A 139,486-nucleotide genomic window follows, 5' to 3' on the forward strand; every position below is an offset into this window, starting at 1 on the left:
AAGGACACTGTTCAGACTAGATGGTTAATTTTGTTGAAATGGCATCTTCTATTCAGTCCACTGCTGGGTTTCTTCTGCTGTTTCTGGGTTGACATTTGAGCAACAAAAAGAATTACTCATGTTACAAATGACAAAGGGTATGAACACCTGGGGCTGTAAGTCAAAAACATTCAAACGAACCTACACTGTGGTGCCGTTAAGCAAACCATTATATCCTCAACTACTGCACAGACACTACTCAGTGGACTGCAGAAGCAGACTGGCTGTGAATGTAAAGAGGAGGTTTTTTTCTGAGGTCAAATAAGTATTGTATAGTCAGCACATCCTGCAGACCCTGCTGAAAACAAACAGATGCTGATTAAAGGAGCATTAGCAGCAAAACTCAACATATTAATGACTTTTTACAGCTTTCTCGTTGCCCCAGACCAACTGCCAGCGCTCAAAAGTGTTTACATCTAAACATTCAGGCCCAACACACTCTAGTGGCGTATTCTCTTTTCTGTTGACGATACGCCAATTCACTTACACTGCTGTCATTTTGGATAATCGGGTTTTCCCCTCTGTAGAGAAAATGTCTGATAGTGGTAGCAGATGCTGCCGGGGTAGCACTGATCCCTGGGCTCAATCATGTCTATTAGAACACTGCGATGATGGATGTCCGCTGCTCTTCCACTTAGCCCCCCTCATCATTACGGTCCAGGCACTTTGTTGTGTAATATGGCCAATTACAACCTGAAAAGAGTATTAATTTGAAAATATGAAACTTTTCTTTCTGTGTCTTTGGGGAGCCAGTGAGGAAAGCCGTGGATGTTGTTGGCTGCAGTGTGAGCTCCACCTAGTGGACACAGAGTAAATCTGTTGTTAGTTTCAAAACCAAAAGGACGCCTGACTCTCCAGGTGTCGATGCTGCTTTAAGGTTTTACCTGGCAGGTATAGTCTACCTGTCACGCTTCCTCAGCCCTGTGATTGTTGCTCAGGTGCAGCCAGTCTGGAGGTGTTTTATATTTACAGATTGTACATTTACTCATTGATTGTCAATCTGTTCCCACATATAATTGAGACAAATTTACCTCCATAGACAGTAGATGAAAATGTGTTGACGAGAGAAGGTTGAAGAAAAGAGGAGGAAAGGAGAGCAGAGGTGGAGCAGATGTAAGAGAATAAGATATTTAATATTTTGTACATCTTCAGTTTCATGATCAGAAATATTAAAAATCTTTTTGTTTTATATTTTCTTTGCATGGAGGACATTTACAGGGATAGAAAAGTGGAGCTGAGAGAGTGAAAGGAGAAGAAAAGAGGGGAAAATGAGAACAGAGTGATCAGGAGTAGATCAAATAAAATACTGTTCATAGTATTACAGTACATGTGCATGTTGTTTATCCTATGATGCTTTTCCTTAAAGAATTTAATATCGTCAGAGTAAATGTTCTTCTTTTGGCCTAATGTTCAGATAAGTTAAGACAATCACATGGCCTTGTTGTGCTGAGTTAGCAGCACATATTATTATGGTCTGGATTTAAATGTACACTTGTCATCTAAACATTAAATCATTAAATCTGTGAACTCTACTCCAGCATAGTGTAACAAAAATAGGTTTCAAGATTAGTGATGTTGTTTATGCCAACTTGATTCTTCACCTATGTCATGTAAATTCAAAATAGTACTATCATCATTTTTGCCTCTTTTTATGTGCAGAACAATTAAGATAAAGAAAATATGATGCAGACTCTGGATAGTTTTTTCTTGAGCAACGATCATGTTTTCCCCAAATGATGTACAAATGGCTTGATACAGTAAATAGTGCATGTAGCAACTCTGAACGGAGGGAAACTCCCACTAGTAGAATGAAGTTGGGGCTAAGGCCTTAATGTTTACAATGTGTAGCTCCGCCCCAGACTCCCCCAAACCTACCTGTCTGTCAACCTCCCCACCAGCGTGCTTCGGACTGCGCATGCGCTGCACTCCGTCAGTCGCGGGTAAACAAGAGGAAGAAGATGCACAGGAATGGCAGAGGAAGTTCAGCTGGTTCCTCCTAAGGCTTTGATTTCAGCAACAGCTTGCACTCGTAAAAGGAAGACGGTGGCAGAAAAAGCTGCAACCAAAAAGAAACTGGAAAGTGCAAGAAGCCAAACAAGAGTCAACATTGGCGTCGCTTTTCAACAATGGCGGCAACTGAGGAAACAGAAGTGCCTGAAAAGCGACGCAGTAGTGGCTGAATTTCTGCTAGACATGTAATTACCATGTTTGTTTTTGTTTTGGGGAGAGGTGCGGGTGTTATACTAACCTAGCTAGATGCTTCATAAGCTGTTTTCAACATAGACCTACGTATGTTTGATAACGCTGTGGGTGTAAGCAACATTAGTTATGCTAGTAGACAGTGCAGCTAACTTTATATGTTTTCACATAACACTGCCTTGTATGTAATCTGTGTGGCCTATATGTTTGGCGATGTCTGCATTGTAGTTGTGAGCAGATGTCGTTTGATAGTATTTATCTTACGTCTGTAACGTCTTCGAATGGGACGTTTGTGTTTTTTAGTTATGAGAAAGACTCCTCAACTTCCACACCTTCAAAAACACGGATTGATGAAACCACCACTTCTGCCCCACCTCCCCAGTTTCTCCCCCACGACCGGTGAGTGCAACTTTCTGCCGATCGAGACGTAGCTTAGCTATTCAAACCTCTTACAACCAGGTTGCTAGGGAACCGTTTAGGAACGTAAAGTGTTTGAGAAGACGTAATTGCTTAGACCACTGCTGTCCTTCATGGGCAATATATTCATAAATCTGCAACTTTCTCTCATCTGTTGCTCGTTTGTTTTACATACATCACAATATCTAACAGTCATTCTAGCCTCCTAGTTGTGACCATTTCTCATTAGAAAAATATTCTTGAATTTGTTATTCGTGAACCTGCGTCAATCAGCCAGACTTGTATTTCTATGTAGCAATAGCCCTGTGTTGTGTTATACGTCCCATAAAGAGATTCAGATTTAATTATCTAAATGTCATTCTTATAGAGATGATGACTTCTCAGTAACTGGAATTGAGAAGTTGGAAGAAAGCCGCGGTCAGGACACAGCTATACAGGAATTGGATGCAAGGTATGGTACCTGTAGTGACAAATGCTGTCATTTCCCAGCTACAAAGTGTACTACAAGGAGGTTGTTCTCAATGCACGCTGACTGAAGAATGTTCACAAGTATCTGTGCTTCAGGTACAGTATGTCAGCGAAGTTGACAATTTTGAATTACATAGGCCAAGTTATGGGTCTGCTTTAAGCTGCCTGTCTATAACTTGGCCTATGTTGTCCCAATTTGTCTCATTATTTTTCCTATGGGCTGCATGTGGTGAGCTTATACAACAGGGCTATGGGTCAATTTACACTGAACTTACACTTTAATAGCAAATTGTTTTGAATGAACAAATTGAGTGTTGTAGTTTTGTGTTTTTGTGTTCTGGCACACATTGGCTGCCGAGCATCACCCAGGTGGGTGCTACACACTGGTGGTGGTTAGTGAGGTCCCCCCTCCATTATAAAAGCACTTTGGGTATCTTGAAAAGCGCTATATAAATCCAATGTTCATTCATTCAATCAATTCCTAGTTTACTTTTGAGTATTATAATTGTCACCCACTGACCTTTCTTGGTATGGCTGTAGTATCCGTAGTCTCAGTATGCTATACAAGTCCCAAGAGCTCTGGTGCTCTACACAAAGATGCTACTGTAATATAGGCTTGTATTGGGTTTGTTCATCTCATGTCTGAATAATGTACATTTGTATCCACAAAAGTCATCAGAATATTTAATTCAATGGACTATTTATCAAAATGTTGTCCCAGGGGAGCACACCCCTGGATCCCGCTTGATGTATATTTCAATGGCATATATATATATATATATATATATATATATGAGGCATATATCTTAGCTTAGGGGCCCGCTTACCTCCCAGGGGAAAAAGTTCAGGCTCAGGATTTTTTTTTTACTATCACCCCTGAAAGTATTACTTGGTATTCCTACAGCCTTACATCCTCCTGGGAAAAGGACAGCAAAATACTCAATGTATTGAATGATAATGCACAAATTACTATGGATAAATCCTTGATACTGTCCATGTGGATCTGGGTACTGGTCACATATTTTCCAGACACCTAGCAACTAGGGATAACAACTGTGACCCTGTCCTAGTGCTCCGTATTGTTACACAACAGTCTGTAAGCTGCATAGCGGAACTGCTTGCTGTTCTCCCCTGGATACCAGTCAAAAGTTTGGACACACTTTCCCAAACTTTTGACTGGTTCTGTATATGCTTCCATGTGTGACAGACACAGAGAACAGACTAGGGACAAAACAAAACATTATGGAGGGGGAAACAGCAGGGAAAACAATGAGAGAAAAGAGTGATAAAGGCCCAAAACCAATATCCTGTAGAAGACTGAGATGTGGTTAAAACCTCTGAAAAAACTCCCCTTCATTATTAAACAACCCTAAGTTGACTGGTAGATTGGAGTGTACTGTGTGTAGCAATCACTTACATCAACATATGTGCTGAAGCAACTTACTGTAGGACCTGTGTTTCCAAATGCTGTCTGAGTCAGAACTGAAAAGGAAGTACTAAAATCCTTTATTTCGCTTTATTTCTCTGGGTGTTTGAAGCATTCAAGTCATTACAAAGCATAATTACTTATTCAGCTTCTCTCATGTGATGGTTAAAAGTCTCTGAAGTGGAATCATATCCAGCTCAGTTCAGGTAGTGAGAAGTTCTGTAATCTTACTTGTAATTTTCATGAAGCCATGTAAACAGAGGATCATCACCAGGGCGTTCCCTGCGATCGCATATATCAGTGTGGTGGTCCAGAAGGCAAACAGGTACATTGTTCTGTCACAGTAAGGCACTACAGTCGTGACACGTCGTGCTCGTGGAGCGTTCAGGTGCTCTCTGTTTGTCTTGCTGCTGGCCAAAGTCTGAATCAGTTTTCTGGAAGTCTGCTTGTCATTGATCATCTTGGTGTGGTTAAGGTTTGGACGGCTCTGGTTACGGTTCTGCAAAATGAGGCTAAGCTTGTTGTCAGGGGCAGTAGGAGGGTAGATACTGGTGTTGACTGTGCTTTGGCTGGTGATGTTCTTGTTGTAGTTGGGTGGATATACAGAATAAACCTGGTAACTACCTGAGGACAGGGAGAGACTGAATGAATGAATGGATTACAGTCAACACGGTCAGAGACTCTAAGGTGTCACTTACCATAGAAGAACCAGATGAAGACAAACAGGACCAGGCTGAGGTTACACACAGTCCAGATCCTGGTGCCTGATGCTGCTGCACAGAGGAACTTTGGCAAGGCAAATAGGGCCATTACCAGCAGGGCCAATATCCCACACAGCAGCACATACACTGGGATAACTGGCGCTGCCGGACACTCATACATGTACACTGCACCTGTTTACAAAGAGCCCAGAAGCATTTGAAAAACTGCTGTTACAAATGTTTAAGTGGAGTTAAGTCATTTATTTCTTGGCTATGGAAATAAAAGTTGTATGATTTAATTTAACTTTGGTTTTCTATTTGTTTGCACATGATGTATAACAAATATAGAAATAAAATAAAAATTGAATTTATTTCCATGTTTTTAAAATGTATGTTTTCCACATTACTACTGCATCTTTTACCACAATGGTTCACTGTGTCTATAAACTATATGTTTCTCAAAATGTTGAAATGTCTCATTTATGAACAAAAAAGTTATTTCAGTGGCTCACTTACCAATAGTGATCTGAACAATTGGAAAAGCTGTGACAAGGATAATGGTGCATCCTGAAGGAGGATATAGAGACAATACAAATTCACTATTTATGAATCTATTAGCTCTTTCTTTCTTTCTTTCTTTGCTTTTTTTCTGTAGTTACTTACCTGCAATAAAAACACCTGCACTGAGCACGCTGCATAAACATTTCCATTGGAAGTTTCCTGCCATTCTGACACACAGAACAGTCTACGTTGATCTAAGGTGAAAGACAAAGATCAACTACATGACTACAGGTAAACAAACTGACGCTGCTTAATTGAAATACTTGTTAATGCGATAAACTGAAGAGGAAAGTGACTTACCACCCGTCTTGTGCTGTGTTCTCTGTTAAAACACCTGAGAGTCAGTCAGTTGTCTGTGTCTCAACTCTTCAGTGTGTGTCTGAAGAGATGTGTTCAAGAAATTCATTGCGACACCTCGGGAGAAGACGTGCAATGGAGGATATTCCTCGGTTGAGTCAACATTACAGCAACACTAACACTTCACCACTACAACTGCCACCGGTGCTACTGCTGATGCTGAGCGTAATCCCAATGTCAGGAGTAGAAATGAGATGGGAAGGTTTAGACCAGGGGACTCGCACAGGTTCTGAGAATACAACCATGGATATATAATAACAACTTTAAAATGTATGTAAAAAAAACTAACCAACAATTAACTGCGGCACTGAAACTCAAGTATTAACAAAGTTTCTAACCATGTGACAGTTTTGACAGTGACTTAACAATTCCTTTCATTCTGCGAGGGGCCCTTTTCTGAAGCCAGTAGCTCATTCATGAGACTGACCAGACCTAATATATACTCTCTAGATCATTATAATACTTTATGGTCCCAGTAATATCATTGTGTACATTTTTACTTAAGAAAATGTTAAAGGGAAGTAACAGTAATAATGGGGACACAGGTTACTGCAGTCATTGTTTCATTAGGTATCTGTCCTGTACTGATGACATAATCTGCCTTTGACAGCGTGGTTGGCCTGATGCATGTTCATATTTTGTGCAGAAGCAATTTGATTGTTAATGTGCTTTTATTAAGTACAACAGACTTCAAAGGCTATTTTACAACTTCATTGTGATGAATTATGTGCAGGACAGCTGCAGAAATCTCAAACTAACTTTGTTGCAGCAGCTTCACACTGAGTTCACACAGACGCCTGGTCTTTTATTGCTTTTATATGTGGCTTTTATTACCTTTATAAATTACACTGTTTATTGCTTATCAGATCAAAATTGTTTGCACGTGTGCATTAATGCTTCTCATATTGTAAACGTAAAAAAAAAAGAAAAAGATTGCTCTCAAAGGTGTGAATGAATGACTCAATGAATGAGTCATGCTTGATCACATGACCAGTCACATGACATAAGTTTGGTATGTGCATATTAATGACTAATATATGTACATTTTTTGGCGAAAAAAAAAGGAATGTCCTTTGAGGTGGGAATGCTTGTGTTTTCTTCACATCTGTGGGAGGCTGTTTGTTTCTGAGGCTTGTTGTTCAGTGTTCAGCTTCTTTCTGCGCTGAGACCGTCGCCAACATGAATCATCAACAGGTGTTAAACACGGTTTATGTAGGTGAGGCAGGATGTTGGGGGACACCTGAACGAGCTTCATATCACCGAGTCACGTTGTTTCGATTCCCATCGCAGTTCTTGATAAATACTTATATTTTATATATAAACTTACCGCTTGTTTTATATTAACTGGTGATGTAACGTTTTTTTTTTTTTCCCACGGGGTGTGGTCACATGCCACACACACACACACACACACACACACACACACAGACACAGACACAGGTAGTGTACGGTAAATGAAAATGACGAATCTGCGAGGGGACAGCATCTGGAACAGGAAGTGGAAACGAAGATCAGCAGTTAGACTGGAACAGCAGCGCTCACTGGTCATATGATCCCCGGCCACCGCAGCCTGAACACAGTCTCCTGCGGCCTGAGCCTCACCTGGATCCGGAGGTAAGATCATGTTAATGCGGCTTTTCGCTGCTGAAACGTGAGAAGCTGCTGTCCACGGTGCATTGTCACTGACAGCAGAGGACTTTATTTGGACTTTTTAAGACCAACGAAGAAGAACCCGCCGATCCCTGCGGGGGATATGTGTTGACAACAGAACTCCGTCTTTCTAACCTGATTATTGATTTTTGATGCCGTAAAGGTTCGTGCAGCAGAAATAAGATGGCAGTGTCCCGCCTTCAGCTTAAACGTCTCAACAGTTACTCCATCGTAAATAAACTTTTCTCTCTTATTAGAAGTCGAACTCTCCTTACTTCAGTAAACGCAGTAATCAAAGTACCTCAAAGTAAAAATACTTGAAAGTGCTGCGTTCAGTGCCTGTCAGTAAAAAGTAGAGTCAAAAATATAGAGTGTGCAGACTGGCCTCTTTCACAGCTACAGGCTATTGTAACTCACGTTATCGCTTAGTAATGATGCATTTACATGTCGGCAGCATTATAATGTTGGTGGACTGAAGCCACTTCAGTCATGTTTACTCAGTAAAATGTGTTCTGAGGATTTTCTTATTCAGCTCTTAGACAGTGATACATATGTCTATGTATGGACATGCATAGACTATCTTGGCATTTCTCCTAATATGACCTGATTATTGATTCCATATAAGCATTGATGTTGCATGAATCCTTGAAGCCTTTGAGCCCATTGTATGTCACATATTTTGTATAGTGGTGGACTGAAGTACATGAAAGACTGATGTTTTTTCTCTATGCATTATTTAAGTTTACCCACCATTGTAACCTGATAAAGATTTGCATTTTTTTTGACTAGTTATTTTTCTGGGGCCTGGAGGATCCTTTTATAAGGACCTACTTGCTTTGATAAGTGACTAAACTTTATTTATATTTTTGCCTTTGTCATTTATTATATTTACTCATTAATTGATGCTGTTTTTCATAACATGTATTAAGTGTAAGTATAATGATTGTAATTCATTTATCTTTTCTGTGTGAAAAATTAGTCACTGCATGCGATTTTCTAATTGTCTATCCTTTTAATTAGAACTGGTACATAGTGAACTGATTTTTGTTAATTGTAAATTTCTATGACACATGGGTTGATGTGACTGGTAGCAGGCTTACAGCCACTCCTATTTAAGATGGCTACTGATTCTCAAAAACCATTTTCCTGATGAAAGTCCAGCATCGCAACATTACAAATAAATTCTTTATTGAATATTGTTTATCTGAATACTTATGTCAATGTAATATTTAGATTTCTCACATTGATGAGGGGATTTTTAAAATTTTTATTTCAGCATAAAGTTGCAACAAAACAAGATGTGAAAAAACTGACGGGGGCTGAAGTCTTTCTGAATGCACTGTTCACCACAAACTGATGTCAATGTTGTTATCTGACAGGAACCATGTCTGTGGTGAAGCTGGAGCAGAGCCGAGAGCGGATTCGCACAGAGCTGGACAAGGTTGTAGACTTCTGGCTCAAACACTCCCATGACACCGTACACGGGTACTGTAGTACTGTAGTAATTATGCTTCTGAAATGTAAATATTGTCTGCTCATGACTTTTTAAAGTACTATCAACAAGCAGTCCGCATCCTTGTGATGAACTTGAATCTCTGCTTCCTGTTTCAGAGGATTCTTCACTTGTATTGGGAGAGATGGGACGGTTTATGATGAGCTGAAGTACGTCTGGCTGCAGGGTCGACAGGTACGTCTGGTCCGCTGTGGGCGCTGGCAGTGTAATGTGATCATCAGATGTTATGTGAGTAAAGTGGCTTGTTTTCCTCACAGGTATGGATGTACTGCCGCCTGTACCGAACCATGGATCGCTACCGCAGGCCTGAAATCCTTGAAGCAGCAAAAGCTGGTGAGTAGAAATGCTGTGTCATGTTCTCTATTTCAGTTTTGCTGTTTTTGAACAAAACAGTGACACAAATTATTTCTTTGCTGTTGATTCATGTGATTTGAAGCCTGTAAAATTCCACCTTAAGATTCTTAATGTTCTGGTGTTGTTAAGGTGGAAAATTTCACACATCCACAGGTAAATGTTTGCAGCAGATGGTGAAACACGGTGTTCTTTAGTAGACCCAGGTGATTAATGACAGTCATGTTTGCTCTGTGCACTCTGCTTATTCTCTACAAGGCACAGAAGTGTTCCTTGATGGAAACCTTAGGCTAAGAAAAACATGAATGCTTTAACTTGACCACCATGTATTTGTTTTGTTAGCCAAACGTAAAAAGGAATTTACAGTAGATGGCTAACAACAGTAGGAACACAGGTTCTTTTAATCGAGAGATGATGTTTAGTAAAAGCCACACCAACCACTTATATCTGTATGTCTTTAATAGGCGGATAAACTCATCGGTGTTATGAATTCATGTCTGTAAATGGCTTCATGCTGACGTGTCTAATGATAAGATGATGTTGACGTGTGTTTGCAGGAGGAGCGTTCCTCAGAAGGTTTGCTCGTGTGTCCAGCAGCAGCGGTCAGTGGAAATGTGCCTTCTGCTTAACAAGAGATGGGAAAGCAGTCAAAGTTCAGAGGACGATATTCAGTGAGTGTTTCTACATCATGGCCATGGATGAACTGAGCAGAGTCACTGGTGACAAGGACATGCAGGTATAAATAACAAACACTTTATTTCTTCAGTATCTGTACTGAGCTCCATTCTACCAAACGAGTTCTAGATTGTTTTTGGTTGAACAGCTCTTGTAACGTGTTTATCAAATGAGATGCGAGATATAAATGAGATATATATATGATCAAAACACAGTGACTAAGTGCTGTACGTACATTAAAACAGAACAAAGACATATTGAAAAGACAAAGTGTCGGTTAGTAGTCAGTCAGTAAGTCAGTTAGTAAGGCAATTATAATAAATACATCTGTAAAATCAATAAAATGAATAAAACAGACAGAAGAAAGTTGGTAAAAGCACTGTCAGAGTTACAGTAGTCAAGACCATCTTGATTTGATTTGATGTTTGTGACAATTTGTAGCTGATAAAAACATGACTGGACAAATATTTCTCAGAGACAAGATATGAAGTCTCCCTCTTCATTTTTAACAGGGCATAAATTTCTGTGTCATGAGCAGAACAGTGGTAGTTAATGATGTGTTTATGAGTAATATGTCCTGGTGGAAGCATGTGTACTGAGAACAACAGGGGACCAAGAACCTTGGCCCACACCACAGGTTAGTGAGGACACTGAGGAGGAGGCGTCACTGTACTGACAAAAGCCCAGTTTGATAAATATGATGTAAATCAGTATAAAGCAGCTTCCCTGATGGCAACCCATTCTTCAAGGGTTTAGTAGAATTCAAGCATCAGCTTGTGAGGAAAAGATAATTAGTTACTTTAAATTCAATTATATATTATTCAAAGGATACCAGATTTCCATAATGTGGTCTGAAAATACCTGTACCACAAAGTCAGGTGACAGTCCTGATCTTTCCTCCAGCACTTGGTCCAGGACAAGGTTTCTTGAAAACTACTAAAATAATTTGATGACATACATACGGCAGTATTTTGGAGCTACATGAGACATTGGATTTTAACTTCATTAACAGACCTTCTCTGTTGTAGCTGAGGCTGATTCAAAGTGGGACCATTGTGTTGCAACAGATGTTACATGTATTGAATTTGTGCTACGGCAATGCTGATGCAATGTGCATAAACCGAAACAGATGTTGAAACTCATCAAGTTAAAAGTGGTTCCCTATTTTTTTGTAGATTTGAAACTTTGTTCCCCAAAAATCTCATTTTGATATTGTTGGGACAAACTGAAGGTTTCACTCATGCTGTAACTTCATCAGAGCCAGAACACTTCACATCTAGTACTCTTTGCTAAGAATATATCACAGTGACATCGTAGTATACTCATTGTGTGAGCCGCAGTGAATAAGGACCTTATCTGAAGGGATGTAAAAAAATATACCAACAGCAAAATTCAAATTCAAAAAAAATGTTTCTGCCAAAAAAAACTTTAACTAACAAAGCAAAGCCATACAGAGACAAACATTTCACAGTGGTGTGAACAAGTACCAACAGCTCATTACTGACACTCCATTTTCACTATAACAGCATAGATTATTATTATTATATATTTTTATTATTAAAGCTGTAATAATGAAAATAGGTTGTCAGAAATGATTTGTTTTTGATTTAACAGTGCCCATGCATTAATAAGACTGAGGGCTCTGTTTTAACAGTCCAAAGCACACGGTCACATAGAATTAGTTTCCATTTGTTGTGAGTTGATTTCATTTTGTGACACAGCTTTGAAGGAATTATTAGGGTGTTAGCGGTTTGCGTTGCATTGCATTGCTAGCTAGCATGCTGTGTGCTATGTGAACATACTATAGAAGGTTTCATCTCTAGGTAACATGCCTGAAAATGCTTGATCCTCCCACAGTCGCCCTCCCATCCCCACATTATCCCACCATCACTCTCTGCTCTGTTGTGTTTCCAGCTGGAGGCTGAGCAGATGATGGAGCAGTTGATCCACTGGGTTCGAGTGGACTCGTCAGGCCTGGGCCGGCCCCAGCTTCCTGGAGACGTTGCCACGAACAGCATGGCAGTTCCCATGATGCTGTTGTGTCTGGTGCAACAGCTCACTGAAGGCCGGGGTCAGGAGGTGGTTCAGAAGTACAGAGAGCTGGGCAGATGGTGTGTTCAGCAGATTCTCCAGCACATCCAGGTATGGACGCTCAGGATGTGACTGATGGTATCTGCTTAAAATGACTAGCCATAATTACAGTTTGTGATTTGCAGTTTGTGACTTTGCTTCATGAAGCGATGAGATGTAGGTCATTGAGTTCATGGTGTACATTCATACAGAACATGTTTCCTTTGAATATCAAATACACAGGCTTGATGGGTAGGTCTGAAAAGCTTGTTGAGATTATGTTGCAGGGCTGGGTTTTTAGTGCTTCTTATTGTTATTACTGTGATGGTGCTTTTGAATGGGCTTTTCCTACCTCTGGAACAAAAGTCATTGGTTATTTTCACTTTGACCCTGTAGTAGAAGATTTCCCAGTTAATATGCTGAAACATCCTTTTTCTTCTTCTGTAACAGAGAGACGGCACAGCTATTTTAGAGAACGTGTCACTGGAAGGAGCGGAGCTGCCGGGTTGCCAGGGCCGACTGCAGAACCCAGGTAAACACTGCCTGCCTGCTGACCAGTCAGCCAGATAACAGCAAACAGCACAGGGAGTGCAAGAGGAAGCTATGGTCCAACTTGTTTTCCTGTTCTTAATTGCCTACCTCAGTGTTTTCCCTTTCTTTCATGCTGACCCGTGCTGACTCAGGACATGCCCTGGAAGCAGGCTGGTTCCTGCTTCAGTACAGTGCAGAGTGGGGGGACGAGGAGCTGCAGAGGACTGCCATTAACAAGTTTGTGGAGCTGCCTTATCGGTGCGGCTGGGATAAAGAGCATGGTGGGCTCTTCTACTTCCTGGATGTGGATGGTCACTGCCCCACACAGGTGATTCAACCATCTACAGTACACACTATATAATAGTATAATATAATAGTAGATATTGTTTACGTATTATATACAGTATAAATGCATCAAATCAGCAAATACACTGTTTGTATATCTAACTAGTTGGAGTGGAATATGAAGCTGTGGTGGCCTCACTGTGAGGCTCTCATCGCCTTCCTGATGGCCTACAGTCAAACCAAGAAGCCAGAGCTGCTGGACAGATTCTCTGAGGTGTATGAATACACCTTTAGCCATGTGAGTTCAAACTGCAGTGTCAACAAGGCACATTACTTATACCATATTGTATAAAAAGAGGCTCAGAGCCTCTCTTCTTATTGGCACACTGACATGTTGATTTTGTGAATATACAAAATACATATATCTGTATATTTGAATGCACTGCAGTTTTAATGGTGTACATGTGCCTGATTCTGTGCAGTTTTCTGATGCTAAGAGCAGTGAGTGGTTTGGCTATTTGACACAAGAAGGGAAAGTAGCACTGGATTTTAAAGGAGGCCCCTTTAAAGGTAAGAACATAACTGAGGTGTAGAACTGACTGACTGAAAGCAAAAGAAAAAAAAACTGTCAAATTACTTGTATGAAATGAAAGTCATGAATGACGTTCCTCATCTCCGCTACAGGCTACAGGCTCCAGGCTGCATTAGCCGTTACTAGCATAACACACCTGAATCATCAACCAGGCGGTCAGTGGTCAGGTTGCATTGTGGGTAACATAGGCAAAAGGTTTTGACAAGGACAAAGAATGAATTTAATAAAAAAGATGACATCTCTGTTTTAATACTTTCTTTTTTTCTGTCCATCAGTAATCTGACAGTTTGATAGGAGTACTCTTGATTGAGCTATGTCCCAATTCAGGGGCAGCATCCTCCTGAGGTTGCATCTCAAGTTGTAGTGATATTTTACCACTATTAAATAATATTTGTGAATCGGTATCAGCTGAGTAACAGAAGCGATCTGATAACATCATTAGACTCATGATGAACAGGTAAAAAAAAACAAAACAAAAAGGATAAAAATTGACGCACAGTCAGTGATTATCATTTTTTAATTCCATGCATTATTCTCCTGTCAAATCCTGGTGCCTACATTACCCACGATGCAGCTTGACTTCTAACAGTTAGTAGCAGCTTAGCATAACCTGGAGCCTGTAGCAGAGAGGAGCAGAGTACAGGGATCTGGTGAGTTTCTTACTTTTTTACGTTTGTCAGACTTCACACTGGAGACATTAAAGGTTTTATACAACTCTTTAGACATTTGCACTGGAACTCCGCAACACTTGGGGAAACATACTGATATACTGAGGGTCTGTAAGATAACTGTGTTTCTCTTCTCTTGTTCAGGGTTCTTCCATGTGCCTCGCTGCCTGTACATGTGTGAGCGTATTCTGGATGATGTGCTGGCAAACAAGGACTGAGCATTCTCACATGAATTTTATAATAATGGGACTGATTCTGATTTTTGTGTGTTCTTTAAATCAAACTACAATATTCAGGTTATAAAGCAAAATTGCACTAATTTTCAAACATGCATTTCTGTAAAATTACTTGTTTCATCTCATGACAAATGTCAAGTCACTGAGCGGCTCATAAATTCATTGACAAGTTATATTACAGCAGTACTGCTGCAAACAGGAAACAGTCTTTTCTTTTTTATATGTTAAATGTATAACAGTCCTGCATTTTCCACTTCACCTGGCTGCATGTCTGTGGACTGTAGAAGGACACTATCATGGACACAGGGAGAACCTCAGAGATACCTCAACATGCTGGGTTGAGTTCCATCCCAGAATCGACACTGTCTCTCTTTCATCAAACATAGTAAAACGTGCCTTTTACATACATACTGAACTTTTAAAGAGCATGTATCTCTACATCCTATTCATTCCAGTTTACAGTATTCAAGCATATGGACTGCTTGTATAACATCCTGGTGAACTGTAATGTATGTCAGAGAAAAATTAAAGCTACAGTTTCTTACTGCTAATCACATGCTTGACATCTGTTGACTTGCAGGCCAGTTAATGTTCATTATACAATTCAACATGCATATTGAAATATTAAAGCTGATGATTAAATGTGAAATATGATGTATGCAAATTATTGGATTGCAGAGATAACTGGTTAGGGTGACGTTATGTACACTTTAATGTTCGGGGAACACACTTCGATGGGAAAACATAATCTCCTCCCAGGAATTAGAATCTAACATACGACATAAAAGGGGCTCATCTGAAATTAACTGAAATATATCAAGTAAAGATATCATATCATTTATAAGCTTCAGAGACTTGAATTTAAACTTGTTCAGCCTTTGACTTATATGTGGTTTAGTTTTAAAATACCTGCATTAATTTATTTATTTTTTTAAAAACCTTCCCAAATAACAAAGTATTCAGTCCAAAATAATGATTTTCAACAGTTCAACAGTTATTCACATCAAGATTAAGCCTCAGTCTTAAGAATCCATCCATTGGGTAAATCTCATTTAGGATTGTGAAGTCAACTCTTTCACTTTAGCAGGGATAGGAAATTAAATGGATCTCCAATTACCTTAACCTCCTCAACCTCTAATACCTTCAGTATGTAATATCTTTTTACTGGGATGGGGTAGCATTCCTTTCACTGAATGTTTCTAAAGACTCAATTCCTGATATATAGAGCTTTCTCAGCCCAGGAGAGATCTTTGAATACAAAATGTCTTCTCTAACCAGCGATCTCAACGAGGCTGGAGCTGTAGGCACAAACTAACCAACCACATCACGTTTCACTGAGCGGAACCGGAACCTGTAATGGTTGAGCGGATGTTAGCAGTGAGGAGGGTTCAGAGGCTGCCAGGGTTTGGTAACACAACAATACGCGTTTCAGCTGGCGTCAGTAAACACAATAGACTTTAAAAGAAACACAAGAGAATTACTGTTAGATCGAAAAGAGAGTCTGTGGTTAAAAAAACATAGATTGTTGAACTTGACATCAAAAGAACCATATCAACGGTTTGCTGCATTGAATACAACCAATGTAACAGACCGGAAGTTCAATGTAACAAACGCGAAGCCGAAACGGAAGCCGAGAGGCGAAGTGGCCGAAGCAAACTGTGCTGAAACATTCTGTCGATGCGAATCAAAAATAGTTCATTTAGTCGAAGGCTTTGAGCATTGTAAGGCTACAGACGGCTTTGTCTTATACGGCGAGGACGGAAGTAACGACGGAAATAACCGCCGCGCTGTGACGTTACCATGTGTTAACTCTGTAATGTCCTTTCATGTTACCTCACTTAACGTTAGCCAAACTCGACTCGACGTATCACAGCATCGGGAATATTACAAGCCGAGTGACCCACCAGTACAGACATGGATCCAGTTCACAGGTAGGCTTCAGTGATAAGGAAGTTTAAAAATGTGTAAGTGTGTGGTCATTTCTTGGCATTTTGCTGCCTGGTAGTGCTTAGCAGCTGTTCTTATTGCTATGATATTTTAATATTGTTTTAGTTAGTTAGGAACCTTATTCAAGTTCCCACAACTTCAGGTCTGCAGCACGTGATCACCATCACCTATAAATCAGTAGGCTACTTTTAGTTAGTAATTAGTACACTAGTCCCTGTTAGGACTAAGCCGCAGCCGTCCTCAGTATGAAACTTTCCAATGTTTATTTCTATTTTTGACCATTTATTTCCTTCATTAGGCTGTGCCGTACAACTTGTAGTGCACATTTTAGGTTAATATTGAAATTAGTCGAGTTGTTTATATATATTTTACAGCTGCAAATGTAATATATGTACATTGAATTTCGATATATGAAATATATGCACATATAAAACACAAATATACACTTGGAAATGATTATGAAACCTATTAGAAATTGGAACAATTTTCATATATTGTTATGTCTAGCCCATGCAAATATGTGTTTATGTGTGTATGCTGTATATATATATATAGAGAGAGAGAAAGAGATATGTTTCAAAATTAATGAGAAATTGTCAAGAAGAATTGAATATAAAATTTTATATGCATGTTCAAGCTACTCAGTTCAAGAGCCCCTAGTAAACCATGGGATCAACGCCAGGACCCTGAACTAGAGGCAGCTCATTAATCAATTCAGTTCATTAATTTCATTATTCATAGGGTTTCCCGAAATGTTGAACTCTTCCCCCTGTACTACCATAGCATTGTAAAGATCTAGGCCTGTATTGTTTACAAATCTTGCCATTTGACATATAACAGGCAAATGTAAAATTTAAATGCATCTTTAGCCTCTAATTTTCACATCTCTTGTCTGACATCGTTTTTTTTTTCTCTCAGTGGGACCGGTGTTTTCTACCAGGCGATGCCTGCTGTTGGAGCCGATGGAAAGAACATCATGAAACTGATTCCTGTACAAATGGTCAATGGACATTTTGTCCAAACTGAAATAAACAAACCCAGATTGGCCCCTACAGCTCAGAAAGCTGTGACCTTAAATTTTTCCTCAGCTCCTGTTCAGATGGTAAAAAAGGCAGATTTGAATCCTTCTGCCACCCAGCAGATTGTCAAAAAGCAGGTTTCCTTTGTGAATGTGTTGCCTAAACCAGCAGGATTTGATCTTGCTAATTCACTAAACAAGCATCCACCCCAGCAAAAGCAAAATGTAAAGGCCAAATTACCTCTGATTGCACCTGCAACAAACTGTGGGAAGTTAGTAACACTTCCATGTCAGCTTCCAGTGACCATGAAATCTCCAGCACTCCCCAGTGGACAGTACTTCCAGATCCGCCCAAATGCACAAGTCCCAACGGTCCAAGCATCTGACCTTTCTGAGCTTATCAAGAAACAGATCTTTACTTCATCAGCCAGCTCCTCTCCAGGTCCAGGACTACCAAGTGTGGTTTTCATGTCACCTGTCACAACTGTGAATCAAGGTGTTACAAATGAAGGCGTAATGAATCAAGGCGTTACCCCACCATGTGATTCTGCACTTCCCTCACTCAACTTGCTTTCTAAGACTTTATGTGGGCTCCCAGCTAAATCGAAAACACTGTTAAAATTGGTTCCAAAGGTTTCACAAAGGCCCAACAGCCCTATAAAGTGGGTGATTGAAGAAGAGCACAGCTCAGCGGCTCCTAATATAAATCTTCATGATCCATCTTCTGTCGCTTCAGAGATTCTTCGAACTGTGGCAGAGAGAGAAAACACAAGCAAGCACTCTGACAACATTAGAAAAAGCACTCAGTCCAATCAGGGCAAAAGTGGACAAGGAGAGCGCAACACCGTGGTCGTGTGCAACGGGAGGGTCATTTATGTGGCCAAAAAAGGCAGCCGACCATTTAAAATGCAAAAAAGGAACTCCCCCCAAGCATCAACAGAAACTTATGAATCCAACAAAACCTCTGTACCTTCAACCCAAGAGTCTTTGCAGTCAGATGCAGCTCAAACATGGCAGGACCTCAGAATTATTATCCCAGACGAGTCAGATGAAGTGATAGATCTTTGTGGCGACGATGATGCTCAGGATGACTCACCTGCACAAGCAGCATCAGTTAATGTGTCAGCTGTCTCTCTGCAGGACGATGACAATGTCATATTTGTGTCATATATTCCACCCAAATCTAAGGCTGGGTCAACACAAGGTTTGAGACTAAAAACACCAACAGCACTTGCAAGACGTGCAACAGACAAGACGGGAACAAGCAGCTTGGACAGTGTGACAGAAGCAAAGAGGCTAGATGGTGGAAGTGATGGCAGGGGTGTTTGTGGTTCAGTAGTGATGAACAGACATGATAATGAGGGCTCAAACACGATGAGCCAGCGAAGCACCTCCACCCAACAGGTGCAGAGAATGGAAGTTCATGAAGAAACAGAAAGTCCAGTAGATCCCAGCACCTCTAACAGCAGCAGTGGAACACGCCCTCAGGAACAGGACACCCACAAAATGGAGGTGAGGGAGGGGATGGATCTTTAGTTAAATAATCTTTAGCAAGATGTCACAAAGTTTCTTTTTATTTCCCACTGATGGGTTTGTCAGCCTTCAAAATACACTGTCAGTGCATTTTTATGTATTGTCTGTATTGTATGTTTTCTTTGCAGAGCCGTCCAGGCCCTGCACCATGCAGGACACCTTCGCCGGCAGCAAAACCATGTCAGATGGAGGACCATCAGCTGAGGCAGATATTTGGTATCACATCTGAGGTGAAAATCTGCCTGCAGAAGATTGATGAAGACACAGCCATGAGCTCAGAACTTTTTTTGCAGGAGCTTCATAGTTCCTGTAAAAAACAACAAACAGACACCTACAGTTGTCTCATCAATGTTAAGAGTGCTCTTTCCAAACTTGAGACAAAGCCTCCCTCTGCTTTGACGAATAAGTGCCATTTAGATAAAAGTTCACTCAAGGGAGCATCATGTGATGATGAAAATGCACCAGTGATTGGATACGTGGAACCAATAGATGAGGATTTCCCCAGCGCAGATGGCAACGTCATCCACGGGTCACAAAACCCAGCAGCACAGCTACAGACTCAGACTTGTGAGGATCTGAACACAAACACGAGGAGAATAGGAAGGGCAAGGAAACGCACCATGTGTCCATGTTGCGTCCCTGGTTCTCTGGAGCCTGCAGTAAAATCCAGCGCAAGGTTAGACGAGCCTGAGAAGTTGGCGTGGATGACGGAGAGCATGAGTAAAAAAGGGGGGCGAACAAAGGCTCCAAGAAAAGATGGAAAAACATCTGGAATCAACTGTCTAACGGCCAAGAACGAGGTTCCATCCAGTGACAGTTTGACCACATCACTGGATTTTAATGAACTAAAAAGACACAAACAGATCAAAAGACTCAAACAGCATCTAGAGAAAGAGGTGCCTTTAGAGCTGATGAGTGACAGCTGAGACAAGACAACCACATGCACTCTAATATTCTAACTAACCAATATTCTAACATAACTTTTGTTATAATCCTTTTATTAATTTACTTACATATTAACCCTCTCTTCAAACTCTTTAGTTAAGCCTCACTGTTGCTGTCCTTCTCTTGAGATTAACACTAACACATTGAATAACTGCCAACACTCATCTGCATCATATGTTTCGCGTTATACTGTTCAATTACTAAAAGTTATTTCACACTTGCCAGCCGATCACAATGAAACATTACATATTTTACACTTCTCCAGTGTTTAATTTGAAGTGTTGATATCCATAAAAAGATGTCATTTTGATTTTTAAGAACCAGAAACCATCTCAGTGTAGTTTTACATCTCCTCTCTCAGGCTTCTCTCTGGAGCTCTAGCAACAGGTCAGTGAGCCAATCAGAAGAGAGACTCTGAGCCTCTCCTCTGATTGGCTGATTGTTTTTCTCAGTGATTGAATGAAATGTTGCATTTTAGCAGGTAAACACTCAGAGAAACCAAATCCTGCAAGGTTGGAGGGTGGTTCCAGGTGGGCGGGGCTTGGGACATGGCTGAGAGCAGCGACTGCTTTGTTGTGACATCACAAAGTTTCAGAAGTCCTCGCAGCTCGTTTTAAGGTTCAGTTTGTGAATATAGGCTGTGTGGATTTCTCTGTGGACTCAGCGCTCTTGACGCTTTCACAGTTTTAATATAGAACCTAGAACTGCTTTATAATCAAAAACACAATATGGGACCTTTAAGAATTCTTAGTGGCCGTGGTATGATAAAAAAAATACCTGTACCAGTATTACGGCTACTGAACGTTATGTGTCAAATTTCAGTTTTCTACTGAGATCCATCAGCATCCACATGTTTAACTTATGTTTGTGTGAGTGTTGGGACGGTGGTACCAGCTCTCATTCTTTGTCCTGTTCAGCCATTTTGTTTATTATAGCATGAATATTTGGCACCTATCCAGTCCACACTGAACAGAACCTGCCTTTTGAAGTTACCCCAGAAATCTGAAGAGAAACACAACCGTAAGAAAAACTGTTTCCTACAGTATGTTAGTATCTCCTTTCATTTAATTGGCTTGAAATATAAATATTAAAAATGCACATAAATAGCTATACTAAACCTGAACCTTATTATGTCTTAATCCATGTCACAACGGCAGCAGGAGATATGTTCTGTTCAGCAGGAAACATTTAAACAAAAAACAAAAACAATGCACTATGTCACTTAGTTTAAATCCTGTAACATATTCCTTTAATGTGTCTACAGGGAGTCAGAACATGAAGAGGCAGCTGTCGTTTGCCTTAAAGGTTATATTGATTGAAAATATTTGAGAAATAGTACATTGAACATGTCAGTGGCACAAAAGGGCAATGAAAGCATCCCTCCAATGGCCCTGAGGGCTCATTACACTGCAACTTAAAACAAACGCAAACAAATTCAGGACTTACTCGCATGGATGTTTGATAATTAAAGATACTCAAATGTCTCTGTTATAATACATCCACGCACACATATTGTTCAAAGCTTTTAACTGCAAAAGTCACAAAGCGTTGAACAACAAGTGCTTCCCAGCCTGGTTCATCACTTTTCTTTTTTTGGGGGGGGCTTTTTATCCCTTTATTGGACAGTATAGTGGAGAGAGACAGAGAGGCAGAGAGAGGGGGAATGACATGCAGCAAAGGGTCGTCCGATGCGGGATTCGAACCAAGGCCGACTGTAGCCTCTACACATGGGGCGCCTGCTAAGACCACTACGCCACACCTGTTTCATCACTTTTTTGGTGTCCTTGTAAACACTTCCATTGTCATCTGTGCTACTTGCAGCGCATTTGTCTGTTTGGTTGTATTGTGAGTATTTGCAGGATAGGTCTTGTCAAATTGTCAAAGATATTTTCTGAATTTGCTTGTGTTTTGTTTTTGTGTGTTTGTGTTGAGTTCTCAGGGCCATGGTACATCCTTCCATCCAAAGCACACAGACCTACCTCCATTTTTGCCACTTGATGTGTTGAAAGGACACAGACAAACCAAACTATCATTCCTGACTGACTTATACCACAAAAACAAGATTTAGATTTAGATTTAGTTGTATCACAAAATAATTTCAGTCCAATTCTTACCTTTTTCAAAGACTGTGCTATGCAATTAAAAGAACGAATGATCTATGAATTTTCAACAGGCTACAAGAGAAGATTACAAAATAAGTTGTTTTCCTGTCACTGAAAAGCTAATGTGCATAAAATGTTTATAAAATTAGTTTAACAAAGACTGGTTATTAATGTCATGTCATGTTCAATCCTTGTGTTATGAAATACTAATGCACTAATGTCCACCACATTCTTACAAGATTATTTTAACAACTACTGGCGACTGGCTGACGTGCAGTGGATATTCACTGTCTCCAGACCTTTCCTCTACATAAAAAATGTCATGCTCCTTAAAAGTTGTTGAGGTGTTCCTTTTGTAAAAAAAAAACTTTTATTATTATTTCACATTTATAGTTGAGTGCTTTGGACCACCACTGCCAGAGAGACAGTAACAGTGATCTGTTGATGCTTTGGTTTTACCTCATCATTCTTTGAACTGTCCTACCAGAGTTTTCAGTTGGTCCTGACCACCACCGTTTCTTCATGAAAGAGTTTTTTCATAATAAAAGATACATCGTCTTAAAGATATTTTCACTAACAGATATATTTACTGCCCTAGCCAAACAGAGAAAAATATAGCTTACTGTAACTTCAGAAAGTCATGCAAAGCTTGGATTATAACCTGATTGTGGTGTAAATAAATCAGTGTCAGTAGGGCCTAGATTTGCTCGAACGCCGCTTTTATTCTGGAGAGCTCGACCCGGAAATGTGGTTGTTTTACGAAGAAGTGAAACTGCAACAAAACACAAGTTGGGCTCTTTAAAGCTGGATGCGACTTCTTCTTCAAGGTATGAGCAACAACACAATACCTTTCTTATTTTAACACGGCTGGTGTTTTAAGTAACACGTTGTAAGAAACGCCTTTATTTAGTTCCGTAGCAACGACGTATTTTGTTACCATCGAAACCGCAACCTAAAGTTTCTACGTCCTCCGTCATTATCGGTCGTTTGGAGGGAATCAATGTATTTCTACTTAAATAACTAACCTTAACCCTAAAGAGACACCAGAGACATTGACACAGTGCTGCTGTCTTTAAAACCCTAAGACGTTTAGACACTTTAGTGTCCTGGGTAGGACTGTTCTGGTTGAGGTTGGAGAGATACTCATCCGCCAGAGGAATCTCCATGGGCTGTGTCTATCACAGAGGACATTTTTGACCCGTCATTATTTTCTATCTACCGTTATTATCTACATGAACGACTTTCTCCTGCTTAGGTATGACAATATGGCGGGTCAGTAGCCAGAGCAGCAGGCTGTTTATTGCACGAAAGTATTGGTTCATACATGCTTCATCACACGGATAATAATTCTAGGCTCCAGTTATCCCGTATGCAAATACAATATAAGTACATATATTGAATAACCAGGAAACATATAGGTTTATGTAAAAAAAAGAAAAGAAAAGATATATATATATATATATATATATATGAAATATAAAACCCTTTTAGAAGTTCGAACAATTTCATACATTGACATGATTAGCCAATACAAATATCTGTGTTTATGTATGTTTGCTTGTACACAAACGTTACAAATGTATATCCATCCCAAAGCCTGTCAGTATATGTTGATATTATATACAGTGGCAAAAGCCTGAGGCAAGTTTCCCAGAATGGGAAGATAGACATGTTTAAAATTAATGAGAAATTGATAAGGAAGATATGATTCAGATTTATATAATTTAGAAAGTTTTTATATGTATGTTGTTCAATAAAGTTGCATAGATAAATATATATATTTAACATATATGGCCACATGTTATATCATAAAAAATGTAACTAATTATTAATATTTTATTTTTTAACCAAAATAAACCAACACACCACAGGGTATGAAATACTAGATCCGAGGGCTAATTTCAGAATAAAAGTTGCAGTCAATTATCAGTTGCCTGGCAGATTATTTAAACATACAATTTCCACCAAAATTTAATGTTACACATATTAACATCTTACAAAACCTTCCACAGTCCTCAATATACCAAGAACATGACCGCAGGTTCCTCAGTGGACTCTATGGCCCTGCTGATTGGCTAGGATTTCATCTTCAAGAAATAGCTGATTTTGCAAAAATAAAGCTCAAACGAAATTAATGTCAGTATGTAATTAGTAGAATAACCTGTAGTAGTTGTCCTCAGTTAATAAGGGACCACTGAGTCAATATCTGTTATCACCATAAAGCAACAGCACAGGATGAGGTTTTATTATTGATTTATCTATCAACTGTTTTCTGAATCTAAATATTCACATTTTTCATTTTGTCTGAATAATATAAAGGTATTTAGTTCATGGTGATATGAAACAGAAAAACAGCAAAGCTAGACACTGGAATTTGTTTTAAAAAACTGTACAAATTTGATAAATGAGTCAGCTTATTAATAATCAAAACTTTCATCTGAAGAGTTATGTTAGCTTGTAAATTGCAACCATTGTTAAGTTTAGCCAGTTAATGTAGTATGAAAGTATAAGAAATTATGGTAAAGTCCCATCCACAAATTCTATTCAATGCATCGATTTTTAGCAGGGAGGAAATAATGGGAACTGGTGGCGTTATTGTGCTCTTTAACAAAAATCACCCAAACTGATCAATTCTTAATGTGTACTCAGGGAAATACACAGAACATGGATCCTCCTGGCAGATTGGAAATCTACATCCCAGCAGAGGCTGAGGTGAAAAACATCTCTCTGTGCAGCTTACCAAACTCAGTGCTGAGAAGAATGGGCCTCCCCCTGTCTGACTCTAAGGAGGCAGGGTCTCCAGAAGGCATATGGATTTGTCCAGTAACCTTACGGAGGAAAGGGCAGAAACCAGTGGAAAACATGTCCTCACTGCTGGGCAGAGAGTTTCAGGCTGCACCGGGTCCCCTCCGAATGTCTTTTGTCTCCTCCAACCGTGCAGCTTATGAGGTGCTGAAGGGTGTCCCCGGGAAAAAGGTCTCTGCACAGAGATCTCACAACTCCCCGTCTCCTATAGCCTTGGCACCAGTGAGGCACAGAAATGCAGTTGTCATCTATCACGGGAACATTTACCTGTCCATCAGGAAACCCAATCGAAGCCAGAGTAAACCAGAGGCCCGTGACCCACAGCCGACTGCCCAGTCCTCTATTCCTTCAACATCATCATCTAAAAGCCAGAGGAAGGTAATGTCACATTTCAGTTGGTGATTACAATCGAGTCACAGCAACAAACCAGTTTAAAAAATGTAAGTGTGGTTAAAACATGACAGGCCATTTGACATGTATAACTTTAGCATTAGAAATAAATGGAGACTCTTCAGCAGTTTACAGCCAGGTTAAGGGCTCTGTGAGGCTGTACTGACACAGTTTGACTTTGTCAGTCACAGTGTGTGTCAGTACAATGAACACTGTCATTTTCAAAACAAAATTTAGAAAGTATAATGCAGTCTAAAGTATAGTCTAGTATAGTCCGTAGTAAAATAGTGCATATTAAGTGATGTTTAGCACGTATGGGATAGAAGCAGTGGTATTGAATGATGTGGATTCTTTGTTTATCATGTACCATTACTATGAATCCCATTAATGAGCATCGGCCTCACATGATACTACTCTGCATGTCCTACAGGAGCTGCTGAATAACAACAGGCCCAAGAAGAAACACACCACGTGTAAAGTAACACACAGTGAAAACAAGAAAGATGTTACACACAAGGTAAGGGACGTATCCTCATCCAAGACTGCTCGCTCTGTCCCTCAGTCCACTGGTAGTGTGCACAAAGTGGACAGCCACCGTCACACGGACGCCAGAGGAGAGCAGGCGGCAGAGGAAGCAGCAGCTCTGGAGCCAGCTTGGTTTCAGCCGGAGGGGGAGGAGGAGGAGGTGGTGGCCAACAAGGACAATAGTGGATATGAGATGCTGAACCTGGACGGTGAAGAAGCTGTGAGCACCAGTCAGAACAGTGACATGGACACTAATATGCACATCGAGGGTGATGAAGGGAACCAAAGCGGCACCAGGAGAGAGCCTCTGGGTGCAGCTCATGCCTCCACATCACTCCTGAAGGAGTTTGACTTTGAGCAGCTGGCTAAAGAAGAGATGATCGCTCGAATGAAGGCCAGACTCAGACAGAACGAAGCTGCTCTCAACAACTTCCCTTCTTTATAATGACACATCAGTCAGACTTAACAGCAGTGATGACGCTTTAGTTCTGGAAAAACTAAACTCTACACAGCAGCTAAGAGGCTAACTTTGGAAGATTTGATTATGTCAGATTGCTGTAATGACCAGCATGAACAAGAGCTATGATGATGACACCTTTATCTAAGCAATTTAGATTTAGTGTGCATAGCCTAAACACAAACTTTATTATTGATTATGTAAAATACATGTCACAAACGCAGCAGGAGATAAATTCTGTTGTTCAACAGAACTGCATGAAACATTTAAACAAAAATAACAAAGCGCTATTTCCCTTAGTTTAAGTTGTGTAACATATTCCTTTAATGTTTCAACAGGGAGTCAGAACTTATCTAATGATGAGGTGACTGCCTTTTGCCTTAAAGGTTATATTGATTGAAAATATTTAAGAAGTAGTACTTTGAATGTGTCAGTGTCACAAAAGTGCAGTGAAAGCATCCCTCCATCCAGAGTACGCCAACTTACCTCCATTTCAGTCACTTGATGTGATGAAAGGACGCCGACAAACCAAACTGTCCTCACCTAACTGACTTATACCACCAAAATAAGAGTGTAGTTGTATAACTGACGGTCCTCTTCCTTTCTTTTTCAAAGACCGTGCTATGCAATTAAAAGCTCTAAAAACTATGACGTGAACATACTGATCCTGAGGTCAAGGCTGAATGATTCGTGAATTTTCAATAGGCTACAAGAGAAGTTTACAAGACAAGTTATTTCCTGAAAAGCTAATGTGCATCAAATGTTTTTGATATTTGGCTCAACAAAGACTGGTTATTAATGTCATGTCATGTGCAATCATGTGTCATGAAATACTAATGCAAGATGTAGATTTTATTAGGACACTTATGTGAATAAATTGCTTTGTTGAAATAAGTCTTGTGAGCTGTAGACAGTAGAAATGACTGTACAGTTGTTTGAGTGAAGTTACATCATTACTTTTATGTTTTTAGCAATGCAGTGTATGAATAGTAATATTTTTGGGTCAGTAAGTCTTTGTATCACTCTTTTAGTCCAACACATTCCTACAAGGCAAGATTATCTTAACAACTACTGGCTACAAGTCCATTGCATATGCAGTGGATATCCATTTTCTCCAGACCTTTACTCTCCAAATAAAAAGTCCAACTCCTCAAAAGTTGGCAAGGTGTTCCTTTGTTAAACGCTTTTCCTATTTTTTCAGGTTTATTGTTGAGTGCTGTGGACCACCACTGCTAGACAGACAGTTGCAGTGATCTGTTGTTGCTTTGGCTTGACCTAGTCACCCTATGAACTGTTCTACTGGAGATTTCAGTTTGTCTTGACTCCTACCTCTATTTCTACAGGAAAGAGTTCATGATAAAAGAGACATCATCAGATATATTTACTGCCCTAACCGGCTCCAGTCCAGATGATGGCACTGCTTCTTTTTTCCAAATCAAAGCACAACTTGACACTTCCCAATATTTATTAATTATTTCATTTTCTTCAAATGAAAATGAAGAGAAAAAATATAGCTTACTGTAGCTTTATACAATTACAATATTATGATTAATTTTATTATAAGGAACATTCCAAATCGGAAGTGAAGATGTAAAGCAGATGTCCAGTAGGCGCATGTGGCCTTCAAAATAAAAGTGGGGCATTGTAATTTTAGTGATTTGATGATGCTTTTGCCCTGCATGTCAGTACATCTTAGATCTACTGACACCATATTTGCACAGTCTCAACCTGAGGTCTTCAGCTACAGCTCTTTTAACTATTCCACAATCTCGGCCAAAGACGAAGGCCCCAACTCTTTGGAACAACCACCCAGAGGAGATTAGACTGGCGAGCTCCTTACCCTCTTTTAAATCCTTCTTATAGACACATTTATAGGTGTGCTTTCTCCGGGCAGGGTTTCTGAATTTACTTCTAACTTAATAAATCTATTATTATATGTAGCAATTAACCTGATTATTATTTTATTGATTATTTTAATCATCTTAGAATTTTGTATTTCATTTTTACTTTACCTCATTTTCACAGTTTTTCTCTTATATCTCCTCCCCAATGTTGTAGAACCTTTAAACTGTTTTTAACCAGTTAATTTCATCATTTATTTTTATTGATGATTCTCAACTTTATCATGTCTCGTAAAGTACTTTTTATCTGTGTTTTGAAAGGTGCCATATAAACCTTATCATCATTATATTGTTATTCTTTTAACATATAATTTGTGTTTTAAAGTCATGCGAAGTGTCTGAGTTTGGATTATAGCCTGAGTGTAGTCTGAATAAATGAAATTAGTAGGGCCTAGATTTGTTGAGATGCCGCTTTTATTCTGGAGAATTCGACCCGGAAATCCGGTTATGGTACGACGAAATGAAAATGCTGCTAAACACAAGTCGGACTCTTTAAAGCTGGATTCCACTGCTCCGTCAAGGTATGTGCAACAATCTAGGATCTTTTTTATTTTATTTTAGTACGGCAGATATTGTAAGAAACATTTGCCCGCCTTTATTTAGTGTCGTAGCATCCATACATTTTGTTACTATGGAAACCGCAATGGGTTTTCCACGTCGTTGGTCATTCGATTGTTTCGAAGGAATTAATGTTTTTCTACTAATCGCTAATTGTGACACGCAATCAGGTGTCGACGAGATGTTTGGTCTTAAATCTGACCACACGAGAGACACTGACAGTGTCCTGGGTAGCACTGCCTGATTCGGTAGGAGAGACACTCCTCCGCCAGAGGGAATCTACCGGGGCTGTGTTTCATCATGTCGACCTTTACCACGGCGACATTTTTATTGGTCCTTGCTATTTTCTTTCCACTGTTAATATCTACATGAGCGACTTTCTCCCGCTCGGGTGAGGCTCAGGCTACACAAAATCAATGTAAAGGTACACACTGGAAATAAAAAAATTAATTAATTAAAAAAAAAAAAAGGCAAATTTGATAAATTGGTCAGCTTATTAATGATCAAAATTCTCTGAAGAGTTATCTTGTAAACTAATCATTGCAACAACTGCTAAGTTTAGCCAGTTAATGTAGAAGGAGAGAATGAGAGATGATGGTAAAGTCCCATCCACACACATTTAATTTTGGGAGGAAACAATGGGAATGGGTGGCGTTATTGGGCTCTGTAATAAAAAAAAAAAGTATGTTTAAAACTATCTGTTGTGGAGGCTGCACCCAAACTGATCAACTCTTAATGTGTACTCAGGGAAATACACAGAACATGGATCCTCCTGGCAGATTGGAAATCTACATCCCAGCAGAGGCTGAGGTGAAAAACATCCCTCTGTGGAGCTTACCAAACTCAGTGCTGAGAAGAATGGGCCTCCCCCTGTCTGACTCTAAGGGCTCCAGGAAGCTTGCAGGCTCTCCAGAAGGCATATGGATTTGTCCAGTAACCTTACGGAGGAAAGGGCAGAAACCAGCAGAAAACATGTCCTCACTGCTGGGCAGAGAGTTTCGGGCTGCACCGGGTCCCCACCGAATGTCTTTTGTGTCCCTCAACCGTTCAGCTTACAAGCTGCTCAAGGATATCACTCCTGGAAAAGGGGTCTCCACACACAGATCTCACACCTCTCTGTTGCCTCAGGGTTCTGCACCACGGATCTACCAAAGTGCTGTGGTCATTTATCACGGGAACATTTACCTGTCCATCAGGAAGCCCGATCGAAGCCAGAGTAAACCAGAGGCACGTGACACACAGCCGACTGCCCAGTCCTCTATTCCTTCAACATCATCATCTAAAAGCCAGAGGAAGGTAATGTCACATTTCAGTTGGTGATTACAATCGAGTCACAGCAACAAACCAGTTTAAAAAATGTAAGTGTGGGTAAAACATGACAGTCTATTTGACATGTATAGCTTTTGCCTTCTAAGGCTAAGCTAGATAGTTCCACGCCAGTCTGCCCTGCTGCAGAGGCTAACCCTCGTTTCACTGCTTTGTTTTACATTGTTACTTGGCACATGAAAAATAAAACTTTGAACTGCTATTTAGTGGCAGAATTACTTATACCGGAAACAAAACACAACAATATAATTATTTTATATATGATATCAGATATTGCTATACTTGGGCTGCACTGTATTGAGATGTAAAATTTTGGATATCGCCCAAACCTAGTTGAGAAATCGCAGGCTGGACTGAAGTAATGGACCAGATGACATTGCCACATTGCTATCACTAAAGGCATTTTGGTGGTCAATCATGGTTTTGGCCTTGTGATTGCAAGATCTCATTAATGCCTTGAGATAAGTTTTTCAATTAGATTTTGGTGGTCAAAGGTAAAGGTCAGTGTGACCTCACAAAACACTCACAAAAACAGGATGTAAGTCTCTGCTGTGGACTGTGGGGGTTTTTGTTTATCATGTACCATTACTATGAATCCCATTAATGAGCATCGGCCTCACATGATACTACTCTGCATGTCCTACAGGAGCTGCTGAATAACAACAGGCCCAAGAAGAAACACACCACGTGTAAAGTAACACACAGTGAAAACAAGAAAGATGTTACACACAAGGTAAGGGACGTATCCTCATCCAAGACTGCTCGCTCTGTCCCTCAGTCCACTGGTAGTGTGCACAAAGTGGACAGCCACCGTCACACGGACGCCAGAGGAGAGCAGGCGGCAGAGGAAGCAGCAGCTCTGGAGCCAGCTTGGTTTCAGCCTGAGGCGGAGGAGGAGGAGGTGGTGGCCAACAAGGACAATAGTGGATGTGAGATGCTGAACCTGGACGGTGAAGAAGCTGTGAGCACCAGTCAGAACAGTGACATGGACACTAATATGCACATCGAGGGTGATGAAGGGAACCAAAGCGGCACCAGGAGAGAGCCTCTGGGTGCAGCTCATGCCTCCACATCACTCCTGAAGGAGTTTGACTTTGAGCAGCTGGCTAAAGAAGAGATGATCACTCAAATGAAGGTCAAACTCAGACAGAACGAAGCTGCTCTCAACAACTTCCCTTCTTTATAATGAAACATCAGTGATTAGGCATCAGTTCCACAAAAAATAAACTCGGGTTAAGTTTATTAGAAAGCATTTAGGATGAAGATTAGTCATGACATCGATTGGTTGATCTGTGCATTCAGCACTTTAATCCAGAGATGTGACAGATAATGTAGAGATAGTTATTCTTAAGCTCATTCAATGAGTTTGTTCACAGATGCATCAGTATAACATTTTCTAGCTCCACACCCCCAGAGGTTTTTACTTTTCTGTGCGGGCGACAGCCAGGGCCGGAGGCTTTTTGTTTCGGGTTGTCCTTCTGTACATATGTACGTACGTCGGTCCCAATATCGTGGACACGATATCTCAGTAACGCTTTGACGGAACTTCTTCAAATTTGGCACCAACATTCACTAGGACTCAAGGATGAACTGATAAGATTTTGGGGGTCAAAGGTCACGTGCGCGGTGACCTTACAAAACATCATTTTGGCCTTGTGAACGCAATATCTCCAGAACTCTTCAAGGAAATTCCTTCAAATTAAACACAGTTGTCCACTTGGACTCAAGGATGAACTGATAAGACTTTGGTGGTCAAAAAACACTTTTTGGCCATTACACAAGACTTCACACAGTAATTAAGGCAAAATTCCACACAAATGGTTAATATTTTACATGACTGGATAAACAGGGGTGTAACCTGAATTTAGTCTGAGTGGTGGAGGCATACAATCGTGAGGCAGTAATTCTAGTCGAACTGAAGCTGACTCGAGTGACATCACTCGAGGACATGTACAGACTTCACTATCAGACACAGATTCTTCTGCAGACACTGAAGGCTTTTTTCACATACTCAGTAAAACTCCCCAACACCTGGTGACAGACTTTAATGTGTAAAATTTGACGAGTTACTCATCATACACCTCAGTCTTTATTTTCATCACAGCCTACATGGGTCACCAGTGGAGTGGACTGTTTCCAAACCCATAGTCATAATCACACATTCAAAATGAGGCTGTTCTTAAAAGGTTGAAAATTACCAAAGGGTGTGATGTGGAGTGTGTGGCTGAGGACAGGAAAATACTGACACTAGGTTTTCTGTATTGTTTAGTGAGGCTGCAGATGTTGAGTTGTCAGTCTGTTGAGATCACTGATTGAGTTACTGTGATGATCTTTTGCCTCGTGTGACTGAGATAAATCTTTATTTCGGGATCATTACTATTATATGATGGTCACAATGGAAACATTATGTTAAGTTTAAAAATCTTTTCCTTTGGCACTTTTACTGGTTTCTTTTCTACAATGCTTCTTCCATTTGTTCCATTACTACTTCTCTCCTCATGCTTTTATGTAATTGAGTCCTGTAGCTGTCTGACTTTCTATCAAAGAGCCTAAAAAATGGTTGCTCATCTGTTGAATCAGTGACTCAACCTAGAGACTTTCATGTCCAGACAAGCCTTAGAAACGCCAAAAATGAATCTGACTTGTGAAAGCGGCTCCCTTCAGTCCTCTATGTCCAACCTGTCGTTGGGTTTGTTACCACGAGTTGCTCAAATCCAGCTGCTATGTTCTCGTGCCTCAAATGTAATTTATGTTGAACAGACACAATTACTTTAGGCCGGGTTTGTTTTTGTTGTTGTTGTTGTTGTTGTTGTTGACTTTTTCAAATGAGATCTCAGAGGATGTACTTCTGTTACTGCAAATAAAGAAATGAGTGTGTCATCAGCGTTGACATATTTTCATTACATGAAGATAAACAATAGCTACCTACTGAAGGGTTTGACAGCATATGATGCAGCCAACTGTCTCTGTGGCGTCATTACTGGGACTATTTCTCACCTATGTCTATTTGCAACATTGCTGCATACTGGTTAATAATATGTTCAAATGCTCACTTGAGGTGAACTGCAGATGTTACAATCTGGTGCAGACATCAGAGACCACTATGTGCTCACTTGGTCATTTCTGTGTGAATTAAATAGCTTTGAATTGTTTCTTTCTAAATGCTGTGCATGTGTTGATGACGATCTTCATTTGCTTTTATTTTGTCTACTTGCAGTGTGTTATGCTCTCAGGGCCACTCACTGGTGTCCAACAATGAACAGGACTGAAGACCGCGTTGCACAGTTTTCACTGGGTCTTCATGTGGTGTTAATTCAGCTGTATGATCATTTTGGAGGATGCAGTTTGTGATGTTTTATTTTGTCCAACCCATTTAAATTCAGTGGACAATATAATAGAAAACACCTCATTGTATAACTCATTGCAATTCAACAGGAAAACAAACTACATCCTCCGAAGTGATCATACAGTTGAACCGACATTGCTGTAAATCTGTTTCAATAGAAACTGAATATTCTAACCTTCATCAACAGAGGGTTAATCGAAGGACTGTTGTACGAGCTAAAGTTTACTCAATACTCTGGTGGGTGTATACACACTCATTAAATAGAAAATGGATATCATGTTTGTGACTGTATGAATATCCTGTTACAAACACAGCAGGAACACGGCTGAACAGTGACAGTGACAGTTTGTTAAATCATCTGAGATGAGATATGAGACTGAAACAGTGTGAGGGGCGAAGGGAGGAAACCTCGGTGCTGTGGTCCTCCCTCCTGCTGCCTCAGTATAAGACTGCAGTTCTGCTGAAGTCAGTCCACACAGACAGGATGCACTCGACCTCCTCCTCATGCCGCTCCACTGCCAGACCACAGGTAAGACCTGGTTTCACTCCGCTGATCCCTGAACTGGGACTGACCACACGTAGCTGATGCAGTTGCTGATGTAGTACAGACAGAAGGGTTGAAATCTTTTGAAAGTAACTGAAGATTTTCTGCTTTTCTCACTAGTGATACTTTATTAAATTGGTGCAATAGTTTCTTCTAATTCCTAGAGCACAGTAGGTCAGTTCAACATGCACATATGCAAACAATTGAAATGGACAATACAATTCAACATATGGAGGATCAGTTTCCAACAATGAATAAACGAATGAATGATGAATGTTCAAGTTTATTGATATTATCATATGCATTAGAAGCATTACAATGAAAAACTGAAGACTACCTCTATGCAGTGCACAGGACATTTGCTTATTTATTTTGTATTTAAAATAGTTATTTCTAGGAAACCTTGGAAATTATTAGGGAAGTATAAAGTATTTTGAAAAAAAGTCTCTTTGTAAACAGTTTGGATTTCGAACTGATGACGCACATGACGTTAGCTTTATGATCTGCTGATGGACTTCATTATTCTATGACCAAAATGATCCCAGTTTTGACCCTTGAGTCACTTAATAGCTTGATGGGGGAGGGGGAGATTTATGAGACAGATCTATTATAAATGTATAACTAATTTTATACAGTATTTCTAATGGAAAATGAATTAGGGTGGAAACTTTTTCATTATTAATTGAATACAACATTATTATTCTTTTAACATCTTTTTAGTCAAAATTAGACCAAATAATTTATAGATCATTTCAGGACTAAATGTGAAATAGCTGATTTGTCCAGAGCTTTCAATCACGTCTCTCAGTGAACAGAGTTATGATCATTTACTCACTTGTCATATTTCACTTCAACAAAATGTCTGTATTCAGTCCACTGAGGCTCCGTCCATAGAATAGAATTTACAGTTTGACACCAGTCTAGTTGCTGGATGGGGTCATGATAGTTTTCCCATCTAAAACAGGGTCAAAGGTGAGGGAAAGGCTGGAACACGTGCTGGACTCTTGTACGTTTACTACATATCCAGTCTGATACAATATGATTACATAAGAAATCATGTCCATAGTGTTTCTTCAGTTACCTCACATTCAGAACAAAATCAGGGAAGTTACCATTGATCCTGACTCTTTATTATAAAGAGCAGGGCCAGGCATTTAGAAACACTGGTGTCAGAGTACTGCAAGATAACCAGGCATTTTCACATTCCCTGTTTTTTGTACAGGACAATTTTCTATTTCCACTGCTGTTTCAAAGCCCATAACTCAAGGCAATTTTGGCAATTTTAGACAATGACATGCAACAAAGTTAAGGTGGATGGTTGCCCACCAGAGTGACACAAGTGCATGAATTTAATTGATCAGGGGCTTGGAAAGAAAAAAACACCAAACCTTTTGCATGTTGCATGTTTTGTGTTAAAGTTGTGTATTGAGATTTTTCTTCTCATCCTCAGGTGTTGTGCGTTCAGATGTGTATGTTCTACTGTGCCATGTGCCTGGCCGGCTGGCCGCTTCCCTCGGAGGCAGCCAGACTCCGCTGCGGCTCTGATCTCCTCAGTGACCTCATATTTGTGTGTGGGGATCGTGGAATCTATTTAGGTGAGTCTATCTTGATCTTCCTTGATCCACCTAAGGAGCTGCCAGTGAGATTTAGACTTTTCTTCTACACAAGTTGAAACTGTTATGAGGTCACCAACATCTTTAGGATCCGTCCTCTGTAAACTGGAATGCAGGTGAATACAAGAAGAAATTTTAGGTATAAAGAGATCATGAACAAATCTGAACACAATCCCATGTTGAAGCTGACACTATGCACAATAACAAGCTGAAGTTAGGGACTCTCTTAAAAGTGCAACATGTCTTAGAAAGCTTCTCAAATTTTGCCAATCCATTTTTCATTTTTCACTTTATATACAACTTTATTTGACCAGGGCCTCGTCCCACTGCATGCACAGACATCCACTGGCTCCCCATGGGGGATTGATCTTTTCCTATAGTGCTGTTGTATCACTGACTGAAGATACTGACCACAGTTTTTTTTATGCACATACAGACTACAGGTTTCCCAGTCATGAGTCATATTGTCATTAGGGGACATATTATGATGTTTGCCTGGAACATAAATAAACTGCTTGTTCACAGGACGCTCAAAAAGCGATGTGAGTAAATAAACTGCAGGATTAGAAGATAAGATGCAGCCAGCAGGAGTGTGAGCATCCAGTAACATATCAATACAGAGTCCTCTCAGCAGCAGCATACAATAACAGTATATTAGTATTATAGTATATATTATTCATCATGAGAAGACACAAATGAGCTGCTTGCTGCAACAGGGATCAAACACTTCATACTGTAAGGCCGTTTTGCAGCTTTTAATTTGAAAAGATTATTATCAATAGAATATTTCCCCTACTGCACACAGATCCTTACCCAGAAGCCCTTTCACCTGATTACCTTTCCCCTGTTCTGACCAAGGCCACCTTCTCCATCTGCTATCAGAGTGGTGGCAATCCACCAAAATGGTTGTGTACCAACCAGAACACTGTGCCTCAGTGTGTGATAGCTTTGTTGTTAAAACACTTGTTATCTGAGGCCGGTTCAGCTTTCACATTAATAACAGAAGAAGGTGCAGAAAGGGAGGAACAGCAGTGGAGGAGCAGAGAGCCTCTCAAATAATACAAAAACAGACAATTCTCAGTATAGACTGTATTGTCCTGTGAGGTTATGGCCCATTTCATACAGATATCAAACAAGATTATGCTTGAAAGTCTTTACAAGCTCTAATCCTTCAAGAATATATTGAGATTTTTCACTGGTTAATTGAAGATTAACTAGATGAAAAGTCAATAGAGTCCATCAGGTTTCATCAAGACGTTGTTATGCCTGGAGCCATGCAGCTTGTGTAGCTAAAAATACCAGTTTTAGCAAACTGAAAAACATATGGTATGAGGATAACCTTGTAGAGAAGTTGTCACAATCAACACAAAACGTTCACTAGTGGCACCTACAACGTAGAGTGGCAGCTGAAGAAGATATCCTGACAACTGTTTCATGATTTTTAAAAAATTTAAGTCACATTATTCATTAATCACATTCAGGCTCTGCTCCCTTTTGATTTTTATGACCCAATGATCTTTCCTACAGTGCCACGTTTTAGATTTCATTTCAGTTCTCTTACTTCCAACAGCTACACCATCAGTGTGGCTGTTTTGTCCAGCGAATTTAACTTTGCATTGCAGTGTGTGATGAATCAGTAGAGGACGCTTTGTCCAAAACATTGCATGTCTTGGCTTGAGTGGCCTCATGAGACCTGTTTTTCTTTCTGAAAGTAAGGAAGGTTTGACATGAGCTTCTTGTTTACCTCTGCAGGTAAAGGTACGTGGTCTGGTTATGGTGCTCGGCCCAGAGGGAAGGGGATAGTGGATCAGTGTTGCCGGCCAGCCGGCTGTGAACTTCAGCATCTGGAGATGTACTGTGCCAAACCAAAGATCCAGCAGCACATCACAGCTTACCCAGCCACAACAACAGCAGCACACACTACTACACAGCTGGACGTGGTAAGAGCTACAAGCTACTAACTACACTTACTAGCTTTTTCCACATCTGTCAAATGCACTTCATGGTCCTCAGCATTGCCTGGATTTGAATTTCCTTTATAATCAAGCCATTCACATCCACAGCAAGACTGTCCTTGAAATAAGGTTATGTCCACACTGCTACGTTTTAGTTTTACAACACATCTCTTTTTCTACGTTTACTCCTGTCAACACTACTCTGGAGTTTTCAAGGACCTAAATCTGAGACTTTCAGAAGTGCTTCCAGCCCCGTTGTAGTTTGAAAACTCTGCAGTTGCATTGTAGTCTGGACGGGCAAAAACAAAGAGCTTGGAGACGATGACATAGACACCCACAGTTGCTTCCTAATTGGTTCTTATTACCCTGGACTACCAGTGGGGAATGCAACATGGATAATGAACTGCAAGAGTCACTGACCTTGTCTTTGCTAGCAGCTGTTGTGCAGTTAGATTAAATTGTATTATAAAGCTACAACTGTCTTTGCTGTTCCTCGGTCGTAGTATTTTCTGTAACTAACCAACTGCAGAGTAGACAATCTGCTTCCTGTTTATACTGGCACGTGCATGGTCAGTTTACGTGAATGGTCATTTGATATGTGTTAGTATGAACAGATGCTATTATTAAAACGTAGCAGTGTGGACATAGCCTAAATCCAGGGTTACAATCTCCCCTAAATTATGACCAGTTGTTATCACATGACCAGAGCTCAATGTAATGACAAATAAAACAGAGTTAAGAATATGTTGTCGAGCTCCGTTGCTGTCTACAGTGCGGTCCAGTTAGCATGAGGCAACAAACCTCCACAAGAAGCAAAACTGTGAGAATCAGTTAATCAATTATCTCAGAGAAACACAATATGACAGACATATAAAGTGTAAGATGGAAACATTAAATGTGAAAGTAGTGACTTCAGTAACCACAAAACACCACAACAATTTGATATCAATGATAAATCCTAGCTGATCAGTGCAAGGTTACCCACTATAGCCAAGCTGTCCTTGAATCAACTCATTTTTTCCTATCTTTGTGTTGCAGGAACAACAGTTCCAAGCAGTATTTCACAAGAGACTTGTAGAGCACCTGGGAACTCCCAACAGTCCAAAGAGGGACGCATCTAGAAGGAAAACACAGCCTTCAGGCCAACGGAAACGCAAATCATCAAACAGGAGGAATAACATAGTGAACACATCCAGCAGGCCTCCCGCAGCCTCTGAGAGTCCCCTTCCAAGAAAGAGACTTGAGTCTTGACCTCTGATCTCATGAAGAGCTGCATATTTATAGTTACTGGATTGGACCCAGCAAGTTGGAAAGTCTGATTCTGACTGTTAAGAAATTCTCTGGATAACAGTGGCGGAAAATCACTCCAGAGCACCAGATTATGAACAGATTTGGAGCTGTCATGTGAAGTAATACACCCACTGGCAGCCATATTGGATCGCCTCAGCTCCAGGAAAAAATTCAACTGCTCTCCCTTATCCATGAAATCCATCCACACTCTTTTAGCTTTAAAGGTCCCATATTTTACACTTTTCTGGTGTAATTTTAAGTTTTGATATCCATAAGAAGATATATGTTTGGTTTTCAGTACCTGTTTCAATTGGTTTTTTTCATGCTTCTGTTTGGAGCTCAAGCAAGAACAGTTTTGGTTTTCTTCTGAGTGGCTGACTGTTTTCTGAGTGATGCACAGCCAGGCCAACCACAGGTATGGTGGGTCCAGGTGGGCGTGGCTTGGGGCATTGGTGAGTGTGGTGACTGCTTTGTTGTGACATCACAAAGTTGCAGAAGTCCTAATGGCTTGTTTTAAGGCTCAGTTTCTGAAAACAGGCTGTGTGCATTCTCTGTGAACTGAGCACTTTGATACTTTGACAGTATTAATATAAAACCTAGACCTGCTTTATAATCAAACAACACATGTACATCACTTTATACAATATGGGACCTTTAAATGTGTATATTACAAATCACTTCTAATAGCTCTTTACTTGACTGGCCTGCATCTATCAACCTGGTAATGTTTATCCCACGATGGTCTTGGGCTCATGGGAAACGGTGTTTGTTACAAGCTGTGAGCTAAACAAAAAACAATGCATTTTTAACCATCCCCGTCTAGACAAATGGAGTGTGCCACTATTGGTTTTCATTAATTTCCTATATTAGAAATTACAATTTGAATGTGTACAAAGATTTCCTGGTTGTTCTGGTTTCTCGTTATTTATCAGGCCTTTTCCACTGCAGTAACTTACAGCCCTGAGGCTTCCAGTCATTTCAGTCCCTAGTGAGGATTTGGCATGACGTTCATCATGTGTTTCCAGTTTATTTAAAACAGTAGTAATTTATTTGAAAAAAATGTTAACACATTATCATGTCTGTGTCATGAATGTGTTAGCAACCAGTGACTTATTTAGATATTTAGCAAACATGTAGCATTCATTTGGAGTTGTATTCCCTCTCCTTTAGCTCTGTTTTTGGTCTCCACCACCTCCGAAGAAAAATATCAGACTCTTCAGCTGCTAAATGAACCACTATGTTCACCAGCTGGTCTCTAACTGTGTATGTCTGCTGTTTGCTGCTGGACAGGGACCTGACAGTGGCATGTTATGTTAGGTTCCTTCATTTTGGTTCTATTTTTGACAAAGAGCTAGCCAATCATGATGTCACTGAGATGCTAGCTTGTTAGCCACTGTAGCTAATGATATTTTCTCATTAGTCTGTTTTACTTTATTTTTCACTTTTTAATTTTTTGTTTTTCTTTATAGCACTTTGACTAAATGACAGTAGCTGTACCCTGAGTTTTGGATACAGACATTAGGGCAGAATGTACTGAAGACGTTTGTGGACTTATTGAATGGTTCTGACTGAGCTTATTTCTATTTGTGTTGTAATGATTTTTTTTTATGTTTCCTCTGTCTGAGATTATCTAGCATGTTGTTTATTGTTTTAAATTTTGTGTATGAACATGTTTAATGTAAAAGACTTTGAATACATTCATTATTTATTTCACTATGACTGTAATAAATATCAAAACAACTGTGGATTCATATTGTTAAAAAACTTGGTTTGAGCCGTTCTTCCTCTGGTGTTTTTCACTTGGCAGGGTTTTGAATTGCAAAAATATTTTATAACAATACAATATTCCAAAAAATGTGAACTTTTGTTTTGACAAAGAGTGGGTTTCATAAACCACCGAATCATTTTACTTTGACATGGTCGAAATGATCATCTCGTTCCAAGAGTTGTGAAGGCCATCTCCTCCCTGTGTGTACAGCTGCTGATAAAACAAAAGGCTCCTCTATGCTTCATAAGCATTATCTCAGTTTTCATTGAGGGGGGGCATAAGCACCGATACATCCACAGTATCAGCTTCCGGGTCCGAGCCCACACGGAAAATGGCGAGCAACCACCTGCGAAAGCGTACAATAGGGCCCAAATTTATTTGATTACAAAGTCCAGGTTGGTGTTAGGTTGCATCAGCAGCAGGGACTAAGCTGCTGTGAGTTGTGTCGCCGTCAGGGCTCTGGCTGTCAGGCCCAAGTGGCAAACTGTCGTGACGTTACTCATTGATTTGTGAACTGCAAGGCTATTGCACTGCAGGCACATAACTAGGAAATTCCTTAAGAAACTTTGCAATTCTACAGCTCAGGAGACAAAACTGTGATTTTGTATATAATCCTCATGAAGGAGGATTTACTGCAGGTCTGTTCCATTATACTTCATTAGTTTCATCCAGGTTCATCTAATACATATATATGAATTAAAACTAAAAAATCATGGACACTTACAAATGCTAAAACAAATCAGCCCTTTATTTAAAGTTTACCTAATATATAGCAACACTAAATAAAATGCATTCCTTTGAACAGAATGGTAATGGGGTTAATGGGGCAGAAATAAGTGACTGCAGATTGCCTTAAAAAGGTTCAATGTGTAACTGGTGCAAGATGTCCTGAACAGTCCGTCTCATCTTGTAATAACACTTTGTTCCTCAAGAGGTGATAGTGAGTCACTGTAGCGCGATAAACTTATATAACTTACTAGTAGAACGTGAGGTACAGGAGAAACTTGTCACCTGGAGGGAGAGAGAGAAACAGAGAAAGGTTTCAAATATTAATGTTAATATTTGTGTATGAATTTAGTACACACACAGCAGTGCCATGAAAGCAGCTGTTAGGTCATAAACTCTGCCTGAATTACACCTTATCCTAGAGAAAGTCCCTGGTGGGAAGCACCTGTTGGGAAAGAATACTAGAGATGGCTGTTGGACAGATCAATCAGTGCATTTAGAAATTCTCACTTTTTTACATTGTATTATTCTGCAAGCTTATAAATCGTTAAATTCATTCATCAATGAACAATGTCAGCAAGCTATCTGCTAATGCTAGCTGCTTATGTTAGCAAGCTAGCACCCCCCACTTGTTATTTTGGAATCTTGTGAAATCAATGAAATCATTAAATTCATTCATCAATGACCAATGCCATTATCATTTATTGCAATTCTATATCATTGTGAGCATTATAATTGTTATCAATACCATCATTATTTTTGCAATTATTCAGAAGAATACTAATGCCGGCTGCTAATGCTAATGCTAGCTAGCCCCACACTTGTTATTTTGCAATATTGTGAAATCGTTAAATCATTATAGGACCATAATTTAAAAACAATGAACATCATGTCGTATTGGAGAAAACTTCAAACTAGCGATTCAGACCATAAACACATAACGAAAACGTTTACTGAGGTAATAAATCGAGTGACAAGTAGAGTCCTTTTCCCATAGACTTCAATACAATCTGATCCATAGTTTACCACACTCCACCAGACCCAGCACACGGTACACGTGCACAGCATAGCGGGGTCTAACAAAGCGCCAATGTAGGATAAGGCTGGCTGGAAACTTGCTTTGACCAAAGAGACTTTGCTTAAACAAAATGGACAAACTTGTGATCAGAAATCCAAAAACACGCGCTCATTGGGCTACCTTTTCCACATCAGTAAAGTAACAAGTAATTTAGGCTCTGTTTTTGCAGAATGTTTATTTTGGGCATGATGGTGGGACATTCAACTTGTCAGGGCCATGACCAGTAGAAACATCAATTGGCGTCTGTGGAGAGGGGGGTGTTGTGTTGTAGAGGAAGTAGTTGCCTTTATTTGTGACCAGGAACAGTATACAGTTAAAAATTATTGTATTTCAGCATTGTGAGGAAATTCAGAAACAAAAAGTTAAGAATGGACCAAGTAAACACTGAACACCAAATAAATCTCCTTCACAGAATAATGGGTAGGTCAGTAATGTGCATTGCTAATGTTCTCAGACGCACCAGCTAAAGCGTGAACCAACTGGTACACAGCTTCCTCTTCTGAACAGCCAGGGCTGGAAGCATTATGTTTTCAGGTGTAAACGCGATATCCCAGTAACGCCGTGAGGGAATTTCTTCAAATTTGGCACAAATCTCCTCTTGGATTCACAAAACACACACAACTGTACACTAATTATGACACAATTTAACTCTAAATGTCTATAAGGATTTTTTTATCCAAAAGGTCAAAGGTCAACTTATCTGTGACATGGAGTAAACAACCACGAGGCGGTAATTCTAGTTATGTTAACAACAGATTCGTCGTAGGTTTCTCGCAGCCAGCTTCATAGTAATAAGATGCAGAAACTGCTACAACACAGAAGGAAATGATTCAGCTAACTGCTGGTTAACAGTCACACCACAGAGATTTCCTATGAAATTACAGTCAAGCTAACAAAGTCCCCGATAACATAGTGACGACAAGTATTTACAGATTACAACAAGTATTTAAACAGAGGTTATTACAAGTCAGCCCACTTACTCTCGTTTTTTAATTGCCTAGTATCCATTATCATTGTGTACAGAAGCTTTTATTGAGTGACAGATATAATTAGCTGAGGTGCTGATTTGGGTGTCAGCGGGCTGGTCAAGTTCTTCTCAGGCAGAAAGGTGTTTCTGGCCTTTTGACCCACAACATAGTAACAGCTGTTCAGAGTCACCTTGATAAGGAAGTAAGGGAGAGCTTTCTCCTTGTGGCTGCTTGCGTCACAGTCAGATAGTATTATTCACTCCCATCTCTTCCCATGCGGAGCTGCTCTAAGAAATCCCCCACTCACATTTGATCTCATGGCCATGAGTGAGCTGCTTTTGTCAGACAAAAAGGACAAATGTAACATGTTGCACAAATTATATATTTGACAAGATTAACAAGTCTGTGATGAAGGAACCATGTAACTTTCATCAGGAACAGTTGATTTACAGCATAATCGCCCTTTCTGGTTTTCTGTTCTAACTGGTTCCAGCAAGTTTCATATAGAGAAGTACAGATACACCTTTCATGCAGACTTCAAGGTCTGAAATCTGGAGTAAATGACATGAGTGTTCCTCACCTCTCTGCAGCTGCATTCACTCATTTCAGTTCCACTGTCTCGCAATGTGACCAATGAGCAAGTCTATTATTATAAACAATGCCTGCTTTTTTCTGTGCTCAAAGCCTGTTATTTCTATAGAGTGTCAACAGGCCCACCTGCCTCTGGCTACAGAAGCACAGTCAAGGCTGCTGATGCTCCTTTTCCTGCTGCTGTATCAGCAGAGTCACATCTGCAGCAGAGCAGCTGTAAACACAGCGACAAGCTGCCGGGCGAACAGCCAGCACTCGACCTGGACCAATAACACATTGTGTAAACACATCAACAACAGAGCTGACAGCATCAGTGCTTCTGGTGATTTGTATTTAGGCTTTAAAAACGATAATGTGGTTTTCACTAGTGAAGATTATCCCGGTGAACAAAACGTATGTCACAGAGTTTACTTTATAATTCAACAAGCAATGTAAAAATCCCATTGGCCTTTTGTTGATGCAACCAGGGTGATGCACATTGAGACATGCATGAGGGGCAGTTTTAGGTTCAGTATCGTGCACAAGAATACTTCGAAATGCAGACTGGAGGAGCAGGGGATCAAACCAGTGACCCGCTCTACCTTTGGGAAAGAAGAAAGAAAAGAAGCTCTGGATGTCTGGCAATATTCATCCCTAGATAGATACACAAACCAGATGGAACTCTTAATAAAACAAAACTCAGCAGCAGCTCAATCAGCAGCATTTATACACATACCCAACACTGAATGTACACTACACAGTGATGACAACAACAGTGCTTAACAGAAAAAAAAAAAAGTACAGTCTGAACTGGTATTACATTTTGTTCCTCACAGCGAGATGACAGTGAACATCCCCCTCCGTCCTGTCTGTAGTGCTGGACTGAGATTCCTTATCTGCAGTGTTCATGTTTGATTAAGCCAGTGGGACAAACTGGCCTCCAACCACCAACCACATGCTTAGTTTTGTTGCCGTCAACACAGGACAGTGTCTGTCTGGCTGTCTACACTGGACCTTCAGTGCAGGTGACAGCAATCACTAGTTCAGGAGCTGTTACTGTCCCAAAGAAAGAGACATTTTCGAGGATGTCCCTCTGCCAGCATCCTAGTGCGGTGAAGGTTCAGCTCCCTAGAGGGCAGCATTGTTCACACTATATTCACAGACTGGAAGTGACTACACTATTTCCACCTCTGTAAACTTCCTCTACTTCAGTGAGTCATATTAAGAGTTACCATCTGTGCAATTCCTGCTATGATTTTTTAACTTGACTTATATGGTGATGTAATTTAACACATTTACCCACATTACATGTTAGTGCACATCACCCAATGCTGGAAAACTCAAAATACCTAATACATGTGGAGATCCACACCTTGGTACACTGATGCAACATCACACTCGAACCTCTCGGTGCTATTTCAAAGGTAGAAAAACTCCCAGTGCTTCAACGGTGTAGTTGGCTTCTCAGCTCTGAGTTTTAGTATATCTTCTTAATAAATAGCCAGTTACCCAAATACAAAAACATAAACAATGCAGCATGCATCTGAATTCAACACTAATTGGTCTGTTTGTGTCATTGTCAAAGCTGTTGTAGCCTATGAGTCGTGCAAGCATCATAGGCTATTACGCTGGCGGGCTCTGTCTTACATGACCTGTCAGTATGCTAACGGTTAGCTGTCATGCCGTAGAGACAGTCTGTCTTTTTTCGAAGAGCTCCAGGAGAAACTGAATTAGCTTCTTTTGTTACATCACCTTGTTATCAAGGGAAACCAGATACAAAAAGCCTGTGTAGGTCAAGTTGCTATAAAATGAGGTGACTGGATTGAATTAGAGTTCAGACAGTGTGGAGGATCTTATTTGGATGTAACTTGCCCTTCTGCCAACAGTGTTTTGATGTGCCTGTGGGGGAGACTGTCACTGTCAGAAATTCCCAATGTCGATTTAGAATTACAAGGTGGAGGCTGGAATATCAGAGTTCCCACTTGGCTGCTTGTAATTATGTTTTAAACAATATGACATGAATATAACACATAACAGTGCACCAGCAGAGGTAGAGAAGAGGAAGACTGTGATCTGGTTAACACGGATGTAAATGATGCAGGATTTAAAACACTGCAGTGAATATGAATGAATATGACAATAACAGTAGTGCACAGTTGATAGTGATTAATCTGGGTACACTGTTAAGATTAGTAACACAGATGATAAAGTGTGAGGAGCAGAGAGTGGCTCATCTTCAGAAACATTTTTTTAGTCACTTAGTCTTTTGACCTTTCTTTTATCTGTTGCTTTCATAACTTCTTCCAGACATCTCTGTTAAATTAAACGGAAATGACACGACAGTTCATTTGATGAACAACTGGCCTCCTGCGAAGACATTTTAGTATTTTTGTCCTGAAGCTCTTATTCTTTCAGGTTTGGTCAGGTTTAGGCACAAAAATGAGCCCTACCTCCAGTCATTGACTTTATGCCCATAAAACACAGGGGAACAGACTTCTAGTGTAACTAGAATCACCACCTCGTTGTTGTTTCCTCCACCAACCAGTCAAGTTGCAGGAAATATGATCACAATCTTATTCTTGAGTCACAGCATTGAAAATGACACTGTTTTTGCAGAACTTTATGATGTCTCAGTGAAGTTGACCTTTGACCTTTTGGATATTAAATGTCATCCCTTCACCATCTTATCCCATTTGACAGTTGCGTAAAAATTGTTTCATAAGTAGTGTGTGAGTTATAGTGATCACACAATGATCTTTGACCTTTGACCAACAGATTCTAATCTGTGCATCCGTGAGTCCAAGTGAATGTCTGTGCCAAATTTCCCTCAAGATGTTACTGAGATATCGCGTTCATGAGAATGGGACGGACGAACTCTGCACATACAGGAGCTGTCTTTGAGTGTTTGAACCCCAGCAGGCGTTATGTAAATGATTTATCTCTGATGTGCTCGGTGTCGTGCTGTTGGACCAGAGACACAATGACACTCTACCCTGTGGGACAAGGACTTTGTGATTAGTCCTTGTCTGTGACCCATTTCTCCAACATGTCCAGACTGTGTGGCTCTGAGTGACGTCCTGATCCAGTGTGTGCAGTATCACATCACAGGACGAGTGACAGGCAGGAACACCTCCGTCGGAAGAGATATGACAGTGACATAATCATGTTGTTTGGATTTCTGCTCGTCTATCTCCACACTTTCACTACTTGTTCTGTTTTTATATCTTCAGTATTTGTAACGTGTATGATCTCCTCCAACTGCGACAGGGAGTTTATCCCCTGGTACTGACCCCTAGTGACATGAAATGGTCATTACAACCAACCTTATGAAAATGTTGGATGGAACAACATAGGCTGCTTCCTGCAGTCATCGCTCCTCCATCCTACCGACTGTCTCCGAGCAGAGAGGAGTGTTTCACTGAATGGTAACACCCCCTCACTGTGGGGCTGTGCATTGATTGGTCAACTGATCTCATTGTAAACTTTTCATCTTCTTCCATAGAAATTTTTTCCTTTTCTTCATCTTTTCCTATTTTCCAAGTTAATCTTGGTTCATCCAGGAACAATGTACAATCCCAGGGGTTAATATTGTAATCACTGAACACACACTTCACCAGATCATTAACAGAAGACCTGAAATCCCTCTTAGTCAAACATGGGGGCCAGTACATTAATCCACCAGAGGGCCCCTGTGTTCAACATTGTGAAGTAAGAACGTTCTTAATAACACCACCGGTCTCTGGAGCTGAGGTGCATCACTCAAAGGACCAGAAATGCTTTACTATCTGTTTCTTTTTTCTCTCTGCTCTTTTCACAGGTCTGAAATGTGATGTCACATACTTTCATGCACCAATCAGGATTTAGCATAATATGGCCGGTTGGTTATGTGGCTACTGTAACTCAAGTCGGATGTAACCATAGAGTTCTGGTGAATTTTGTGGCTGTTGAACTAACACCTGAAGGCAATTGTTCGCTTTGCTTTTGTTTTAGAGAAATACTTGAGTTTTACTTAACACCAATCTACATAATTTGCTCAGACTAAAAAGGAGGGAAATTTTCATCTGAGAGCCAGACCTTCTCAGCATTAACTGTTCCTGCCACAGACGCTCTACACTCTTCTTCTCAACACGTTCTGTCCAACTTCAGAAGGTCAGTGTTTGCCATTGTCCCTGCACACAACAAATTCTACACACATTTCAGACCGTTTGAGATGTGCAACATATAAACTGTGAAGTACACGCACATGCACGCATGTACCCTCCCCACAGTTGCAAGACAGCTGCTGATTTGCATAAGTTCCTTTGTTCTGCCAACAGATCTATTCTAAGAAAAGGAAGCTCAATTAGAAGTCAGATCTCGCTCCAGAACATAGTAAATTATATGTATAGCACACTATAATGGAGACTTTATCATCACACTATCATCTACATGTATAAAAGATATGAGAAGGGCAGGTCCTAACACTCTGAAGGAAGGAAGAGGAACCAAAGTTTCTTACAGGAAGAGACAGATGAGTAAACCTGGTGTTAGTGACACAGTATAATGCACAGAGAGTGATTGTAATTAAGAAGGGGGGGTTGTAAGATTTGACTAGCAGCAGACATGCACTTTGTGGACAGAATGTGGACGCCTGAAGGAAGTGTGTTGGGGGTGTGCAAGACCTGAACATTGCAGCCAGATGTGATAGTTGAAGAAAGACTGATTTTGTGATCACAGCTAGAGATCTTAAATTGGTGCCGGTTCCTGGACCAAAAAGATACGCACCTGTGGCCTGGAGCTTCTATTGGTATTTGAACATTATTTATTCAGTAGGTTATAGTTAGGTATTTTCAGTTTGTCGACTGTTCAATGAACTTTATCACCTGCGCAGGAGACGGGTTAAAATTAATTTCTATGACTGAAATCGACATCTGTGAAAATGATGGAAGGAGGAAAGTGTGGAGGAAAGGGGAACAGCTCATAACCCACAAGACCTTAATGTAAAGTGTTCCCCAGTAGGAGCATCAGCATTGATACACACTAACAATGCCCATCTGTCATTGCAGTGTAATAACTATACATTAAAACAGAAAGCACCATTCTTCCTTGAAAAAATAATTATTTTGTCACATCTTGTAAGTGGTGAAGGAAAGAATCCCTCCAATAATTGTCCATGACCCATTTTTGCTAAATTTAAAACCTACAAACAAGGAACTCGTGCGTAACAAAGGCAGAGAACTCTGCTGTACAGATTATGGTGTTTCCCCTATGATTCAGTTCTTCTTTTTCACAGGTGTAAAAACTGTTATGAACCGTCTAATCAGAGATATATGTATATGTGTATGTATACATGTATATATGCATTATATACACACACACATATACACAGTATATAATAGTCTTGTACAAATAATAAACTTGACTTAAGCCAGCATGCTCAAAATGCAAATTATCAAAGTTAGCATCGGACTGCAAACACAAGCAGACTCAGGTATATAGAATATAGAGTGAATATACACAATATTAACAGTTGTACAATTTCAAGTAATACATGTTTTAACTGCTTTCAAAAGAGGATGAACAGGTTTCACTACACACACACAATAGACATGTATGCAGACACACACACACACACACACACACACACACACACACACACACACACACACATTCCCACACCCACATTGTGGTTTCTACGTCACTGTCCTTTAGCAATGAAAGAGGAAATCCCAGCTTCAGACTGAAGTCCATCAACTGCACATTTCAAGACCCGCACTTCCTCATACATATACACTTGCTGTTTCACCGTTACCAGCTGCACACGAGGTGACTGCACAGGCCGGGAGAGTCTTTAGCCTGTACTTACTGATGAAGAACTAAATCAAAGTAGTGTCAAAACCAGCACATGACAGTGGATCCAGTGGCTTAATACACTTCTTTCATCTGCTCAGCCAAGACAAGATGTCACAGCAAGCAAAGGTGGTGAGTGTGTTCTACGCTTTTTGTGTTTTGAATTTGAAGCTGCATTATTTGTTTGAATATGCTTGTAACATGACACTTGCATGCTGACTTTGCAAAAGACCGACTGAATTCAGAAGATTAGGGCGCACTACGACAGTCAGTGGCAATTAGTTAACCAGAACAAAACTCTGCAGTGAAATGTAAAGAGATTAACGGGAAAACATTAGAGAAACTGACATTTCCTGTGAATATCACATGACAGGAGGAATAGAGAACTTTCTTCTTGACAATCTCACTTTTACTTCCTGTGATTTCACACCATTTTGATGTTAATTCTGGGGTGTTGGGTGGTGCGCGGGGGGCGGGTGGGGAGTTGTATGTTTACAGAAAAAATATTGGTATACTGTAAAACAGAGGTTGCCTCTCAGTGAAATTACCCTAAAAAAACTATTCTACTCAACTAGCAGCTCCTGCAACTTCCTGTGCACCTGTCTCAGCTTGAAAACTCTGCAATTAAACGACAGTTTGTTTAAGTGTTGCAAAATCTAGAACTGATTACAAACCACACACTAAACACCGTTAATTGTGTTATAAAACCAGTTCTATCACTTCACTTTAAAAGGTTTTTCTATCCACCAGAGTAGTTACAGTTACATCAGACTGTCATTGTGTAAGTGAAACAAAAACACACAGTTTGATTACAGAGCAGGTGCAGATGCTGCTTCTCCCACTTTCACTTTCTCAGGATTATATTGATAATCTCAACACTGGGAGCGGAGCTATTGTTTGAAACCCAAGACCAGAATATTCACACATTGTCCTTGTGTCACTTCTGGGTGGAATTATAGTGAAAATAATAACTGTATTAAACAACTGTACTTAAGTACAGGTCTGTATTTTACTTGCTTTATTATTGTTTCCATTTCCAGCTACTTTTTACTTCTGCTCCGCAGCATTTTTTCTAACAGCTGCAAAAAGTTAATTTACATATTTTGCTGATTATTTTTCATCTAAACTATCTGCAGCTTTTATTAGGAAAAGATCAAGTAGGAATATTTCAACTTATTTTGATTCAACTGAACTAATTTCAAAATTTCTTACAATCATTTTTTCATAATTCTAGCAGCGCAAACTGCCTTATTCTGTTGTTTCAAGATATAGATACTGGTCTGGAGTACTGGGACCTTTCCTGGTGGCCTGGGTTGTTTTGGACCAGTGATAATATAGTGAGCAGCAGTGAGTTGACAAACCTTAGTCCTGGGCCACACCTCTTAGCTCACCTTCACCTGACGCGACCTCGCTGAGCTACTGAGGCCCACACGTGTCCAAACTGCCAGCGTTGCTTCCTGCTTCTTTACAATGTGTGTGTCTTTGATAATGGCCATCAGTAAAATAATGTAAACATGTAGCCACCACTTTCTCCATTAAGAACATGCAATTGCTAAAATGGTTAAAAAATATATTTTTATTTGAACATATATTTTCATCTTTGTTGGTCAGTCCCAGATGTTTGTGATCTGGATAATGTCTGAATCTCTCTGAGCTGTACGAAAGCAACTGGACGTTTCACTTCTCATCTGAAAGGCTTCAGTTCTAACTGGCTGCTGGGGAGTTCCAGGTGTTTCACCTCCTGTGTGGTTGAGATCACACTTTAGCCGTAAGTGTCACCTAAGCCATGGTGTGGTCGGGTGTTCAGTTGTCTGGGGAGGGATCTCAAGACTCGAGACCACCTCCTCTGTTTAGTGACAGTCGATCCAGTTTGACGTAGATGGCTTCTTTCACTCCTCTTTCAAACCACCGTTCCTCTCTGGACAAAATGAGTGTCCCTTGCCCTCTCGTGTTTGTGCCATGCACTTGTGAAGTGGTTGTTTTGTTTCCGCAGTGTACAGGTCTCTGTACTGTGGACACTACATCGCTCTGCTTATGCCTGGGTGTTTTGTCCTCAGGGTGGACAGGGCAAAGTTTTTCAGATATTCCAGCAATGTAAGGAATTACATTGTTGTTCTGTTTATCGTTGTTGTCTGTTCTGCATCTTCCTAACTATCTTGATCTTAACCACACTTTTTCAGTGCCACCCTGATGTGTTTTTGTTCCTCCCACCTCTGTCCTCGTTGACACACTCAGAGCCCGATGGCATAGGGTTTTGATAACCTCCACCACATGCTCTGGTGAGTGGTGAGAATCAAGAGAGTGTCAAAAATAAAAGTGCTCATTTTCAGAAAAATGGAGGCTGTGAGTGTTTCATGGTATTTACTACACCACTGGCAGCTGTCTGCTTTGCCAGGTTGGGAATGAAGAGTGGAGCACACTGCAACTGAAAGCTTCGCACTTTATAATTCATTTAAATTAAGAAAACTCAAAACTTTTCTGCCCAATGAAGGTGCTGTACAGCATGTCAGCGGTAATACCCTCCTGCTGTAGAGATGAACTAAAGAAGTCATAAACGTGTATCTCTTGTGCACAAACGACAGCGCGTATTGTGTTCACAGGCGTGGTCATTGTAAGTGCCGTCTGTTGTTCGAAGTGAATGATTAGCCAGAGGAAGGACGTGTGTGTACAGGCCTCAAAGCATCTCGACAACCGCTCACCTGAGGCCTCAAATAACATCAGCATGTCAGTGGTCTGATGTGCTGTTTGAGAGACAACAGGGGGATCTGGGTTCATTTCAATTCTCTATATACCGAGTTTGGGAGTGGTCTTATTCTAATGCTATTGTCTGTTTTGGGGCGCAGGGGAGTTAGTGTCGAGTGTCCATTATGTGACACAGTATGACACAGTATCTTTTTTATAAACTACCACTGAGAGGCCCAAACCTGACTTGAACAAGTATTTGAACATTTAGGGAAATATACTTGTGCAGAGCTGGAGGCAGGATGTCGTTAGCCTAACTCAGTATTTAGACTGAAAGCAGCAGGAAACAGGTAGCTTTGCTCTGTCCAAAGTTCAGTCTGATGCCTCTGAAGCATCATGTTTGTTTAATCCAAACACAAACAATGTAAAAGTGACAATGTGTGGTTTTAGGTGGAGCTGTGCACCGGAACAATTTCTTGACAAGGAGCAGCCAACCTGCAGTAACTGTGCAGGGCTTAGTAAAGTCTTTTCACAGTGAGGTTGTCAGGTTTGACCCATTATGTCTGTACAGAGGCCAAAAACAAAGCCTGAACTCACCAACCATAACTGACAATCTGTCCCAAAGCTGGGTGGATGGAAACACTGTTGTTTGTCAAGAAGTGACTCTAATATGAAACTCTCCCTCAAACCACAAATTGTAGTTTTTGCATTTTAATTTGTGGATAGATCATATGAAAAAAGATAGCAGTGATCTTTAGAGGTGTTGGTGTAATTTTGAACTTTTGTCAGTGCTCGTGTTTAACAGACAAACTGTTGTCAGCATTCTTATACACCATCATCTAAAGTAATAAAACAAAAGAGTAGTGGGGGGGTGAAGCTGGGAATGGCGGGGACCGGCTGGAGATGAAGGGAGCAGTGGATGTGTGGGGAGCGAAGGATAAATGAAGGCAGGCACTGGTATTTTCGACATAAAGAGACACAGGTTAGGAGACGAGCTGGAAGATAACAACTGATTAACACAAGCAAGTTTTACTGTAGAGACGAGAGCATAGCTACTGCTGAGTAGACTGAACAATCTGGCGATGAGTGGTTGAGCAGCCAGGGTTCTACTGAGGGGTCCGAAAGCCTGAGACCACTGTAGGTGGTGCTCTTTGCTTTGGTTTCCTCCTCTGCACATGCTCACTACTCAGTTTCTCTTTAATTTATTCAAAACAAACGAGAAGCATATAACTCATCACTTCCTGTTCCAGAGGATTTTTCATACAGGAAAGATCAATGACTCAATAGCAAATGTTAAAGGTGTTAAATTCTTACTAATGGTGTTAAAGGAAACTGAAATATGTCATTTCTAACAATAAAAACAGAAAGCAGACACAGTTTAATACTTTAACCAACTAATATTACAAACACTGTTATGCTTTACTAATCCTGTTCAGTGTGTATCAGTGACTTGGGCTTGACACTGACGTGAGTTTTAAAGGCCACAGCGGAGCAAACAAGCTATTAAAGCAAAGTAAAGACTAGACAGTTTGAGACTGTACATATGGTCTGATAAGCTCAGACAAATATACTGTTTACATAAAATACCTTTTGACAGTCTGAGTAACTACTACAAAAGATAAGTGGGAAACGTACAGTATTACATTTAAACAATGTTGGAGAAGTTACTTTGAAAACATAGGTCTGCAAGCTGATTACTTAACACTTGAAGAAGTTGAACTACAGCAAACCTACGCTTTTCAGTTTTTGTGTAAAAGTGCCGCTCAGTGTCCAATATGCATGAAATGTACAGAACTTTGGTGTGTTACAGGAAACTGAACGCCCAAGTTTGGTGTTAATCAGACAGAACAATGTAAAGATACGGCACCACTTCCTGTGTATGAGTAAAAGTCTTTCCTTTATCCCAATATGACTCTGCATTTTGGGGCACTATGGATCCCACTGGCCACAACTGAGCCAGTTTTCCAGCAGAACAATAATAATAATGATCTCTTCAAAAACAATATGTTCCTTTCACCTTTGGTGCACCTCAGTGCTCGGGTCCTAATAGAATATTTTACTATTTTTACTAATATTTTATATTTTTATTAGTTTCTGGACTGACAAAAATCTTTATTTCTTTCTTCTCTCTCAGAATGTGGAGAAAAAACTGTCTCAAAACACAAGGAGGAGTTTCAACTTCTCATCTCTCCGGATTAAAAGTAAGATGGTGGATCATATTAAACACATCCACAGAGATGTAAAATGAACCTTTCCTTGACAGATAATTCTTTCATTACTGCATTTCAATGTGAATTTCCTACAGAAAGACCCAACAGTTATGCAGAGGGTGCATTTCAACAGCGGAGAGGATTGCTGTCTTTTTCATCAGTCCGAGAGACATCAAGAAAGGGTAAATAACAACAGACAGTACTTTCATAATTCTCATTCGGTCAGCTTCTTTTACTTTGTTAAATCTTCCAAAGAGATGACAGTAATCACAGAAATACTCATACAATAACATGACAGATCAGTTTGTTCCCTCAGGGACAACACCAACAGTTTTCAATGCAAACCCTGTACACCTCAGGATCTTCATTTTGTTTTTGCATTGCAATCCTAGAGTGGGACCCAGATGAAGATGGTTCCTCACAACTACACAGTACTCGGGACCAGATGAAGAGGACAGGTATGCTACGACGTACCATGAACATTAAGAGGACATGTCAAAGTGTGGCAAACTAAATGGTCCATATTATTTCCTAAAGAAGAGCACTGAAGTCACACTTAGCGGATCAGCTGTTTCATTCATGTTTCACTATCACTGGCCCAATCCCAATGTTCCCCCTAAAGCCTGAACCTTCACAGACTTAACTGACTTCACCTGGTAAGTTATTGAGCGTGTGAGTCTACAAATGTTTCCGGGCTTCCGTTACCATGGTAACCCCATGTTCAACATCACAACACTGTGAACTTTGGGTAATTCCCTGAGTCAAAGCCTGCAGAAATGCAAACTTTTAGAAAGTGTGCATAAAGGGCTCAAAATGTCTGCTAGAGAGCCCTCAAGCAGCTGATGATTTGACACTTGGACAGTCCTAAACCCTCATGGATTCAGCTGCTTGGCTGCCAGCAGATTAGTAAAATCTAATTATATTCATACAGGTGTGAGCTCAGCTATTAAAACCTGATACTTTAAGCTATTAAGGTGTGTTCAGACAGAACCCTAAGGGGAAGTCTGCTTTGCATTCTGTCTTAAAACACCTTTACTCTGCTGAAATTGATGCTTAAACTAAAATTTAATATTCATGCATTGGTTGGGTTGAGGGTTAGTTCTCCAGCAGAATCAGCAGAAAGCTTCCCAGGTAGCAGAGCCTTTTTTTTTTTGTCAAATCTAACTCTATCATCATTTGTCATAAATGCTTTGATATATAGTCAAATGTGCTGTGGTGCTGAGCAGCTTGTTCCTTGGAAATCCGGATGTGATTAGCCTTGGGAAGAGTCACAGAGCACCTCACATGGTGAAGTTTGTTGAAGTGGGGTTAAAGTAAAAGTTAAGCTCTCTGACATTTAACGGGTTCCTACGAAGATAAAAGCTTTTCTGGCCAATTCACAACTCAGCCAAGTCACTGGCTGCTTGTTGTTTCAAGGTTACTTGAAACACTAAATCATGTCTTATTTCTGCTGGTATTGTCCTCTATGAGCACTTTTAACACAAGTTAACGATCAGAACTGGAGTGCTTACTGGGAAGTTTGCTGTGCCTGTCTAATTATTTTCAACTTAACGTGACTGACCTGCTTTTGTTTACTGGCAGCAAACCAGGTTCCCTATTACAAACAATCGACGCTGAACTTGTAAAACAGCAGTCAGTGCTCCGTTTTTTGCACATGACTTGAACGCAGCACAGGAGAGCTCCGCTGTGGTTTGCTCACAGCCGTGGCAGAGATGTTTCAGCCTTGGATGCACGCGGAGCGGCAGTGAGCGCGAGAGTCAGGATGAAATTTATGTGCCGGAATGGAGCCGACAAAGTGCCGCAGTTGTGTTACTGAGTGTACTCAGAGGAATACAGTGTGCCTGTGGAGTTAAGCAGCAATGAGTGAAACGGTGACGAGGAGGAGAAAAGGACCTTTAAAGAACAGATGGAGTGAGTACAGCTTACACCGCCGAGGTCACTGTCATTTATTTTACTGATGGGTTCACCTGATGTTCAGACATAAATCCCGCGCGACAACAGTAGTCTGTTACATGTGGATAAAAAACTCTGACGTTATTTGTTTTGCTGTTTGCGGTTGTTTTTATCAACAAACACGGACAGTTGTTTTACCTGTCAGAACGCGCGCTGATACTTGTGTCGAACAGGTTTGTGCCCACTTTTATATCCGGGTCTGTGGTCCACCACCTCAGCTACACTTCTGACTACATTAGTAAACTAACAACCCTCTTCTCTGTGTTTTTCTAGTTAAATATTTGGGACTAAATATCATAAAGTGCCTGGTTGAAATATTGAACATGTCGAACTGAATAAAGTACTTCAATGATTTGTTATGTAGAGCGGAATTAAATTTTGCTTATTTTAAAATGCAGTTTAGTTTGTTGTTTCCTTTGGTGGCAGGTGGATATTGGAAGATAAATTAGTGTTATACCCCAATAAACCAGCATTTTAACAATGTAATCCAAAATCAGACGTTTGGCATGTTTCCTAACTTGAACCCTTCATACCTATTACCTTGTCCTTTAGCTTAGTCCATCAACTCTTAGCTATTTAATGGGTTCAGTTGTGTCAAAAATATCTCTCTTTATACAGTCAGTTCGAAACACTGGTGCGATCAAGCCATCTTTCATATTTTACATCAAAGAGTAAAGTCAAAAGCTAAAAACTGCTATTTTTGGATCAAACTGGGCAAACAGATAAACACATAAGGGACATATTTCGATTTGAATAAACAGGTTTCAGGTACTTGAATATAAAAAGACAAGAACAGGATTCAGGTAGTTTTGGTTGGCCTTAGACACTGTGCAGTTTCTTTCCTTATTTGACAGCATGGTGTTGTAACATGTTCAGGAGCCTCAGGGTGTGAAGCTGTTTAACAGGACTGTTATTTACACCCACATCAGTGCTGAGCAGCAGCAGCACCACTAGGCAGGAGCATGTAAGCAAACGAAAAGGCTGCTCCGTAATTATCCATGACAAGAGTTAAAAGTGATACTACAATCTAATGTAGTTTTTGTGTTCCACTGCAGCTAACTGATTGCAAAGTTATGCAACTGCAAGGCGATGGGTGAGCAACCACATCCACTGGCGTCAAGTGCAAACACCTTGTTCTGTCAGCAGAGGTTATGTATTGTAGCTTAAGTAAAGGCTGTCGGGAGCCAGACTAAAATTGAAACCAGGACAAAGTTTAGTGTGAGTTTTTTTTTCTTTTTTTTTTATTGGTCTGCTCCAGCTGTAGGTCATCTAGGATACATTCAGTGGAAATCACTCCTAATGTTCAGTATGTGCTCTTTTTAAGTTAACAAGTACACTACTGCTCAAAAGTTTTAGAACATTTTAAGAGATTTAAGCAGTTCATGTCCCGGGAATTAACTCAAATGTTACAAAGCTAAGGTTAAGAAAAAAAAAATCCTTTTTCAGGAATTAAGAAATTACAGCTTTCCTGCAGCAATTGAAGTAAATGAAGCATAGGAAGTTAATGCTCAGGGGGTAGAGCGGGTCGTCCAGTTATCAGAGAATCAGTGGTTTGATCCCCAGCTCCTCCAGCCTCCATGTCAAAGTGTCCTTCGGTAAGATATTGAACCCCACACTTGCCCCTGATGTATCATGAATGTGTGAGTCCGTGTGATAGAAAAGTGCAGTATGAATGTGTGAGTGAATGAGTGAATGTGTCTTGTAGTGTAAAGCGCTTTGAGTGGTCGATCAGAGTAGGAAGATGCTACACGTGCAGTCCATTTACCGTTTAGCATTACAGTTTCTACAGGTCCAATCACAAAAGTTGATGCAACAACTTTTGTTGATGTCTGTACTAAGGCGGTGCTACGTGTTCCTATACCCTCTGGGGCTGTACTGCAGGAAGTAGAACTATTTACTGTGGTCAGAATGGAGAGAAAAAGGGAAGTAACAAAGAAGACGGACTGGTTAGACAGGTGTTCATCATACAGCAAGATAATGAGCCACAACAGGATGAACTGGACATAAGGTGAAAGAAAAGCAAACGTGCAAGTGACACACATTAGTTGGAACTTTAGCAACAGTGTTGGGACGAACTTTCTGAACAATAGTTGATTTCCATCGAAGAAATAACAGTATTTGATCTATGCTTTAAAGGTCGAGTAAGTGATTGTGATCCAATACACTTTTTTGTCAAATTCAGTCGATGTCCCCTCGCCATCTGCCAGCTGTCCACTGTGTGTGCTGAAAACAAATCTGATGTTAAGATAATCTGGGACGAACATCAGTATCAACCAATGTCTAGGACCGGATATCTCCTCTGATTGTTGGGAGGGGAGAATCAGGACCAAAACTCCTGTTGTCTGGGCCACATACTGCATTAACCGCAACATCCCCGATTTGGCTTTGGAACTATTTTGCATGTCATCCTCTTCTCTCTCTCCCTCTCTCCCTCTCTCTCTCTCTCTCTCCCTCTCTCTCTCTCTCTAAATAGATTTTTTTTTTTTATATTGAGTAATAACTTACTTTTGATACTTCTGAGCCCCAAACATGAGACATCTTAGAATTTCTGAGCAACACCAGATCTGCTCACTTTCACTTTTACTCGGGCCAACTTCCAGCAAGGTATTTCTTTTGCTTTCTCTTGCTGCAGTGACATTTTCAGAGTTGTGACTTGTGGTATTTCCTTGTTTTTAATACCAGTCCATCACTAAACTCCATTTCCAAGTGAGGTTACGTGTCTGAAAGTTAAGGTAAAGGTTTTTTTCCTAACATAGTCATTCACTGAAGCCTGACGTGAATTGCAATTTCTGAATAGTGTTTACCATATTTTTCCTACTGCTGTTTATTTACCATCTGTAAGTTGAGATAGGTTTTCCCTGTAGAAACCTGTTTTATCCCACATGACCTGAACGCAGCACAACTGTGAAAATTCTTTCCTCAAGAGTCTGAAGTAAACAAATGATTCAGCAGACTGTTAGACTGTCAGACAACAGGGAGATGTTATTGATGGTTGCTTTAGTACATTGTGATTACCAATGTAAATAAATAAGATTATATTCTACAACAGTCTGTGTGTCTGGGATAACTGATAACTGAAGTAAGCCTGCTTACTCAAGCCGGTGTTTCATAAAGCAGGTTTATATCAGTCTGACCTTCCAGACAAGTCTAGTCCTGGTCAAGCTAGTTTGCAGGCTTAGCTTCACCTCAGACTTAACCAGCATTACAATGAATCTGCCTGACCGACACGCAGCACTCTGCACTTAGTTCCCCTCAAAGGACCTTTACCACAGTTTATTTTCAGCTTCAGTTATTACTAACTTGACATTCAAAATTCAGACCTTTGTCTATTTCAAGTATCTGGCCACTATTCCAGACCACTCTTTCTCTGTTCTCCCAAATGCTCTGCAAACATTTGCTTTAGGCTATTTGGCTGCTTAAAGTAAAGCTAATGAGTAACTTGTGGCCACATCCTGATTGTGAAAGTACTAAAATAATGTGTAGTATTCTCACCATCTGCTCTCATTTTAATTGTAAACAAAATGAAAGTAAAGAAATGTGACATCCAGCAGGTATTTCAACACTGTTTCCATCACATGACCTCTATTATGTCTCATGCCCTTCTGACAGGCCTCCTTTGTGCACAGTGAAACCCTTACAGATGGTCCAGAATGCAGCAGCCCTGTCTGTCCACTACAAATCAACCTCCACTGGCTACACATGGGTGCCTGAATCAAATTCAAATCACTAATGCTGCCTTCAGAGTGACTTCTGGGCCTGCTCCCATCTATGCGTACTCAATTATACATCCTTATGCTCCTGTGCAGTCGTGATCAGGAAGTGTAGCCACAGTATCAAAGTCCCATCCAAACACGAGTCAATCCCAGATATTAATCATGATGTCACATTCCTGTTTTATAGCATCAAATAGCTTATTAAAACTGAACTTACCAGAAAAATAAACAGGTGAACAAACATCAGCATGAAAAGAACTAACTAAAATGACAGAAACTATATTTGGGAAAAAATGTATTTGATGTATACTTGTTGTATACTTGATGTTTTAGTTTGGCCCATGTCCCAACAGCTAACTTGGAATTAGCAGAAGTAAATGCTTTACTGCTGACGCTGCACCGCCTGTCAATCTCATGCTCCATCCTACCCTCATGTTGTTTTCCTGATGGTGATTGTTTAAGCAGAGCTCCATTTGTTAGGCAGAATTTCTTTGCCTCAGTTTCGATATATATATATATATATATATATATGTTTTTTTTTTTTTTTACCATGTACCGATTCACTCCAGTTTCTTTTAGTAAAGTTGTAGTGCCGCACTTGTGTAGCAAGCTTCAATTTAATAAGCAAGGTTTAAGTTTGTTTGTGGCATGCCATATCATGATGGCAGCCATGGTAAAAGTCCTAATCTTTCCCAGTGAATCAGGAATGGAAAGAGGCTGTCTCACAGCTGTTTATTCATTAAATCTTTATCTATGTTATACAGGTGAGCAGCCCAGAGGTAACCTCATCTCTGACATGGCTGAGAAAGATAGTAAGTACAGTCAATGGAGTCCAACAATTTTCTCAATTATTCACTTTCCTTTTGACTGAGAAGATAAGATTTTCCGTTTTTTTGTTAAACTGGATAGTCAAATATAGGTTTGTCATTTTACATCTAATCAGTCCTGGAGGATTACTCCATCAAACTGTCCTGTCCTATTAATACTCTTCACCTATAGGCTTGAAACATGGGTCTGAAGTTTGTAGCTGTTACAGTCGCTTTCAATGGCACATCTAAGTCAAAGAAGGTGTCAAAACATCCATTTCTGCAGCATAATCCACTTCTCTGTGCTTGATCTATATGCTCAGTATGGATGTTGGTGACATAGTTCTGACCCAACTGTGTCACTTGGCTCCAACCTGAGACTTGACTCTAATCAACCAGAATACTGCAGGACGTTCAAACCAGCAGAGGGACATTGGGGAAGCTGATGTTGTTGTGTGAGGGTTTCAATAATGAGCAGCCTGTTTTGTTTTTCAGGTGCCATCCCATCAAGTGAAGATGAAGGTGGACGACAAGGGGCCCTCAAGAGGTTCAGTGCCATGTGGTCCTCCTTCCGCAAAGGCAAAAGAGATAGTGAGTATTACGTTGCAGAAAAATGGTTCAGGTTTTTGAAAGAGTTGGGGCTGGGCATTTGGTGAAGTTGTGATTAAAGGTCACATGACCACTGATATTTTCTGCTGTTGTGAACAGATACTTAACAGACCTTTTCCAAAAGCTTCTGTAAGCTGTTGAGTGCTGCTGCAGACACTGGGTGCTTTCAACATGGCTTCTTGTTTCCCTCACTTGCATCTCTTCCAGGAAGTGCTGGTTAAATGACTTGTTATGATAGCTAGAACACAGGTTTTAGGCGAGGTGTGTGGCGCACCTTTTCAGGGGTTGGTAAGGAAGGAGAGACATGTACTGTATGAAGTGAAAGGGACAGGTGCACGCCTGTATTCTGAAACAACAGGAAGTTAGTAATGGTGATTTGACTGCTGATTTGTCTGCTTATCAACAGAGTCAGCTGTTGTTGAAGCAGCAGCAGCGTCATACAGCTAAAACCTTTAGCGCCTGATGACTGTGATTAGCATCAAAAATGGCAGCGTCAAATCTTAACACACATGCACTTTGGATGCTGCTATTCATCTTCTCATGGGTAAATCTACCCTGTTGAAATTATGCAATAAATCACTGTTTCTCAAACTTTTTCAGCACAAGGACTTAACCATGAAAATAAAACTCACAGGGCGACCTTATATCCGAATGGTTAGGGCTCATACCACATGGGCCGGCCGGACAATTTCCTGCGTGTCATTCCCCTGTTCTCTCCCTGAAAATAAATAAATAACACTCATGGACCACCTTACTCCCTAAACATCCCCAAAACCAGCAAGACCTACTACTTTAGTAGTATTGTAGAGAGCTTGTCACCTGGGACAGAGTCAATCATGGTGACTACTTTACAAGTAAAACTTAACACTTGCCTGTTGTCTCCGTTGTGTCGGAGGCTTCTTTTGATTTGATTTTATTGGACCCAGTCTTAAGCCAGGTCCACAATCTTGTCCATTGTCAATGTTTGATAGTCATTTGGCTGCTGATAAATGGTGAAACTTAGCTCATTCCCAGGGCAGGTTAATCATTACCTTCATCCACATTTCCTTTCACACTGATTATTTTTGATGTAAAACATAACCTGTAAACTGATGTAGCTACATGAGTAGACAGTGTCGCAAAACACTGGGTTACACTGAAGTCCAACAACACAACAGCCAATTAAAATAATAATTTTACAATTAATATGAGTTGATTTAATATTGAAAACAACACATATACAATACACACTACCAGGCTTGTGTGGTCACTTGCAGGCAGTTTGAGAAACACAAAATTTAAAACATGATATTTTAACAAATTTACTCACTGAACACTCTTTGAGAAAAGCTCATAGTCTGTATATAAAGATGGATGTAGCCTCCGTGACGTCACCCATAGGTTTCTAAAGAGCTGCTTTGAAGTCCAAAGTGGGCTGCTCCGCTGTCGCCATCTTGGCAGTGCCCCACTCCGCATAACTGCAGTGTAATCGAAAAATGGGCAGACAGGTGGGGTGGGTGTGGAGGTGAGACTTCTGTTCATGCATACGCTCACCCACCTGCCACTCAAAGTGACCACGCCCTCAATCATACATAACTTTAAACCTTAATAAAATTTAAGTAGTTGAATTATATAAAAATTCATTTCTGTACAGTTGAAATGAAGGAGGAAATTGGCAATAGAGAGCAAAACCACTGTAAAGGAACTGCAGTTTTCGGCACCTCTGTTTTGGCTTCATTTTTCAGCCCCGGAGGTTTCTGCTTGGAAAGACTGCAATAGGGTAATAATAATAATTCATATTACATTTAGCAGCTATGCAGCTCATTTTACTGTCCCATCAGATCAGCTGACCAAATTAACAATCACTGAACATATTCTTTTAAAAGACACAGCTGTGGTTCTTCAGTATTTTCAATTAACAGGATCCTGTATTGAGCTGATTGTTAGCTACCACCCTCAGAGAGTCACCTCAGAGGAACAGGTTTTTCAGGTGGAACAAATCCAAACAAGACAAAGTAAGACAAAATAAGTGTAATAATCATCAAACTTAACATTAGTCAACATCAAGTCTTCATGCATGTAGGTGTGGTCAGTTTTGCACCAGTAGGTCTACAACAAACAGGGACACTAGGCTGTCAAGCTAAGAAAAAGCTCTGTGCTGCTGGGCTTTTATTTGAAACAAAAAGGGAGGAATGCAGCAGAGAACACATGAGCAGGCTGGCGGACTGTGAAGGACACAGGATGAAGCTGAGCAGTTGACGAATGGACTCTGAACAGAGCAGGAGAGAGGGTAGTTAGAGTACCCCAATACCCCCTTATGACAAAGCTAAAACAGCATTTTAAAAATGTATTAAAAACTAAAACCGAAATATCACATTGACATAGATATTCAGAGACTTTCCTATGACACTTGAATTTAGCTCAGGTTCCTCCATTTTCTCTTGATCGTCTCTGAGATGTTTCTGACTGGAGTGATCAATGTTTTCTGTCTCTGCTGCAGGGAGTGTGAGTCAGTGTTTGAAGGCATGGCTCTGCTGTGATATGAGCCGTCATAGGTCAACAACAAAGTGTTGATCTAATGAGGCCTGTGAACATTTCCGTCTGGACAACAGCAGTAACCCTGCATGTTAAAGCACAATGTATTTGGACATTTCTTTGTAGGAGTCAAAGACCCGGAGCCTTCGGAGTCACCGGGCCCAGCAGAGGCAGACAACACATCCAGGCAGCACCGCTATGTCAGCGGTCAGTACTTCTTTGAGTATCTGGTGGTGGTCAGCCTCAAGAAGACCAGGGATGGCAGCAGCTATGAGCCTCAGATCACCTACCAGTTTCCCAAGGTCAGTAACCCTCTACACTGTATACAGGCTTGAACTACAACAAACAACATTAGATGAAGAGTTTGTTTCTCAGATTTTAATATTAAATATATAACTTAATAATTTCACATTCACATCAATAGTGTTGCAGGAATGAACCCTAGTTTGCATTCATATAACCAATGACCCAAGTGACACAAAGATGAGGCTACATCCACACCACTACGTCTCTTTTGCTGCGTTTACGCCTGGAATTTGGAAGCGCTGCAGACTCCGTTTTAGTTTGAAAACTCCAGGATTGTGCTCAGTTGTGAAACCGAGACCTTTGGATACAATGACACCCACTATTACTTCCTGATTGAGTCTTATCAGCCTGCCTTTGCCTCGTTCGCAGTATTTTCTGCAACTAATCAATGGCGGAGTAGACAATCTGCTTCCTGTTTACACCCGCAGACTCATGCCCAGTGTACGTGAATGATCATGTGATATGCGTTTTCAGGTGTGTCAGTGTGGACGGAGATTATTTCTGATACAGAACTAAAACGGTCGTCTGGATGGACGTTTTAAAGTGAAAACATAGCAGTGTGGACGTAGCCAATCATTACCACTCAGTAGTTCAATTTCAGTTTCATTTCTGACTAAACTGCATTAATTATAGAAATGGATTTATTAGTTTTTGATGCTGAACCGTTTCAGGGTCTGTTTTAAGGTGCACAGTCACAGTAACTACATTTCAAACCTACAGGAAGTTTTTCTGTTGCTACAAAGATTCTTATACGGCAATTTTGACTGTTGTAGTACTGCTTGTCTCTATAATGTGCAGCAAATAAAAGAGAAGATTGCATGCTGATCTAAGCTTTACAGGACACCAAATTTATTAGTGTTAATTAATGTGTGATAATTCAGTCCAAAAATAACCAAACTCTCAGCTCATTAGACCAAATAATTTTCTCAAGATGTTTAAAGAAAATAAAATCAGATACAGACACTTGAAGGTTTCAGTCTGTTACCACTGTGAAGCAGGAAGTCAAGAGATGTTATTGTTATGTAGCGTGTGTAGGTTTTTTTTTTTAAAGAGCAGAGGTGTGTGTGTGTCTGTGTGTGTCTGTGTGTGTGTGTGTGTGTGTGTGTGTGTGTGTGTGTGTGTGTGTGTGTGTGTTTTCAGAGAGATGGGATGGTGAGATATCAGAAGGAGGAGGAGGAGAAGACGCTGAAGGCAATCACTCTGTTTTGTTTCCCAGAGGGCATCAACTGGGCTCCTCTGACAGAATACCACAGGTACAGCTGTTTGATCCCGAGGCAAATTCCATATTTTGTTGAATCCAAACCCTGCAGCAGATATTGAAGACAGTGAGCCATTGAAAATTAGACTTTCTTTAAATATTAATGCTCTGTTAAATAAAAAAAGTAAACAATAATTTTGTCTTGTGTAAAAGTCTATGCACCTAAATCCATCAGGACTAAATACTCACTTTACTCACGAAATATGACTTTTTGCAAACACTTCTTGTAGCTGCTCAGTCTCTCTGTTCAGGACTGAGAGATTTTCAGCCTCTTTCTGTAGATCACCTCAGGCTCCGGCTCACACAGCAGGTTTAACGTGTCCCCACAACCTCATTGAGGTTAAGGTCAGGAGTCTGTGAGTGGATTTCACTTTCATTTTCTCGACTGACTGCAGAACGGCTCCTGATATTTAGTGGAATCCATTCTTCTCACTATCTGTGCAGTGTTTCCCGTATCACTGACTGCCATGCAACCCCAAACCACAATATTTCCGTCCCCCATGCTCAACAGCTGACAAACGCTGCTCCTTTTTCTCTCCAAACACACCTTTGGTGATCGTGGCTAAAGAGCTCAGTTTTAACTTCACCTGTTCACAGCACTTGTTTCCAAAACCACTCTGGCGTATCTTCACTTCCACAGGTCTCCTTAACTTAATGGCATTTCAGACTGGAAATTTCAAGCTGGAAGCACTTTGATATCTTTTTATAGCAGTTAGCTTCATGCAGGGGTTTTCTTTACAAAATTTACTCACTTCAAATATCAGCAAAATAAATCTCTTGCTCAGGACACCCAAACTCCTGTATACAACTTTACATCAGTGTAATGATTTTTCCTCTTCTGTTTGCAGTGAGACCTTCTCCTTTGTTCTGACTGAGGTTGATGGCAGCAGAAGAAACGGATACTGCAGGAGGTTACTGGTCAGTGTTTAGTCTGAAACCGTCAGCGTGTCATCATTTTCTAGCGCTCATTAAATATTCTCTATTTTTACCCTCCGACCTGCAGCCTGGAGGGAAAGGAGCTCGCCCACCTGAGGCGTACTGCATCATCAGCAGCCTGGCGTGTTTCGGCCTCTTCTCCAAGGTGAGTCAACTGAACAAAAGAAGGAAACATCGTGAGTGTCAGTTTATTTCTTAATGTGGCTGTAATCAGCTGTACTTCTCTAAATACAGAAGAGAATTGTGTTAGGAGCTGGTTCAGTCATTCTGAACTGTGTGTGAGTTCTGTTCTTGATCTTGATATGTGCCTGGTTCAGTATGTGGTGAGTTAGACTTTACCACATTGTGGGAAGTGGAAGGTCATGAACACTCAACACAGACCCAGTTTGGTTTGGTAAATATGATTACTCTTTGGGGGAGGAGCAAAATTCTCTTGAATATTACAGAAGACCAGTGAAAAGAAGTGACTGGAGATGCCGCATGTCTGTCTGCTCCCTCCCCAGGCAAACAGTATCCTGTAGTTAAAGCTGTTCCATGTGGGACTTCGACCGAAACATGAGGGTGTATAAATGTCACAAGTCCAAGACAAAGTTGTTTGTGTTCCCTGAGTGAGAAAACTCTTTCCTGTCTTCGGCCTTTATCTGACAGTCTCTGTTTTTACAATGAGCTCAGCCTGTGCTAATGATTCGGGTCATTCACTAAATAATATGTGGAAATACTTTTACTGTATCACTGACAGAGACTGCAGGGGAGATGAATGCTACAGGGTACAGGATGTGGTGGCTCTGTGTCTGCGTGTTGTGCAGCTCAGAAACGGGTGGTGACAGTATAACAGTGTTTTGTTAAAAGGATCTGGTGCATGGACTTTGAAGCTGGTCCCATGTCTTACCTGCAGTTGAGAGCCATCAGAGCTCGGCTCCTGCAGGAAACATTCACTGACTTGCTGGGTTGAACATAGTGAAGCTGCCGGCTGTCAAAGCTCATACACAGTACACTGTACATGCTCCGTTGCTGTGACCTGCCTATTGCATTGTTTGTGTGTCACACCCTGAGCTCGTTGCATTGTTTATATGGCCATATTGAGTTCATATACTGCCCCTCCCATTCTGCACCTGAAAGAGGAAATAAAGACGGGTGGTTTTTAGTTGATGTTTTTGCAACTTTGGATTCCTTGTTCTGTACAAAACCTTTATATCTATAGAAAAAAAAAAACATTTCTACATGAACAGGGAGTTATTAAGTCACTCTGTCAGTTAGTGTCATCAGCATCATGCTGTAACCAATGCTGTTCAGATGTAACTGGAGAGCAGGCATTAAGTATTAATATTAACACATTGTAGCTGCAGGGCAAGTGTGCAGTTAGCAACAGCGACAGTAGCTTGAGTTGTCAGGTAGGTTGTTCCAAACATCCTGGAGAACCTGCCTTAGTCCCTTGTTCCTCTGGTTGTCCTGCAGAATGAATCTGGTATCTGGAGAAGAATAAACATCTCAAGTGCCTTAGACCTTACAGAGAAAGAGTCCGATATCAGTACAGTAGTACTACCGCCATATGTACTGATTTGTACCTACAGTATTGGTGTGTTGTATGTAAGAGCAGCTCTGTGTTGACTTAATATTAACAGAACTATAAGTGTGTCAAGGGCGTCTTGCCTGCTGATTACTAACTAGGAGACACACCTGTGTCAGGTGCTTTTGTGTTTGTTTAGTTGTATGAGTCACTTGCTAAAATGCAGCCTGGAGCTCAATGATAGCAAAGCGTTGATTTGAAAAAATGACTGTGCGGACTAATATTTTATATCTGGTATTTGTATATTCAGTATGTTTGAATTTGGCAAATAAATATTTAAATAAATGATTCAGTATTTCTCCACCATGATTTGATTCCTGGCAGTGTTAAAAAAAGTCCTTAGACTGTTTAATGTTTGGAAATAACATTTTCAGAGAATATAACTGAACACTGAACTGAATAAATAAAATCCTGCTCTCAACCAGCTCAGACTTCACTACAGTCTAACAGTAAAACAGTGCTGCCTTGATACTGTATCTCTCCTTCGTGTTAAAAACATAAGCTGAAGTTGAACCCTTTTAATTCAGAAGGAGCCTTACATGTATCTCTATTAGTAATTGTGTACATTATTGTAATTCTATGACACCTCTGTAAGGCCCACCAACATCTTATATGGTGACAGTGTTCTCAGCAGACTGATTAGTGTGGCTGTCGCTGCACTGATGGAGCCGGCGGTGTGGAAATAAATTGTTGTAGTACTGGTAATACCACCTCCCAATGTTTTCTCAGTCTTATTTGAACAGTAAGTTGTGGTAAAGTTAAGAAAGGAGCACATTACCCCACTGCTTGAGAGACTACCTGTATCTTTTAGAGTACACTTTAAAATAAAGTCCTCGAAATTTAATTAAGAATGAGTTGGGTTATTACTATTTATTTATACAGCATCATGACTGTGATCTCCTATGTGTGTGCAGATATTTGATGAGGTGGAGAAGCGGCGGCAGAAATCCATGGCTATGATCTACCCATTCATGCAGAAGCTGCGGGAGGCCCCATTCCCAGCTCCGGGAAACACTGTGGAGATTAAGAGCTTCATTCCTGAGTCGGGCACTGAGGTCAGACCAAAACCCCTCCTTCATGCTCTGAACAGTCCACTTAAAGTTTTTGTGTTACAATAAAAAACCATGCAGATGTCTTGGTGGCAGCTGATCTCAATTTGATGGGGTGTAAATCAGAGTTTTTTCAAATTTCAGAATAGCTCAGTTTTACTGTAGTTTACAGTCAGTTTCAATAACATTGTTCTCACAAAGTTATTTGTCTAAAAAGCCGTTAGATGATCCGACAGGTTGGAAACAACCCTCTGGGTCAGTCAAACTTATCTGGAGGAGAAAATGATGATAAACCATCACAGTTTATAGACCCACCTCCTGCTTAAACATGGACATGCCACACTTACCATTGTAATATATAATATATATTGAATATCACAAAACTTTCCGCCTAATGCGATACTTTTCATAATATCAGTTTTTTGGGGGATTTTGTTTTTGTTTTGTTTTATGCAGTTTTGCATAGTCTCCCCTGCTGCCAAGTCCGGCCCTCATTTCACTGCTGTGTTTACTTTACATTGTACTTATAGTATATCTCAGAGATTTCAGGCAGCCTAAAATAATGTGTGAAAATGGGATTACTTCCTCCACAGTAATTTGTGTGTCCCAACATTGACCAGTTGCCTGGGACTTCAGCCAAGCTGCATCAAGGAAGTATGACTTCATTCAGTGACACAAGAGGAAAACATTGAGCTAGTAAAATTAAAGTAACAACTGTAGACGGGACTAGTTCCAAAGAACTGTGCTGGTGGAGAGTTCCCCAGCTCTTCAGAACTGATAAACATGGATGCAGAGGCCGTCGTGTCATTACTCATTCTCCTCTATTCCTCTGAAATGTGGTGGAGTAGACCGTAGAGAAAAGGCTTAAAGAACAAAAAAATAAAAAATACTCACACAAACCTACACACAGAGTGTGTAGTGCAGTGCAACCCAGTGACACATGAGATCCTCCAGGTGGGTGTGTTTATGTGGAGTTGTGTCTAAACCTGTCCTTCGTTACCCAACCTTTACCTCCCTTCTCCCAACAGGCCACATACCATGTTTCAACAGCTCTCAGTCATCTCAAGTATTCACTGATTCTGGCCATTGTTTGTGCTACAATACACTGCTAATGTGACCAGCCCTCAGGTTGAAAGAAGGACAAGGAGATGGTTCTGTGTACTGACTCCGTAGAGTCTTGTTCATAATGGTAGTAACTGTGTTGCTCTAATTACGTACAATAATGTAATGTGGAAGAATAGATCATGAAATACCACTAAAATGAATTGTAGCTCATCCCTTCCTTTAGAACTAAACAAGGCTGAAGTGCCTTCACAAACAGTGGCGTGTAGTCAGAGCTGAAAGTCGGTGACATGTCATTTGAGTGATGACAGGCTGGTACCACTGTTGATATTATTTGTGACAGTGGTTACTCTCCACTAGATCATCAGTCTGACCCGTCCACTGGATTCCTGGCTCGAACACGTCAACTTCGCCAAGCTTTTCAGCTGCCTGACAGATGACGAGGTGTTACTGGTGTTTGCTGCTGCTGTCCTGGAGAGACGGATCGTTTTCATCGCTGATGAACTGGGGTAATACATAGTTACTTACACACTCACATAGAAAAAGACATTGAGATATACTTTTTATAAATAACATCAGTGTTGGCATCAAAGGAAATCATCTTCTAAGATGGCTACCAAAGATTTGTAATGCTAGACTGCAGTCACGGGTTCCTGATGAGTTGGTCAACAGAAAAATAATTACTAAAAATTTTGATAATTGATTTTGATTTGAATTGTCGTCCATCAAACACAAATGTTTTCAAACATTTTTCTCAAAGCTGATGATTGTTTGACCATTTGGATTTTGTTCTGCTGTATTCTGATTGGTTTGAATATGGCTACTGCTCTGATGTCAGATCTCTTGTCTCTCTGCAGCACGTTATCCCAGGTCATTCATGCAGTAGCAGCCCTCCTTTACCCCTTCACCTGGCAGCACACCTTCATCTCCATTGTTCCGGAGATCCTGATCGATGTAGTGATGGCACCCACCCCCTACCTGCTGGGAGTCCAGAAACGCCTGCTGGACGAGGTCACCGACCAGAGTGATGTGAGTTATCACTGAGAACACAGCAAAACATCTTAAAAGCAACCATAACTTGGTTTGATTTGTACAAAGGCAGGTTTTGTGTCTTTTTAGTGAATTCATGTTGGAGTGACCTCCTCCCTCTGCCCCTTTCTTCTCCCTGTAACACAGCTGCTGGTGGTCGACTTGTCTGAGGATAAAACGAAGACCTTCATTGTTTCAGTAAGTGTTTTATCAACAAAAATGTGGTAAATCTTTTGGTTATCACTTATTATTTTGAACTTCACAGGAAACAAACATTTTGTCAAAGTTCAAATTTCAAAATATTTTTCAGATTGGTGATGAAGAATCTATTCTGCCCCCGAAGCTCCAAACTGAAATACGAGAGGTACTAAGTACAAGACAAAACAAATCAAGTGAGTGAATTGCAACCAAAGTCAAACACAAGTGTAACAGTTAGTTAGTTCCATCATCACAAATGTTTTCTGTCCTTTCTTTCAGCGGTGGAGGAGCTGAACCGGGTGGTGTCGGAAGCCTTCCTGCAGTTCTTTGTTAAAACAGTCGGCCATTACAGCTCTTATGTGAAATACAGCCATGCAGGAGGGCAGGGGGTGTTTGAAAAGAGAAGGTTCTACAAGGCCATTGATTCCAAGACTACTCGACACTTTGTCAAGAGGTTCATCCAGACACAGATGTTTGACCTTTTTATCCAGGAGGTGGAGCAGCAGCAGCCTGGACGACAGCCGTCAGGTGAGGATTGTGAGCAGCTTGTGAACAGCCCAGTAAACAAAAAATAAACAATTCGATTTTTTGGGTTAACATTTTCATGTCTCTCTGTCAGAGCCAATTAAACCAGCATTGTAACATCTGATCTCATTATTTCTGGTATAAGGAAATGATGCTAAAAGCCAAAACTGTCCCTACAGCTCCATTGATTAGAGGGACGACAGATCTTATAATTACGAGATCTGAATCTCATCATTTTGAAATCAGGTTTTTTTCTCCTTATGTGAGTGTAATGTGCATCTGTAGGAGAATAGCATTAGGAATAGGAGAGTAGCATTAAAGCTACTAAAGGCCACTGCTCCTTGCTAGCATCCAACCCCCAACAGCTGGCATGTGTAAAATCACTCATTTGAAAAACTAACTTTTACAGTGTAGGTCTACACAAAAAAACCCACCAATTTAAGTAAATCAACTCACCCTTATTAACTAACTCAGTCTGGCCAATGTATATTGTCTAGTTATCACATTTCATATTTAATTAAGTTACGGAGTCTTGTAACTTAAGCTCTTGTTGGAACAACTGATTTATGATCCTGTTCTCTGTCCTGCAGGAATATTTCACAAAAAGATCCTTGAATACCAAGAGAAGAAGAAAAGTGATAAGACAAAGAAACACTAGCTCTCAGGGTACCTGGGTGTGTATAAAGGAGTGCATACGAGAATATGTGAATGTTGTGTGTTTTATGTCCTGTGTCAGTTTGGTTTTAAGTATGTGTGTAACAATGTGTGAATTACTGTATGGCTATCTTGCTGCTACTCTGTGAAACACTGGCAAATTGACAGACTTCAGATCCACGTGTTGGTCCTCAGCCTGTGGCCAAAGTGTGTCGCTGATGAGCAGGAAAATCATTTCAAATAAAGACTAGTTTTCTAAATCCACGCACCTGCAGTCTCTGATTTTTAGGCAGCAAGGCCCCAATGGCTGGTCGCCTTTTGTCCATTTTGGTTTATATCTATATATCTGTCTAATTTTCTTTTACAATCTTTCTTTTCTCACTCTCTTTCTTTATTTGTGACTGACAAGTGATTTAGAATCTAAAAAGTAGGAAATAGAGCTGAGCAGTCCAGTTCTCTCTCAAAAGATTTATAAGTGGTTCCCAACCTGTGAGCTAGGGCCCACTGGTGGACTGTGAATGTATTGCAAGTGGGCATGCAAGTAATTTGCAAAACAGTACGATTTTTGTGAAAAGATTAAAAAAAAAATTAAAAAATATATATATACTGTATATAAATGTTTTTAAATGAAATTATCCATAAAAACATTAAACATGTTTAAAAACTCCTTTCATTGTTTTTTGGGGGGGTTTTTTGTCACTGTTGAAGGACGCCCACATTTAAACATTTCTATCATTTTTGTTGTTGATAAAAGCCAACATAGAATGTCTTGTGATTAATTACAAATTCAGGAAAAACTTCAATGTGTTGTGATTTCTATACTGTGCGTGTTGCTACTGTTAGAATTCATACCAGACACGCTCCGTAAAAACCATCAACAAAGCAAAGCTTCATAAAAAACTTTATTTCACATTAAAACTACATTAATTTCAACAACTTACATCACTGGAGACGTGTACAAAAGAATGTAAGGAATCTACTCTCCACAAACCATGACTGAGAAAATGGTTTGTGGAAGTTAAAGTTAAAGATGTTCTGGTTAAACTGGTGGGAAATGCGGCTCCCATGCATCTCAGTCGAACAAGGGAAATATATAGAATTTCTCCAGATGTAATGGATTTCATAGAAGGTGAACATGTTCGCTACAGTATCTGATTCCCAATGACTGAAGAGCCACACTTTAGGCCAATGTCCAATGTTAATGTCACATCAAATTATTTGTAAGTGTGATGTAAAGTTCAATGACAAAGGATGGCTGTCCAACTGTTTTTTTTATTTCTGAGCCACAAATATTTCAACTACAGGCGCTTTTTTGATTAAAAGTTTAACAATTTCCAAATGTCATTACAAAGTGTAAATAATATAATTTGGATGAATTGTGTTTAATTATGACAGTCAAGCCTCCCATGTGTGATTACTACTACAGAAAACATGAAGATAATATCCCCATTCATTTTTCTGACCCATACATGTCCTCACATTTTTGTAATGTGAAATTAAACGTTGATATATCGTCCCATCCCTAGATGTAATCGATGGTGACTGTTGATTTCTGACAGAGGAAGATAAGTCTTTCAGTTATGTTTGAAAGTTGATGAGTTTGGTTACACAGTCTAACATCTTCTCAAATTTCTCAGGTTTTGATGTAATAGCTGAGTTCTGTTAAAATCTGAAACAATCAAAAAGAGAAGATTTATGTTTGAAAATGGCATTCAGTATACTTCCAACTTTTTTATGTTTGTCTTCTATTTTGTGTTTCATATGATGTCAACTCCGTCAGTTGAGAAGTCACCTCTGTCAGATGGATTTTTTCTGTTATATTCATCAAATATATGTTCAGAATGATTTATAAACGAGTTTATGTCAATAAAAAGTTTATAAGGTACATCTAATGTTTGTTCTTTGTGTTAAAAATAATATTATATGTAGTTTATCACAAACACAAATAACATTTTCAATGGAAATTGTACGTCGGCAACATTATGATGGTTTTTATTTCTTGGATGAAAAGATATCGAACTTTTTGATTATACAGATAAGTAAATAATCTTGTATTTAATATAACAAACATTAAACATCTCCTGCATGTTTTATATTATAATACTATGACATTTTGTGTGCCTGAAGGAGTTGAAAAAATTCAAGCCCTCAGCTGCAAAAAGTGCAATTTAAGAAAAAAATATATCAATGGGAAATTGGCCTGTTACAGGATTTAATAGCCAAGATTTTAATCTTTTACAATATATTTTCCCAGCAAAATTAAAGAATAAAAATCAGAATCCCCAAAAAATAAGGTTTTGTCCCAGTTCTCAAGAATCACTGAGCTATAATTTGGGCATTACAGTAGATTGAGGAGGTGAAGCCAAGTCGTGCAGCCATATGTTCAGATTTGGCCTTGGTCCTGGTGACAATGCAAGATAGGAGCCCAGTACAAAGAAGCAACAGCTCTGTGGCTGAAAGAGTGGTAAAATGAAAAGTGTCATCATCACTTTGCTGTACAGAGCCATGTAAACAGAGAACATTGTTATTTAGGGAGAGAGAAGACAAACTGTAGTTATGACAAGACCGAGGCTGGGGCACTGTGGACTGGCATGGGACTTGGCAAAGATTGGCAAGCATGAAGATGAGGTGTGTGGACCGTGCAAGAAACAACAAACTGAAACACCTACTCGAGGAATGCAAATGTTACATGAAACAAAGAGAAAGGCTTCATGCTGCAGCATCAGGCCTAGGCACAAAGGCTATTACAATGAAGATCTTGCTCAATCCCACTGAGAACGAACAATCAGCTTTTAAAGCAGTCCTTGCATCACATCGCCGCAACAGGATTATACTTATGTAGTCACTCCGAACTGCAATCTGATCACACAGGCAGTGAGAGGCAGCAATGTGCCGCGAGCAATCTAATCCGCCGGAAACTCAAGAAGAAGAAAACCTCGAAGTTTGGCCACTGGGTGTCGTGGTGAGTTCTAATTGATTGTGACGCAACTATCGGTAACGCAGAGGAAGAGACGGCAGACACCGCACCTTCGACCAAGGTAAGCGAACAAAGACCAACTACAGACATGCAGTATAGAACAGAGAAAAGACAGCATGTCAGACGTTTTCTTAAGATAATCATCCTAATAATTTAATTGTCAATGTACTCTGTCGTATACTGTTGGATTTCGAAACAAACGACTCAAGGCATTTTAGCAGATAAGTGGCTAACGTTGACTAGCTAACTTTCTCTTCGCTGTTTGCTTCGGGTAACTTCGGGTTATCAAGTTCGTGAAAATGGAAATGGAGATTTTCCGTTGAAGGCTTTCAAAATAAAATTCATTGTCTCGAACAGATAATGAGATGGTGTTTCCTAAAACGGGGCAGTTTTATTTTGAATGACGCTTCCGGTGTTATTCATACTTTATCTGCTGACTTTACACACCCAGGAACTTTAATAGCTAACTAGCAAGCTAACTAATGTTAGCGGGTTAAAGTTTTTGTTTTTGAGGCCATAGGTTAACGGAAACTATACAAACTTATCATTATAAGTATAACTAAACCAAGATTACGTTAAAATACACTAAGTATTGAGTTTGATTATAATCTATTCACAATCATTTGCTCTGTAGGAAATTTATGTCAAGGATGGCTACGTTGCAACCGAAACGAACAACTTTTAGGACTACGTGTTGTTGAAACTGACCGGGTTAGTCAGTTTTTGACAACAGCTGACCAAAACCAGAAATACTCAATCACTCACGTTTTCTAAATAGCCGCAAACACTATGTATCTTGTTTATTTTACGTACGGAGAATGACGCGATGATGATTGCTTAAATTAAGTACAAGTGTAGCGTTAATTTACCTGCTTAGTTTCAGGGTGGTCTGAACCGTTGTGTATCATTATAAAAACAATTAACTACTGCAAAAAAACGTCTGGAGTACCACCACAGACTTTGGAAAGGAAAGGCCGACCTCGCTGTCACAGGGTAGTACTGGTGACTGTCATCATGGAAAGTAGCTAAGATGTAAAGTGTAAAACTCTCAAGTTCCCACACTGTGTGACACTGAAATTACAAGTACAAATTTTGACCCTGTTTTTACACCTGAATCTGATTGGATAATGCAATGACAAAGCAGGGTCCAGTCAGTGGGCTCCTCCGTGACCCAGGTTTGATGGTGCTGTAGAATATTGTGGTAAACATTCAATGTGTTGTGCATGTATGCAAATCTATGCTACACCTTTTAGGACCTGTGGCAGAGGTTTGTCCAGTTTGTCTAGTTTAAGATTAAGGTGTAAAAAAACAAATACAAAGCTTTTCTACACATGTACAAACTTGTTTACATGTTTGCAAAAGTTGATTTACAACTAGAAATTTAAAAGTGGTGTTAATGTTGGCCACACTGTGACGAAGAAGAATACAGTATGTTTCACCACTGGTCATTTTATAGAAGGTACCACCAACATGTATTTTTTTTTAGATTATCAAATGCACAATGATCATTTGTTTCAGCCTGGGTACTGACTGAAGCATGAAGTAAATGGAAGAATCCCAACTTGACCTTAAAAACCCAAGTGCTATGATAAAGGCAGAGTAAAACGCTGCAAGGTATTAATAAGTTGGCAGGTTTTGTTACTTAGTGATCTAGTAGAAATAATGCCAACTGAATGTCGGTTTGGAGCTGTCTCAAGTCCCAGAGCTCTGCACTAGTGGGACTGGCCACATGGATAAACAGAACAAAGCCTGGTGGGCTGCAGCATCAGTGTACAAGCGGACAGTAAGAAAAATCAATAAAGTCGGTTCCAGTACACAAGTCCAGGGCTGAATTTCTGTCCCAGTCCGAGCATGGCTCTCTCCACATCGAGTGATAGCCACATCGAGGTGTACTCTTGTTTTATCTCCATTTCTGTCACTCTATCTCTTCGCCTTCTTTGCTTCCTTCAACAATGAGGCTGTGTTTCTTTGGCTGGGTGGAGTTTCCACAGTTACTTCAGTTGTTCAACTGACTGTTATTTTTGCTACCTGGGGAAAAGAGGGAAAACAAAAGGACTATCCTCCGCGTGTGTTTGTTGTGCAGTGGCAGGTGCATTTCCATTGTGCTGTAAATGGAGCCTTCATTTTCCCGCAAAATTATTGCATAGTGAAAGCAAAGCTTATAGGGCACCAGTCTAAATAATCTTTTATCTCTTTAACTACACAGGCTGCAGATACAAATGCACCTGCGGTACAATAGTTTTTAATTTTCTCGTTTTTTCTGTTTAACCATTGTCAACCCTGATTGCAGAGTTTAAGTCTAGACATAATTGAGCTCATCTTGCCTCAAAACCCCATCCATGTCACAGAAGGACTCTACCATCATTGCTTGCACAAATCAGATTTCCTCATCGTTTCTTCATAACTGCTCTGTCACAATGTTAATCAACATCGCTCGGCTCAGGCAGCAGAGCCAGCAGCTTTCCTTCCTCTTTCTTTGAGCTACCCATCATTTTATTACATATTACATATCCATTTTTTGTGAGGTCAGCTCAATACTGTAACATTTGATCTTAGCATAACAACAAGGTACAATTTAATAGACTTTGCGGTCTACTTTGCTGCTTCCTATAGGCCTCCATTATCCCATCCTACCTTTTGGATGGAGCAGTCTGATTGGATATGAATATCCAGTGGTGTGTAGCAACGGGCGTGTTGTACAATGTTCTCCACTCACATTATTTTGTTTTTTTATGTGGGTTTTTTTCTGTATTTTCAGGTAAAGCATGGCGATGACCGGCCAAAGCTCGTGCTCCTCCATGAGTAACCACACTAAGGAGCGGGTCACCATGGCCAAAGTGACCCTGGAGAACTTCTACAGCAACCTCATCGCTCAGCATGAGGAAAGAGAGATGAGGTAACAAAACATTCACAGGTGTCAGGCTTACTCATGGACTTTTTGACTGGCTACGTTTTTGCAGCACTTTGCGCTGATATGTTGATGACTTTGAGGTTTTAATTCCTGATTAAACATGTAATTCATACTGACACTGAACTGAGAAATAATTGCTTCTTCTGCCACACACACATTCAAATAAACATATTTTTTCATGTGTGGGTGTGAGAAGATGTGGTTTATGTGAGTTTAGTTGAGGGAAGACTACTTCCTGCTGTGGCAAGTTACATCAGTGTATATTCATCACTGTTGTGATTATTTTGGAGGTTGGCTTTTATATTTTTTATTTCTATTTAGTTTTGAATAAAAACTCATTAATGACTTGTCCTTGATTGGTGCAAGTGGGTGTGCCCTATCATATATTTGCTCATCACTCACGAAGATGCTATTGAGAAATGCTGCAGGCCCTGTGAGGCCTCACTCCTTTAAACAGAATTAAACTTGCTGATGTTCCTTCCTGTTGTTGCAAAAGGGCTGGACCCTGGAGTCGCTGCTGATTTGCTTATTTTGTTTTGTTTTTATTACATCACTCAAGTGTGTCAGTGCCTTTTATGATTATTGCCAATGTAACTGACATTATGAGATATGCATACACTGTTCTGTGGCTGTAAGATAATGCTTAAAGTCAATTTGCCTTTTCAGACAGCAGAAGCTGGAGAAAGTGATGGATCAGGAGGGCTTGGCTGATGAAGAGGTGAGTGACAAATACACATCTGCAGTGTTTTCCCACCATACCCTGTTGCAGTATGGGAGAATTCACTCACAGGGACTGAGGTTTTCAGTTCTGTCACAGTGTTGGTCAGATTTTTAGATAGATTTAGCTTGATGTTTATTTTCTTTGATTTGAAGAGTAAACTTTTATAATGATTGTCCTCACAAGTGTTTGATCCAGTGTTGCCCACTGTACAGATGTGAAAGAACTCTTGGATTCTTTTCTATTTAGCAAGTAGTTGGTAGATAGATTTGAATATTATCACTCATCCCTCAACCCATTTAATCCATCTTTTTCTTTGAGAGTCTGATGCACATAATGGAGTATAACTCTTTGAAGTTTATTTGGGGCAAAACACAGCCAGGAAGTAGCCTGAGAATTGGGGGAAAAAATTCCCAGAGACAATAACATATCTGCAAGGATGTTCGACTGTACTCATTTATTTGGATCTGAGATTTTAAGTTTTCTGAAAATATTTCTGTACAGTGAAAACAGTAGTTGTATTCCTTCAATTCTATCTGTTTTTTGGGGTTAAACTGCAAGCTATAAGAGACTGTAAAGTAGTGAATCTCAGCTAGTGGTCTGAAAATATACAGTAATGCGTGACGTTAAGTAGCAAGTATGTTTTAAAATGTGGGGTTTGTGCTCTGCAGAAACGTATCCGGCGTTCTCAGCATGCAAGGAAAGAGACAGAGTTTCTGCGTCTGAAACGGACTCGACTGGGTCTGGAGGACTTTGAGTCCTTGAAGGTGATTGGCCGAGGAGCTTTTGGAGAGGTGAAGACCTTTTACATTCAACTTGAAACATTAGACCTGTGTGCAGGTGTGATCCCAAGAGTACAGGTTTTCATTTCAAGAAAACATTGTGGTATGTCATTTTGATAATCGACCCACCCTCAGAAAACTGCAACCTGTTTTATCACAGTGGACAAAATACTGTAACACACGAAAAACTCACTTTTAATAAGTTAGCAAGATGGTGTCAGTGTTATTATAGCTGAATTGTTTTCACAGTATTTCTCATAGTTAATCATCCAGTGATTAAGATAAATGATCTTCTGTCAATTGAAAGTGTCGGTGGCCTTTTGACAGTAAGTAAACATGTACATGTGTCACAAGTCTGAAGACGTAATATTTTAAATGAGAGCACAGAGCCATAGCCCCGCCTCTCTGCCTGCTCCTTCAGATATTTGTACCTGAATCCACCGCGACTGTATTTCAGAGCTATTTCAGATCAACCCTCTGTCAGGTTGTATGAACTGTGTTGTTCTTTCCTCCAGGTTCGTCTGGTGCAGAAGAAAGACACTGGTCATGTGTATGCCATGAAGATCCTCCGCAAAGCTGACATGCTGGAGAAAGAACAGGTGAGGCGGCAGAATACACACACTGGACTTTCTTTATTTCTTTATTTGGATCGCCGTCAGCTTCCACACAGTGGCCGCTAGTCTTCCTTGAGCTCACACACAAAAACAACAAATAAAACAATTATTAAAATCACACTATATCAATAAAACAAAAACACAATTGTCAGAAATGCACAATAACAAGAAGAGAATGAAAACATTTGAATGTATAAAACCACAGTAACATTTATATGAGATTCATCGAATTTTGTTTTGGTAAGCTTTGAAAAGAAAATGAACTTTTAGTTTGTCTGTTGATGATGGGGAGCATCAAGGACAGGATCAAGCAGAACAAGGATAAAGGACAGTTCTCATCATACACTTTGTACAACCAGTGCTCACCTGACATGTATTATACACATGGCAAAAACATATATACTAGTTTTTTCACAAAAAAGTGTGCTGCATTATTCCATGCAACATTTTGCATAAATAACAGAAGACAAGATTTTAATTTTGCCTGTGCTGTTAGCCATGATAGCTGTTTCTGGACTGCTGAACACTGGAATGCTGCTGTTGCCTGTGTTGGGCATCTTTGAACATCTTTGAACATCTTTGTGTGTTGTGCGTCTCTGTCTGTTAGGTTGGTCATATCCGTGCTGAGCGGGATATTCTGGTGGAGGCAGACAGCCTGTGGGTGGTTAAAATGTTCTACAGCTTCCAGGATAAGATGAACCTCTACCTCATCATGGAGTTCCTGCCTGGAGGTATGACCCTCTAACCATACAGCACAATACTCAGAGGAGACGAGAACACATCATGGGCAGCCAGATAGCCTTTGGCTTATCAGGCGCTCTGGCACCACTTCCAAAAAAGTTGCATAATCTTCAAGAAAGGGAGTAGGAATGTTTTGTATTTTCAGCTCTGACTGTGGTCTCTGCTGTTGTGCTGCAGGTGACATGATGACCCTGCTGATGAAGAAGGACACTCTGACAGAAGAGGCCACTCAGTTTTACATCGCAGAGACGGTGCTGGCCATCGACTCCATCCACCAGCTGGGCTTCATCCACCGGGACATCAAACCAGACAACCTGCTACTGGACTCCAGGGTGAGTCATGTTCATAAACCTACTCCATCACAGTGATTCTGACCACTTTCAGCTTTTATTAGACTAATTATAGAACAGTTTCTAACCATGAGTGTACTTGTCTTAACTTTATATGAAAATTATTTTAAATTGTTCTATCATGTCAACTTCATTCCTCTGTGCTAAAATTGTACTAAAATTTTGTGCTGAATTGATTCCATCAGATTCCAGCCATAGTTTTAAAGCTTGTATCTTTTATTTTGACCACCCCATTTTTATCAATAAAGGAAGGCTAAGTACCAGAAAGAAAACTGTAGGTAGTTATAATAGTGTGTTTTCGTGTTTCCAGGGTCATGTAAAGCTGTCAGACTTTGGTCTGTGCACTGGGCTGAAGAGGGCTCACCGAACTGAGTTCTACAAAAACCTGAACCACAGCCTGCCCAGTGACCTCAGTAAGCAAAGTCAGGCAACCCTTTTCATTTATTTCAACTGTAGCTTGCATGCAATGTCAGCCACTCACATTTATTCACATTTTATGATTAATTTCACGAAAACACCAGTCTGTCATTTTTATATTCACATACTGTTTTATACTGGTTGAGATTCAGCGTAGCGTGTTTTAATCCTGGGCTGTCCCACCTCCACAGCTTTCCAGAATATGAACTCCAAGAGGAAAGCAGAGACCTGGAAGAGGAACAGGAGGCAGCTGGTAGGTCTGACCAAATGTAACACATTAACAGTATTTCGGTCGCATTTGATAAGAGCTGGATTTTTATCCTCCTTTTACGAAGTTCATCTATGGAACATATGAATAAAGAAAACACAATTTAAAGTTTCATTATTACATGTTTTTACCTTCACAGGTTTTTTCCCAAAAAGAAATGATGCAATAAATCAGCTAATTATTACAACTCAATACTTTTTTTTATATGGACTCAAATGTGTCTGTTGCACAAACGTGGCACCAAATGTCAGATTCATCATCTTTTTGACTTTCATCAGATCCTGTGGTTCCTGTATTAGACTGTATTTTATTTAATTCTTGTTTTTTTATTTTGTTAAATGAAAACACTCTTGTAGCGTAACAAGTTTATTTCTCAGTCATGTTGTTAAAAAAGTACAATTTTGGCATCAGTACCAAAGCTGATCATATTAGCAACAGTTCAAATGAAGAGACAAGGTGCCCCAGTGTTGTTTTCCTTATTCATCAGTCAGCCTCTGTAAATGCGAAACACGGCAATAAGTGCAAAGTATTTATACAACTTGAATTAAAAAAAAAAAAAAAACCTCAAAATTTAAATATCTCGGTTACATTAAAGTTTCATCACTAAATGTGCAACACTGACAGTCTGAAGCAAAAAGTATTGCTTAAATATTATTTACCAATGGTGCTAAAAGGCACAGAGACTTACTCCACATTCATTCAGCATAGGTGACAAAAATGTCCTAAATCACATTCTAGTCACTTGAAAGCGAACAGCCTCTGATTATCTTTGTGGTGTTCCCCCTCACCCCCCTCCCTGTCAGGCCTTCTCCACGGTGGGAACCCCGGACTACATCGCTCCAGAGGTCTTCATGCAGAATGGATACAACAAACTCTGTGACTGGTGGAGCCTGGGTGTCATCATGTATGAGATGCTGATAGGTAATGACTCAGAGACATGATGGGGCTTTAGACCAGACCAGACCAGATGTGGTGGTGTGAATGATGGCTGATCTTTGCTTCCTGCAGGTTACCCTCCCTTCTGCTCAGAGACGCCTCAGGAGACGTACAGGAAGGTGATGAACTGGCGAGAGACGCTCACCTTCCCTCCAGAAGTTCCAATCTCAGAGAAGGCCAAAGACCTCATCCTCAGGCAGGAACACATCACTCTCACATGTAGTGGATGCAGCAGCTAGTCAGTCACTGAAATCAGTTGATTTGTTTTGAACATGTCAAAGTTAGCTCATAACATCTAAGATGGTTTGTGTTGAGCTGCTGTGTGTGAATGATATTAAGTGAACACATGTTGTGATCAGGTTCTGCTGTGAGGAGGAGCACAGGATCGGGGCTGTAGGCGTGGAGGAGATCAAGTCTAACCCCTTCTTTGAGGGGGTGGACTATGACCATATCAGGTACAGACTGGTAACATGCTCATATTAAAGACATCAATGTTATTACATGGAGATATTTGAAATTCAGCCTTGGTCTGATTGGCGTGTGTGTGTGTGTGTGTGTGTGTGGGTGTGGGTGTGTGGGTGGGGGTGTGTGTGGGGGTGGGGGTGTGTGTGGCCACCATCTTGCTAATTGATTACGAGCATTGCTGGATATATAGGGTTTGTCAAATAATTAGTACCAACAACTGCTGTTTTTTAAATTTCTCATGTAAGTTTCTTTATATAGCGATAGAATATTTCTATGATGAAATATGCTTCAACTACATCTTTTCTGTTCATGTTAGAATAACTTAAATTGGGATAAACAGTGACTTTGAAGTTCAGCAAAATGTTAGTTGATGTATTTACATGTTTGAACATGTTAATTGATTTGTATGTATTTCTAAAGAATACATTCAAGAGAAAGAGAACTTACATTTGAAAGTGCTCAACAGTTCTTTAAAGGCTGTCAAATGATCTCCCTGATACTTGAAAGTTGTTTAAGCGTCAGCTGCATTTCCTCCATCGTGTACAGGGTATTTAACCTTTGGTCGTCGACATCCGTTTTGTCTTTAATCAAATGCACAATTTCACTTTGCGATTGATCTGAGTCTTTTGTCTAACGTCACTGATCTGTTGTCCAGGGAGAGACCTGCTGCCATTCCCATAGAGATTAAAAGCATCGACGACACCTCCAACTTTGATGAGTTCCCTGATTCAGATATCCTCACACCAGCAGGTACCCCACCTGTCTTTGATTAACTCCTTTCATGTTTTGTGCCTCTGCTGTGAAATGCTTAAGAACCCCTCTTCCTCTTCTCCTCCTCCTCCGCTTCCTCCTCCTCTAGCCACCCAGGTGTCCAACCACACCGAGGCCGACCTGAAGAACAAGGACTGGGTCTTCATCAACTACACCTACAAACGCTTCGAAGGCCTGACCGCCCGAGGAGCGATACCGTCCTACATGAAGTCAGGGAAGAGATGAGCACCTTCAGACTGGCTTTTATGCAACAGCACCATGAAACCTGAACGAGTCGTCCAAAACCCTGCTGTCTGAAGAACTTCAGCCCTGAACGGAGAACGCTGCTTGTTCTCTGTTACCTGACTGATGAGGATTCTTGTCACTCAGGACGTTGCAAATAATAAAGGGGCTCAATTTTTCATCCGTTGCTTTTCACCATAGGAACTGCTGCCTTCACTTCTGCAGGTCTTCACTTTCTCTGACGCTTCCGAGGGTACCTTTCTACTTCAGAACTGAACTGGGATTAAAGTGGTTGTGATTCTCCACAGTGGGACGTCTTCACTCCTGATACCAGCATCATTTACATTCCCTCTCTACAAACCAGCACCAGTCTGTTGGACCTACCCAGGGTTCCTCTCCCTCTAACCCAGGACAACCGCTCTTTTCACCGTTTCATGTTGACTTATCAACTCAAACTTTGCATTAAGTCGTCACTTGAAGTGAATCAGGTGCTCTTCAGGGATTCTGTCCAAATGTTTCTTGTCTTTTCCTAAAAGAGCTCACTATGAGGCTTCTCTAAATTGCTGCTGGCTTCTTCAGATGACCTAACCAAAGACTGTGAGCTGAATGTTTCTGCTTGTTTCTGCTTGATCTCTCCGTCACGTCTCATTTTGTATATTACAGTTGTCCTTTTATGGACTGAAATTAGCAGATTCGGTCGTTGAAAGGCGTGAATATATGAGAATGATGCTTTTTGTGGAACAAACACAAGAGTCTTGTTACATTTTCGCAATGACCCATTTATGTTCAGTTACCTTTAGCACCTTATGTGATGTTTGGGCCGGCCTCCAGCTGTTTGTGTTTGGATTGGGTGTTTTTATTAGACTGGAAAAGAGAACTTGTGTCCACACGTGGGGGGATGGTGGTAATTAAAACTGAAGCCACCATTTCTCCACAAACATGTAACACATCTTCCCATTCTTACTTAAACTAATGCAATTCTTGTAGACTCAGCAGCTGTCTAAGCAGGGTGACCAGTAGTGTGTGTGTGTGTGTGTGTGTATGTGAGTGTGTATGTGTCTCTGTATGTATATATATACACATATATATGTGTGTATATATATATATATATATATATATATATATATTGTTATCAGTCTCTCACTGTTGTGTTGAGGGCTGGGCTGATTAGCTTGTTCCAGCTGAAAAACTGGGAACCTGGTGTAGAAAATTGTTCCTGATAAAAAATATTTAGTCTGGTGTTGACTTACCAAGAGGAACGGGGGAAGATTGGTGGCAGCTGAGTTGTTTAAATATTATTTTGAGTGAATGAGATCTTGGACATATGGAGCCTCGTGGGGGTAAATAATAGTTGATAACAAACATGATGGACAGAGACGTAAAACTCTGCCCCCGGCCTTCGTTTCAGTTCTGTTGCAGTTTCTTGTTTAAACCATCACCTGCTGCATTCACAACACATTGGATTAATTTGGTTGAAAAACTTATGAGAGCTTTCTGTTTTTTCTGTGTGTGTGTTATGTGCAACAGTGTGGCGGTTCATTCCTGAGGTCAAGATGTTTGAAGTTGATTCCAGCTTTTAGCATTGCTTTTGTCAGGTTGTCACTCTGTGTGGGTGTGTGTTTGTTTTATTTACTTCTTAGAGACACTCGGCATCATGAAGATTAACTCCACGGTGCGGCAGTGTGATCCAGTATGGAAGCACAGGGCTAAACTATTTCCAGTGAACACAATATCCAAAATGCTGTCATTTAAAATGAATGTAAATGAAGATTTATGGAGTCACAGAGAAAAAAGTTTTTTTGCCACAATAATTCCAAAATGCTGTTTGTGTGAATGTAGCCTGAACCTTTTGTTTCTTATCTTTGCCCTGACACATGACGTGTAACTATGGAAGCCTATTTCCCCTGGAAAAAAAAGATTGGAACAGTAAAAGATCAGATGTCAAAGTTCTGATATTTATTATTACAATATTGGCATAATACATTTTAAATAAATTTAGACTTTGTCGAAATTTTGTCTTGTATGGTAAATTTGCCTTGTTGGTCTAAATTTAACTTGTTTAAGTTGAAAATTAATGACAAGTCAGTTTTGATTTATTTTATTAAGATTTATTTTGACATACTCTCATAGGTTTGACACACAAATTTTTGATTTGCATCATGATTTTGACATAATTTAGGTTTATTGTGGATTTTTTTTTACCGAAATATCACATTTTAAAATAAAATTGTCATAACTTTAAATTTGTAAATTTCAAAATTTTAATTTTATGTCAAAATATAAATTTTGAATTGGCAAGTTCTTTTTGCTTATCAAAATTTTTTCTAACTGAAAACTTTGATTCGGATCATATTTTAGGATTTATATTAATTTAAGATGTTGACTTTAAAAGGATTACTTAAAGATATTTTATGATTGTGACTTTAAAAAGTTTGGTTTGTCATATCCTACTTTTAATTTTCTGTTTTTCTGGTAGGAATGGGCTTCCATACTTCACAGTTCAGTCTGAAGGTGTTTTCTCAGTTTGTCTGTCATATAAAACTCAGTGTATTCAGGTAGTGTGTAGATGAAGCTCAGCACATTGTAACACGTTTTAGTAAAAGCACACGGTGGAGCTTTTTTCTACGGAGGGGTCAATTTTTTAAACAAACTGTCTATTGTTGCTCCGGCGCCGCATGTTTCTACCGAGCAGCAGATGAGTCAGTGTAAAGCAATAGAGCACGTGGAGTGGTTTTATTGATGATGATGCTTGGTGTGTGTGTGTGTGTGTGTGCGCGCGTGCGTGCGTGCGTGCGTGTGTGTGTGTGTGTGTGTGTGTGTGTGTGTGTGCGGGATTGTAATCATGCTCAGTAACAACAATGCAATGTTGAACTGCTTGAAGGTCTGTATGTTGTTTTCTACAGATAATGCTCAGATTTGTGTGGTGTGTGTGTGTTTGTGTCATCACACACCACATGTGACAAAGTCAGAGGTGAGGGGGTTTCTGGGAAGGTGTGTGTGCATTATTTAAACCACTGTTCTCTTTGTAGCGTGTGGCTGTTGTATTGTTTTTTGCTATTTGACAATGAATTACTCTGCACTTACTGTGTACTGCGTTATGTCTTTTTGAATGGCCGATGTCTTAGTGTCTACATCAGGATTGAGGCGATCTGCCCCCTAGAGGATGCTGGTCCTGCAGCACTCGGGTCTGAGGATGGTGAACTAAACAGGACCAGAGACCAGACTCACTGAAACTTTGTTTTAACCACGTTAAACTCCAGGTACAAGAGAAATGGACAGTGACAGGTGTGAAAACAAATATAACGTATTTAATTAAGAAGAAATATATAATGTCGATGATTTAGGTTTGTTTTTTTAAGAATACCTACTGGATCATAGCCAATCTAATACCCACATTTTAAAAATTTTGCTATGACAAATACACAATTTGAAGTAATTTCATGCTGCTTCAATAAAGCAAATGTTCATCTTAGAATATTAGTAAAAATAATAATTTAATTCAACTGTAACTTTTGCAAAATTAGCAAAACAAGTAGCTGTCAATAATTAGTTACTCAGCTTTCAGTTTCAGCTTTAGTTCAGCTTTTTCCTGGTGGTAAATTGTTAACTACAGTAAATACAGACTCTGAACATGAACTCAACACTGACGAACAGGAAAGATTTTATTTTCACAACAGAAGAAGAATGAGTGGGCAGAGCAACCACAACACAAATCACAGCCTGGAGTCAAAACATGAACATGCGTGTAATTGGCCGTCAGGGAACAGACATCATCCAATAAGAACACCTGTAGGTTTTAGGCTGACAAATAAAAAACACTCTGTTATGGAATTAGAAAAGGTTGTAGCACAAAAATATTTTAAAAACAAAAATTCTTAAAACTTCAGGGTGTGAAATTAAAATGTAAGAAAGTAGTGTATACATCTACATACTTATATATACTTATATATATATATATATATATATATATATATATACACATACAGAGGGGTCTTAAAGAGATCTCAGACTCAGTTGTGTGTGTATGTACATATATATGTGTATATATATATATATATGTGTGTGTATGTGTGTATATATATATATATATATATATATATATTTATATATTTATTTAAGTGTGTGTTTTCTCCAATGTGCTCATGGTTTTTAAATCGTCTTTAAACTTAAAAAAATAGGAAACACTTTGTGACAGACACTTTTTCCATGAACAGAAACAAAGACACTGTTTTGAACTGCAGTGAAACAACGAACCTTCAGTTTGTCCTGTATGATCCAAACCTGCAGTGTTGAAGCACATAATTCACTAAAATCAAACATTTCTATAATAATGTAGCTCAATCACAGACTGATTTAAACCTCTGATAATGTGACTGGCAGTGGTGGATGACGCATCTCAAACAGGTTTAAAGAGTGTAAGACTTTTAAACTGCGAGGAAATTAATGGAAAACAAAGTGGTTGATGTGAAGGACCGGTGGGTGGTGGTGAGGTGGGTGGTCTAGTTTTTTGAAAGGTTAAATTCAGGCTCCTCTTCAACACAGAATCAGGATCATTGATGACATCACTGACCCGATGAGGTTCAGAAACAGGAAGTGCTCCAACACTGACCATATTATTATGATATATATCATATATCTGATGATAATAATCATCAGGAATATGTGGTTTGTGTGACAGCATTAATTACTGCAGTACCCATGAGCCTCAGCAGCTGTTGCTATGGAGACGTAGCTATGAGATCAGAGCTGTAGTCACTGCAGGCAAGAACAAAACACTGTAACAACCTCCTTCCTCATCTGAACTGAACTAAAGCTCCTGTAACCAAAAGTTTGTTGGCACCACGAGCTGCGCCGTCTCCGCTGCTCCTGCTACATCAGAGGCTGACAGGGGGAATGGGGTGTCTGAAAAAATCTTTCCTAGCAGGAAGAGGACGAACATCCCAGCAAGTGAATATGTTGATGATGTCAGTCCTCGATGGAGGGCAGGGAGGTCACAGGCACCCGGCGGAAAAAGAAGCTGGATCCTCTGAAGAGGTGACCCTGGGGGCAGGGGGGGTTCACTTGTTAAAAAACAGCATATTATAATATATATAAATACAACAGCTTCTTGTGTTTACATTTCTCCTTGTTGATCGTCAATTTCTTCTGCAGGTTTATCACTGTTTCACCACATGTCGTGTTAACTACATAAGTTCTAATGATGTTTTATAATTAACGACTGTGCTTCTTTCTCATAAACTACACAGATAAACTGGTTATTCGGGGTTATCTGACTTGTGAAGAGTAGAACAGGAGGCAGAGTCTTCGGCTATCAGGCTCCTCTCCTGTGGAACCAGCTCCCAGTCTGGGTTCAGACAAAGGACACCCTCTCTACATTTAAGGTCAGGCTTCAAACTGTCCTCTTTGATAAAGCTTATAGTTAGAGCTGGCTCAGGTGAACGCCTTCAGATAAGATGTTATGATGTGGAACAATACAAATTAAATTGAACTGACTGTAATGATCAGAGTCGGGCTCAGTGAGGCAGGTAAACAAAAGATCCAGACTAGGTTGAACCTAATTCATGTGTTTGTAAAGAAGTGAGAGGTCAGAATGAGAGTGGCTGGAAAACAGTGTGTCTTGTGCTGTTGTGTCAGAAGTGAGAGTGGAGAAATGAGCATACCTTTCGGCTCAGGTGATTCCAGCAGTGCATCCAGGACTTAAAGATGGGAGAGTTAGGAGGAAGACCTGCAACCAGGCTGACAACACAAAGACAACCAATCAGACTGAAGCATCAGGGCTGCAGCCAGGATTTTACAAATACAGGCCTCCGAGAGGAAATTCTGAAACTCCTGTAAATGTTATTTTCCAACATTAGAAGAAGTAAGAAATCAGTGAACCTTTATGTATTTTATTAGTTCATATTTAAATGTATTATTTCTATCTGAATATGAATCAGCCACAGATTGTAGCTGCAGAAGATAAACCGTCACTGAAAATCCATCGGGCTGCCACACTGAATGAACTAAACACATGTTGAATCATCCTGCTTCTGAACTAATCTGTGAATATGAAGTTTGAAAGTTTCACTCACCCACAGTTGTTGACGGCCATCAGATCGGCCACCAGCATGAACGGATACGTCAGAACACTCACTGCAATCTGAAGAAAAACACACTGCATCAGTCTGAGGTGACGACACAGGAGAAACGTTTTCAACTGGAGTGCGAACGTTGAACTTACTCCCATCACAAACTTAGTGTAGCTTCTTACTGCTGAGGCCTGACTGAACTGTAACACAAAGACAAGGAAGAGGTGAATGTGAACGACTCTTATACAGATTGTGTGTGTGATTGGCTGAAACCACAGTGTCTTAGTGAATCTGACCTCAAAGCAGCAGAGTGAATAAGTTCTGTGGAAATGGACATTACACTCAATTTATCAAGACACGACAGGGTAAACATGAGGGAAGTGTTGAGTTTACATCAACAGCAAATGAAAACAGTCTGTTCCCTGTTACAGTTACTGCTGAAAATAAAACTGCATCCAACATTAACAGTCCCTCCAGTGAAACACTGTAGTTATCAAGTCTGGCTTTACTGTCTGAACGCTGATAAAGATGATGATGTGACTCAGTATGGTGAATGGTTCAGAAGCAGATGTTCCCGTCTTACATGGCAGAGTTTTGACACTTTATGTTTTGTTATTCAATGGTTTTTTTAAATCAGTAATTAAGTGATTGTGTTAATATAAAATGACAGCCTCTCTCCTCTCTCTCCTGTTAAACACAGTGTTACCTTAGTATGAGTGAAGGTGATGGACTTACACTTTCGTCTACAGCGTAGGTGTTAATAAAGTGAGCCAGGAGGTTACAACACCACAGGAAGAGCGCCTCTCCCAGCACATGGGGTATGAGACCACTGCAAACACACAAAACACTGCTCAAACGGCTGGAGGTCAAAGGTCGAGGAGAGTATGTCGTACGAATGTAACTAATGAATGAAATTATAACATGACTCACACATAGAATCCAGAAACTCCTTCCTCCTTAAAAATCCTGACAATACAGCTGAACATCCCTCTGAAAGGTAAAACGACCTCCATTAACACGTGTACAAAGTTCACACTGAAAATATATAAATGTTTCCCTGTTTTTTGTGGTTAGGTGCTACTGGTCAGCACAGGTGACATTGATTGTTACCATGGATACATTAGTCTCAGGCCTGAGTTAGCCTGGGGGTAGGGTATCTAATGTTTTTGTGTTAAAGTTAGTCAGTCTTTATTTTTGTGAAACGGTCTGACTTGCATTAGACTGATCTATGAGCACAAATAAGACTCTAAAATATCTTTGTGAAACCATGTGAACAGGGCCATAGTGACAATCACACAGAGTCCTGATGAGGCAGATTAGAGTTTCTCAATGTTATTTTTTATCATTTTTGTGGAGGGTTCCTTCAGGTTAGTGAGCAGCTTATTTTACAGCTGAAAAATAATATATAATAAATATACAGTCTATATATATATATATATATATATATATATATATATATATATATATATATATATATTCTTACCCGTACTTGACCTCTCTGCCAACAAACTGGGCCATACACCGCACTGACATAACTGCCAAAGGAAAACACAACAGTATATGTCACTTGTAAAAACAGCAGGGGACCAACAACACAGCACTAACTGGTTTAATCCGTGGTTGTGTAACCAGAGACACTTTGTACGGTGAGATAACATACCATGGAAAGGATGAGTGGCGACTCTGGACAGGCACTGGATGATCATTTCATGTGTGGTCTGCGGAGGAAACAATGTGGAGAGAGCTGAAAAGATTTGTTCAAAAATAAAACACTAATATAAAATGTTCAGTATCGGATATAAAAAAAAAAAAATTTTTTAAATTCTATTGATTTTCTAGATAAATGAAAACTGAGGTCACCGTGACCTTGACCTTTGACCAAAATCTAATAAGTTTGTACCAAATTTGTAGAAATTCCCTCAAGGCGTTATGGAGATATTGCATTCAAAAGACCAATACAGTGTTTTGTGAGGTCACCGCGCCCTTGGCCTTTGACAGGTTAACAGACAGGAGGCAGGGAGAGACAGTGAAACTGTATCATTTCAGTCCGACGAGTTCATGTTACTCAGTTTCAACTGAGGTCTCACCTCTTTGACCACTCTCCTGAGTGAAGTCTGCAGCTCATCTCTCTTGAACAGAAGCTCCACCTGCTGAATAAATAACCAAAATTACTGTGACAACCTTTTACCCAAAGACATTTTTTCTGGTAATCACACACCACCTCACGCTTATATGCAACATATAATTGGCTGATTCAGGATCCACTCGTATGAACCAACTAGTTCTCAAGTGGCTCGTACATGTTGTTTATAATTTATGTTGTGAAGAATATTCACAGGTGATCCAGACTTTACTTGCCTTAAAATGAGCCATCAGAACTTCTGTAACTTTGTGATGTCACAACAAAGCAGTCACTGCTCTCGGCCATGTCCCAAGCCCCGCCCACCCAAACGATCCATCCAGCCTTGCAGGATTAATTGTTTACCTGAAATCTGCTATATATTTATTTGCTCACCCATAAAAGCAGTCAAAACTGGACTTCTGCACTGTTTTATTCACTGACAGGTCTGAAAACTGGTTATTTAATCAATAACCAGTTGATTGATAGCTAACTGTGGAGTGGGATTTATACAACAGAACCAAACAAACTGTACAAATGGTTTTGTAAATCTGATGTGTGAATGCATGTTTCTGTCTTTGTATGTCTAAATCTATTTTTTTTCATCAGACTCCTGGTGTGTCAGGACCGTATCAGGCTGGTTCCAGGCTGAGTCCAGTTCTGGGATGACCAATAGAGAACTTTGACACAACATACGACGATCAATGCTAAATATAAACTGTAAAGATATTTGGTCATTCTTAGGGTCAGTCCTCACCTGTTTAACTTTGCTCCGAACCATGGTAGAGATGGCACTGGAAATGATACGAGGTGAGAGGCCGCGGAAGAGTCCCCTCTTTCCATCCACTTTTACGATGTGATGTGCTGAAAACAAACCCATCACATGTCACCTGCTCTTCATTCATGTCCAGTGAAACAAACAGACATTGAATAATCACAGCTAACTCACCATAGGAGAAAAAGCCAGGCAAGTATAAGACTCTTCTCCCAAACATGGTTGTGCCCACAGTCGGGGGAAGAGGTTCATGTCCCACCTGGAGACAGCGATAACTGAGATTAAAAACAGCTTCTCCGCTTCATGGGAATTATGATAATATTGACGACTACTGCAGGGTTTGTCCTGCATAGAGAATTAAACAAAAACAGTCCTTTGCTGTGGACATTGGAGCATGTTTAGTCTTCCCTCACAGTAAAATAATCTGACAGAATTTTGGAAGAATGACAAATTATGACATTACTGAATTTGCTATATGATCAAAAGCAATATCCAAATCACAGGAGCTGCAATTTTTTGATAAAGGCAAAATCTGTCATGACATCACAACTATTATAAATGAAGCATTGTGGTGCTACAGAGATGCCTCTCCAGATGTAAGGGGACATCATCATCATTTTTATATACATCTTGAAATATGAATAACCTGAGCAGCATCCATAAAGCTTTATTGTAATGCTCAACAAATCTAATGACTGATGATCTCACTCAATAGTTATTGCGGATTATCTTCACTGAATGTCCAGCATCAACCTGTCTTCACCGCGGTCCACCACACAGAGCAGGTCAAGGCCAAAGGTGGACACATCTTCACTCTCAGTCAGAACTGAGAAAATGTTTGACATGTTTGCGTGTTAATAATTATGTTGGTGGCTGAGCTGAATAAGTGCAGGTAACACTTGAATGAGTGAAAAACAACACAGCAACGGCGTTTTGTTTTGTTATGGCTACTGTTAGCTAGTTAGCTACATCAGCTACCTGTATCAGCAGCTTCACGTACAGCAGCGGATGTGTAACGGCTGTTACTCCCGCTCCCAGCAGCAGCACTGCAGTGTCCACATCCACGGAGGTCGGTGTAGTATCCTGCTCCACACCGACTTCCTGACCGGACAGGTTTTCTGGTGATTCCATCTTTAGTTACCGTGACGGAGGGAGACGGTTCATCACCGGTCAGTATCAAGCGAGACCAAAGAAGAAACTCGAACTTCCGCTTCAAACTTTCAAAATAATATTCTGTGCTTCAGACGAATTCAGTGAATTAAGAGGAGAGCCGTTATATCGAATAAAATGCAGTTATGATAATACGTCGTACTCGTCTATAAGAACTTATTGTTATTTCAGAACTTATTTTGGATAAAATTAGCAGCCTTATCTGTCACGTGACAGTGGAACCAAAACACATGGGCGGAGCTTACCTCGTGCCATCATTCGAAGACACGTTTTTTTTTTTTTATTGACAGTCTTTTCAACACAATCAAAAAGTCACATTCAAGATAATTGCAGATCATAATAGAAACAACTGAGCAAGCAGTAACAAAAACAAGAACATTTTAGGTCAGAAGAAGTTTTCCTCCCTCCCCTCTGGGAAAAGTACAGGACAAACTAATTCAAAACCAACAGACCAAAAAACAGCTTGTTCCCAAAGGCTGTCACCTCTGTGTCGCCCTCCTATCCTCCCCTTCCCTCCCTCTCCTTCCACTAAATGACTGAATAACTGACTGCTGAGAGTAATAATCCATACGCACTCACAAACATGCACTTGTTTCACTTTATACCGTTTTTATGTGGCTTTTCTTGTACTACTACTATGTTTTTTTGTTTTTGTTGTTGTTTTGTTGTTGTTGTTTTTATGTTACTTCTCCTGTACATAGACGAAGAGCTGCTAAACGAAAGACTCGGATGACTCTGAAGATGAATTTCAACAAATGAGCGCTTTGATTCCAGCAGGTGGTGCTATGAGCCTTACAATGGTTTTCTCCAATCCAGGCCCAAATAGCATAAAACATAATTGGTGGTGCCCACTTCCTGTTGCAGTGGGCGGTGTGCAGAGTTAAGATGATGACCAAAATGATAACAGGAAACATAAAATATTATTAAATAATCTGTGAAGCCAACAACAATTAAGCTCCTGACCTCCTTCATTCACTTGAACACACACAAACACAATGATGGAATCAGTGTACGGTTTAGACTGTATTTCTCTCTCTCTCTCTCACACACACACACACACACACACACACACACACACACATATATGTATATGTGTATACAGTGTATATATATATACTGTATATGTGTGTGTGTGTGTGTGTGTGTGTGTGTGAGAGAGAGAGAGAAATACAGTCTAAACCGTACACTGATTCCATCATTCCCTGATGTAAGAATATATTAAAGCTTGAATTGTGTAAATGTCAACAGGATGCTTTAATTTACATATCATCTGGTGTCATTGTTTGTTCATGGCATCATCACAGTATCATTCATAGAAAAGTATTGAATCAGTTTATATGCATACTTAAAGCATAATGTCACGCTGAAAAGCCAGATCTGATGTGTCTCGCATAAACAATATAATTGGTAGATCAAAGGAGTTCAACAAGTGTAATCTAATAGGCAGTCACTGTGGTTGGGTTGATTTACGGTCATTATGACAGATGCTGGTTTCAGCCCACTGACTGTTTCCCTTCACGCTAACAGATGGATGGACACATCAGTTGTTTCAAACTGCTGCTGTCTGAGCTGTGATGCAGTGGTTGTTAAAATGAGGTGTAAAAACCAATCCTGTATTCCATCACAACACCCTATCCTCATGTATCTTACCCAAGTCTGACACTGCTTATTACACTGTAACGTCTGCTATAAATTCATGTCAGATAGATGTGAAATAATTATGACTTTTTTTTCTCTTTTTGTTATTTTGATTTTTACTGAATTTAAATGACATTAATACAGGGTTGGTGGTACAGTTACTGGTTCTGGCATAGATATCGTGAAACATGGTGCATAAAGAAGAGGTGCTCTGAGCAATCAAAAGAAAAATTAATAAATAAATAAAATTCTAACTCACATTTATGGAAGTGAGAAATTCAGTTCACAAAAGAGAGGGAGGGAGTGTTCTGTGCTCAATCACGGGTGCTCTAATAATTATATAAATTATGGATCAAACAAATATATCTAATGTGAAATTGGATGCTTGTCTGCTCAGCTCTTTTTAGCATCTTTCTTTGATTTCAAAGCTCATAACTTTACTGTTTTATTTTTGTCTCCTGACACCATCTGCTCAGCACCAAGCAGCAGACAGAGACTACCTGCTGAACACAGTGGAGCAGCCAAAGAGACAGATATGATGTATGGATCTGTCAAAAGACAACTGTTTGCTACAGTGGTGTAGTGGTGTCTGGATGTACTCTCAATTTATGCTCCACATTTCTTTAAGCAGCACGTCCAGCAAAGGATAAACATCCTGTATTATAAACAGTGACATGTGACCCTACTTTTGCATATTGTTTTTGTAATAACTTATCTTTATTGATTTTGAACATTATACATCACTTTTCCAGAGTGGTTTGGTTATATTTTTCAAGTCTAGACAAGACAACTACATGATTATGCATTTTAAGTGAACTATTCTTTTTTCTTTAGACAATCAACTCATGAAATGTGAACTGAACATTTTAATATTCCCAATATGAGTGTGAGTAAACAGAAGTGTGGATTTGTATTCCTCTTCTCCCCTGTTAGCTTTCAGTTTGATTTAAATCTCTGTGTTCGTCAGCTCATCATAAATATAAATGATGGAGTCTCTACTGCTTGTTCATACCTGCAGAGCTGGGTCAACCAGCTCAGTTTAATTAAAAGCTTCTTCTCTTTCTATCTTTTATTGATCCCAGGGACATAATTTTTCTGCACTCTCATATACACACACAGCTTCTGTATTTTATGAACTGGTGGTCATACAGGGTTTGGATAGATTGGCACATTATGGATTCTAGCCTATGTGAGGTCAGTGGGGTGGTCCTCAGGTTTAAATAGGGTCAAATTCTGAAACAATATGTTTGTTATGTAGGTTTTAGGTTATATGTAGGTTATTAAATTGTGCTTGCTGGTCTTGTACAATTGACTCTTCACTAAGTTCCACCTCCCTTGGTTACTGTTGCTATACCTAACTTTTGAACATGGCATGGCAATCTACAGTGTTTTCAATGACATCAGTGAAAAATATCAAAACAAATGAAAGCAAAATGCATTTCTGGAGTAATGTTTCTGAAATATCACAGATAAATACACAGAAAGAACTATAATATACATTTGAGAGCTACGTTCATATAAATTGTTTGCAATTGAGTATTGTGAATGATGAGGACATTAAGGCAAATATCAGGCACCCCGTGTCTTGACATCTCATGTGCAGGAAAAACATATACAGGAACACCATTGTTCTTGCAAAGTAAGGTAAGTCAACATGTTGGTTTAATTATGAGCTAAGGTTTAGTCATGATTCCCTATGGATTTCACTATTATGTCACGCGCTGGTCACAGTGAGGGCTGGAGCCGCAATGATTTGGTTTGTCTGTCAGTCCTATTCTCGTGAATGCGAGCAAATTTCTTCAAATTTGGCACAAATGTCCACTTCTACTCATAGATGAATTGACTACATTTTGGTGGACAAAGGTCAAAGGTCAAAGTCACTGTCACCCCACAAAAAAAGTTTTTGGCCATTACTCAAGAATTCATATATGCCTACATACATACATAATTATGACACAATTCAACTCAAATGTCTATAAGGATAAAATTAAGTAATGACATTTTATATCCAAAAGGTCAAAGGTCAACTTTTTTAAAGTGTGACAGCAGAGTCGGACTGGCTTAGTGAAGGGTCATTTATTGATATAGTTCTATGGGCAGAGATTGTTTGGTTGGTCACTCCTGTCCTGTGAATGTTCTCCTCAATCTTTCTTCAGCCATTTAAATAGGTGTATATAAGTGTTTGCTGACAAGTTACTACATATACTTATATATACAACTAGTAGAGTAATGTTCTGCCCAAGACTGTGCAAACTCGGGGCAATGCAGTTACATCATCACTGGTATCTGAGCTGCGTGAAATGAAAAAGTCTGGAGTTCAAATTGATATAAAGCAGCTTGAACAGCTGCCCCTCGTTTTTATGAACAGACATTTTTCAAGAGATGACATTTGTCCAAATATCTGGAAAGAACTGTATGAAATAACAAAGTACAAATTCTCTATAAAGTGTTGGATGTTGAATAGAAGTTGATAGATCATCTTGAAGAAACACTGAAATAATACACATCAACGTTGTCAAATGATGCATTACTTTACACTGAAGATTTTGTATGTTCTCTAATTTTGTGTCTACACTGAAAACTGAAATATTAGAAAAAGACAACTTGCATTAATATTTCTTTACTTTTGCTTAGATGAACCATCTTTTCTCCATTATTGCAGTTTTCAACATTTCCAGTGGTCCTGGGGTTAAAATAATTATTCACCAGTGTCTTATGGTGATGATACAAACGCTAAATATGAGTGTTCCCCATCCAGCTCATTAAAATCCCTGCAAACACATAATAGACTCCCTGTGGCACTGCTGGAAAAATGACCGTTCACACTTCCCAGACTTCCCTTTACATTGATGATCATGATGAGACTGCCTGGAGGAGGTGAAAGCCTTAGAACAGGAGGGGAAGAAAACCAAAACTGGACTTATACTCTGGATGTCTCATCATCTCTTCATACATGGCACAAAAATGTCATAGTATATTATGGTATGAAAAGGTCAAACAATGTCATAGTATAGTAAAAAAAAAAATTTAAAACACAGATGTAGTAGAGTCTTTTAGAAAAATATCAAAGTATAGTATGGCATGAAAATGTAAAAAAAACCGACATGGTATAGTATGGCACAGAAACATCATAGAATAGTATGTAAAAAAAAATTGCAAAAATGTCATAGTATAGTGTGGCAAAAAAATGTCATAGTATAATATGGCAAAAAAGTGTCAAAAAACAACATAGTATAGTTTGGCACAAAAATGTCATAGTATAGTATGGCATAAAAAAAAAAGCAAAAAAATTTCATAGTATAGTATGGCATAAAAAAAATTGCAAAAAATGTCATAGTATAGTATGGCATAAAAAATGTCAAAAAACCCAACATAGTATAGTTTGGCACAAAAATGTCATAGTATAATATGTCTTGAAAAAATCTCAAAAAACATCATAGAATATTATAGCATGAAAATGTCAAAAAAAGGTCATAGTATAGTATGGCATAAAAATGTCAAAAAACCAACATAGTATAGTATGGCACAAAAATGTCATGATATAGTATGGCATAAAAAAAATGCAAAAAATGTCATAGTATAGTATGGCACAAAAATATAATAGTATAATATGGCATGAAAAAAATCTCAAAAAACATCATAGAATATTATGGCATGAGAATGTCAAAGAATGTCATAGTATAGTATGGCATAAAAAAAATTGCAAAAAATGTCATATTATAGTATGGCACAAAAATGTCATAGTATAGTATGGCACAAAAATGTCATGATATGGTATGGCATAAAAAAAATGCAAAAAATGTCATAGTATAGTATGGCACAAAAATGTCATGATATGGTATGGCATAAAAAAAATGCAAAAAATGTCATAGTATAGTATGGCACAAAAATGTAATAGTATAATATAGCATGAAAAAATCTCAAAAAACATCATCGAATATTATGGCATGAAAATGTCAAAAAACGTCATAGTATAGTATGGCATAAAAAAAATTGCAAAAAATGTCATAGTATAGTATGGCACAAAAATGTCATAGTATAGTATGGCATAAAAAAAATTGCAAAAAATGTCATAGTATAGTATGGCATAAAAAATTGCAAAAAATGTCATATTATAGTATAGCATGAAAATGTCATAGTACAGTATGGCATAAAAAAAATTGCAAAAAATGTCATAGTATAGTATGGCACAAAAATGTAATAGTATAATATGGCATGAAAAAATCTCAAAAAACATCATCGAATATTATGGCATGAAAATGTCTAAAAATGTCATAGTATAGTATGGCATAAAAAAAATTGCAAAAAATGTCATAGTATAATATGGCACAAAAATGTCAAAAAACCAACATAGTATAGCATGGCACAAAAATGTCATAGTATAGTATGGCATGAAAATGTCATAGTACAGTATGGCATAAAAAAAATTGCAAAAAATGTCATAACATAGTTTGGCACAAAAATGTCATAATATAGTATGGCATAAAAAATTGCAAAAAAATGTCATATTATAGTATGGCATGAAAATGTCATAGTACAGTATGGCATAAAATAAATTGCAAAAAATGTCATAGTATAGTGTGGCAAGAAAATGTCATAGTATAGTATGGCAAAAAAGTGTCAAAAACCAACATAGTATAGTTTGGCACAAAAATGTCATAGTATAGTATGGCACAAAAATGTCATGATATAGTATGGCATAAAAAAATGCAAAAAATGTCATAGTATAGTTTGGCACAAAAGTATAATAGTATAATATGGCATGAAAAAAATCTCAAAAAACATCATAGAATATTATGGCATGAGAATGTCAAAAAAATGTCATAGAATAGTATGGCATAAAAAAAATTGCAAAAAATGTCATAGTATAATATGGCACAAAAATGTCAAAAAACCAACATAGTATAGCATGGCACAAAAATGTCATAGTATAGTATGGCATGAAAAAAATTGCAAAGAATGTCATAATATAGTTTGGCACAAAAATGTCATAATATAGTATGGCATACAAAATTGCAAAAAAATGTCATATTATAGTGTGGCATGAAAATGTCATAGTACAGTATGGCATAAAAAAATTGCAAAAAATTTCAAAAAAACCCAACATAGTATAGTTTGGCACAAAAATGTCATAATATAGTATGGCACAAAAATATAATAGTATAATATGGCATGAAAAGATCTAAAAAAAAATCATAGAATATTATGGCATGAAAATGTTAACAAAAACGTCATAGTATAGTTTGGCACAAAAATGTCATAGTATAGTATGGCACAAAAATGTCATGATATAGTATGGCATAAAAAAATGCAAAAAATGTCATAGTATAGTTTGGCACAAAAGTATAATAGTATAATATGGCATGAAAAAAATCTCAAAAAACATCATAGAATATTATGGCATGAGAATGTCAAAAAAATGTCATAGAATAGTATGGCATAAAAAAAATTGCAAAAAATGTCATAGTATAATATGGCACAAAAATGTCAAAAAACCAACATAGTATAGCATGGCACAAAAATGTCATAGTATAGTATGGCATGAAAAAAATTGCAAAAAATGTCATAATATAGTTTGGCACAAAAATGTCATAATATAGTATGGCATACAAAATTGCAAAAAAATGTCATATTATAGTGTGGCATGAAAATGTCATAGTACAGTATGGCATAAAAAAATGCAAAAAATTTCAAAAAAACCCAACATAGTATAGTTTGGCACAAAAATGTCATAATATAGTATGGCACAAAAATATAATAGTATAATATGGCATGAAAAGATCTAAAAAAAAATCATAGAATATTATGGCATGAAAATGTTAACAAAAACGTCATAGTATAGTATGGCACAAAAATGTCATAGTATATGTCATGAAAAAAATCTCAAAAAACATCATAGAATATTATGGCATGAAAATGTCAAAAAAATGTCATAGTATAGTATGGCATAAAAAAAATTTCAAAAAATGTCATAGTATAGTATGGCAAAAAAATGTCAAAAAACCAACATAGTATAGTTCGGCACAAAAATGTCATGGTATAGTATGGCACAAAAATGTCATGATATAATATGTCATGAAAAAAATCTCAAAAAACATCATACAATATTATGGCATGAAAATGTCAAAAAAACGTCATAGCATAGTGTGGCATAAATTTCTCAAAAAACGTCATAGTATAGTATGGCATAAAACGTCAAAAAAGTCCAATTATTGTATAGCGTAAAATTGTCAAAGAACATCATAGCATAGGATGGCATAAAGCGTCAAAAGACGTCATAGTATAGTGAGGCTTCAATTTTAAAAAAAAAGGTCATAGTATAGTATGGCATAAAAATGTCAAAAACGTCATAGTATAGTATGGCATAAAATTGTCAAAAAACGTCATAGTATAGTGTGGCATAAATTTTTCAAAAAAACGTCATAGTATAGTATGGCATAAAACGTCAAAAAACGTCATAATATAATATGACATAAAAATGTCAAAAAACGTCATAGTATAGTGTGGCATAAATTTTTCAAAAAAGCGTCATAGTATAGTATGGCATAAAATTGTCAAAAAACGTCATAGTATAGTGTGGCATAAAATTTTCAAAAAAAGGTCATAGTATAGTATGGCATAAAATTGTCAAAAAACATCATAGTATAGTATGGCATAAAATCAAATTTAAAAAAAAACCGTCATAGTATAGTATGCAATAAAAATGTCAAAAACGTCATAGTATAGTATGGCAAAAAACATCATAGTATAGTATGGCATAAGACGTCAAAAAAGTCCAATCATTGTATAGCGTAAAATTGTCAAAAAACGTCATAGCATAGGATGGCATAAAGCGTCAAAAGACGTCATAGTATAGTGAGGCTTCAATTTTAAAAAAATAAAAGGTCATAGTATAGTATGGCAAAAAACGCCAAAAAACGTCATAGTATATTATGGCATAAAATTGTCAAAAAACGTCATAGTATATTATGGCATAAATTTTTCAAAAAAACGTCATAGTATAGTATGGCATAAAACGTCAAAAAACGTCATAATATAGTATGACATAAAAATGTCAAAAAACGTCATAGTATAGTATGGCATAAAATTGTCAAAAAACGTCATAGTATAGTATGACAAAAAAATGTCAAAAAACGTCATAGTATAGTATGGCATAAAATTTTCAAAAAAGCATCATAGTATAGTGTGGCATAAAACGTCAAAAAACGTCATAGTATAGTATGGCATAAAATCAAATTAAAAAAAAAAACGTCATAGTATAGTATGCAATAAAAATGTCAAAAACGTCATAGTATAGTATGGCAAAAAACATCATAGTATAGTATGGCATAAAACGTCAAAAAAGTCCAATCATTGTATAGCGTAAAATTGTCAAAAAACGTCATAGCATAGGATGGCATAAAGCGTCAAAAGACGTCATAGTATAGTGAGGCTTCAATTTTAAAAAAAAGGTCATAGTATAGTGTGGCATAAAAATGTCAAAAATTTCATAGTATAGTGTGGCATAAATTTTTCAAAAAAACGTCATAGTATAGTATGGCATAAAACGTCAAAAAACGTCATAATATAGTATGACATAAAAATGTCAAAAAACGTCATAGAATAGTGTGGCATAAAATTTTCAAAAAAAAGGTCATGGTATAGTATGGCATAAAACGTCAAAAAACGACATTGTATAGTATGGCATGAAACGTCATAGTATAGTGTGTCATAAAACGTCAAAAAACGTCATAGTATAATATGGCATGAAATTGTCAGAAAACGTCATAGTATAGTGTGGCATAAATTTTTCAAAATAACGTCATAGTATAGTATGGCATAAAATCAAATTAAAAAAAACCCGTCATAGTATAGTATACAATAAAAATGTCAAAGACGTCATAGTATAGTATGGCAAAAAACGTCATCGTATAGTATGGCATAAAACGTCAAAAATATCCAATCATTATATAGCGTAAAATTGTCAAAAAACCTCACAGTATAGTAAGGCATAAAAAGTCATAGGTGTCATCAATGAACGTAATATGTATATATATGGCCTGTATTGTCCTCAGAAAACCCATGGCATTACAGGGATAATATGCAGTTTCTCTTCCGAAAGGCCCCAGACGAGCCTTGAACCCACAATCCTCTGGTTGAGAGATGACAGCCCTAACCCCTGACCCACAGAGAAAGCTCAGCATCCTGTTCTCGTATGTGACCTATAAAAAAGATAAAGCATTTTAAGGCAGAAAAAGTCAAACTATAGCAAGGCATATAAATGTCAAAAACGTCATAGTATAGTATGGCATTAAACGTCAAAAAAACGTCAAACTATAGCAAGGCATATGAATGTCAAAAACGTCATAGTATAGTATGGCATTAAACGTCAAAAAAACGTCATCGTATAGCATGGCACTAAACGTCAAAAAAACGTCATAGTATAGTGTGGCATAAAATTTTCAAAAAAACATCATAGTACAGTATGACATAAAAATGTAAAAAAACATCATAGTATAGTGTGGCATAAATTTTTCAAAAAAACATCATAGTATAGTGTGGCATAAATTTTTCAAGAAAAAGGTCATAGTATAGTATGGCATAAAATTTCAAAAAACGTCATAGTATAGTATGGCATAAAATTGTCAAAAATTGTCATAGTATAGTATGACATAAAAATGTCAAAAAACATCATAGTATAGTATGGCATAAAAAGTCATAATGAACGTAATATGTATGGACTGTATTGTCCTCAGTAAACCCATGGCATTACAGGGATAATATGCAGTTTCCCTTCAGAAAGGCCCCAGATCAGCCTTGAACCCACAATCCTCTGGTTGAGAGGTGACAGCTCTAACCCCTGACCCACAGAGAAAGCTCACCATCCTTCTCTCGTATGTGACGTATAAAAAAGATAAAGCATTTTAAGGCAGAAAAAGTCAAACTATAGCAAGGCATAAAAATGTCAAAAAAAGGTCATAGTATAGTATGGCATAAAACGTCAAAAAAACGTCAATGTATAGTGTGGCATAAAATTTCAAAAAAACGTCATATTATAGTATGGCATAAAACGTCAAAAAACGACATTGTACAGTATGGCATGAAACGTCATAGTATAGTGTGACATAAAACGTCAAAAAACGTCATAGTATAGTATGGCATGAAATTGTGAAAAAACGTCATAGTATAGTGTGGCATAAATTTTTCAAAAAAACGTCATAGTATAGTATAGCATAAAAATGTCAAAAAACGTCATAGAATAGTGTGGCATAAAATTTTCAAAAAAAAGGTCATGGTATAGTATGGCATAAAACGTCAAAAAACGACATTGTATAGTATGGCATGAAACGTCATAGTATAGTGTGACATAAAACGTCAAAAAACGTCATAGTATAGTATGGCATGAAATTGTCAAAAAACGTCATAGTATAGTGTGGCATAAATTTTTCAAAAAAACGTCATAGTATAGTATAGCATAAAAATGTCAAAAAACGTCATAGTATAGTATGGCATAAAACGTCAAAAAAGTCCAATCATTATATAGCGTAAAATTGTCAAAAAAAACGTCATAGCGTAGGATGGCATAAAAACGTCAAAAAAACGTCACAGTATAGTAAGGCATAAAAAGTCATGATAGTCATCAATGAATGTAATATGTATGGACTGTATTGTGCTCAGAGAACCCATGGCATTACAGGGATAATATGCAGTTTCCCTTCAGAAAGGCCCCAGACCAGCCTTGAACCCACAATCCTCTGGTTGAGAGGTGACAGCTCTAACCACTGACCCACAGTAAAAGCTCATCATCCTTCTCTCGTATGTGATTTATAAAAAAGATAAAACATATTAAGGCAGAAAAAGTCAAGCTATAGCAAGGCATAAAAATGTCAAAAAAAGGTCATAGTATAGTATGGCATAAAACGTCAAAAAAACGTCATTATATAGTGTGGCATAAAATTGTCAAAAAAAGGTCATAGTATAGTATGGCATAAAACATCAAAAAAACGTCATAGTATAGTATGACATAAAATTGTCAAAAAATGTCATGGTATAGTATGGCACGAAAATATCAAAAAACGTCATATTATATTAAGGCATCAAACACCACAGTATAGTGAGACATCAAAATGTCATAGTATAGTAAAGCATAAAATTGTCATAAAACGTCATAAAACGTCATAGTATAGTATGGCATAAAAATGTATAAAAACGTCATAGTATAGTATGGCATAAAATTTTCAAAAAAACGTCATAGTATAATATGGCACGAAAATATCAAAAAACGTCATATTATAGTATGGCATAAAACGTCAAAAAGTCCAATCATTGTATAGCGTAAAATTGTCAAAAAACATCATAGTATAGTATGGCATAAAATGTCAAAAAACGTCATATTATAGTTTAGCGCAAAATTGTCAAAAAACGTCATAGTATAGTATGGCATAAAACGTCAAAAAACGTCATAGTATAGTTTAGCGTAAAATTGTCAAAAAACGTCATAGTATAGTATGGAATGAAACGTCATAGTTTAGTATGGCATAAAAATGTATAAAAACGTCACAGTATAGTATGGCATAATATTTTCAAAAAAACGTCATAGTATAGTATGGCACGAAAATATCAAAAAACGTCATATTATATTAAGGCATCAAACACCAAAGTATAGTGAGACATCAAAATGTCATAGTATAGTAAAGCATAAAATTGTCAAAAAACGTCATAGTATAGTATGGCATAAAATTGTCAAAAAACGTCATAGTATAGTATGGCATAAAATGTCAAAAAACGTCATAGTATAGTATGGCGTAAAATTGTCAAAAAACGTCATAGTATAGTATGGCGTAAAATTGTCAAAAAACGTCATAGTATAGTATGGCATAAAACGTCAAAAAAGTCCAATCATTGTATAGCGTAAAATTGTCAAAAAACATCATAGTATAGTATGGCATAAAACGTCAAAAAAGTCCAATCATTTTATAGCGTAAAATTGTCAAAAAACGTCATAGTATAGTATGGCATAAAACGTCAAAAAACGTCATAGTATAGTATGGCATAAAATTGTCAAAAAACGTTATTGTATAGTATGGCATAAAACGTCAAAAAACATCATAGTATAGTATGGCATAAAACGTCAAAAAACGTCATTGTATAGTATGGCATAAAACGTCAAAAAACGTCATAGTATAGAATGGCATAAAACGTCAAAAAATGTCACAGTATAGTAAAGCATAAAAACGTCAAAAAACGTCATAGTATAGTATGGCATAAAACGTCAAAAAACGTCATAGTATAGTATGGCATAAAACGTCATAGTATAGTATGGCATAAAAATGTATAAAAACGTCATAGTATAGTATGGCATAAAATTTTCAAAGAAACATCATAGTATAATATGGCACGAAAATATCAAAAAACGTCATATTATAGTATGGCATAAAACGTCAAAAAACGTCATAGTATAGTATGGCATAAAACGTCAAAAAACGTCATAGTATAGTTTAGCGTAAAATTGTCAAAAAACATCATAGTATAGTATGGAATGAAACGTCATAGTTTAGTATGGCATAAAAATATCAGAAAACGTCATAGTATAGTATGGCATAAAATTTTCAAAAAAACGTCATAGTATAATATGGCACGAAAATATCAAAAAACGTCATATTATATTAAGGCATCAAACACCACAGTATAGTGAGACATCAAAATGTCATAGTATAGTAAAGCATGAAATTGTCAAAAAACGTCATAGTATAGTATGGCATAAAATTGTCAAAAAACGTCATTGTATAGTATGGCATAAAATGTCAAAAAACGTCATAGTATAGTATGGCGTAAAATTGTCAAAAAACGTCATAGTATAGTATGGCATAAAACGTCAAAAAAGTCCAATCATTGTATAGCGTAAAATTGTCAAAAAACGTCATAGTATAGTATGGCATAAAACGTCAAAAAAGTCCAATCATTGTATAGCGTAAAATTGTCAAAAAACATCATAATATAGTATGGCATAAAACGTCAAAAAACGTCATAGTATAGTATGGCATAAAACGTCAAAAAACGTCATAGTATAGTTTAGCGCAAAATTGTCAAAAAACGTCATAGTATAGTATGGCATAAAACGTCAAAAAAGTCCAATCATTTTATAGCGTAAAATTGTCAAAAAAAGTCATAGTATAGTATGGCATAAAACGTCAAAAAAACGTCATAGTATAGTATGGCATAAAATTGTCAAAAAACGTCATTGTATAGTATGGCATAAAACGTCAAAAAACATCATAGTATAGTATGGCATAAAACGTCAAAAAACGTCATTGTATAGTATGGCATAAAACGTCAAAAAACGTCATAGTATAGTATGGCATAAAACGTCAAAAAACGTCATAGTATAGTATGGCATAAAACGTCATAGTATAGTATGGCATAAAAATGTATAAAAACGTCATAGTATAGTATGGCATAAAATTTTCAAAGAAACATCATAGTATAATATGGCACGAAAATATCAAAAAACGTCATATTATAGTATGGCATAAAACGTCGAAAAACGTCATAGTATAGTATGGCATAAAACGTCAAAAAATGTCATAGTATAGTTTAGCGTAAAATTGTCAAAAAACATCATAGTATAGTATGGAATGAAACGTCATAGTTTAGTATGGCATAAAAATATCAGAAAACGTCATAGTATAGTATGGCATAAAACGTCATAGTATAGTATGGCATAAAAATGTATAAAAACGTCATAGTATAGTATGGCATAAAATTGTCAAAAAACGTCATTGTATAGTATGGCATAAAATGTCAAAAAACGTCATAGTATAGTATGGCGTAAAATTGTCAAAAAACGTCATAGTATAGTATGGCATAAAACGTCAAAAAGTCCAATCATTGTATAGCGTAAAATTGTCAAAAAACATCATAGTATAGTATGGCATAAAACGTCAAAAAACGTCATAGTATAGTTTAGCGCAAAATTGTCAAAAAACGTCATAGTATAGTATGGCATAAAACGTCAAAAAAGTCCAATCATTGTATAGCGTAAAATTGTCAAAAAACATCATAGTATAGTATGGCATAAAACGTCAAAAAACGTCATAGTATAGTATGGCATAAAATTGTCAAAAAATGTCATAGTATAGTATGGCATAAAACGTCAAAAAACGTCATAGTATAGTATGGCATAAAATTGTCAAAAAAACATCATAGTATAGTATGGCATAAAACGTCAAAAAACGTCATAGTATAGTATGGCATAAAATTGTCAAAAAATGTCATAGTATAGTATGGCATAAAACGTCAAAAAACGTCACAGTATAGTAAAGCATAAAATTGTCAAAAAACGTCATAGTATAGTATGGCATAAAACGTCAAAAAAGTCCAATCATTGTATAGTTGTAAAATTGTCAAAAAACGTCATAGTATAGTTTAGCGTAAAATTTTCAAAAAACGTCATGGTATAGTATGGCATAAAACGTCAAAAAACGTCATAGTATAGTATGGCATAAAATTGTCAAAAAACGTCATAGTATACTATGGCATGAAATTGTCAAAAAAGTCCAATCATTGTATAGCGTAAAATTGTCAAAAAATGTCATAGCATAGGATGGCATGAAAATTAAAAAAAAAACATCACAGTATAGTAAGACATAAAAAGTCATTAGAGTTACTAATGAAAGTAATATGCATACATATGGACTGTAGTGTCCTCAGAGAACTCATGGCGTTCCAGGGGTAATATGCAGTTTCCCTTCAGAAAGGCCCCAGACCAGCCTTGAACCCACAACCCTCGGATTGAAAATTTACAGCCTTAACCACTGACCCACAGAGAAAGCTCATCATTGTGCTCTCGTATGTGACATATAAAAAAGATAAAGTATTTTAAGGCAGAAAAAGTCATGATATAGCAAGGCATGAAAATTTTTTTTAAAAAAACGTCATACTCTTGAATTGCACAAAAATATCATAGTATAGTATTTCATGAAATAATCTCAAAAAACGTCATAGTATAGTATGACATAAAAACATCACAGAATAGTGTGTCATAAAAAAAATTGCAAAAAATGTCATAGTGTAGTATGGTGAAAAAAAATCAAAAAATCGACATAGTATAGTGTGATATAAAAATGTCAAAGTATAGTATGGCATGAAAATTCAAAAACAAAACGTCATAGTATTGTATGGCACAAAAATGTCACAGTATAGTATTGCATGAAAAAATCTCAAAAAACATCATAGTATAGTAAGCCATGAAATTGTCAAAAACCCGACATAGTATAGTATGGCACAAAAATGTCATATTATTATATATATAATAAGTATTATAAGTATACTATGGCATAAAAATGTAAAAAAAAAAGTAATATTATAATATTTCATAAGAGGTCACAGTAAAGTATGTCATAAAAATTTCATAAGACGTCATAGTATAATAAATCATTATAAATGTCAAAAACTGACATAGTATAGTATGGCACAAAAAAATCATAGAATAGTATGTCATGAAAATTTTAAAAAATGTCATAGTATAGTATGGCACAAAAATGTCATACCATAGTATGTCATGAAAAGATCACAAAAAACGTCATAGTATAGTATGGCACAAAAACATTATATAATAGTATATCATGAAAAAATGTTGAAAAACATCATAGTATAGTAGGGCATAAAAATGTCAAAAAACAGACATAGTATAGTATGTCACAGAAACATCATAGAATAGTATGTAAAAAAAAAAATCGCAAAAAACGTCATAAGAAAGTAAGGCACAAAAATGTCATACAATAGTATGTCATAAAAATATAAAAAATTAAAAAAAACTTTGTTACATAGTAATTAATAGAGATGTCAAAAAACGTCATAATATACTATTTCATAAGAAGTCACAGTATAGTATGGCACAAAAATGTCACATTATGGTATGGCATGAAAATGTCAAAAATCGTCATAGTATAATATGGCACAAAAACATCATAGAATAGTATGTCATGAAAAAATCTCAAAAAACGTCATAGTATAATCTGGCACAAAAATGTAAAAAAAAAAAAAAACATTGTTACATAGTAAGTAAAAGTATAGTATTGCAGGAAGAAATGTCATAAAAAAATGGCATAAAATTTTCCAAAAACCGACAGAGTATAGTATGGCACAAAAATATCATAGAATAGCAGTTCATAAAAAAATCGCAAAAAAATTCATTGTATAGTATGGCACAAAAATGTCAAAAAAGGTCATAAAATAATAAATCATAAAAATGTCATAGTATAGTATTGCAGGAAAAAATGTCAAAAAACATCATAGTATAGTATGACACAAATATGTCAAAAAATCGTCATAGTATAGTATTGCACAAAAATATCACAGTATAGTATGGCACAAAAAAATCATAGAATAGTATGTCATAAAAAAGTCGCAATAAACATCATAAAATAGTAAGTCATATAAATGTCAAAAGCCAACATAGTAAAGCATGTTACAAAAATGTCAAAGTATATTATGGCAAAAAAATGTAAAAAAAAAAACGTTGTTACATAGAAATTAATAGAGATGTCAAAAAACGTCATAGTATACTATGGCATAAAAATCTAAAAAAAAGTCATACTATTTCATAAGAAATCACAGTATAGTATGTCATAAAAAATTCCTAAAAGGTCATAAAATAATAAATCATAAAAATGTCATAGTATAGTATTGCAGGAAAAAATGTTAAAAAATTCATAGTATAGTATGGCACAAAAATTTCAAAAAAACGTCATACTATAGTATTGTACAAAAAGTCATAGTATAGTATGGCATGAAAATGTAAAAAAAAAAAAACGTTCACAGTATAGTACGTCATTAAAATTTCATAAAAGTTCATAAAATAATAAATGATAAAAATGTCAAAAACCGATATAGTAGAGTTGGTTACAAAAATGTCAAAGTATAGCATGGCATGAAAATGACAAAAAAACATCATAGTATGTCATGAAAATGAAAAAAAAAACATCATAGTATAGTATGGCACAAAAATGTCAAAAAACCGACATAGTATAGAATGTCACAAAAACATCATAGAATAGTATGTCATAAAAGAAATTGCAAAAAACGTCATATTATAGTATGGCACAAAAATGTCATAGTATAGTATTGCATGAAAAATGTCAAAAAACCGACATAGTATAGTATGTCACAAAAACATCATAGAATAGTATGTCATAAAAAAAATTGCAAAAAACCTCATAGTATAGTATGGCATGAAAATGTGTCAAAAAACATCATAGTATAGTATGGCACAAAAATGTCATAGAATAATATGCCATAAAAATGTAAAAAAATATATATATTATATATATATATATATATATATATATATATAGTATGTCATAAAAATTTCATAAAAGGTCATAGTATAATAAATCAGATAAATGTAATAAACCGTCATAGTATAGTATGGCACAAAAATATCATAATATAGTATGGCACAAAAACATCATAGAATAGTATGGCATAAAAATGTAAAAAAACCGACATAATAGAGTCCGTTACAAAAATGTCAAAGTATACTATGTCATAAAAACGTTAAAAAACGTCATTGTATAGCATGGCACAAAAATGACAAAGTATATTATGGCATGAAATGCAAAAAACCGACATAGTTTCGTATGGCACAAAAATGTCATATTATGGTATGTTATGAAAATGTCAAAAAACGTCACAGTATAGTATGGCACAAAAATGTCATAGTATAGTATGGCAAAAAAATATCATAATGTAGTATGTCATAAAAATGTCAAAAAACGTCATTGTATATAAAGCCATAAAAATGTCAAAAAGTGTCATAGTATAATAAGGCATGCAAAATGCACAAGCAGAGGGAGAATATACAAAGTCCACTGACAAGACACCATGGCTCGGATACAAACCCATGTCCATTTGAGTGTAAGGCTAAAGCTCTAACCATTCCTCCACCAATTCACCTGCTGATTAAATTAAAGTAGTGCGAGTGATAAAAACGTAAAAAAAAACGTCATAACATAGTGAGGCATAGAAATGTCAAAAATCTACATACTATAGTAAATCATAAAAACATCAAAAAAGATTATGGTAAACAAAAAACGTGTTAATATAGAAGGACATAAAAATCTCAAAAGTCATATTATACTATTTCATAAGAAGTCACAGTATTTTATGTCACAAAAAACGTCATAGTATAATAAAGCATAAAAATGTCATACTATAGCAAGGCACATAATATCAAATAACATCATAATATAGTAAGGCATAAAAGCCCTCAGTGATCAGAATTATATTTGGCATCTTCAATAAGAACATCAGTGAATAGACAGCAGCCTTAATCACTGGCTTCATTCACCTAAATATATTCAGCTTGCTCTCAATCACGATATGATCCATCAGCTACGAACGTCTCTTTTTGTCCTCCGAGGTGCAATCATTTCACTCCCAGCATGCCTTTGTTCTAGTGGTCTGTTCTTATCAGGCCATTTAAATGTCCCTCTCATGTCCAGAGCAGACTAGCTGATGAGACTGTGGCCCCACTCACTGTCAGGGCAGTGAATCAACAGCTCAGTGCTCTCAAGCACCATCAAGGACAGCGGACATTTGCTTAAGTTAATTAGTAAAGGTGCCCTCGTCTGTAAGATGAGACAAATTCATCAGTAACAAAGACCTGAAAGCTGCACACATGCAGGAAATGTGGTGAGAAGCTTTTGATGTTGATCGTCATCCCCAAGTCCACGGTGTCAGGATCTGATACACAGCCACAAACATGTCAGGAGGGCTATTAATCCAGAGTTACAGTATACAGCTGCACAAACAGGCAAAGCTAGACAACCTATACCCTGGTAATCAACACACACAATCAATAACCCTAAAGAGAGTTAGACGGAGTCAGGCATTGCCAAGATGGCAACGTTGGAGCAGCTCACTCTGAGCTTCAAAACCACTCTTCAGAAACCTATGGGTGACATCACAGAGGCTACATCCATCTTCATTTACAGTCTATGCTCCAGACCAACAAATTGAAATATCTTCTGGTTTAATGATTGTTTGTGATGAATGGAAATAATGTTAGTAACTTAATAATCGTTTTTTTCAACCGTCTGATACAACTCCTGAAATAGCACCCCTACAGCAACAGCTGTACCTACCGTTGTCACCATGGTTACTATAATAATGGTCATGGTCTTGGTTAGGTTTAGGAAAAGATCGTGATTTGGGTTAAAATGAGTCCCTCCTCAACATTAGACACTTGTTGTCATGGTTACAACAACAACATGGTTAACTTTGTCAAACACTGGATAATAGAGGCAATATAATATATAGTGAAGTAGGTCTCAGTGTCAGATCATCTTCTTAGATGCAGCACCTACATGTGAGCGGGAGGATTTTCAGATGACACTCCGACACATGCTGACCCCTTCAATCAGCTCTGTGTTAACCAATAAACTGTTTGTTATCTTTTCACATCCTGCCTCTGACTCAGAGTTGTCTGGTGTGTCGGTCCTTTTGGTTTGTGGTGCTGCTGCATCGATCTGTTTGGCTTTAATCCTGCTGAACTCCTCAGTCCTGGAGCAGAGACGCCGAGTGGAGCAGCTGGAGCTTGACAGTATAATATCATATAACGTCCCATGAGGAAAGTTAAGCCATTGTCCCGGTCCATGAGTGTATGAGTCACCATGAACACCATCCTGTACAAGGAGATGGCATAACACATGATTACATCTCTACTAGACAACCAACATGCCAAATTTTACGCAGGGCTGATATGAAACTTATAGTAAATCCAATCAGAAGAGTCTAATGTCAAAAACATATTACAGATTCATTTCTTTATGTCCCTTGGTTCCAGGATAAAGCAGATCCGGCAGTGGGAGCTGTTGCAGAGATTAGCCACATCCTAAATCAAACCGACTCTCAGTCTCTCCAGATCAATCTGAAGCATTGTTTTTATTTGCTCTGGAGATAAAGGCCAATACAGGCAGGATTAGACCAGGAAGACTCAGCTCTGTCCAATTTATATAGGCCTATAAAATACTCTTTCCACTTCCACTTCTTGCTCTGAGCTCAGTATATAAATAATGTCCATAAAGGTCTGTTTACATACATTGCTCTTACACAGGGTCCTGGAGATGATTAAACCACCAATTCTAAAATTCTCATTAATGCACGCCTTCATGACTGTGATATTATCATGTATATGAACCATCATATGGAAGTAAAAATGACTATGGATAGAGAAGAGTTATCACCTATTAAACATTTCAGTACAGAGGTTCTTCTGTTGTGTGTTGTGGTATTCTTGCATTATAACCACTGGATAGTGGCACAGAACCTACTGCTCTTATGATGTTTTATATTATTTATGCTATATCGGGTGATCACTTAAAGCTGCTCTGATTAATATTTTTGTCAGGAATAGTAATTTCAGGACAAAAACAAAAAACTGGGCTGGTAGAGTTCATTCATTGGCCAGGATACTGCTTATCCTTTTAGGGTCGCGGCGTGGCTGGAACCAATCCCAGCAGACATTCAAACCTACAGGCCGATTAATCTATTCTGCATGTCTTTGGATTGTAGGAGGAAGCCAGAGGAATCTGAGATGGTAGATGAGTAAAACTGACTGAGAGCAGTTAATACTGTGTGTGTATAGATACACACAAATACATTTATTGCTTAAAGATAATCATACATTTCATGTAAAAAATATCTCTGTGCTTACAAACAACTAATTTTTCTCTGCTTAAAATATCCCATCATGCACTCAGAACTGAGACACAAATATATATTAATACACCAGGCACCTCATAGATGAGCAGAACAGTTTGAGGAGATGTTCAGATGCAGGAAGAACCAACGCCATCTTTCATTCATATAAAAAACATTACAATAATGCTGTCATGACAATATTTGCATAAATAAACTGCTTCACTGACTCTGACTTTGATTGAATTGTGCTTCAATCTAATCATTTAAACATGTGCAGCACACTGATGATTTACAGAGCTGTTAGTGTTGGTGATCTGTCAGTTAAACAAATTTCAGAGGAAAAATGCTTGAGAGTGAAGATGACCCTGATCAGAGGTCAACAAGTTCCTTATAATCACTTATTGATCCATCAGTCCAGTGAATGAGCAGTTTGTTTGGTGACTGATGATCATTGGCCTCCAGGGGGCAGTCTGTATCTGTGCTGTTGAGCACATTTAGTTCATGAGCCTCCGACTCCTCTAGCGACCCGGCAACTCCTGAACCAAAGACCAGCTCAGACTTAAAGAGAAACAAGATGATGATCTTATTGTTGCAAACAACAGGACAGAAGTTTTCACAGTTCCAGCAGTAGTTGAACAGTAAAATGAAAACCATGCATTGTTTGTGTGTGTGTGTGTGTGTGTGTGTGTGTGTGTGTTTAGGTCTTGGATGTGTCAGTCAGCTATTCATCAGTGAAACTTCAAGTTAAAAAATATGTAAAATTGACACAAAATATTTCCTCTCTCCATCAAAGTACTCTAGGCTCTAAAAGTGTCAAAGTACAACTGAGGTCGTGGTGTCACTGAAATGCTCTTGTGTTTCCCGAGGGAATATTGGAGCATTTCAGTGTCCTTGCCCTAAATGACATGTGGGTGAAACAGTTTGTTCTCTCAGGACTCTTTAAACACAGAGCTGCAGCTTCTCCTTCTCCATTAACCACTTCTGGGAACATTTGGTTACTGAACAGAGGGAAAATGAATGTGTGAACAGAATTTCATGGCGGTCTATCCAAGCTGAAACATTTCAGCCTGGACAGACGGACAGAGCAACACACCAACCTTTCCTGTCTTCTTAATCATCAGTCATTAGGAACTATTAACGCTGAATGAGTGCTGACTAATCACCACATGGAACCCTGGTCCACTGCCTTCTTTGTATTTGGTGGTGAGCAGGTGTCATTAATGAGGGGTACAAGTACATATGAAATTTCTACAAATGTACACACATATTCAATCATTTTTAACATTAAATATTTAAGGTGTATTGATGTAAACATTTAAACGCAAATTTAGATTTTGTTTCACCTCAGAGATTTTAAGTGACACAAAGAAAGAAATGGAAATTGCACACAACCTTAAAATGTTGCTTTGACAAAGTTTTTACTAAAGGATGTGTTCAGCATAACTTTAGTGCATATTTTTACAAAAATTTTTTAGTCCATTCAACTATTTAAATATGAGCTAATTTGCATAATGTGGGCCATGTTTTGTTAATTGTCCTTGAACTAATTAGACCATATTGACTATAAATTTAAATAAAATTGATGACTTAACATAAAACAATTACGTCAAGCTCACAAGGGATAAAATGTTGTGTCACAGATGGATTGGGGTTTTACTTTAGGAGCAGCATCCTGGTGGGAGGGGCTGTGGTCCTTCCTGTACTGGCAGACAGGGGGCAGCACTGCTCCTCACAAGCTGCCACTGAGGCTCAGGCTGAGCTGAGCTTTCATACAGTCATCAGTTTTGATGCTGCAGACACAGAGCTGTGAATGTGCTGGGACATTGTGTACTGAACGCTGTGTGCTGCTGCTCAAAACACACACACACACACACACACACACACACACACACACACACACACACACACAAAAGACTGAACTGCTGTCCTGTGAAACTGTCTGCACTTCAGGAATCCAGTCAGTGGTCATATTCATCACTGAACATTATGTAGAATTTTATATCCTCAATATTCTATTTGAAATTTGTTTGTTATTTTGCTGTTGATTTTTCACACGGTGTATTTGTATTTTATTTTTTACTGCCTAAATTTCCTTTGAAACCAACAGTAATAGAGTAGATATTACTCTTCAAACATGAGCTGGAATTAAATGAGATAAAATGTTTTCAGACAGATGTAAATAATTTCTATTCTCACATCAATAACCTTGTTCAGTCACTGAAGCCCACATTTAATTTTAAAGCATTTTCATAATAATAATTATTAAATGAAACTGTGAGAACAATGTAACAGTGTGTTTGCTTCATCCGCTGCTGTTATATGAATATCAGGAGTTGGTTTGTTCAGATTAACAGGTGGTGCAAATGTTCCTGTTCGATTAAACCAAACACGTCAACCGTATTTATTAACTGAAAACATTTAAATAATTGAAAGTGTCAGTCAAACCTCAAATGGTGGAAAACACTCTATTTGAGGAACGTTACAGATCTGTATGCATCTGCTGCCATTTTTAATGTCCTTAAGTGACGGGACATTTAAGTCCCATGCTTCATGTACGTCATCTATTCACTGAGTCTGTTTCCATTTCTCTGTGTCACATTTTGCTTTTATTGATGCTCCAACTTTTATTTCCACTTCAGCTGAACATCAAAAACTTTTTTGCAATATTTCAAAATTGAAAAATTGAAAAAAAAAAAAAAAATGAATCAACAGTTTTTGGGGATGGAAACCAACCGATGCAACAGAGGCCACCTGTAGTGATGAACCTACAGAGAATCATCACGTGAATCTGAAGCTGGAGTGAGTTTCACTCAGCTCAGCTCATACAGAACACAAATACTCCGCAGAGATCATCAAACCATAACGATATCTCACAATAGAAGGTGTATCAAAATATAAGTTTAACAGCTTTAACAGTCTCCTTCACTTGAAAATACTTGAAGCCTGATGTCTGCATAGTGAAAGTATACAATACAAGTGAAAGTTGTACAGATTTTTTAATTGAGTACTGGATTACTTGCTTTTAAAAATACTTAAGTGTTCAAAAATTTAAAAATTAAAAAAAAAAAAAAAAAAAAAAAAAAAAAAAGTATGTCAACACATTATTGTATTGTTCCACATTTACAGAACTGACTGACTCTGAAGCAACCTACTGAATGACTGACTGTAGAATCTGGAGAATAAAGAGCTTGTATAATTTGATATAAAGCCAATAGAAATGGACATAAAAACACAGCTGAATCAACAAAAGGAGCCATTGTCGTGTTGTATTTCTTTTTAGTTTTGTTTGGTCGTAGTGAACACAGCAAACATTTACAGTGAAAGGAATCTTTATGTATTTCTTTAATAAGTTAAAAAAGATTATTATTACTTGAAAAGTTTCTCATGTCACACTCCATGATCCCCCCAGTGCTGTTGGTCAGCTGTGGACTCTCAGGCCTTGGTGATGAAACTGCTGGAGAGGATCTCCTGAGAATGGAAAGTGTATTATTATGTACTTTGACACATATAGTGTCTATATTAAAAAAGCAAACATCACATTTTCAACAGAAACTCTGGCCAACAGCAGCTTATTGCACATCTGTCTCTGAGATTTTGTATCATCTTTGTTGTAATGACCAGAGAATTATTTTTAAAATCCAATGATTGTTACAATTCAGTGAAGAAAATATACAATATATATTGTTTTCCTATTTTGATATAGTTGTTTTTACATGTAGTTGTTATTGAGATTTTGAGGACAAAATCAGAAGAAATAAAACATTTTTTTGTCATGGAAACTTGAGCTAAACCAGTCGGCACCAGAGGTGAAAATGCATGAGTGAAACTGAACGAACATGTGATGTTGTGAGAAGCAACACAATGGAAGAGAAAGGACAACAAGATGACAACACAACGGAAACAAAGCCACGCAGCCCAAAAATAAACAAGTAAACAACAGCTTCATCAGCAGAGAACATGTGGACATCAGGGAGGGCTGTGTAATCTGAGCTGTCCTCTCCCTGTGCTGACTCTTTTTTCCTGCTGCGTCATCCTCAGCAGAAAGATTACCGAGGACCATCATCCATGCCGGGTCAGGCCGGGCAGGGTTATGTTGAGGCCGAGTGCGTCCATAGCCTGTTCTCACAGCAGATTAAAAGGCCTGTGGATTAGGATTAGTGGGATCTATGTTTACCTGTGCACACTTCCAGCCTCGGTGTTGGAGGGACAAAGTGAGGTCAGGAAGTGAAGAGTGTTGGAAATAAAGCAGTGACCTGGTCAGAGGACGGAGGTCACAGTCTGCAGCAGGAGGTGAAGTCATGACACATGACTTTTCATGTCATAGTTTTTTACCTTTTAGCTTTTCTCATTCAAAATCTGAAAACTCAGAGCAGAGGTACACATACGGTTTAATAATACAACACTTTGTAGAAATAATTATGTGAATACACAGTGAAGTGGGAAATATTTGGTCAAACTGAGATGATAAAGATGATGAAACTGACTCTATTTCTCAAACAGCAACAGTTTTATTTTGTGGGGCCTGTTCTTCATACCTGGATAAGTGAGTTAACCTGATTTTATTGTGTACGATTTGACACAAGCCTGGTTTTTTCTGTTCTTCAAAAGTTGTCATAGCAACAAGTCCTTCCACCCAGAGGTCTGTTAGACCGGTCTGTACAGCGGTTTGAATTTGGCTATTAGAATAGTCTAATGCAAAAATAAAGACTGACTGATTTGAAGCCTAAAACGTTAGCCGCTCTAATTTGACTCCAGAGCCATGTTTCCATGGTAACAATCAGTGATAGCTGATGACAACAGAGGAAACCACAGTTCATCATCTTTGGAGAGCTAACAATGTTGTGGAGAATATAATGAGAAGGTGGTTTTCTCTCAGCCACTCAGCCTGTTTCCTCCTGGAGCTTCCTCTTGGGAGATCTTTTCCTTAAAGTCCAACTTAAGGTTTCCTTAAAATGTTCACTTAAATATTTAAGGTTTCTCCTTGTTTTAGTCTTATACTAAAGGAATCACTTAAAGTCAGCTAAGCTGTTGCACAGAAGAACCTGAGTGACCTAACTAAGCAAAAAACCCAAGGTACTTCTGATTGTATCTTAACTACAACATGGCTGAGCTGATGATGATAAAAGAGGAGGATGAACATCCCAACAAGAGGGTTAGGGTTAGCAAAGCGTCCCCAGCTGTTCCTGTTCAAATCCTTCATAGGCCAGACCGTCTAATTTAGGTTTGGCACACCTTCATAGACCATGTACTCCAAAGGATGCTGCTTCTGGATCAGTTTGATCTGGCCACAAAGTATACTTTCTCTTTAAAACTGGCCGCAGGTCTGCAATAGTGCATCTTATTCATAGTCTACTCTGGCCTGATAACGTGACAGAATTTCCATTTTGTTTTACTTTGTTCCTTCAGCCTGACATTGTATTCATGCTCAGCAGCTAACAAGCTCAGAGCTGCTATTCGTGGTTATACATTTGTTCAATAAAGAGGATATAAAATGTAAATAGGGTAGTTTTAGAGCTGTTTACTTTTTCTGTCGATGAAGCAAACAGTCCCCCCCCCCATTCGCTTGTTGTTCTGCTGAGCCCCTGGACCGGCTCTGCACTGGACACACAGATGAAACTGATGAGACCGAAAACAATATCAGGCACACATTCATACTCTCTCTGAAAAAGTATAGTTCACGTTTTACACATCAGAACCATCATCAGGGTTCTTGATAATAACAAGAGAAACTTCCAACAGATGAAAACATCGCTGATATCCAGAGACAGTGAGTGTTTCTTATGAACAGCAGCTGCGACACGTTGATGTTAAAACAGAACATCTGATTTCTACTTTTCAGTCAGACAGGGAGGAGCCACACAGATTTGGATCGAGCAGATTTGGATGAACAGAAGGCAAAGCTGTGTGTGTGTGTGTGTGTGTGTGTGTGTGTGTGTGTGTGTGTGTGTGTGTGTGTGTGTGTGTGCTCCACGTGCCACCCTGAAACAAGGCAGCACCACAGAAGAAGTGGGTCAGCCTGGTCTGAGAGAGACAGCAGCCTGTTTGTTTGACCCATGTGTTAAACTCCTGTGTGAATACAGATATTGGATTCAGTCTGTATTTTCTGTCACTGTATATTTAAACTCGACTACCTTCAAGCCAAAGAAGTGGAGCGCTTCAGTGATTTGTTTTTTTGGGTTTTTTAGTGTCCAACCCCTCCTGCAATCTGGGTTGCAGCAGGCCAAACATATCTATGATTAAAGTTTCCAGATTTGATTTTGTTGAACATACTAGATGTCAGGTGTCCGTCTCATCAAATCAAGTTAAAGTTGCTTTCATACAAATTTCCCTAGACAGTTTTTCTTTGCTGAGCTGTTGTGGATGAATACAAAGAGGGAATTTTTTGTAGTAAAAAGACAGTAAGATTAGAAGATATCTTCATGGGTGACTCTTGGACATCCATGAGGCACGGCAACGTCGTACAACACGCGTCACAAAGAAGCTCCGACCTTCTGCGGCTGTCTCCTAATGTTCCACCTGACTTATCCCAATATCTAAGCACTTTTTCATCTCACTCTGCTCGTGTGTAAAAGGCACATTGTGCACCCGCCTATGTAGACACACATTACTCTCTTGATAAGACCAGGTCTTTGTTGGTCAATGGCTTTCTGCTGCCTCAAGACAGCAGTGCACCAACAATGCGCCTGACCACACCTCATTTTAAGACAAACACACCCACGGGTGATCAGATGGGTGCTAGTGTATTTGCAATTTAAACAGCGTGCTGGATGGGAAAACGACAAGGATCAGGTGTAAAATTGGGCCCCAAGTTTGCTAATTTTGTCACATGGTGAAGGAGGCAAGATGAACTATTTAATGCTAGTTAATGGTTGTCACATTTGAGCAGTAGTTTGTACCTTGAATGAAAGGTGACAGCCCTGCTACCAGAACCCTGGAAATATCACCACTCTCAGGCTGATGATGCACGTTCATAAATATAGAAACTGTATGTGAACAAGGCTGTTTTTTCAAACTGGTACAAAACCTTCAAACGGCTCCCTTCACAAAATGACTCATAAAAAGGTACTTTAGACACCTTGATGCCGTCATTAGAGTCCATGACGCTTTGTTTGAACACGTTTTAAAGGCATCAATACTTCTTTTATGCAGAGAAGAAGACCCAGCAGAGAGAGAGAAGCCATTAGGCCCATTAATTAGCCCATTAACTACATCAAACAGCACATTGAGAACATCTTCGCTTCATAAGATTTCTAGACTGAATAGAAAATCAGAGTATGCAATTGAAAGTAGAGGACCTAATGGAATACTTGAAGATCAAGAATTCATTTGATGGTGCGACTATTTACGGCTTCACAACACTGATGAAAAACCCAGAAGGATGTTTTTAAACTGACATTTGGTCCAGTAATGGATCGATGTGCATGAGCTGATTGTGTAATGGAAAGCATACAACCTGCTAAGACCCTTTAAGATCTTTAAGATAGATCCTTTATTACCTAAATGTTACTAAATGTTTAAGTAATTGCATCACAGGCCCAACTAACTCTTTTAACTAACTCTGCACTCACCGGTGTGATTGCTGAGATTTTACCACAAATAAACCAACTCATTTCATCTGCACTGAGGGATTAATATAAACATTGTAGGTGTACCACCTTTGTCTGTCTGATTGTCTGACCGCTCATGTTTCCCACCCTGTTGGACCCACATTTCCAGATCTGAGGGGTCAGCTGTGTTTTAGTCGGGGATTAAAGCTGATTGTGCACATTCTACATTTCCCTTTCCAAACAGTTTCAGTCTGAGTGATGAAACAGGAAACAGAGGAAACAGAGGGGAAACAACATCTCACACAACAAAGTCCAACAGATTTTAAGACAATTTTAAATAACATTTTAAAAGCGCAATGGAGGGCAAGTGTAGCAATTTTCTAGATGACCCAAACCCACAGTTAGGAGGTTAAAGGTCAAGAGCATGATCTGACAGAGCATCATGGAGTTGCAGCTTCTTAGACGAGCACACAGAGGATTATCACTGACCAGTTCCCTCAGCTCTGCAAAAGCTTTCAGTCTCTTCTTGCTCATTGTTTTGGTTTTACAGTAATCAGCCTGGTTTCAAACCCACTGTACCCACCAGCTGACAGACACAGGTAGAGAGCAGCTGGTGCTGGTGAGCATTTGGCAGCTTCTGACAAGAAGCCCACCTGTAAACTTGTTCAGGTGTTTTCAGTTCTCTGCAGGTCTGCTAGCTGGCCCTCATTTTCTCAGAGTTGAAATCGATTATTCATTTCTGCCAAATAGTTGCATGAATGTAAATGTAACCAAGGCTGATTAATAAAGCTAGTAGGCCTCAAGGTAGAACTGTTACCTGGGATTAAAAAAAGCCTAGGAAAGCTAAATTCACAGCTGGATAATAGATTCCCATAGATAGTAACAAGAACACAGAGACATGGATTTTAACTTGTTATTTAACAGTAAATATGGTCAAATTAGAGTTAGGGAGATTTAATTCAGACATGAAAAAAATCACAAACAATCCTAAAAAATTATTGCTGCATGCATGCTAATGCCAACCTGCCACGGATGCTCTGGAAAAAATAAATTTAACTCGTGACACACCTCAGAATCTGTAGATGCCAGACATGTAGGGGGTTTACAGATACCCGAACACCACAGACACACACGTGGGCCGTCGCCTAAACACAACAAAACCACACAAGAAAGACACAAACACACACAGTTACATTACTCCACCACATGTAATGAAGGGGAGAAGGGCACCAGCAGTACACAACCCTATCTGCCTAACAGGAGAAATAACTTCTAGTTTAGTTTAGGTCATTTACCTCAAACAATGCAGTATCTGGCTCCAGAGTCAGAGCCACAGGGCATTCAAGGCAACTGCAGTATAATATAAACCAAAAATAAAGATTATAAATATACACATACGGACCTATACAAGACAACTTTTACCTCAGTGGGGTTATGAACCTCCAGTGCCTTCTCTGTGGTGAGCTCCAGCACAACAGCTACCTGTAAAACGCTCACATTACCTAACGCCATGTGTTACCCAGGATTCAGATAAGCCACAAATCATACCTTCGAAACAGGTCGTCCAGCCCGCAAGGCCTGGGCAGCAGGTTGTTTAAAGTAGTAGTAAAAGTAAAAAGGTAAAACTGATCTGTAAAAGTCAGATTTAAAACATGCCGACCCTGTTCCTCAGCCACATGGCCCCAAATGCACCAAGACCGAAAGCTGAATGTTACCTACCTATATCAACTCTTAATGAGACAATAGTCACCTGGTGTGTGTGTGTGTGTGTGTGTGTGTGTGTGTGTGTGTGTGTGTGTGTGTGTGTGTGTGTGTGTGTGTGTGTGTGTGAAAGAGACAGAGGGTGGGGCCTACATGGAGGGGGAAGACAATTGTTGGCATCACTCGGCCGAAGCCGACCTATCACATAAGTTTAAGACTTTTGTTGTAAATATATATTACACTGAGAATCAGGGAGGAGGTTTTCAGATCTTTTACCTCAGTAAAGTAAGATCATTAATATATAAAACTGAATGAGGACTGATTTATACTACATTATATTGAGAGCCAGCTGACACGTGTTTGTTTATGTATTATTTTGTGTGTGTGTGTGTGGGCGTGTGTGTGTGTGGGTGTGTGTGTGTGCATGGGCTGAGCCCCACCCTCCTGTTATATATATGTTCAGGAACATGTTGTTCTTTGGCAGCAGGCCTGAAAACACGGCCAACACATCATCAGACAGCAGCACATGTGTCTTACATCTCTCAGGTCAGACTGAACTGAACTCAAACCTAAACCTTCTGTGGCTACTGATCGAACACGTGTCGTGTTTTTTTTTTTGTTTGTCAAACCAAATAAAATATGATTTCCTCTGTTTTCACCTGTGTATCAGAATTACACAAAAACTACAGAACTGATTTACACACATATACATATAAATATATATATTTGTATATGTATATTTGTATATACTATATATATATATATATATATTTATATATACACACACATATATATATACATAATCATTATTATTATTATTGTTATTATTATAATGATTATTATTATATGAGACCACCCTCATGAGCAGTCATAAATAATAAAGTATTGACTCTTCTGATCCTTGACTGTCTTGTCTGGGGATTCAAGGGTTCTTGCGCTCTGATTGGCTGCTCACTGATCATGTCACAGCTGTTTCCATCTTCCCTCACTCCCCCCATCTTTTAGTCATTTCATTGACTATAGCTGCTGCCTCCCATCCTCCCTCCCCCTCCCTGCTCCTCCGCTCCCAGAACACTGTGTACCCAGCTGAACATAAGGAGCGCAGAACACTGACATATTGTTGTCTGCTGTGTATGTGTGTGAGGCATTGTATGGGCATCTCTACGCTGTAGGAAGTATCACTAGGGGCTTCCCTGGCCCCCACTCATCATTAATCTACACATTTGAATTAATCCACCAGGCTAATCAGACCGGAGCAGGGTTTTGTGTCAGACCGAGCAGCACTGATCTCCTGTAGAGTTGTTTACAGTCCCATACTTACTTATCATGGCGGGGGGTATCCCACTTTCTCTCAGTCAATAGGATCAGTGCTGCTGTTATTCTTTCCATTGTAGCCTTATTAGCTACTGCCACCACAGTCCACACGGCAGACTGTTTCTTACATATACTACAAACTGGCAAACTCCTAACACACACAAGAATAGCAGAAGAAAGACACATTTTAAAGGGAGTAACACTTTCATAACTTACAAGAAACAGATTTTCTTTTAAATTAAAAAAAAATAAAAAAATAAAAAAGATCTGGTCAGGTTTTAAGCAGACATCCTACACCCCCCATAATGCAACCTGATAGCATCTCTTTGACAGACCCTCTACCCCTGGTAATAACCCACACCATAAGTCCACACCAATGTGGATGTTGCAGTGTTCTCCACTCAGGTTCCTGTTCCCTGGTTCAGGACCTCTGAGTCACGGTGTTGTCAAAGTTCAGCGTAACCAATCAGGCTTTAGACTGAGGTACGAACGCCTATACAATTAACATACAGACACAGAAATACAGAAGTAAATGTAGAAAAATGCAGAAATAAATATTTCATTCCCAAATTATTTACTTTGAGCATCATTTATTGTTCCTTTAAAATGTCCAGTTGTTCCTCTATAATGTTTTTTATTCTATCTTATTGCACCTAATTCATGCAATGAAATTACGATGTAAATCACAGGCTGTATTATTTATTGGTACCAAATTATCATTTATGGGTTATTTACTGTGTAGCTTTGATAACAACATGGTCACACTGTCCTCTTGGATATAAATGACAATCTGTTAACAGCGCTCACTTCACATTATATGCAAACTGTGGGGTTACTGATGTTGACATATTCACAGGTCAATAACTATGTTCTTTAAAAACACAACACACTGCAGATTAATCGATTTATATTTTTCCTAGAGTGCTCAGTGCTACCATGTGAATTATGCATCGTCTTCCCTGTGATCTGTAAATGAAAAGCATATGTGTTGAGCCTAATCCTGAAAGGATCTTCATCATAAAAATATCAACAGCCAGTAACAGTGTAGGTTGCTGTTTGGGTCGTGATAAAAGGTCGGAGTCTGTCTGGTGATTCTGGACTGATGAAACAAACCCTGTGGAATGAGCTGGATTCAGGGGATTAGTGACAACTGTGGGAAACAACTTCCCATATATGCTGTGGGCACTGAGGCCACAGAAATCAAACAGTTACAGTCCATCACTACCACTGGAAAATCTGGTCATCGCCTATTAAACCGAATGTCAGACACAAGAGAATCATAAAACTACTCAGAACAGCTTGTACACCCATCAGTTTCCTCTCTGTGCACCCGGTAAAGAGACACCAGAAACACATCGGTTTGCTGCACCCGGATGGAAAAATCAATATCAGTGTAGTCTCTGTGTCCTGTACAGAAACAGGCCTGAGACACGTTCAGCTCAGCTTTGCATGAAATCTGAAAACAGGAGGAAATTCCCAGTATGGCTGAGCTCAAATCTGAAACAGCCCTGTGGAATATCTACTTTTTTTTGACCAGACTGTTTACACACTTTAGTAATGTAGCCAAGCTTAGAAGTTTGCTAAATGTGTGCCGATATTGAACGCATAAAAAAAATCTGTTTACCCTGAACCAAAACCTCGGCTCACACAGGACACCTTACCATACCTTTCCACTGTGTTTTCAGGCATAAAACAAAAACTAAATAAATAACAGATGAAGAGTTTTATTGTTTTCCACCATTTCAAATACTTTTACTTGAAAAAATGTCCACCTCAATTCAAAAACTGCTATAATAATATTATATATTAATATTTTTTCACTTACACTGAATTAATTTTTTAAATAAACATCCGTCCTGATCATAAGAGCCAAATATTCAATCATTTTCAGGATTTTAACCTTTTAAATGCCAGTTCAGTTTGATCACGCAATACTACTGTTGTTTCAATAAAATAAAAAAAATACAAATAATGAATTATTTTCCATATACTATACACTTTACCTTTTTTTTTGGATTAACACTGTCTGGGATATGTCAGTGATTGGCAACATTTATTTTGGGGGATTATTTTTTTGTAGTGTCAGATAAAAAAAATAAACAATTCGTGCACACAGGATAAAAATGGCTGCATAAAAAAGCAGCAGTAAAATTATATATTAATATTATTTTTTACTTGCACTGAATTAATTTTTAAAATCAACATTGGTCCTCCATCATAACGACCAAATGTCCGTTCATCTTCCAGTATTTTAACACTATAAATGCTTTTTTTTCCTCCATAATGTCAAGCAATGAAATACTCCATAATCCAGACAGTCATAATTTTGATCATTTATTTCAAGAAAAGTTAACAAACATATTTACAGCAAAAAAAGAACAAAAAAAGAACAAAAAAAAAAAAAAACATGATTGTGTGATGCTTCCTCAACATCTAATGGCTCCTGTCAGCTTCATTAACAAAAACAGTTCTTATTAAACACAACATCTGTAATAAGCTTCTCTGTACACACTGGAAATATGCACTAAGAAAAAAGTTCAAGATATTACACACAGCTGTTTGAGAAGGGCGTGGCTCTGTACGGTGTTTACAGTGAGGCAGTGAAACATTTTGCATAGTGTAAAGTGTTTTCAAGTGGAGTCATCACTAGACTGAAGAGAGCTAAACCAACGGCTCATACAGAAACACAGTGACAGCAGGGGAGTGGACAACAAGGGTTAGTGATGATGACTGTAAAGATCCTCAGCTATCTTCTGCACTATCAACACAGCAACGCCACTAACAGTCTTTTAACCATGTTTATCTTTAACTAAAGAAACAGGTAGATTGAACACTGCTGAGATTCAACATCCCCAAAAGGGAAAATAACAGACTTTCTAGTAGCGACACTCGTCCTTTAGCACAAAGAGAAAAATCAAACACCTTCATTCAACAACTACAGCTCCTGTGAGTGTCAAGGCGCAATGACATTCAACACAAATATGCTAATTCTCTGTCTTGATCGTAACTGACACTTTCAGGATCAGTGACATTTATTGAATCAAACTGAAACATTCAATCGGAAGCAGCTCCTCCTGAATTCACACATTAATCCAGTTGTATATATCATTGTTATGTTTCAGCTGTTTTTTTTAATAATATATTACTGTATTATAGTATTTTTTGTTTAATGTATACGCGATGCTGCCACTAAACAGCAGTTCATTTTATTTGTCACATGCCAAGGTACAATGTACAGTGAAATGAGGGTTGGACTTGGCAGGAGGGCAGACTGTGCAAAACTGCATAAAACATGCTAAGTTGTTTGAAACACACTGAGGCTTTCAGGCGTACACGTGCAGACACTAATCTGACCTGATGGGAGCTGTAGTTGTGGAAATGAAACAATATGAATGTGATCTGGTGGTGGGTGAGGACTAGCTCTGTAATACAAACGTTAACAGGTGCAGCAGATGTGGTCAATATAAAGGAAACAGCTCTATGTTACCTGTAGTTAAGCAGAACAGCACACAGAGAAATCAGTCGGAGGTCAGTTCAGATCCAGTCTGAGGTAAAAATCTATCCCACTCAAGCAAAGTATCAGAAAATAAGACAAGTTCACTAATGAGACTGAGAGGTTGTTTCTAGACCCAAATCTACATCTACTGCCGAGTCACTGAACTCAACCTGAACGCTACACAGTGCTGTGAAACCACAGGCAGGTGCTGGTCGTTCCTCTGGTCTGTGCAGGAGAGTGAAAGCTAAAATCTCTCTAGGTCTGGAACATACAAACCATCTCAAGTACCATCTCACTGTCGTGTGACTTGTGGCTCCATATTTTTGTTTAACTAACCCCACTCTCACAACACCGACAGCAGCTACAACCAAACCGCTGCCTGAGCGTGCACTACAGCTACATGCCACTGCAAAGAGTCTGGAGCACTTCAGTAAAGGGGGGGGGTGGGGGTGGGGGGGGGGGGGGGTGGCTGCTTCTGGGGATTATTTCCAGATGCCAAATCTTCAAATTTCCTGTGAGAGCCCTTGAATCAGATTCAGCCACAGATGGCTCAATACTGCTCAGGTGTCTGAGACTGTTTACACCCAGTATTCACATCACAACAATCAAGAGACTTTCATCCACTCACTCAACAGGAAGAGCAATGCTCAGTATTTCCACGTGTGTCCATTAACTTGAGTCCGACACTGACACACTCAACCCCAGTGTAAAAACCATTCAGTACAAAGTTAGTCAACCACAGGACGTAAGTTAGCAAATATGTTAATACTGATCTTTGCAGTGATGATACAAAGATTTATGACTATTTGTCCAACAGACGCTCTTTGGATTCAGCAGAAACCGATGCCCAATAAAACCAGTCTGAATTTCCTGCTAAACATTGTTTGGTAACAGTTGTGCAGTACTGAATGGAGATGCTACAGGCCAGCTGCTTCTGAAGGTGTGAATTATACAGTTCACCTTCAAAACAACATGATAACCATCAACATTCACATTCGTTCTGCCTGTGTGGCAAAGATCTGTGAAACAACCCTGTAAACCTTCTTAACACGAGCAAACATGACACTGACGGAGAAACATTTGGAGACTCAGCGTCACGATTGCACTGGAGCTTCTGGGTAGCGGAGGGAAACCAAGTGATCACAGTCTAATGTGATATTACTGCAGCCTGGGATATTGTTTAAGAGTGTGACATCACTGAAAGCAAATGGTCAATTGTGCATTTTTACAGACAGAGACCTGCAAGAGACTCATGAAGTCTGTCTGTGAAGTCTGTGAGCTTCTCACACTGGAACCCCAAAAAAATAATTTTATTTAAAAATCCAATCGCACTTGGTGTGAATCATCTTGAAGGCACAAGGATGTTCGGGGCAGTGTGATGTTCACACACATGTTAAACACTGGATGGCCCGTGCTTTGACTTCAGAACACTAATCCAGCCCAGTGACCTGAGCCACAGTCCAGTCCAGTACCAGTGATAGGGGAGAGCAGGCTGCTGGGAACAAGAGTCAACAAATATAAAGCAAAAGATATAAACCAGGTTGTCACATCCAGTCATCATCCACCAGTTAAACATCCTCTGCTCCACCGTGAGTGGCCTCTTTTACACAGCCTTTATTCACCTTTGTATAAAAGGTATGAACATGGAATCGGGGGGGAGGGGGCATTAAGCCGGAAGGCGGAGGTAGTCACAGAGCTGGATCGAGGTCAGTGTAAGAAAGTGAGAGCCAGCACGGCAGGACAGTTGTGTTACACATCACGCCTCTGATTCCTGAATGCTGGCGTGCCGTCTAACATCACACACTTGTTGGTGGTGGTGGTGGTGGTGGTGGGGCATTACACTGGCTTTGTTTGGTTCAGTGTTTAAGCAAAGGCGGCGTAACGGGGGGTCGATTGTAAGTGGATGGTGCTGGAGGTAAACTGCTGTGATCTGATTTGCATACAGAGTTTTGGAATCATCAGCCAATCTGTCACTTCCCGCTCAAATTATGATTGTGGATTCTTCACAGTTCAGTCTTGTCAGGTGTCTGAGTCCTTTTTTCCACTGAAGTCCACGTCCATGTCGTAAACAAAGCTGCGGAGACACAAAGTACAAAAAGGTCAGCAAACAAGAAAACCACTTTATAACAATTATCGTCACATGTAATTAAATACGAACACGCTTCGGATATAATCGGCTGATTTCTGCACCTTCACAATCAGAAAAAACTAATCTGACAACAACAAAGCCACGAGCTGGTTGACAATAGTGAAGTCACTGGCTGTGACACAGGGTTTCTACATCTACCTCACAACACGGCCTGACACCTGAGTGCACTTCCTGCCTGTGGATGTGTCCAGGTTTGGTTCAGCGCTGTGCTCCACTAATAGCCTAGCGGCTCACACGCCACAGCTCCGGCCTGCAGCAGCTTGTTCCTCTTTCCATGGGTTGCATAACCTCACAGCACATGGTACAAACACAAGTGGGTCAGCTTAGCAGGAAACATGCATGTTAGAGATGATGTGCTGAACGGAGACGTGGAAAGTGCTTATGTCACTGTTGAGGAATATGTACTGTACAGTTTACTATTCACAAAGTGGTGCTACTGGAAAAATTGTGCCCTCAAGCAAATAAAAACAAGAGCAGATATTGGCTCTGAAAACATGAAACTCATCTTCACAGTGAGTTCAGTCCACAGGATCCTCTCAGATAACTGTAACATCACTGCAGGGCTGTCAGCTCACAACGGATCCTGTTAAACCCTGACTCTCCATCCACCTGTGTTCTGGTCCAAGGTTTGACAGAAGCTACTTTAACGTCATTTGTTCATCTCTGAGCAAAGCAGAAGGACTCTGTCGTTTACCCCCACGCTCTGACCAAGGCTCTTAAAACCCCCAGTGTTGTTGACAGAACTGGCTGCTCTGAGATCAGTGCCTTGCCTTTGTTGTCTCTTGTTTTTACAGAAGCATCTCTGAGCATCCTCTATACATGGTGTGTGAACTTTCTGAGCTCTGTGACCCGATGCACACGCTTTACGAGCATGCCTGTCATACCTGAGTACACACCCTGCCATAGATGCGTTACACAACTCTACACTCTGAATGTGTTGTATTTGGTCGCAAACAGAGAAAGTGTTGACAGTAGCGGCTACGATTGTCTCGCAGTTGGAAAAGAAGCTTAAGGCTGTTTTCTGTCGGACGATCAGACGACCGCTTTGTTTGGTGTTGTCCTCAGCAGAGAGAGTGAGGGACATGGGGGACATGGAATCAAGTCCCCAAGACGCTGCTCTATTGGTGCTGTTCTGTAGAGGACCCTGACCTCTGACTTCTGATCTATTTCCTCTACACAGCAGCAAAGAATCACATTACCAGCCAGACCTAAATTGACATCCCACTGATCCCACTGTAACGACCACACAGGTCCATTTATGACATATGTGAAGTGTAAACATGTTCACCTGTGCAGAGACCAGACTTCTGTCTGTGTCGCTAATGACAGATAATCGTGTATGAATGCATGTAGAGTGTAGGAATGTGCATGTGCCTCTTGTTTTAAAGGTCCCATCTTGTATAAAGTGAGATTTCCGTGTCTTTTTTTATTATAAAGCAGGTTTTAGTTCTATATTAATACTGTGAAAGTATCAAAGCGCTCAGTCCAGAGAAACACACACAGCCTGTATTCAGAAACTGAGCCTGAAAACGAACCGTCAGGACTTCTGTAACTTTGTGATGTCACAACAAAGCAGTCACCGCTCTCAGCCATGCTCCAAGCCCCGCCCACCTGGGCTGAGCCTCTCTTCTGATTGGCTCGCTGACCTGTTGTTACTAGAGCTCCAGAAAGAAGACTGAGAGAACAGATGTAAAACTACACAGAGCTGGACCTGTAACAGAAACAGTCAGCGTTTGTGCTCTGTGCTCTGAATACTGCTGAATGCTGAACCCTGATTAAACTGACATGCTACAACATATTAACATCTGACCCTGCCCCCCTCCGGTCAGACCCTTGCTGAAGTCGGCGTATCATTTTTCTGCTACATAAATAAGCAAAATGAAGGAAAACAGGTGAAGGTCAAAGCCCAGCAAATCCTGGACTAACACAGGCCTGCTGCCTTCTCAGCCGTCCTGCCAGCCTTTTGTTGTTGCATAACCCAAAGCAGACTGACTCGTTAAAAACCAGCAGAGACCGGTATCTGTGGGGGAAGTGATGGGGGCTGGTTTATTGTGAGCCTGGGACACTGTGGCAGCTCTCTATGATGATTACCAGTTAGAGAGCGGAGTGTTGGCTTTTTACGACCTCGGGTGGTTTTGTGGCTGCGCAGCATGCAAAGCAACACATTCCTTATAGCTGGCATTCAAAAGAACTATTCATTATGTAAGTTTAGGTGTGTGAGTACCCCCTGATGCAAAACTGACAAAGCATTTCCAAAGAATATAGGACAAAGAGCAGTATGATGGTCAGCTCTGATGACCAGTGAGTCATCAACAGTCAGTCAAATGGGTCCTTGTGCTTTCTAATAAGAGCTGCCATTAAGAGATGTTTCATGCTGTCATGATCAGGTATCCAGAACGACTGCTGTCTGTCTGTTGTACAACTGAGTGTTACTGAGTGTAAATAAATGTCTATTGACAAATTGCAGGTTTTCTCCTGATGCTCCCGATGACCAGTCCAATGATTACAGACGGGTCTGTTGTCAGTCGATATAACAAAACATAACATCGTGAAACTATCGTGTATCAACATTTTCTTACAACCTCATATGAGAGCACACAAAAACTCAACAGATGAGATGGGATGATCTTGGAGCCAAAAAATATAAATATCTAATTTGTCCAAACTCTGAAAATTTTATCACAAACATCTTCAGAGCATTTGTAGAGTTTCAAAATCAATAGCTGAAAATTCGATCAGGACTAATATTTTCCAAGGCCAAGCCTCACGTTGGTTAAAGGTTTGCTTTTTGTGCATCCCTCAGATGATCCTGCTATCTTCACACAGTCGATAACGGCAGCGAACAACAAATCCAAATCTCTGCTCTCTGCAACAGATGCTGACCACACCTCTTTCCATCCATTATTTATTGGTCAAAATGAACCCTGTCAGCTTTGTTAGAGCCTCTCAAACAAAACGAACCGTCACCACAACAGTGAAACCAAAGAGAAACCACCGAGAGGCCAGACCACATACAGCACCTGCGGTGATTGTGGGGCTGCGATAGCTGATGCGCAGACTGCGATGAGATTAACACAGTGTAAAGAGCTTACAACCCATTAGCTCCAACACAGTCACCATGAATGGGGACAGCGGAGTGGAAGAAATGTGGATCCATGTTATGACAGAGCACTGTGGGATCGCAGGATGTCCAGGACTGTACGGGGTGCTGGAAGGTGAAGCATTAACTGTAGATTTTTATGGACAAATGGCATAAAAAATAAAAAGCAAGGGGTCAGATTACAGAACTCTTTCCTCTCACTCTCCAGTTTTCAACCTTTGAATAAACACAAGAACATAAAGAGGTGTTTCCTCTGAATCGTTTGTGTAGGAACTTGTTTTTGCAGTTCTCACTTTGCGCCCTGAGGGCCCTAAGGAAATATTTACAACCATTACAGCCACTGAATACTCACTTTTACAACCATGTTGCATAAGAACGTCCATGCGTTAATCACACCCACTCCCAAAATCTCATAAAGATATCCTCCCTCTGGCATTTCTCAGCCCCTCCATAATACCCCCTGCTGACTGAGCCCATGCAGAACATACCGTACCCTGCCTTGAAACTGCTGTCCAAACAACCCCATTTCCTTTAGAGGAGCAAGACCAGCGTTCCCTCAGAGCCCACCGTCTTTGTTTAAAATCTACACTTCTTTGGAAGGACTGCATGGAGAAAAACCTGCTTGGAGGCATCAGTATACTCATTAGGAGGCATTCATGGGTGCAGTATAAGGACAACACCCTGAAAATGCCTCAACTTGTAAAACGCCTGATCAGGCTGTCAATGAAATCAAAAAGGATGAAGTGAAGACTGTAGATGTAGGAGGGTCGGGGCTTACAGCGCTCTGGCCTGGTTTAGACTAAGGCGACACACGGCTGGCAGCCAGCAAGAGGACAAAATGTTCCCGACGCAAGCCTCCATAAGCCCTGAACCACGAGTGGCGCTCTCATTGTCCAGCAGAGGAGGCGAGGGAGGGAGAGGGGATGGACAGGGAGGATGGGTGTGACCGATGGGCGGGGCGACAACACAGAGACACACATGGTTATGATATGACGTCGACAACACAACAGTCCTGATCCATGTCATTAGATATTCAGTATTTGCCAAAACACGCGCTCATATGTTTTTCAGCACTGTGTGCAACGTGAACGCATCACGTTTTTTGCCACTTTATTAAAAAGGACAAACTGAAATATCACATTGACAGAAGTATTCAGACACTTTACTATGGCACTTATAATTTAGCTCAGGTGCCTCCCATTCCTCGTGATCATCTTTGAGATGTTGATTGGAGTCCACCTGTGGGGAATTCGGCTGATCTGATATGATGTGGAAAGACAAACACCTGTCTGTAAACGGTCTCACAGCTGAGAACGCAGATCAGAGCACAAACCATGAGGAACAGCTGTTGAACTACCACACAGCTACATTCAAGCCCGGCTACACCAACAATACAGTGCCAAGGAAAGGGCTATTTGACGGCAAGATAAAGTGGTGATCAATAATAAACACAATCTAACTGAACCATGTCCCTCCCCGCACTGACTGAACCAGATCCCACATACTGCCCAGACACTTCCAACTGGTTTTCTGAGTGTTGTGTCCAGTATCTGTGACATCGTCAGCTGCCCACTCACTTCAGCAGCTCCTGACATAAATACTAACATGCAGCAACAACTACCCCCACCCCCACCCCCACCCCCACCCCCACTCCGCCCCACCCCCACCCTCTGTTTACAGTCTCTAATCCCCCTCTCCAACAGATGACAGGTTTTCCCATTGAACCAGTGCAATGCTGTGGTCATGTTGCGTAACATGCTATCCCATCATGCCACAAGAGAACGAGGCCAAACTGCAGCAGAGTCCATCGGCGACCGCGCTGACAGTCGAGAGCTGAGAGGTGTTGCGTCACAGAGCGAGGCGGCGGCGGCGTCGCTGGGCAGCGGCTTACAATGAGGGGTTAACAGAGGATGGTTTCAGGATTGGACAGCTAATTGTCAAACAAACGTTGGGATTAGTCCTGGTCAATGGAGGGTTCAAGTTCAAACAAACAGATGGATGGTTTGGGTCACTGAGCATCAACTCGGTGGCTGATTGATGTGCTACAAGGACCAAGGAGTTTCTGCTCTAAATAGCAAACGAACACGATTAACATCTTCAAGAGACACTTTTATTTCACTGTCACTGCTGAGGAAGTTAGTTCCTCCTGAGTGTGCAGGTTTGTTTAGGGGGGAGGGTGTGGGAGGTTTCAAATCTAATAAAATCAGTGAGGTTGAGTCATGATTCTTAAAGTAAAAGTTAAGATAATTTTTTTCATATAAAGTGTCAGCTGGTTTTCTGTTTGGGCATTTCCAAAAGTTCGGAAATACTGAAAGTATCGTCAGTCATTATTCGGTCAAAAAAGAAATTCACTAAGACCCGCTAACATCAAGCTTTTGTCATCAATGTAAAAGGCCACAATCGGCATTCACTCCCAGGTCAAAGGACTCCGCAGCAGATGCGGGTATTTACTGACGTAAACACAACACCCGGATGAACTCGCTAATTTTGCCCTTTTCCCGTGCTGTGATGTTTTCCTGAGAACAAACACGGAAAACACACCTGCACCTGCACAGTGCTGTTAAACCAGAAACACTGCAGCTACACTGGACGCAGGGATGGAGAACTACTTCCTGAACTCTTCGTTACTATGGTGATTTAACAGTGGCCTGCTGTATGTTTAAATAAACACCAGTAATACAATCATTATGTGAAGATAATGTAAACATCGTACTCTGATTATTAATGTGATTACATTCATAGTCAGAAGAAGCATAAGCAGGAAGTAATTTAAGAGTGTGGAAGAAATAATGTATGATGAATACTCTTATTTTAGTCTCATTATGAAAGCACAATTGAAAATGTTCACACTTTCATCCAACTCACAGTTTTATTCTGTTTTACGACATAACATGAAAATGTAAAGTGACAATCCTACGGCTGAAAAATAATTACAATACTGTTTTATAATCTGTGTTTTAGAAGATGGTTTGAGCTGTTGTGGCCGAAAATTTCATTTCAGCTCAGACTAAACGATATTTTAAAAAATCATATTATATTGGCAGATATTGTTATAATTTCAGTTGTAATAGTCGTAATGGTCATTTTGGATTGTCACTGAAAAGAATATAAAAATGATGATGTTGTGATTTTTGCTGGGGTCTGTATCAAACAAACGTGGAGAATACGATTTATTTGGCATCTGTGCAACACCACAGTGCAGATGTGTCAGTCGGTCCCATTTCCTTCACTCTGAACAAAGAAACAGCAACAATGCACAGTGGTGGGAACGAAGAGGTTTGATGCAGCAGGAAACATGCAAATGACTGAGTGAGCAAACAGGAGGTAGTGATGCACTTATCAGAATAATCCAGGCTTTGTGTTCACTGTCAGTGACATAAATATCACAGGAGGGAGTGACATCACAGATGTAATTCACAGCCAGGTGTGGATATGAACCAGGTACAGCACGTGTCCTGAACACATGTCAGGTAATGCCAAAAAACTTGTTGTTGCTGTTGGAGCATCTCTGCCAATAACTCATTGTTTTCTGCCTCACACACTAACACAC

At 39.0% G+C, this 139,486-nt stretch overlaps 9 protein-coding genes across 15 annotated transcripts in view; 7 read left to right on the forward strand and 2 right to left on the reverse strand.

The window, feature by feature from the left end:
* The first annotated feature begins 1,978 nt into the window (after positions 1–1,978).
* On the forward strand, positions 1,979–15,388 carry renbp (renin binding protein). 2 transcript variants are annotated; one of them, XM_056385707.1, is made up of 13 exons: positions 1,979–2,234; positions 2,542–2,637; positions 3,023–3,106; positions 9,198–9,303; positions 9,430–9,505; positions 9,589–9,664; positions 10,240–10,418; positions 12,272–12,499; positions 12,878–12,959; positions 13,111–13,286; positions 13,410–13,541; positions 13,726–13,813; positions 14,648–15,388. In XM_056385707.1, exons 3-13 carry the CDS (start codon positions 3,100–3,102, stop codon positions 14,719–14,721), a joined length of 1,224 nt encoding a protein of 407 aa, XP_056241682.1. In that variant the 5' UTR covers positions 1,979–2,234; positions 2,542–2,637; positions 3,023–3,099; the 3' UTR covers positions 14,722–15,388. The 2 variants fall into 2 exon arrangements, with proteins under 2 accessions (XP_056241682.1, XP_056241683.1); XM_056385708.1 differs by lacking the exons at positions 1,979–2,234; positions 2,542–2,637; positions 3,023–3,106 and adding an exon at positions 7,597–7,782.
* Positions 15,389–16,148: 760 nt separating this feature from the next.
* On the forward strand, positions 16,149–22,851 carry lrif1 (ligand dependent nuclear receptor interacting factor 1). Its single transcript, XM_056386083.1, has 3 exons — positions 16,149–16,670; positions 17,605–19,216; positions 19,366–22,851. The coding sequence occupies exons 1-3, from the start codon at positions 16,654–16,656 to the stop codon at positions 20,161–20,163; spliced, it is 2,427 nt and encodes an 808-aa protein (XP_056242058.1). The 5' UTR covers positions 16,149–16,653; the 3' UTR covers positions 20,164–22,851.
* Positions 22,852–23,043: 192 nt separating this feature from the next.
* Positions 23,044–27,642, forward strand: LOC130175200 (uncharacterized). Its single transcript, XM_056385551.1, has 3 exons — positions 23,044–23,111; positions 24,934–25,467; positions 25,910–27,642. Exons 2-3 carry the CDS (start codon positions 24,949–24,951, stop codon positions 26,447–26,449), a joined length of 1,059 nt encoding a protein of 352 aa, XP_056241526.1. The 5' UTR covers positions 23,044–23,111; positions 24,934–24,948; the 3' UTR covers positions 26,450–27,642.
* An 899-nt stretch (positions 27,643–28,541) lies between these two features.
* LOC130175199 (uncharacterized) lies at positions 28,542–33,126 on the forward strand. 2 transcript variants are annotated; one of them, XM_056385549.1, is made up of 3 exons: positions 28,542–28,883; positions 29,668–30,216; positions 30,893–33,126. In XM_056385549.1, the coding sequence occupies exons 2-3, from the start codon at positions 29,683–29,685 to the stop codon at positions 31,430–31,432; spliced, it is 1,074 nt and encodes a 357-aa protein (XP_056241524.1). In that variant the 5' UTR covers positions 28,542–28,883; positions 29,668–29,682; the 3' UTR covers positions 31,433–33,126. The 2 variants fall into 2 exon arrangements, with proteins under 2 accessions (XP_056241524.1, XP_056241525.1); XM_056385550.1 differs by lacking the exon at positions 28,542–28,883 and adding an exon at positions 29,016–29,311.
* An 836-nt stretch (positions 33,127–33,962) lies between these two features.
* igf3 (insulin-like growth factor 3) lies at positions 33,963–40,739 on the forward strand. The gene is made up of 4 exons (XM_056385355.1): positions 33,963–34,121; positions 35,587–35,731; positions 37,502–37,689; positions 38,743–40,739. Exons 1-4 carry the CDS (start codon positions 33,963–33,965, stop codon positions 38,953–38,955), a joined length of 705 nt encoding a protein of 234 aa, XP_056241330.1. The 3' UTR covers positions 38,956–40,739.
* Positions 40,740–49,891: 9,152 nt separating this feature from the next.
* On the forward strand, positions 49,892–74,889 carry dennd2da (DENN/MADD domain containing 2Da). 4 transcript variants are annotated; one of them, XM_056385635.1, is made up of 17 exons: positions 49,892–50,065; positions 54,750–54,816; positions 54,921–55,007; positions 55,218–55,283; positions 61,256–61,303; positions 61,793–61,888; positions 64,547–64,722; positions 65,867–65,979; positions 66,833–66,902; positions 66,988–67,065; positions 69,402–69,542; positions 70,959–71,107; positions 71,456–71,627; positions 71,775–71,825; positions 71,938–72,019; positions 72,105–72,353; positions 72,941–74,889. In XM_056385635.1, the coding sequence occupies exons 1-17, from the start codon at positions 50,045–50,047 to the stop codon at positions 73,006–73,008; spliced, it is 1,734 nt and encodes a 577-aa protein (XP_056241610.1). In that variant the 5' UTR covers positions 49,892–50,044; the 3' UTR covers positions 73,009–74,889. The 4 variants fall into 4 exon arrangements, with proteins under 4 accessions (XP_056241610.1, XP_056241611.1, XP_056241612.1 ...); XM_056385636.1 differs by having other exon boundaries at positions 49,892–50,062; XM_056385637.1 differs by lacking the exons at positions 49,892–50,065; positions 54,750–54,816; positions 54,921–55,007; positions 55,218–55,283 and adding an exon at positions 56,483–56,736.
* A 1,080-nt stretch (positions 74,890–75,969) lies between these two features.
* Positions 75,970–88,264, forward strand: stk38a (serine/threonine kinase 38a). Of its 2 annotated transcripts, none has more exons than XM_056384741.1 (14): positions 75,970–76,042; positions 78,740–78,877; positions 79,559–79,610; positions 80,282–80,404; positions 80,908–80,991; positions 81,614–81,737; positions 81,925–82,079; positions 82,408–82,519; positions 82,706–82,767; positions 83,586–83,703; positions 83,791–83,914; positions 84,078–84,173; positions 84,839–84,933; positions 85,043–88,264. In XM_056384741.1, the coding sequence occupies exons 2-14, from the start codon at positions 78,747–78,749 to the stop codon at positions 85,177–85,179; spliced, it is 1,413 nt and encodes a 470-aa protein (XP_056240716.1). In that variant the 5' UTR covers positions 75,970–76,042; positions 78,740–78,746; the 3' UTR covers positions 85,180–88,264. The 2 variants fall into 2 exon arrangements, with proteins under 2 accessions (XP_056240716.1, XP_056240717.1); XM_056384742.1 differs by having other exon boundaries at positions 82,408–82,510.
* Positions 88,265–88,825: 561 nt separating this feature from the next.
* LOC130174671 (mitochondrial carrier homolog 1-like) lies at positions 88,826–95,531 on the reverse strand. Its single transcript, XM_056384743.1, has 12 exons — positions 95,117–95,531; positions 94,313–94,397; positions 94,121–94,227; positions 93,332–93,394; positions 92,905–92,962; positions 92,728–92,779; positions 92,175–92,234; positions 91,980–92,073; positions 91,397–91,444; positions 91,248–91,315; positions 90,837–90,912; positions 88,826–90,216 (listed from the first exon to the last, which is right to left on the reverse strand). The coding sequence occupies exons 1-12, from the start codon at positions 95,267–95,269 to the stop codon at positions 90,142–90,144; spliced, it is 939 nt and encodes a 312-aa protein (XP_056240718.1). The 5' UTR covers positions 95,270–95,531; the 3' UTR covers positions 88,826–90,141.
* A 33,981-nt stretch (positions 95,532–129,512) lies between these two features.
* stk35 (serine/threonine kinase 35) overlaps positions 129,513–139,486 on the reverse strand; it is a 17,254-nt gene continuing 7,280 nt past the window's right edge. The window contains exon 3 of the mRNA XM_056385827.1: positions 129,513–132,761. The gene's annotated coding sequence lies outside the window, so the exon portion shown is untranslated. The remainder of the gene's footprint in view (positions 132,762–139,486) is intronic.

Source organism: Seriola aureovittata, chromosome 9 (genome assembly GCF_021018895.1).
Source record: "Seriola aureovittata isolate HTS-2021-v1 ecotype China chromosome 9, ASM2101889v1, whole genome shotgun sequence".
NCBI lineage: Eukaryota > Metazoa > Chordata > Actinopteri > Carangiformes > Carangidae > Seriola > Seriola aureovittata.

Excerpts from the sequence above, each read along its gene's own strand:
- igf3 (XM_056385355.1), top strand. The coding sequence starts at position 33,963 with ATGAGACTGAAACAGTGTGAGGGGCGAAGGGAGGAAACCTCGGTGCTG. Across the intron at positions 34,122-35,586 it reads GCTCCACTGCCAGACCACAG|GTGTTGTGCGTTCAGATGTG; the intron begins GTAAGACCTGGT and ends TCTCATCCTCAG. Across the intron at positions 37,690-38,742 it reads CTACTACACAGCTGGACGTG|GAACAACAGTTCCAAGCAGT; the intron begins GTAAGAGCTACA and ends TTTGTGTTGCAG.
- LOC130175199 (XM_056385549.1), top strand. The coding sequence starts at position 29,683 with ATGGATCCTCCTGGCAGATTGGAAATCTACATCCCAGCAGAGGCTGAG. Across the intron at positions 30,217-30,892 it reads CATCTAAAAGCCAGAGGAAG|GAGCTGCTGAATAACAACAG; the intron begins GTAATGTCACAT and ends CATGTCCTACAG.
- stk38a (XM_056384741.1), top strand. The coding sequence starts at position 78,747 with ATGGCGATGACCGGCCAAAGCTCGTGCTCCTCCATGAGTAACCACACT. Across the intron at positions 82,520-82,705 it reads CAGTGACCTCAGTAAGCAAA|CTTTCCAGAATATGAACTCC; the intron begins GTCAGGCAACCC and ends CCACCTCCACAG. Across the intron at positions 84,934-85,042 it reads AGATATCCTCACACCAGCAG|CCACCCAGGTGTCCAACCAC; the intron begins GTACCCCACCTG and ends CTCCTCCTCTAG.
- dennd2da (XM_056385635.1), top strand. The coding sequence starts at position 50,045 with ATGTCACAGCAAGCAAAGGTG. Across the intron at positions 71,628-71,774 it reads AGGTCACCGACCAGAGTGAT|CTGCTGGTGGTCGACTTGTC; the intron begins GTGAGTTATCAC and ends CCTGTAACACAG. Across the intron at positions 71,826-71,937 it reads CGAAGACCTTCATTGTTTCA|ATTGGTGATGAAGAATCTAT; the intron begins GTAAGTGTTTTA and ends AATATTTTTCAG.
- LOC130175200 (XM_056385551.1), top strand. The coding sequence starts at position 24,949 with ATGGATCCTCCTGGCAGATTGGAAATCTACATCCCAGCAGAGGCTGAG. Across the intron at positions 25,468-25,909 it reads CATCTAAAAGCCAGAGGAAG|GAGCTGCTGAATAACAACAG; the intron begins GTAATGTCACAT and ends CATGTCCTACAG.
- lrif1 (XM_056386083.1), top strand. Across the intron at positions 19,217-19,365 it reads AGGACACCCACAAAATGGAG|AGCCGTCCAGGCCCTGCACC; the intron begins GTGAGGGAGGGG and ends TTTTCTTTGCAG.
- LOC130174671 (XM_056384743.1), bottom strand. The coding sequence starts at position 95,269 with ATGGAATCACCAGAAAACCTGTCCGGTCAGGAAGTCGGTGTGGAGCAG. Across the intron at positions 93,395-94,120 it reads TTCGGAGCAAAGTTAAACAG|CAGGTGGAGCTTCTGTTCAA; the intron begins GTGAGGACTGAC and ends TTATTTATTCAG. Across the intron at positions 91,445-91,979 it reads CCTACGCTGTAGACGAAAGT|TTCAGTCAGGCCTCAGCAGT; the intron begins GTAAGTCCATCA and ends TTTGTGTTACAG.
- renbp (XM_056385707.1), top strand. Across the intron at positions 9,506-9,588 it reads TCTGGCTGCAGGGTCGACAG|GTATGGATGTACTGCCGCCT; the intron begins GTACGTCTGGTC and ends TTTTCCTCACAG. Across the intron at positions 12,500-12,877 it reads AGATTCTCCAGCACATCCAG|AGAGACGGCACAGCTATTTT; the intron begins GTATGGACGCTC and ends CTTCTGTAACAG.